Raw genomic sequence first — 118,656 nt, forward strand, 5'->3', positions numbered from 1 at the left:
TAAAGGGTCTTAAAATCAGGCTGTGCAAGAGACATAAGTGTGATAGGCAAAGCATGTGCTCGCCTAAGCATCCCCATCCTGGCTGGCACGGCTCATGCTCCCACTGGCTCTGCAAGGCCAAGGTTTCAAGTTCACTTTTGTTCTGGCAGGTTAGCTCTCTATTTACATGGAGAGGAGGAAAAAAAAAGGAATCAAGACATCCTAAAAAACCACAACGAAAACACATTAAATAGGGAGAGTGTAGCTTTCAAATGGGAAGGGCCAGGGCTGGAAAGTGTCTTGTAGTGCAGTTCAGAAGTCAGTCGGGGGCAGGTTGGGGGTAGTGGCAGAGTCGGATGCATGGCTTTAATGTAAGTCTTCGTTCTGGGACAGCTCTGTCAGGATCTGAATGAGGTTGTCCAGCCCCCAGAGGTAGCCATCCTCTCTGTTCCCTTCTACCCAGGGCACGTTGTGCTGCAGAACTTGTCCCTCCGGCAGCGGGGTGGTTTTCCCAAAGTCAATCATCCAGACTTTGGCCTGCTCCTTCTTGTCATGAATGAAGAGGAGGGAGCTCCCGATTACCTGCAGAGAGGAGAGACCAGTGAGCGATGCTCCTATTGCTCAATCTCAGCCAGCTTCAGGGCTTTCTTCTCTCAGGCTGCAAGAGACGATGCTGAGATTTTGCAGGAGCAAAAAAGCAAGCCCTGTGTGTAGCTGGCTGCGGCTGCAAAGCAGACAAGCTGATTTACTCATACAAATCTCAGCTCTTGGCAGAAAGAAAGGATCAGAGAAACATGGGCATGTAAGACAGAGGTGTCATTTTGGAAAATGAGTCAAGGGAAGGAATGGGATGAATTGTCTCAGACTGCTATAGGGATTTTTTCCAAGGCTGGTTCTTTGTGACTGGCTTGTGCTGTTCAAACTCACCAGCCCTGCAGCCATCAATCACCACAGGGACGGGGATGCTCCAGGTACAAGTTACTTGCAGTGTGCTCTCCCCTGCCTCAAACACCATCCAATTGCACCCACATTCTCCCTAGAACATGCTCCTGGCTTTCACAGTGCTCTGGGAATGCAAGTTACAGAGGTGCATGTAGGTGAATTTCCTTATCCATGAGTTCACTCAGCTGCATCTGCTTTGAAGAGCTCTTTGATATCCTGATCATCCTTTGGGAAAATCCTACAAGTATTCTCTGGGCAAGTGTGGGGAAGCCCAGAGATGCATTTGGGGAGGTGAAGCACAACACCTTTTACAACATAAGCCTCAAGGCCTATCACAGAGTGATGAGACCCCACAAGCCCAGTGCTCACCACCCACAAAGCAGAGATGCTCAGCCTGTGGGTACCTCCAGCTCAGCCCAGCCTCCAGACTGCCACCCATCAGCAACTCTGCAGTGGCTACCCAAGGCTTGGGAACACACATCAGTGTCAGGCCATGCACCATTGTGCTCTTCTGCTGAATCTGCTCCTCAGGTCAGGTTTTAGCAGGCAATACTACAGAAAAAGCACCAATGGGTGCACTTCAGAGCTGGCCCACATGAAGATTGCTTCCCAAATTATGTCTGACGTGCACGAACTGGTGGATGATGAACTCACTTGCCCTTGTATCGGCAGCAGTTAGACAGGACACAGCATGCCCAGAGCCAGGATTGCCCCACACAGTGTGCAGATACATGGAGGAGCACAGCTCTAGGGGCATCCAGCTGGTGTCAGCCCTCTGAAACAGCAGCACTAAATGTTACTGGGGACTCCCACGGCTGTGCTGTCAGTGGGATTTAGTTTGAGGTCTGCCTTTTAGACGAGGGGCTCAGATGGGAAGCGTGGACTGTTTGCAAAAGCTATTATGAATTTACATTTTTGAGGAGACTTCCTCCTCCAGCGCATTGGGAAAACATCCAAGGGCCAGAGATACATGTTATTTCTCAGAAATGCTTATCTTCTTCTAAGCTCTTATAGCCCACTCTTGGCCCGGACAGAGCATTCTAACAGCAAGAAAATGCCTGTCCTGGGTCTCCAAATTCTCCTGCAGCTCCTTGGAGGAGCCCTGCCCAGCGAGGGCCCTGTGGAGGGACACACAGAGCTTGGCAGACTTTCTGCTGTGCTTCATCTCAAGAAAGTGGGACAGAAAGTCAGAGCTGCTGCTTTTTAATTTTGAAGGAGTGGAAACTCTTTTCAAAGCCTCCCTGAAAGGCTGTTTTGTTTCTGTGTTTCCAAATGAAACCCTGGCGCTTAGCTTCAGGGAGCATTTTGTTTCCTGCGTTGAACTGACCTGAAACCCTGGGGTTTGACAACTCCCTTCCATGTGTGGCTGCGGCCAAGGTGGCTCCTGGTGAGGGGCAGTGGGCTCTTGGAGCTGTGGCTCCTGCTCTCTGAGTCGAGGGCTCCTATGATGCTCTTTTGCCCTTAGACAACACATGCCAAGGACATGCTCTCTCATGTTTTGTTAAGCAGATGCAACAGCAAATACTCGTTGCCAATGCTGAAGCAATAACACGGTATAATTAGATTATGGAGTAGTCCAATTTCATTGAAACTGCCAAGAAATGTAGTGCTTCCTTTTTGTATTCCCACCAGAGATCAATTTTCACTGTAGAAAATGTTGATTTCATGCACATTCATTTCTGGAGGAAGTTCTTTTCAGGGGAATCATGTAGTGACAGGACAAGGGGGAATGGCTTTAAACTGACAGAGGGGAGATTTACACTAAACACTAGGAAGAAGTTCTTCCCTGTGAGGGTGCTGAGGTGCTGGCACAGGGTGCCCAGATGAAGCTTTGGCTGCCCCATCCCTGGCAGTGTTCAAGGCCAGGTTGGATGGGGCTTGGAGCAACCTGGTCTAGAGGAAGGTGTCCCTGCCTGTGGCAGGGGGTTGGAGCTTTAACGTCCCTTCCAACTCAAACCATTCTGTGACTATAATTCTATGACTAGTCCTTACTCCAGCTCAGCAAAGGCCTGCAATACTGAAGCCTTGCTTGATCACATGGAGCAGCCACACAACACCTGATGCACATTTAGACAGGCCTTCGTCTCTAGAAAACCCGTATACTTTCACACTAAGGAGTTTTACCCATCATAAGCAGCCAGAATTCTTCCTAAACCACTTTTAATTTGTATGAACACCGGCTTTCAGTAGATGTGAGCCCATGTCAAAGACATGAATATCTCTCAATCATCAGCTGATGAAGAATTAGATAAACAGGGGTATGAAAATAGGGGTATAAGGATAAATTCAAAACTGTAGACATTTACAGCCTTTGACTTCTCTCCTTGGACAATCTGAGATCAAACCATTTGCATCTTGAAGCAGATCTATCTGAACACGAGTCTTTACCTCATGACACTTGAAGAATGGGGATGTCTCCAGCGTAGCACGGATGCCCTTCAACCGGTTAAGGTAACTGTTCTGGAATTGAACAGACACAAACAAAACCCCCAAGCTGTCAGTGCTTCAGGAAGCCTACATAAAACTGCTGCACGGGGCAGGCAGGAACATCACCCCTCCCAGCACCCTCTCCAGGACACCAAGTTTGCATGGAGAGATGCTGGTGGTGTCCCTCAGCCGCAGTGTGCTCAGCATCCTCACACAGACCTGTCCTGCGGGAGTGTGTCCCCTCCTTTTTGGGATCCACTCATCCCTTTGGCCTCTACATCATCCTGTGAGCTCCTGCTGCTTCCAAAACTTAACGAGAGCATTTGCTTGTGCTGAACCAGTCCCTTCTGCAGGCTTTTCCTGCTGCATCCATTGTGCTCCCAAGGAGGGAACAGCTAATTCAGCAGCATGCACAGCCAGGCTGCTTTTTAATCCCACCTGCACTCTTTTTAACAGGTCAACTCTTCACCTCTGTTGCCATTTTACTACTCAGTCAGCCAAGCATCATAAGATGCTTCTGTAACTCCTTATCAGCACTTCTGCAAAGCTGCTACCACAGGTGGAAGTGCTTTCATACTGGTCAGCACACAGGTCAAGACCCAAGTGCCTGTTCAAGCATCCCTGCAAATTGCTTCAAAGGTGGCCTCTTTGATATCATGTTGAGGTTTAGATAGAAGGACTAAGTGCAGGAGCACACAGAACAGATATCTGGGCACTATAATACACCTCCATTTTCACACTTTGCATGGGGAGATGCACAGGGAGATGTATGGCAATGGTTTTGCCAAGGAGCCCAGTCTAGAGCCAGGGTATGATGGTGTGAGCGTGCTCCAAACTTTTGGGGGATAAAATGCAGCCAAGCAACTTCATTTGCAAATCCAGGAACAATCCCTGGGTATCTGTTGGCAAAGTGAATGTGCTTGGCTTGAAGGAGGCAGCCCCAAGGGCCGCTCCAGCTGCAGCCTTGTGTTTGTAGGCTTTATATAGTACAGCTTAAAATGGAAGTGCTTTGTCAAACAGGATATTTGACACAGTCAGTGTAAATTGTTTACTGCTCCATCTCTTACTCTCCTGGCAACACAGAGAAACTTGGGAAATGCTGACTGCGGCTCGGCCACGGGGAGGGCACGTGGCACGGGTAGGGACATGCTTTGGCCACCCTTCCTGTGAGACCAAGGGCAGGGCAGCCTGCTTGGCCAGGGTGGGAGCCCCTGCCATCACATGCTGGTGTACAAAACAAGCTCAGAGGCTGCCGACAGCCCCATGGAGGAGGGGGCAGAGCATGGCTGTGCCTCCCAGCGGGTTCTGGAACCAACCCTTGAGCATCCTCAGCACGGTCAGACACGGCTGAAGCAGTGCTGCTGCAGCTAACGTGTCCCCTCCCAGCCCTCCGCTGCTCCCCCCTCATCCCCGTGCCAGGATGGGGTTTCTCTGTGCCAGTTTTCATGCAGCCGCCTATGGCAAGGAGCTGATGAGCTGAGGGCAGCCTCTGCAGGAGGAGCTGTCTCCAGGCAGCCCCCCAGCATCACCCACTCACCAAAACGTTGCGGTTTCCTCTGGTGAACTCCCTGAAGGCCTCTGTGACTTGCTCCTTTGTCCGTGTCTTCTTGAAGTCCCGGTTCACAGTGCCGTCCTCTTTCTTGAAAAGAAGGGAGAGCAGTGAGCAGGGTGGGGAGGGAAGGAGCTGGGACGGGACTGGTGTTTCAGCAGCCATGCATGTCTCTGAGTAGGATGCAACCAGCCTTTTTGGCACCTGAAGGACCTGTCTACGCTGTGACTATGAGCAGAAGCAGCAGCTCTCTGTCTTGCACATCCCAAATCATCCTACAGCTCTGCTGCATTGCCCCTTAATGCAAATGGCAAGTCTCCACTATCATACATTTGCTGAGGTCACCGGCAGTGTGGACAAACTACCTCTCACAGATCTGGTGCTTGCTGCCAGCAGGCTGGAGATCACTCACTTCTGGCCACACTGTGTGCAAAAGGCTTCCCTTCACTGCTGTGGCTGAGCACAGGCACCAACACCAGCCTCAGGCTGCACCCCTGCTTGGGGAAGAAAGCAGAGCACAACCACAGGAGGACAAAACTCAGTGTGGACAGAGACAACATCTCAGGGCTGGCACAAAAACCCTTCCATGCTAAGTCCTCCACAGACCACTGCAGCAAGATGGAGACAAGGAGCAAGCCCCACAGCTGCCTTGCCTTTGATAGTCCGTGGATAGCAACCCTCAAAGGCAGGAGCATGGTACCAAGATGCAGTAAGCAGCCTTGTGCTCTCCTCCTTTTCCCCACAGGCACATCCGTGCTCCTGGCTGAACCTCTGGGCAACCTGTAGGTTGCTCCCCATTTCCCCAGGCCTGCTGATTTTTAGATCATCACGTTTCATTGTCTGGAGCAGCCATGGGTCAGGCAGGCAGAGCTCGCTTCCTGGATCCAGGGGCTATTTTAAACCACACGTGCTCAAGCTCACAGCTCCGCTTGCAGAGCTCCATCCCACTGCTCCAGACAGCTCATTTGCACACAATAGAGCAAAGGGACAGAGGCTAAAAAGACATCCTGTGGGCTGGGGAAGATGAAGTAAGGATGAAGAAGCACAGCAGAGGCTGGGGAAGGAAGAGAGCACAATGAAATCACCTGTCCCGAAGATCTTTGGGCCCTAGCTGGACTTTGAGACCCATCCAGGGAAGTACCTCTGGATGGGCCACGTGCATGGGGCTATGTGCATCCCTCTGGACAGAGGGCTGGCCATGGTAGCCAGTCCAGCTTGGGAGAAGCTCAAGTGCCCAGGCTGCGGAGACCTGGCAAAGCAAGCCTTGTACCAAACCCACACCTGATGTACAGTTTGGGATGAACCAAACACCACACTTCCAACTTCCAGCTTGCGTTTTGTGCAAAGGCAATAATGAAAGCAGCGTGTGAAAGGTCTCTGTTTACAGGAAAATCTTTGTTTGCACAGGGTGCAACCAATGTCAAACCACCCTGGACCCAGGCTGACCACCGCGTGCTGCCACAGGGCTTAAAAGCAAGGCTAGTGGCTGGCAGAGCACGGATCAGCAGGGGCCAGGGACAACCTTCTTGCAGGAGACCTCCCTGCCATAGCACCCATCCTGCTCATGGACCTCGCAGCTTTTGGCTGCGTCTTGTGAGGCAGCAAGCTGCAGCAGAGCAGGCAGAAGGCCTGGCCGAGGATGCTCTGGTGGCACATGCACGATGTACAGGGGAAGGGTGCTAAGCTGCTGTACGTCTGCTACGTGAGCCCTGACGTGGCAGTTCAGAACTCAACCCACCCTCTCCCGGGGGATGATAGATATCACTTTGGAGAAATGCCACAGCACTAATTTCACATGTAAAGAGCACAACTTTCCACAAAGCATCCAAGAAAGGAGATGGACTTCTAAACGCTCCTAAAAATAAATGAAACCCACAGATGGCCTTTCAGATAAGGCAAACTAGGCTTCAGGAAAGCCAAACAGCCTATCCGCAGTGCTGCTCCCATCATCACCCGCCTCCCGCAGTTTCCTTGCCCAGCCAGATGTTGCTGCTGTGGGGCTGACAACTGCCATGACATTTACAGGTGTCCGAGCCCCGAGGGGGCTGGCTTCCACACAGCACAAATGTGAGGGGGGCTGATAAGGGCTATGCAGCCTCCGCCCCACCGGCGATTCCAGTTTGCACTGGCGTCACTGGGGCAGGGTTTGGGTCAGCCAGCTCTGCCTCTGTGTCCTGCCTCAGATGGGGCTCATGAGCTGCCCACATTTGGAAAGCCAGGTGAGGGCTTTTTCAGGGGTTGTTCTGTGACCCTGCAACAGTCCCAGCCCCAGGAAATACCGTCCCACCATGGCTTCGCAGCAGGCAGTGGTGAATGGCTCTCGGACGAGAGAATCTGCTTAGAAGTGGCACTTATCATAGAATCTCAGACTAGTTTTGAGTTGGAAGGGACCTTAAAGCTCATCCAGTTCCAACCCCCTGCCACAGGCAGGGACACCTTCCACTAGAGCAGGTTGCTCCAAGCCCCTGTGTCCAACCTGGCCTTGAACACTGCCAGGGATGGGGCAGCCACAGCTTCTCTGGGCACCCTGTGCCAGGGCCTCAGCACATTCACAGGGAAGAATTTCTTCCTAATGTCTATCTAAATCTCCCTTCTGTGAGTTTAAAGCCATTCCCCCTTGTCCTGTGCCCTTGTAAAAAGTCCCTGTCCAGACTTCATGTCAGCCATAGGCACTGGGAGCTGCTCTAAGGTCTCTCGGAGCCTTCTCTTCTCCAGGCTGAACAAGCCCATCTCTCTCAGCCTGTCTCTATACAGCAGAGGTGCTCCAGCCATCAGAGCATCTTTGAGGCCTTCTCTGGACTCACTGGCGCAGGTCCAGGTACCCCAGAGCTGAACACAGTACTCCAGAACTAAACACAGTACTTCTTGCAATGAGCTGCATGAAGCTTCAACTGGGTCACCGGTTGTATTACTTTTAGTGTGGCAATTTCATTAACACCTACAGCTTCTGACAGTTTCAAGCTACTCCCCAAAGTTAGATGAGTGTCATTAACTCCTTTTGCACAGGAAAATTCCCATTTTAAACAGGAAGAACCGGATCCTCAAGGCCACATTGGAAAGCAAGAGGTCAGCCAGTAAAAGGTCCCAACCCTGAGCTGCCTGTTGACCTCACCTGCCCATGCTGTCCCAAAGGCTACCCCTGCTCCTTCCCCTGTGCCCTCTTCCAGCCCATGCATCCACGACCAAATCCTGCCCTTCTCTTGCACAACGAGGTGCTCTCCTGTATCAGGCTCCAGCCATGATATGACCTGATATTAGAATCAGGCAGATTCACCCCTGCTCTTCCCATGGAAGCATCTACAGCAGGAAAGAAAACATGGGGGGACTTGTCATTAAATAATAGTTTCCTGAAATTTCCTCCAAGTACTCAGTAGCAACTCAGGGAATTGAAGGAGTGTTCCTTAATGTGGAGACCTGACTCCAGAAACAGGGCAAATACAAGGATATGGCACAGCATGACCAGCCCTGCTGGCAAAAAAAAGCCAGCTGGGAACCAGCATGAACTGTTAATGCTTTAGCTTAGGGGGAAATAATCCAGAAGTGAGGGATTTAAGGAGAATTACAGTAATTAGAGCCTTGATCAAATTAGTCAGCCCCCAGCACAGCAGCAGCATTACTCCTGGAGGCCAGCACTTCCCAACATTGCTCAATTAAAGGGCTGCCCCACTGCTCACACCATGCGGCAGCTCACTTGTGGTCATCCAAAACAGAGGAGCAACTCTCACTGCTTCTTTATAGCTTTTATTTCCCTCCACGGGGCTTTTTGGCCTGTATGGGAATACGATTTTGGGTTTGGTTTTCTTTTACACTTTTCATTTCAAGTGGTTCACATATTACCTGCTTTGCTCTAAAGGCCTTTAAATGTCCTCAGATCACAAGCTGAGAAGCACCGCTGGAGGCTAAGGGTGTATCATGTTGAACTATAAATAGACAGATACTCCTTTATAACAAGGAGAAGAAACAGTACATGGGAGCTTTGGTCCCATTGGCCCAATTCTTATTTATATAGCCTCAGTTTTCTAATAAGCACCAGTAAAATGACAGCATTTGGAACAGCAGCAGTGGGAACCAGGCAATGGGTTGTCCTGAGCCAGGGCAGCTCCCATCATACTTGCAGGCATCCATAGCAGAAAAGGGTCTTTGGGAAAGCTGCGGAGATAGGGAAGAGCTGTATGAGCAGGCAAGTGCCCTGACCCAACGTAGGCACTGCAGAAAGCTGCTATGGGGCACCACGGCCAGCAGCATCCCAGACAGGGCTGTGGGACAGGCAGGGGTACCTCATGCTGCTGACAGAAGACTCTTGACGGGGCTCAGCCCAAGGTCTGCTCTTTGGGTTTCTGAGGGTGGCTGAGTGAGGGATAAATGCACTGTCCTCTGCTGGCCATGAAACACTGAATGAAGAAGGTGCCCTCCTTCCTATGTGCAACATGCTCTGCTGGGCTTTCCACAGCCCAGGGACTTTGTCCCACACAGCAGTGCAGATGAGTCCCTTCCTACCAGTGGTTTGGTATGTGGGTAATCAGAAGTAGTGGCTCTGAGCGACCCAGTCCTGCTCATCACCTTTTAAACCTATGGTTTAACATGTGTTTAACCAGTGAGGTGAAAGAAAATACCACCAGGAAAGTCTACAAATCTGCTGTATAGGCTTTTTCAGGCAATGGCTTCCTTTGGTTTAATTCTATCATTGTTACACCACTATCTCTAGTCAGGAGAGGTACAGGAGTTTAAGGCTGCAGCTGCAGAGACTCAGATAGATGTTCTGGGAGAATTCTGCCCAGCTCAGGAAAAAAACAACCTGTCATCAAGAGACAGAAACTTCTTCAACACAGATGCATGCAGAAACCAAGCCATCATTTCTGCCAAGAGCAAGTGGCTGCCTTGAGCTACCACTGGGCCCCCAGCAGTGCCCCAAGCCTGACTTGCTGCAGACACAGTTTGACTGAGCTCCCCTCAGCTGCCAAGCCAACACCATGCCCAGGCATGTGATGAAACCCTTAGCTCAAGCATGGTACTACCTCTAACTCATGCTGGCTGGCTATCAAAAGTCATTAAGCCATTGTTAATGTTCACGCCAGCCTTTCTGCCCTAACACAACAGCTTTGAGGTTAGAGACCTAATTCTGTTCAAGTGCCATCTCGGAGGTCTCTCTGGAATAAAGCCTGCTTGCCAGGAGAAAAACTCCTGGGCTGGCTCATCTAATGGGGACACAAAAGCATCCCAGCAGGTGTCTCCAGCAACACGAGCTCTGAGCAAGAGCAGTCAGCAGTTTACACGTGTGGCAGAAAGTGCTGCTACTTGTGTTCACCCTGTTTCATAGGGCTCAGTTGCTGAATTTTTCCAGGCAGGGATGTAAATACATCCTCCTCATCAATTGGGGATAAATTCACAGTTCTGGCCCCAGATCAGCACACATTCAAGCTGGGATTCAGACTGACGGCTCAGTCTAGCAGCGCAGCAGTATCAAAATCAAACAACTAATTTGAGCCTTCAAGTTGGAAGACGGCACTTTGCATTTCACAGTCAAGGAAATCAACCAAGCAGCTGATTTAATGAGATTATGGCTAAAACTGTCCTCTTGCATTGGTGCCCTGAGGTCAACTGCACTCTCAGAAGAGCAGCTCTGCCGCAGGCCAGGTGCCTGACGAGGGTGGTTTGGCTTGCAGGCACCAGGGATGCCCTGAAGTGAGATGGTCTTGCCACCAACCTGCTGTGTGTGTGCCTCCGTGAGTGAGTTTAGTTACCAAATGCTCCCAGCAGCTGTTCCCCCTGCTCTGCACACCCAGAGCAGCCTCACCTTTATCCCCTCAATCCTGAAGCCCAGCGTGGCAGTCGAGCTGATGGTCTCCCTCCACTGCATGTAGCGGGGCTTGGTTACTGCCCGCAGCACATTCTCCTCCTCAGTCGGGGCATCAGGGTCCACCTCAATCATCTTCTGGTACATGTCCTTCCTCAGGCTCGGCTTCTTCCGGGCCTTTATCAGCTCCTCCTCCAAGTATGTCCTGCAAGGAAGGAAGGGAAACATTAGAAGGCCCTAGGACCACCAGAGAAGGTGCTACAAGCCCATAGACAGCCCTTGCCCCAGAAATCAGGTCAAGCCAGAAGAGCCAATATCTGTGGAATAAGGCAACACAAGCAATAACAAAACAAACCCACTGCAGGTAAATGGATCCTGATTTAAATAGCACTCCATCAGCAACACCTGGTTATCTTCTCAGTTCATCAAGGAGCCACAACCAGTTTGGCAGTAACATGGGAGGTTACTCCTCACAGGTGCCCACAGTGTTACTGCCACCCCTTGTTCCTGAGGGGGCCTTGTCCTCTAATGCTCAGCAGACCTGAGCTCTCACACTTAATGGCTCTCATAAACTTAACATGGCTTTCAAGATGTGTCCACAAAAGTGCCCACATGCTCTAGGACCCATCTGAGTTGAAGGCAACAGGGAAGTTACCATCACTCCTGGGACTAGGGTGTGGGGAAAGGAGGATGGAGAGTGCAGAGGAGTGTGCCAAGACCTTGGCTTTATGCATCCTTCAGAGGAGCACCACTCTGAGCCAGAGAATGCTAATGGAGAAATTCTGCACTCAGGCGTGCAGAAAAGCATCATCTACAACATAATACTTCCTGCAGCAGTAATAAACCACTATGTAACTCCTCTTGTGGCTCCCAAACCCACCCCAGCTCAGCCTGGCAGGTGCCCAGGCTCTCTCCAAACAGCTCATCAAGCTGCAGAAGATGCCCCAGCAAAATGACACAGGAATGCCCCCCCCCATCTGTCACCTCCAAACTGCTCTATACCTCCCCCTCACCATGCCCAGCTCTGCAGAAGGGCTATGCCCTCTCTCCATGTCCCTTGTGCCAAAATCCCTGCACTGAGAGTGAGGTTCACCTTCAGAACCAAGCAAAATGCATGGGGAGGATGCTAGGCAGACTACGTGGGATGGGGTTCCTGTGTTTCCCCCAGGCTAAGCAAGGCAAACTGGTGTCTTTTCTCAGGGCAGGGATACGCCATCCGCAGGGCACCAGCCCATTTGAAAAACACTGCAGGTGGACATGATGAAAGGCTTCAGCAGAGATCACCAAAGCCAGGATTTCTGGGCAGGCAGAATAAAAGAGCAGAATAAAGCAGCGGTGTGCTCACAAGTGCTGCTCACGCTGCTCAGAAAGCTAGGTTGCCTTTTGATGAGAATGACAGATTGTCTGTGGTTTGGTCCCCCTGCATCGCTGCAGGCTTGAACCATCCCCAGGGCTTAAGACAGACAAAGTTTTGTTTAGGGGTGACTGAAGGAGGCTGCTGCATTCCAAAGCCAGGCTGGCAGGAAAAATCCAAACCTGTATCTACCCGGCAGATAGCTGCTGGCTCAGAGGAGAGGTTTAACAGCCTTGAGGTTTAGTTTATCTGCCCAGCTGTGGGGATGCCCCTCTCCCCAGCATTAGCCCAATTCACCCTCCCTCACCAGCTCCTTCCACAACACCATCTTACTGAATGACGATGATGATGGTGCTCAGCATATATGTCCCCTTGCCTACTCTGCCTGTCTTAGCTCCAAAAACCCAAGTGCCCAAATTACCCAACCTGTGATTTGTGTGCAGGAGGCTTTCCTCCTCCCAGAGATAGCCACAGGAGCACCTGGGCAGCATGTCCAGCAGGTCTTCTGGTGGCTGTCATCTCTGGGTCCAGAGTGGATCCCATCTCCTTCCCGCATCAGCATGGTATGTGCCAGCCAGGCACACGTGGCTGCGCTGGGGCCCCCTGCCCTTCTCTCCACCCCTCCGGTGGAAAGTATTCCTCGTCTCTTCCCTGCTGACAGCCCGACACGCCAGTTCGAGTTTCACATCAGGAATTCAGGAGGGGAAAAATAAAGATTCCTCTCTCCCACAGAAACCATCAGCTTTTCCAGCAGCACAAGCATCTCCACCGCGTCCAGGCTGCACCTTAGCCAGCGAGGGGGGTCTCAACCCACCCTGCCGCTAGCTGCAGCAGACCCAGGGCTGAGCGGTGGTCCAAGGCTGCTCCAAAGCTGGCAGCCACCGGGGGTCACCAGCCCTGCTCACATTTGCTCTGGGACACCCTAGTCAGCTCAAAACATGCTGCTGGCCAAATGGCTGCAGCTTGGGATCTGTGGATGGTTCTCAGGGAGGACACGGGTAATGTTGCTCATCTGTTAGGAAATGTTTCAAGAACTGTGTGTGAAAGGCTCTAAACTACTTAGCACACACATTTTATCCCTCAAGTGTGCATGGGAGCAAAGGGTGAGCAGAGGGAAAGTGCCTCGCTTACGGAAGCTGTGCCATTCAAGTGTCTTTATTTCACCCCTCTGGCACCAGGGGCAGGATTTCCCACACCTTTTGCTCCCTGCCCCTTGGCTGTGTCCTCATGGGGCAGACAGGCAGGTTGCAGGTTGTGTTTCAGCGAGTTTTACCCAGGAGATGCATTTGCTTTGAGTATCTCACCAAACAACATCCCCAAAGCCACTCACCTGACCCCCATTTTGCAGTCCATGACGCAGGGGGAGTCGAATTCAGCCAGCAGATCTTCCATCTGGTTGTATCGCTCCCCATCTTTCACCACGTCGCCATGGTAGGCGGGAACATAGGGCTTCAGGACATCATTCATCAGGCGGTCGAGGCAGCGCTGCTCGGATTCACAGTGCTTCTTCAGTATCCTGCCGTTGGCCGCTGCCTTGAAACTACCTGAGGGTGACAAGGGACAGTGTACACTTGCATTGGATGGTGGATGATGCTGTGCCTTCCCAAAACAAGAAAGGCAGCCCAACACCCTGGAAGCATGTCCATTGACACCTGCACAAGAAAGAGTTCCCACAGGCTGGGACTTTCAAGCTCAAGCTGCCAGTGTCAGAGGTTTATAATCAGCAACATCACACCTTAAACAGGGCAGAGACCTGCCCTGCAGCACCTGCAACACATCTGCCTCACATCCTGTGCGTGCTCTGTGGTAGGTTCACACCTTTGTCTCTAGGCTCATGCATGGGGCATCTTTGTGCTGGGCAGCATCACCTGCTTTGCTGTGGATCAGCAAGAGCTTGGGTCTCACTCAAAGGACCCAGCTTTCTGCTGCTTGAGAAAATAGCATCAGTAACACCTTCTGGCCATGGGAGCCTGAAAGCACAGAGCACTGCACTTTCATGTCACCCTCCTTAATATTAGGTAAGTCACTCTCCTGGGATAGAGACGTGGGAGCTGAAATCTGTGACCTTCACGCAGCAGTCAGAAGCAATTCTGGCCAACAAAGCCCATTAACCTGAGATAATGAAGAGCCTTTCCCCAGCTCTGCCCCTCCCCATGCTCTGTACCTGCGTGTCCCGCTAGCTGGATCCAAGGATACTTCTTCTTGAAAGACATCACAAATGGGGACCAGTGCACCATATTCTTGATCTTCCTCCATGACTTGCTCTAAGGGGAAAAAAAAATAATGAAGGTGAATGCAATGTTTTAAGCTTTTACTGTCTGTAAAGTCACTTCAGGCAGCACACAGCTGTTTTGGACATGGGAAGAGGCACCAGAGCCAGCGCAGGATTGAAGCAAAGAGAGAAGCTGCTCTTTTCCCATTGCCCTGTGCCAAGCCAGAGCCTCTATATTCAAAAATCACAAGTAACTTCACTGAAGTGGATGGCGTTACAGTCTTGTTCCAGTTGGCTGCTGCTGCAGAGGACCCAGCCATCCGCACTGCTTTGTCTCCGCTCCCCGCATCCCTCTGGAGAAGCAGCGGGGACATTAACCCATCCTTGGGTACCACAGTTAGATCACTGCAGACGGAGCAGGGAGGGGAGCCCAGGATTTCTCCCCGGCCACATAACTCACCTCCAGCTTGTGAAGGGAGCAGGAGATGCTCACACAAGCGGGCAGAGGCTCACTGCCTGGCTTTTGTTCCCCACTGAATGTCAGCTGCTTTGTCCATTAAGCTGGCAACCCACGTGCCGCCGACCTGCCTGCTCCAGCCCATCTGTAACTACGTTTTAGGGAACAATTCCCTTCTGACATGTTGTGTTTCTCGCCAGATAGATGGCACAAAACTATTTACATGAGTGTAACAAGGGCTGCATCAGACGTACGAAAGCCTCCTTCGAAGGCTCTTTCCTGCGAGAGTTTTTCCCTGGATTGTTCTAGGGAACATGCCACCAGTAAAGGCAGGGGGATGACCTCTTATCTCAGCCCCAGAAGGCGACAGCACAAACAAATCCGGCAAACAATATGCAACGGTGACAATGGAAAAATGCCTCCTTGCAGGAGCTGGGACAAACAGATGGTGTAAGTCCTGGCTGCTCTGAGCTACTGGGTTCAGCTGAAAGCCTGCAGATAAAATTATCCTCATTTGCTCCGCTCTGAAGGCATGGGAAGGAGCCTTCCAGAAAGCCCAAGTAATCTCTTCCTCGTGTTTGGAGAACCAGCCCCTGTTCCAGTAATGCCTCGCAGACAGGCGCGGAAGAGCCAGCGGCCCTGACTTGCAGTTTGGATGCTTGTTGGGGGTGAACTCACGGCACAGGAATCTGTACTGGGAACTGCTGACATGTTTAAACGGCGAGGAAGAAGCCAGACGAAGTGTTTGAAGTGTGGAAATCACATCGGGTTACCCCTGCACCATGCAGCAGCCCCAGTGGAGAGTGGGGACACATCGCATGGAGAGGCAGGGGCTGCCTGCACGGTGAGGACCAGGGGAGAGAGAGAGGGGAAGAAGAAAGGTCCTTCCCCACCTCCCAGCTCGGGAGGAGCAGGGTGGCCCTTCCCTGGATGGCTGCCCGTGGCCCGGCGCGTCCCAGCGTGCCCTGGCACTGGGACAGCACTGCAGGAATTTGGCACGCAGCTGCCCAAGCGCGGGGTGACACCAGGCATCCCCTGCGCCCAGGCTCCTCCATGCCACGGGTTTGCTCTGCCACCCAGCTTGCTTGCTTGCTTTGGCAGGGGGGCCGGGCAGTTCCCTACCTGACATGAGGATGAATGTTTTTATTTCCAAACAGAGTGCCAGAACTTGTGTGCTTTAGCTGTTCTTTGTTCTCCCTTTGGCAGAGAGTGGGAGGGAAGTGGGGGGGGTGTCCCCTCCTTTTGTTTTTAAAATAGTAACATCAAGTCCTGGCTGATGTCATGAAGAAAAGAAGGGGGAAGAAAAAGTCTCAGAGGGAGTTTGGACTCCAGATGAGTGTGACCCACCTCCTCTAAAACAAGGAGAAGGAATCCTCCCCCCACTTACTGCACAGCACCATAAGTCACTCCGTCCCAGGAAACACGCCAAGGCAACGTGTCTTCCCAGGCCAAGAGTTTGTTTTTCGATGGTTAGAGCTTTATAGCTTGAACTTTGAGCAAATCACAGACAGAATGAAGGCAACCAGCCCCTGAAGCAGGACAAGCCAAACTGCCTTCCCCTGCAGGGGTTTTCCTAGGAGTGATGCACTCCTGGAGCCCCCCAGAGACACAAACCACCGCAACAGCCTTTCTGCTGAGCTGCACAAGACAAAAGCAGTCACTGAGCACACCCACATGAGAAGCAGGTTGCATGTCCCTGTCGCTATACACTGAAGGAATCATTTTCATCCAGGCACTACCTAATTTCAGGCACACCTTTGGCCATGCATTTCCAACCCAAGTTTTAGGGACATGTTTAATGACTTAATTTATGGGGAAGCTTGAGGCAGCTTTGTCCACCTCAAGTCACTCCCAACTTGCTGGAAATAGACTGTGTAGCAAGTTGCGGCCACTGCAGCAAGCTGTGGCTTCATGCAGCCACTTCCCCACCGCCATCGTGGGGACAGCCACATGGGCACTTGCAGGAGAGAGGAAGGACCATCCCCGCTGCAATCCCCTCAAGAGTGACAGTGACCAATACCCCCAGTGATCCTGCCACCCTCTTTGCCTGAAGATTCTCCCCAGGTAAGAAGTTGCTCCACGAGGTCATCCTTCGTACTTTCCCTGCTGCTTCAAGAGAGATGTTAATGGGGCTGTGAACCACTGGCAGGGTCCTCCACAGCCACTGGGGATGGCTGAGAGCTTCCAGCTAGAGGTCTGTGTTTATTCAAACACTGGCCTCTGTTCAGAAATCTGTCTCAAAGCTGACAACTTGGGATCCAGGTCCTGCCAGCCCCTGTGTGGGGCTCCTGCAGCTGGCTATGGAAAATCAGAGCCGCGAGGTTCACACCACTCCAGTTGGACTCCATGGCCATGTGCAGGAAACAGCCCCTCTGTGCTGCGTGCCTCCTGCCCTATTAATATACAAAGCACTATTAATATACAAAGGGAGCATTAAAGCTATTTACAGTAAAGAAATCTTCTTTAACCCGGCCCGTCAGGAACCATAAGGGCATCGCCTCCAGGCTCTTCTGTAACTTTTGGTTTATATTTGAAGGAATTATTGCACACAGGTGCAGGAGCACACGGGCAGCTGTATGCTGTATGCACATGGTGGAGGGGTTACCTGCAACAACCCCCCCCCGACTCAGACTAAAGGATTTTAGTGTGAGGTGTCCCTGCCCATGGCAGGGGGGCTGGAACTTGATGATCTTAAGGTCCTTTCCAACCCTAACTATTCTGTGATTCTATGATTTTTCCCCACGCTGGCAAGAACAGCTTTGCGGGTGGTGTTACCAAGCGATGCTGCTGAAGGCCAGCTACGGGCTCTTCTAGTTTGCCTACGAGGAAGTGAGCAGGCAGGTTGTCGTGCTGAAAGCCAAGCATGCTTCACACTCTTTTGCATGATCAAACTCTGTGCCTGCCTGTGGCACCCTGCACCCAAATCCAGCTCCCTGGTTGTTTTCCCTCCTGCAAAGCTCCCTAAGCCATGTTGACTGCATGTGGCCTGTGTAAGCAGTGAACACGCACGAGGTGTCTGATGAAATTCCACACTTTTCATTTAAAACCTGTTCCAGCATCAGCAAATGACTGATTATCTGTTAGGTAGCAAGTTAGTGACTCTGAAATATATTTAGTGAGGAGCGGCACAGTTTTCCCTCATCATCTGCCACATGGAAATGAAGCTGAGCAACTGTCAGAACCAGCTCTAAAAATGAACTTCCAAGGGTTCTGCAGCACTCTGCTTCTGTCTCTGCCCTCTTACAGCTTTCACTTGCCCTGGAGCACGGTGCCCCAAGCTGGAGGTGGGATACGGGCCAGAGGAGTTCAGCCCTTCCAGTGAGCACCCACAATTGGTCAGTGGGAGAGGGGTGCTGGGAAAACAATTTTATCTGCTGCATGTTTAACTTTACTTATCTGAAGCTGAAAGCAAACTCTAGGCTTTCCCCATCTGTCAACAGAGCTTCATATGGAAAGAACAACACAGGAGAATTTAGTGCCAACCCAGAAGGTCAGAGGATATATTGTGTTTAATTAGATTAAACAGAAAGTGACTGATGAGCTCAGTGCTCACTGTACATTTTCCCTACAGCATATGGCATTCCTTTAATGTCTGCCTGCAGGGTTTGTGCCTTTCTGGGACTGCCTGTCGCCTCCCTTTCCCAGCACGGATGCTGGTGGAATTTGACTGGTGTGATTCCCTGTGCACGGAGCCAGCGGGGTGCTCTTTCCTTTCCATGCATTCGGCCAGAGAGATAGGCAGTAACTGATTTAATTTGCTGAAATTATGGTTTCCTACAGTTTTATGGGACCAAATGTTCCTGGAAATAGCAGGAGCTGGACCTGTATTTCAGTGCTTTTGATTAACTAGAGCATGCACCATCGGAGGCAAGATTACACAGCTGGGGCAGGGGATGGGAAAGAGTGGGAGCAGTGTTCAGTTAAGGATTTTCCCCATTCTGAAAAGAACCTCAGCTCTTTTCTCCCAGGAAGATCCTGAAATAGCACAGGATCAGAACAGACGGAGGAAAACTATGAGGAGACACCACTGCCCACTGCTTCTCCTGGCTTCAGTGCAACTGCTGCAGCACAGGGGCTTGCACGAGTGACACCCCGGCTTTCCCTTCACCCGCACCAGCACCCTTGCTCACTCCCCAGTCACCAAGGGGACTCTCCAACCACACTCCCATGGGGCTGGTGAGGGTGGAAGGTACAGTGGGCCTGCTTTGCTCTTCGCTTTCACTTCCAGCTCTTCCAGAAGGAGAGGTGCAGCCCTGCGGTGCCAGGAGCCCCTGTGGGAAGGGGCTTTTGGCACAGCTCAGAAGGGCTCCGGGATGTTTCACTCACTGAGCTGCTCCTTGTGTCTGAAGCCTTGCTGGTTTAAAAGACAATGTGGTGAGCAGCTCAGAAGGCAGGCTTTGTGCTGGGGAGCCCTCTTCTTCCACAACTGAAGAACTGGGGGGAAGCGTTTGCCCACGGAATTCACTCGGCGTCAGCCTGCTCTGTGGCCCCTCGGACACAGCCAAGGAAAAAGAGGCCATTTAGTTTTCCATGTTTAAAAGAATGAATGTGTTTTCTTCTGGTCTTTAAAAAGTAGTTAAGGTTTCCCTAGTGATGATTGTTTCCCTTGACTGGGAAAAAGCTTGTCACTCCTCCAGCGCGGTGAGGAGGCCAGCTTTGTTCATTGTGCTGGGTGCTGGGTGCGGAGGGCAGCGGGGCAGAGCTGGCAGGTACCATGGAATGCCTCCTCCTGGCGTGTCCTGGCATGTGGGCGATCAAAATGCAGGATCCTGGCTGAAAACCCTCCTGTGATGCGTTCCGGAGCGCAACTGCTAAAGTGGTGCAGAGCTGAGGTTATGCCCTGCTTGGCTTTGCCATCTCTCAGCCCCCTGAACACCTCCCTCTGTCCAGGCAGCAACAGAAAGAGCCCAGTGACTGCTTCAGAGGCTGTGATCACTGCCCCTGATGCTGGCAGCAAGTGGCAGCCCCTGTTTTACATCATCTTCTTCCTATGCAAACTCCCCTTATCCATGCCAATGCATTTGCTTCTGTACTGCACAACCACTAAACAGCCTTGTTTTGGCTAGAGGAGCAGCTTGCAATGGGAAGGTTGTGGATTGGGAAGCATTTTTTGGTTTAGTCACACAAGGCATTCAATAAAACTCTGAGCAGCTCCCCAAAACCTGGCAGAGGCAATGCCAGTCAGGCTCTCATGGCCACTGTTGAGCAAACATAAAGTGCGGCCCAACGACTGACTTCACTCAAGTGAATATAAGGAAATGCAGTTTGATGACTGAAAGGCATTTCTGGGTGCCCAGCCATCCAAGTCCCAACCCCTGAGCCCCATTAGACGAACTGTCTTGATGGCTGGGGTGTCGGAGCTCCTGCTGGGGCATCACAGCTTCTGCTGCTTCCCGAGGACTCTGTCTCATTTAGAGAGAGAGAAAATCCCAACAGGTGCATTATTTCTTTTACTTCAGATGCTTTGTTTTCCAGAACAGTCTCATTTTAGCCAGCGAGGACTTTGGCAGGAGAGAAGCCACTCCCCTCTTGGCTTTGTGAGGAATGCCCTTTTCTCCATTGGGAGCAGGCCCACCAAGACCAAAGATCTCGGGTAGAGGGTCATAGATAAAGCTACCGCCTTTCCTGCCGTCCACAAGAGACCAGCATGCGTGATAGAGGAGCCTCGGTAAAAACCCCATGAAAGCCAGGAACATCTGCTCGTATCATTGAAACAATATTCCAGAGTATTGGAAAAAAAACAGGAGCTTGTTGCAGGCTCCCTCTTCCTGCCTGTGGTGGAAGCGAGGAGCATTAGAAGCAGCAAAGGCAGATGAGTGAGCAGCAGTCCTTCGGCTTGACCTCCCCTGTCACAATGGAAGGAAACGGAGCGGCTGTGGGAGCCAGCTGCACAGAAGTCACCCATCAGCTAGAAGGACGTTTGCAACCTCCTCACCCACAGAGCGCAAGCAGAGCACAGCAGCGGTGTGGGCCCCATGCCAGTGCCACTCTTGGGGTTCACCGTTGCATTAGAGCTCTCTGTCCAATTTGGCAAAGAAGGAAAGAAGCCAGAAAAGCCTAAGAGAGAGCACTGGAGCTCAGAGGCACAGCCTCAGAGTCATGGCTGTCTCCATGAGGCATTCCTTCCTTTACTTCAGCAAAGCCGAAAACCTCCTAGTGCAGATCAGCCGCAAGTGACTTTCCCATAAAGCCGGTTGAATTATTAATTGCCAGCATTAGACATATTCAGCCTACTTTCCTGAGTCGGAACTGATCCAGATCTCTGGAAATGTATTTGTTACTCATTAAGCACACACAAATAAGGTTTGTTAAGCAATTTTCAGCTTAGAGAAGGTAAGTGAATAATTCAGAAACAGCTAATCGCTTTTGCTGCACTGCTACGTAGGATGTACAGTGCTTCTTCCTCAGCAAGCAGCTAGCTTTTAAAAGCCAGCAGATGATTACAATACTTGCTGGTAGCCAAAAATGGGCCTTGGTGACCTGGTTTGTGAGGAGTCCCGGAGCGCTGCAGCCCATCTATGCAACACGCTGGTGCTCAGAGCTGTAGGCAGCCAGATCAAGCGTCCAGCTGAGAAACACAATGTGCTGTCCAAAGATCTGACCCCGTATCAGGGAGCTTGTCATCGGCGTTGATGGAAACTGCTCTGTTTCCATCTGGAGACTTGCGTTTGATCCCTTTCCCAGTTCCAGAGTATTCACCGCTGTCTTTTTCTGGTTCGTAATGTCACTTCTGCTCACTGGCTCCTCTAGCAGTGCAGCCCAAGCTGCGGATGTGGGCTCCTGAGCTCTTCAATCTCATCCTGCTGGTGGAGAAGAACCCCCCCATCCTTCCCAATCCTGACACTGTAAATCCCAGGAGCCCAATCCTGCCACTATAGATCACTGTAAAATGTGAGAGCTAGCACTCCCTCTGGGACCAGAATACATGCCCTTCTTGACACCAAACAACTGCCTCAGTCTCTGGTCACTTGATTTGAAATCCAGCTAAAGGCCAGAGCTGCAGTTTAGGATACAGAAGAGATTCAGCTCCTAAAAGTCACAACAGAGTGTTCCAGTGGGCAGTGGTTTGGCAGAGCACGCAGCCTTCCTGCAAGAAACGGCCTTCACACAAGAACTCTGCTCTTACAAGCCAAGCAGGTGGGACAGAAGCTGTAGACTTTGCTGGGTCCTCCCAAGGGATGGCCAGGACCCCTGGGTCCTCTGGGAAGGGGGCTCCCTGGCACAGGGTATGTTGGGAAGCAACACAGGTGCTCAGACCAGCAGGAGATGGTAAAGTACCAGTTATTGCCAATCTAGTTTGTTAAGAATGGGAGATAGAGTTACCCATAGGATTCAGGCTGCCAAATACCCTCTTCTACATTTGAAGGCAAGTTTTTAAGGATTTAAACCAAGATGCTCCATTTAGAGTCTTCTTAAAGGAATTTTGGGTCAGAGACATCAAACACAGAAGTGATATCAATGAGTAGAACAAAGCAGCTTCTAATGCTTGGTTTTCTGAGTCTGATTTCTCTTTGTCTGTTTCAGGAGGTGACCCAGAAATCTTGGGATTGGACTAGTCTGCTCTCTGACAAGGGCTATGACATGAACTGAAATGCCCAGAGCTCATGCCCCAAAGAAGTGGGGCATAGATGGACTTCCTGCCCCTCAAGGCCCATAGCAGGCACACACTACAGTGTGATGCTACGCCACTCATCCGTTCAGCCTGACTTATTAGCAGGCAGGGTGGACATGGGCCAGACCATGCAGCCACTGACATCCAGTACTATTGTAGCCATATGAAGTATTTCCTCTGGCATTAGCACAGAAGGCATTGATATGGATGCTGTAAATACAACACCCTAAAAGCATAATGCCCATAAGCCGTGATGATGCACAAGCAAGGTTATGCAAAAGCAATGCCAAGTCATGCAATGTCAGTGAAGCAACCTGCAGGAGAAGCTGGATGAGAAAGGCCTGGCTTTTAGGCTTGAGCTTTCCTGTTGCTGAAACCCCCAGCAGCTCGCACTGGTCTTGGACACATTTCCATTGTTGTTGGCCATAAGAGAACTTCACTTTGTGGAATATGCGAGTGAGAAATGCGTCTCTCTTCCACGAGCAAGTGAAACGTTCGGATGTGCTTTAAGTGCCTTGGGCTGGAGTGGGAAGGCAGCGATGGAAGGAAGAAAAAAAGAGCCAGGCTATGGTTGTGGTAATTTGTTTAGAATAGAAGAATTTTTAAATTAGTCATAAGCCCTGAATGTACCCACATTTACTGGGTATATGAAGTGTAAAAAGCTGATTTAGAAGAGCAGTTATAAGTTTCATAAACATGACTAAACTCTAAAGCTGAATGTTCAGCAGGCGTGACCTTTTAATTCCCCCTTAAATCAGTTTAGCACTCTCATTTGTGTTTGGAGTCCCTTGTGTTTGGATAGCACTTTGATGATTTAAAGTACTATTTAGAGTTTTATTGTCTCTGCTGCTTCAGAGCTAGGACCGCAAATACTCTGCTAAGTGGCTGGAGGAGTTTCTGCTTATGCAGGCGCTGCTGGCAGCACCACCAGCTTCCCTCAGCTAGGCTCCCCAGCATCCCAACACGCTAGCATGGGATAGACCCCTTTTCCTACACAGCTCCTAAATAAAACTAGCAACCAGAAGAACCTCCTCCAGGAGTGAAAATACAGCTCTGGTGTTAAAACAGCACTGACCTACTAGAAACAATGATCTGGACCTGGAGGCAAAGAGAGGCTTGTTACAATCATCGTGCACCCACAGGCCAGTCCCTCCTTGTGCTGCAAGGTGATGCTCAGGCAAGGGCAGTGCAGATCAGCTTTTACAGATCACAGCATTCACTACTCCTGGCACCAGAGTCTGTGGGCACACATGGGTCTTCCCTTTACCAGAATGAGACAGACTTAAGTTCATCTACCATGGACTGCTTCCAAGCCCACCTCATGGGCATCCCGGATCTCTCTCCTCCACCAGCTTCCCAGCTGCACTGCCCTGAGTGGGTATGAGAAGCACTTCAGAAGCTGCTCGCAGTCACTCCTTCCTCACTGAATGCATCTACCAGAGGCTGCACTAAAGCCAGGGGCTCCTTCAAACACAGAGCACCTCATCCACTCAGCTGCTCATTCCCAAGTCCCCCCCCCCCAGCAGTGTCAGGCTGCGAACAGGGAGCACATCCCCCTCCACTTCAGCCAGATGACCCTGTTCCCTGTCCTGTGTGGATCCAGGCCCTGCTATGCCCCTGCTTCTTCAGGCAGGGTGCTCGGCATCACCCGGCCTGGTGAGGACAAGGGGTGGCACAAGCTCCGTGGAGCCAGAGCCCCATCTGTGTGCCACGGATACAAGCAACCTTAGCGAACAGGACAGAGGGACGCTGCCCCCCTAACCCATCACAGCAGAAGGTCTGACAACAAGCAGCCCTCAGCACAGCCCCAGCAATGACTTTATCCTCAGCTTCATTTTCAGAGTTAAAGCCTTACGCACGCCCCTGCAACCATTTTAGTTATGAGTCACTGAAAAACGCCAGCTTTAGCAAGGCGGCTTGCCTTCTGCAGGGCTGGGTACATACCTGGGCCACCAAAGCCAACGTCCTGCCACACCTGCCTGGTGGGAGACCATCCGGCACGCTGCGCAGCCCTGCACCAGGGAAAAGCCAGTGGGGTGGTGGGGAAGAAGCTGTCACAGCATCAGGCAAGGAAGTTTCTTGGTAGTGATGAGCGATGGGGTTTTCCTACGCTGCTGCTTCTACGCTGCCTTTGAAGCTTGTGCATGGAGCCGGCAAGCCCCGCTGCACCCCGGCACACCCCTGAGCCCTTAGGGAAGGGGATGGCATCCTCAGAGAGGGTTACCCAACCACATATCCCAGCGTGGCACACGGGGTTGGATTTTCCAACCCAACCGTGAGCTGACATGTAGGGGTGGGGCAGGGCAAGAAAAAGAGATTTCAGCTGTTAAGTCCTAAGAAAATGAGGAAAAAAACCCACGTTGCTCCTATATAAATGGCCCTGATCTTCTGTGAGCTGGTGTATGCGATGCCATAGGGCTGGGGTTTTGGGTGGAAAAAAGGAATACAACGGCTGGCAAAGAAATCTGCCCCTCCGATGCTTGTTTACAGCCCTCCACAGGGTGCTGGGGAGGAAGAGGTTTCTCTAACCAAAAAGGGAAATGCTCATCTGAAACAGGAAAATGGAACTTTCTTTTGAGCATTACTAATGGAAAATTGCCTCTGCAGTGGCTGTGTGTTGAATCCCTGGCTCAGGAGGAACACCCTGTCCTGCTGACAGCTTGCTCAGGACCCCGGGTCACCATGGGGGGCTGATGCTGGCACAGACACATGGGGGAAGATGCTGGGGTTTTGGGGGGGATACAGTCAGCTGGGGCAATAGTTGCTGAGTGCCCTAAGGGCATCCCCTAAATCCTAGCATCCCCCTCCCTGGACGTGGGAAGAGGGGTCTGAGTACCACAGCAATGCAGGCTACACACCAGATGCATACAGCATCACCCAGGGGTGACCCAGGCAATTGAAGTTCATCATTTATAAAGAGAGATTCAATTGCTTCTATTTTTGTTGTAAGTGAAATTGTTTCTAAACTACATATTTCTCTTGAGAGAGTCTATTTTTAAAGCAAGCGGCACGACACAGTGTTTATGGACATAACTCCAGCGCCAGCCCCCAGGTACTGATTTAGCAAGCGGCGGCTTCTCCCTGATGAGCTGAAAAAGACTTTAAAGAAGTAAAGCTCATGGGTTCCATATTTAAATCCAGATAGCCTTTCTCAGAACAGCACTGTTATGGTTGAAGAAGATGTTCAAGCCATTTTCTGATCCAAAAAAGGACAAGATGATGAAGGGTAGTTATATCTAGCCATATAATCGCAAGGGCACTGGCAGAAGCGATACAATGAACCTATTACAAACATGGATATAGCAAAGCCAGAGTTTAGCTCATTATATCTTAGCATTTCCATTTCAGCTTGGGGATAAGCAAGGGAGAGGAGAAATGAGCGCAGGGGAGACACCCGGTTCTCTGAACCATCGAGGTTTTCAGCAAGGCACGAGCCCACGATCTCCAAGACTGTGTCTGTGGGCAGCAGCCGGCTGCTGAAGTTCTCCTGCCGCAGGCGACTATGTTTAGCTCCTCTTAGAGGGTGAAGGAAGCAGAAGAGGAGGCAGAAAAACTTAGTCATCTTCTCCCCTCAGACACTTTGCTGTTCATTTACTTCAGCAGCACATGAAGCACTTAGTCACTTGTTCTCCAACAGGCTTTTTCGAATTTTATTTTCCCAAACCAAAATAAAAAGAGAAAAAGGAGGTTCCTTCCCAAATGAGCAGCTGGTGGAGGAGGCTGTGGGGAGTGAGCAGTGAGTGACCAGGACTTCACCCCATGGCTGCTGTGGACACCCAGGACAGCGTCTGCAGAGTGCAGGAGCAGAGAGGGCAGGCGCTGATGCTTCCTCTCGCTCAGTGACAGCTCTATGAGGCACTTCAGCACGCCAAGGTGCAAAGCATCCTCCTCTGCCTCCGGAGCTGAGATCTGCTTCATGCCCCACCACAGGCAGTTGGTACCTGCCCTCGCACTGAAATCATCTGCAGCATTATAACACACCGCTCACGCTCCAAGCGTTTTCCTGCAGCAAAGCAAGAGGCACCTTGCCACCTAAACCACACGTCCAGCTTGGACGTCCTCCATTCTCCAACCCAGAAATACCAACCTCAGAGCAGCAGCTCCTTTTGGGCTGATTTCACTAAGCTAGCAACCATAGCTCTCACATTAAAGGAGTCCTTAAGGTTAGAAACTCTTGCCAAAACTGGCTTGCTCCAACAGAGCCATAAGGAAAACTCAGGAAGGGCTGGTGCCCTTCCAGACTCCTCTTGACCTCAGAAACACAGAGGGCCCTTGGCACTGCCCGTTTCTCCAGCAAAATGCAGGCACCAGCACAGGCACTTGCACTGAGATGCATGCTGGTGCCGAAATGCTGCCTGAAAAGGAAAAGCATGAATGACAGCAAGAAACAAAAAGCCTCTGAATGTGAGTGCAATTGGGAGCTGGGTGTTCGGTTTCTCTCCTCTGCACAGCATCTCAAGGCAGGAAGGCAATCCCCAAAACCCATCTTCTTCCCCCATCAGAGATTAAACCTGCTGGTGTGGCGGGAGCCCAGTGCATTTTACAACTGACATGGGATGGGGGTTTTGTAGGGCTCAGAAGGCACCCAGTTGGCTCACTGCTTCCTGTTGCTTCAGCTTTACTACAAAGCAACATAAATAGGTCTTCGTTCTTTGTTGACATTTGGTGCTGTACAGCAAAACATGCATTGTTAACTGAAAAATAGGAAATGCTGTGGCAGCTTTGAAGAAACTCAGCATTTTTCCTGTACAGATACAAACACAAGCGGCTGAGTGCCAGATGCCTCTGCCCTGCTTTGAAGACCGATGAAATTCTTTACAACAATCATGAACTACTGCTTTGTTAGCACCCAGCAAGCTCCAGCGACACCAGCAAAACCTGGTATTTCCTCCTTCGTCCTCATAAGGGAGGAGAGGGGGATGCTGAATGCTACATTTCACCCCCCGAGCAGAGACAGACAGCCCTGTGCGCCTATCGCCGAGCCCAGGGCAGGCGGAGGTTGCCAAGACACCCGCTGACGCACAGCCGGGCCCCACTTCTCTATTTTTCCATTATACGGTGTTGAAGCTTGCAGAGCAGGAGGTGGCTTTGTTGAGCGAGCTATCGGGAGATCAGCGAGACGGCAGGATCCTGCAGGGCGTGCTGTGTGCTACTTACACCACCTTTAAGTGAAGGAGTGCGTGACGGAGCCAGGAGTTAGCCTGGCTCGGAATCGACTTGAGCACGTTTTCAGATCTGGCTGTGAAAAAGGGCACACCTACTACAGTGCTTCTTGGAGTGTGGGTATAGAAAAGCTGAGGTCCTGAGCAGAGTGAGGTGTGGGTGGGAAACCAGAAATTCCTGGTGGTTTTCCCTGGGGAGCACAGCAGTGACTCCTGGAGGAGGATGTGCTGGCACAGTCCTCACTCCAAAGTGCTACATGCGGTACCTGGACCTGCCGGGACCACGGCAATGTGGCTGGCCCAGCATGGCCACTGCTGCCAGTGCCTTCCTTGGGGTGCACCCCACTGCTGTGCCATCGCCTCCAGTGCAGTTTAACAGGGCTTAGTCAGCCCTGCACGTGCTTGGGACAGACCTCTGTCTTGAAGCATGGATGGAGAGCATCATGTGCGTAAGCAGCCACAGCCTGAGGAAAAAACGACCCCATCCAAGAGCAGCTGCTCACCATAAGGTCTCTCCCATGCTTCGGCTGGTGTCATGTCTCCAGCAGAAGTTCATCTTAGATCATGGTTGGATTTTAACCCACCCTTAGCACTGAAGCTCTCCTCCCACTGCCAAGTGCTGGCAACCATGGGGATGGTCCCTCAAGCACCAGCTCAGAGCAGCAGCCTCCCCAGCTTCTACGAAAGCCAGTGCTGTGTGACACCTCTGGTCACGGCTTACCCATCTTCCACAGCAGCTCAAAGCTGCAGGCCAGACCTGTGAGATATTAAAAGCCACAAGATACAGCTATTTATGAAGTTCTTAACATGCCCACAGCAACTAGGGATCATCAAGCCAGTTTCTGGGCATAATCATTCCAAGTACAACTCAAATATTTTTAGAGGATGCTCCCTAGAAGTCCAGCTAACTGCTGGACCGTTTTACACATCTCCTCCAGGTGTAATTCCATCAGGACCATTCAGGATTAACATTTTGGGTTTCCTCTTTGGTTCAGTTATTGTGTTCACAATCCTATCTGTGCCTTCCTGGTGTGGGCAGTAAAAACCTCAGCATTTTGTTCCCATGCAGGGATCTCTTGCCCTGCAGGGTTAATTCCTCACCACTCTGGAGTACTGCGCAAGTACCGAGAGGCTGCAGCTGCTATTGCAAAGCCACCCCACTCAGCAGTGTGCTGGCTCGCAGCGTGGCAACCCTGTCCTCAGCGACAGGGGCTAGCAGACAGGCACAGGACTGAAGTATTAGTGCAGTGGTACTGAATCATGGCTTAGGAAATACCCCCTTCCTGAAGCAAAAAATGAAAAGTTACAAAGCCCCAGGCATTTCCGAGCTCTTGAGTTGCTTAGGAATGGAAGGATGCTGCAGAAAGGCTGTTCCATGTATGGGATGGTCTCTAGAAGTTCCCTGTATCTCCTTTTGAGATCTCCTATCGGAAAAACAAGTCTAGCTCTCTACAGAAAAGCGCCAAGACCTTCACAGTCTACAACCAAGTAGTGCCAAGACCAACCAGAAATCACAAGTTACCTTTCAGTTGCCTTTTGGTGGCTTTGCTGAGCAACACGGCCTGTCTGGCTAGTACTATTCGGAGCCTCAGTTTGGGCTGTGGAGGAGAAGACCTAATTTTGTACTGCAAAGTCACAGCTATGTGCAATAGCCTATTGGCCTTACAAGGAATGACAAGGAGAGATCTGCAGAAAATGACCTGCACTGGTTTGCAAACATACTGTCCCTGCTGAATGGCAAGCCGCTAATAAAAGGATATTTGCACTTTTTTTGCCTAAGACCATTTTGGATTTGCTGTTCCTTCACCTGCAGGAACACCAAGACTCTCTGCATGAAAAACAAGTCAGGAAGCTACTGATGAGAAGGTGGTATTCCAATGCTTACAGGTACAGGAATTTCTGAAAAGGCTTCATGTGCTCCCTCTTACAGCAGGCAAAGCACTTCAGACTGTGGCCATCGCAATCTGAGTCCCAGTGACAGCACCATCAGGGGAGGAGGCTCACACCTCCTCACCAGTGCTTCACTGGCAGTACATGGATCAGATACACCAAGTAGCAACACATCCACAGGCCACCACCAGGAAGAAGGATTCATTTCTCCTAGGCTGGCATCTCCGAGATGGCCAAGCAAAACCACTGCTGGTGCTCTTCCTGCACATGGGCCCTGGACCAAGAGCATCATTGCTAATCCCAGGGTTAGCTACTGACTGTACACCAGCACTTGCAGAGCTCTGCATAGGAGCTATGCAAATATGATGGGTACATCCTCTGTGTTCCTAATCACAAGTGGAATTGTCTGTGCAAAGACAGTGCACCTCACTCACGACTCAGCACCCAGCAATGCCACCAGCATCAGCTGAAGCTCCAGCTCATGAGACCAGATGTGAACATCTCACAAGACCTAAATCTGCAAGTGATGCTGCCCAGGTGGTGCCACTATGGGCACAGCAAAAGAACCAAAAATCCATCAATAAAAACATTTCATCTTGGCCAACAGCAGCAGCACAGGTCTATCCCTCTCGTGGTGTCATGGGGCATGAGTAGATGGAAGGTATCCTATTTTATTTAGCTTATGAACAGCTGTAAGCTTTTTAGGGCGTTACAGTCAGTCATTCTGGAATGGAAAAGTTTATATGCTGGAAACAGTGTCTTGCTAATGAACTAAGGTATTTTTAATAGCCGGGTGTTAGAGGTACTAACAAAAAACGTGTTGGTGAGGTGTTTATTTGTGACACCCGCTGATGTGCCAGAAACAACGAAGTTGTTCAGCACAAGTCAGTGAACAGCACACCCCAGAGGGTGGCTAGATTAGGGGAGGGTGGAAAGGGAGGTTCTGGTGTTCTGTAGAGAGATGTAGTTAAAAGAAGAGTTATTGAAAGCATCTGGAAAATTATAGCTATGGCAAGCAGCTAAGAGAGGCTTATTTGGAAGACGCAGGTCCCATTAAAGGGTTGTTAATTTAAGTTCAAACAGCTTCAAAGGAAAGGAGCAGAAGTACTTGCAGAAGCGAGGATCTGGACAGAATCAGGAGGGAAGCTGCTGCCGTGTTTCAGCTGCACAGCAGTCAGTGCTGGGATTTGGGATTGGCAAAGGAGCTCACCACGTGGGCTCTCTGTTTCGAGCCGAAAGCTTCAGATCCAGGGAGATGAGCAATGCACACATGGGGCTCTGTGTGTGCATCACCTCTACCTTCACTCCACAGCACTGTCTCTTCCTTAGATCAAGAAGACAACATGAAAGTTATCTACTCAAAGAGACTGGTCTCAAGAGCTGGATTGTGTGAGTCAGGTCTTGTCAAGTCTCCCAGTCCCATTGGAAAACATGAACAAGCCACCCCTTTCTTCAGACAAGCCTGCCCTTTGTACACTAGGGATCCTGTTCAGGTTGCACGAGGCCCTTTGCCACCCCTGTGCTGTGCACGGGCCACGGCAGGAAGGCTGTGATTTGGGGGAACCATGCTATCACAGCCAGGCACAGGAGAGAAGCCTGTGCATCGAAAACACAAGACAAATTCATCCCTGCATGAGCTTCCCTTTGCAGAGCCCTGTCTGAACCACTATTCTGGAGCCACATAACATGTCCAACTGTTAAAGCACTGACTTGCATTGCCTGGCTGTAATTTAACCTTGTAATAGTGTCAGCCCATGTAAATGAAAGCCACAGGGGCAACTTGTGCCATTCAGCCCTGCGAGAGAGCAGCCATGCCAGCAAGCATCCCACACTCGGGAGCCATTAGCACCTGAATAAAGGCAAGGAGAACAGAAAGAAAGGGGATAAAAAACCTGAACTGGAAATATGTCCTAAAGCTTGGGCTTTGAGCTTTGCCCTTTGGGTGGCTGCAGACAACGGTCGCCGCATGCATTTGCTGTGTGCTTTCTCAGCTGCACACAGTGACTGAGAGGGTTCATAGAATAATAGAATGGTTTGGGTTGGAAGGGACCTTAAAGCTCATCCAGTTCCAACCCCCTGCCACGGGCAGGGACACCTCACACTAGACCCCAGGTTGCTCCAAGCCCCCTCCAACCTGGCCTTGAACACTGACAGGGATGGGGCAGCCACAGCTTCTCTGGGCACTCTGTCCCAGAGCCTCAGCACCCTCACAGGGAAAAATTTCTTCCTAATGTCTAATCTAAACCTACCTTCTGTCAGCTTAAAGCCATTTTAATGATGATCTGGTTGATACCAGAGCTGTGACTACTCTAATTAAAATGGCATTTCAAAAAGAAGAGGGCCCCACCACGCACTGTGCTATATCCTCCGTTTATACGTGGCCAAAGATGTTTCCCTTCCTGATCAATTCCTATCCCACACAAGCAGCACTGGCTTCTCCCCCTCCTCATATTTTACTGGACAGACACCAAGGACTCGCTCAGCATCTCACTGTGGCCATCTCTTACAATGGAGAGAGCCAAGAAAGAGCCAGATGCTCACTGCATCCTGGAGCCCCATGACCCTCCATAGCCAGGGTGTGATGCCGATGGTGTGCCCAACAGCCAGCTCCATCCCTGCTCCGCCAGCAGCCAGAATCCGCTGTACTATCACTCTGGCACACTCCTTCCTTCTTTGGCAAGACAGGCAGAACTAAACTTTTCCATTGAGCCGGGTAAACAAAGACTTTGCTTTTCCCCTGTAACAGAATTTAGCCCAGGAAGTCACATGAGCACAGCTGTATCCAACATGGATATACAAAATGGCTCGAGCTGCTGGCAGAGTATGGATGTACAAAACCTGATACAGGACAACGCTCTGCCCTGGAAACTACTTCCACTAAGTGTGTGGAATCGCACCAGAAACATCCCGTCCTTCCTCATGACCTGAGCCCTGGCTGAAGCAGATTCCCCAGCACACAGCATTTATCAGGGAGGACATGCTGTCACGATGGCCCTTGCAGCCAGCTGTGTGTCCTGGCTCTTCCCAGTGCTTCCCACACACAACCTCCAAACGTCTCCCCCTTGAAATGCTGTCATGCATTCACCCAGTGCACAAAAGTCACCCTCAGCAGGACCCCAAAACGCAGGTACAGGTAATCTGCTACTGGAAAAACCCATCCCCACAGCCAGCCTGTGAATAAAAGCTGGAAAATCACCCCGTGAAATATCTGTGCCCCAGCGCACGGAGAAACAACGAGCACTTTGCCTTAGAGGCAGCAAAAACAGAGGGATTTTCTGATGGTCATTTTCTGCTATTAGAGCAATAAATCCATTCAACAGTCAGCCAAAATCCCAGAGACAAAGAATGTGAGCTTAGGGATAACAGGAAAAACAGAAAGGTGTTATTAGACCAAAGTATTTTCCAGCAATATTTAGAGGCAGTTTTCAGCCCAGCACCGACCAGTCACAAAACCTGTTACCTCTGAACCTATTCCAGGCTACCCCTGCAACTACTGCGCTTAGCCTGGGGCGTTCTCCCTCTGCACAGAGCTTTGCAAGCTCCAAAACACTGGGAAATTCATCTGAAGCACTTGCAGAAGATAGCAAATGCAGACTGTGCCCTTTCCAGGAGGAAGGCAGGGTAGGAGGTTCAAGGGCAGCAAGAGAGGAGCACGAGGTGCTGACTCAGCAGTCTGCAGGCCTGGCACTGTCCCGAGTCTGCACTTTGCTCGCTGAAAAACACTTTTCATTGATGCCATTATTACTGCTTCCTCACTGGAATTCCTTCTCTTACCTCTCTCCCCTCTTTGGTGGGCTTAGTGGATGTTTTCCAATGGAGAACATTGTCCCAGTAACCTTGGACCTACATGTGTAGAAAAGGCAAGGTAAACTGGCTAGGTAAGCAGATCTTCAATGACTCTGCTGCTCTTAAAGCAGAACCCCTGCTGCTGGCTGCAAAAGTGCCTCCAGCGCACGCTGCTGACAGCAGACAGGATCCAACACTTGTGATCTTCTTGCTCACCAATGGGACGTTTCCAGCCCGTGTACAGGAAAAAACCTCTGCCCCTATTTTATTCCCAGTAAAAGCACAGACATGGAGGTGTTTGGCTAGAAAAGTGTTAATAATCCCATTTCCCGTGGATCTGGGGGCCTCATCTGGATCCTCTGCTCCGGAGTCCTTTAACGTGCCCTCATGTTGCAACACGCAGCAGCTGCCTGGCGGGACCCAGCAAAAGCCAATTCCAGTGCTCCCACTCGACGCCTCGCTCCCTACGGAAACGAGCTGTCAGGGTTGCGTGGCTGGGATGACAGCTTCCAGTTGTGCTGCACTCCCAGCGTGCAGCCCATTCTCAGTGGATGGGCAGGATGCTCACAGCGGGTACTTTCCCCAGGTCCCGCAGGCAAGCTGTGTTGTTCTGATCCCACCAGCTGATTTTGGCACCTAGATCTGTAGGTCAGCATGTGCTCTCAGGAACTGGGGAAGACAAGCTGGCATAGCTCAGGGCTATCAAGCTGCTCCTTCACTCCCAGCTCATGCTCAGAGACACAGAGGTGCCAGGCTGAAACCCTGCCAGACCAGCATAACACTCACATCACACAAAGAGCAATGGTCCCTCTCCCCATGGAAGAGGCCGGTTTTCCAGGACCAACAGTTGGTACAGAGCTTTCCAAAACTGGGTGCATCCTGTCCCCAGCAGCCAAATGCCTGTGCCACATACGCCAGCTGCCACCCCAGCCCTGCACTGTGCATACAGCAGTCCTGGTTTCTAATACCACTGCCTGCCTTGAATAACCATGAAGTACCATGCACAGGAGTTTACAGGCAGCCAGGCTACCTGAAAAACACACCTCTAAAACCAACAGACTAAACCTAGTTCAAGGAGCCCACAACAGACACATGCTCCATGGAAGATCTTCCTGCTCTGAGCAGAAACTCAATTGCAGAAGTGAGACTGAAGGGCAGGAGGAGGGCACGAGCCCCGCTGCCCCGGCACTGGCACCGAGAGCATGACAGGGACAGGCAGCCTCACAGGAGCACGTGGCTCATCTTGAAAAGGATGATGTAGAGCAAAAGCTGTCACAGGACCCATCCCTGAAGAGATTCTTGACCCAGGACTAGGCTGGACCACCACAAGCCATCACTGCTTTCTGAATTCAAGGCCAGGCAGTGATGTGTACTCACATTTGTACTGCAGCAGGCTGGAAATGGAAAGCCATAGTGATGACCCAGCTGAGGGGAAAGGAGGAATCAGCCCGACGTGTTGCGATTTCCGCTCAGCCCTCTTGACTCCTGCAGTCAGTCAAGTGGCACTGTTTGTTGATGTAACAGGGACTGACTCAGTGGGAACAAACCCCAAGGGAAAGGTCCTGCTGAAATATTTGTTCCTATTATTTACTCTGTGGTTTAATCAGACATCTCTGCAGAAAAAGCCAGCAAATACAAGCACCTCCCCTCGCAGATTACTGCAAATGAGGTCATGGGTCCCTGATTCATTTACAGAGAGCTCCCTAGGAACCAAAACACTGCAGCAGAAGAAAGTGTACCCACGTCTTCTGCATCCCAGGACTGCCACCACCTAAAGCACGCATTTTAAGTGCCTGAGCCTGAAAAAGCCAGTTTGCTTCCTTTCCCCGGGACACGCTTGCTCCAGCTGAGGATGGCAAACGGGGAGACATGAGAACATGAGGTTTTGCTGCAGCTGCATTAAAAGTCAGGTGGTGATGAAGCGCATACCCACGCCACATGCATCATCAAGATTTACAATCAAACACAAAGCTCTGACAAGGAAATGTTAAGATTTGGCTTCATCCTTCCAGTCTGATGCAAAGCTTCCTTTGAACTTTAAGCTGTTCTTTTCACTGCTGAGCGTTAACATCTGCCATTTCTATGGGATCCAGAGGAAACTTCGCAAGAGCAATCCAGCAGACAGCCATTTAGCACAACCACATTTCCAAACTACAGGGCAACCATATTAAATTAAGCTCCTTTCAACACACACGCACACAGAGAAGAAGAACAGGAAAGGCAGACGCCCCATCAACCTCTTCAGATTGAGATGAGTGTTTCATGTGAGTGACGTCTCAAAAAGCTGCAGGTAAAGCGCCTTAGCCCCTGGACTGCTTCAACTCTACCACGACTTAGAAAAAGCAATGCAAAACCACCCACCCTCAAATCGGTCCTGAGCAAGAAAAAAGTCCTTGGCTCGCTTGAAAAGCCCTCATCTCCCTGTTCCCAATGCCTCACTGCTCCCCAGCCAGTTTGCTGGGGCCAGGGTATGGCAACAAAAGATGTTTGCAAGGAGAGTGGTTCGGTTGACAGCGAGCTATCAGCAGGTAGATGCACAGAAAAGAAAGTTACAGCTCCCCAGAGAAGTAGCTCTCGAGTGCTATTCCCACCTGACAGGTTCCCTGTACTGCACAGCTTCCCTGAGGTTTGTCTTAGATTTGTTTATCAGATACTGGGAGTTTACATACCATGGAATTGTCTGCGAGAAGGGTAACTACATGAGCATTAAAGCCTTGGCACAAGGTTTTTCAGAGGCACACAAGTGTGTCTCTCCCCAGTTAACTGCACAGTTAGTAACTCCAGAAGGTTACGTACCTATGCAGTACCTTCAGACTGCTACGTTTGGCCATCGAGTGTCCACTGATCCTCTGTGGGATGTGGGACGTGAACAAGCAGGTACCTAAGGGAGCCCAAACCACCATCCCAGCCCCTGGGTGCAGGGGAGGGCACATGATGGTGTCTGTGAGCCAGCCTCAAGTGCTGCAGCCCACATGGAAGGATGGAAGGAGGCTGATCTGCAAGGCGGCTGCTGATCCCTGCTCCCTGCTCTGCCCCCATTTTGCTCTGGGAGAGCAGCCCACATGCAGGAATCCCGTACAGCTGGCACAGAGACCCTGGACCTAAGGAATGGAGATGTGCAGCAGGGCCACACATACAACGTGACCCAGGGGCAGAGTTCTGATCTGTGTTTCTGGGTGGTGCCCCACAAGAAGCTGAGAGGATGTTGTAAAGTCCTTGTCACCTGGCAAGCCTCTTCCCAACCTGATCTCATTAATCAATCCCTCTCAGAGACAAGCAGTAATTTCCATGGTATGCTGCCAAACTCCCTCCTCCACTCTGTGCAGTGCTTTACATACCTCAGCACCTGCGCCTGGATCAACAGGCAGAGCATCTGCCTTTTGCTCTCCACTCTCCTCCACCAGTAAATCCTGTATTTCACACCCCACACACTCAGACTTGTAAGTGCAAGCAACAAACTTCTCATTTTCTAGAACAAGCTGCTCAAGGAAGCTGTGGCTGCCCCATCCCTGGCAGTGTTCAAGGCCAGCTTGGAGGGGGCTTGGAGCAACCTGCTCTAGTGGAAGGTGTCCCTGCCCATGGCAAGGGGTTGGAACTGGATGAGCTTTAAGGTCCTTTCCAACACAAACCATTCTGTGATTCTATCATTTTTAGCTTTGTTCATCCTTTCTGTAGCATTTTTCTCCATACACACTCATCAAAGCTGAGGTCCCTAACACATCTCCAGAGACCCTCCACTTCATAGGCTAGGGCAGGTGGGAAACATGCCATCCCTCCCAGGAGGTCACTCCTGTTTTCCTAGAAGATGTGGCAAGCATTTGATCCCTTTGTTTTCCTGTTACCTCTGAAGAAATGACTGCACTTGGTGTCTGTCAATCCCAGATTCCCCTGGTGATGTGGGATGTCTGTTTCTCCATCCCTGTTGGGACAGTCACACACCACCACTGAGGGCCACAGGTCAGTGGGCTCTGTCACCACTGAGTGGAAGGGCAGGCAGGGTCCTTCTCAGTGAGTGGTGGCACCAGCTTGTGAAATGTGGCAGGGTGTTTCTGATGGGCTGCCCTGCAGGTATGGACACCAAGCACTCAGGGGCTAAGAATGGAGCTAAGACACTGCCAGAACTCTCTGGGTGGCTGTGACAGGCTAAACAGGCAGTGCAAGGCACCAGAAAAGCAGGACAACAGTGGGCTCGTGCTCCAGCATGGGGTGGTGAGGGATGAAGGAAAAGGGATGTGAGGAAGAGGAGGAGGAGGGAAGGAAGAGCAGCCCTTGATGGCTGGGCCCATCTCCCCTCCCACCTCCCAGTGAATGCCCTCAAACAGCCACTTCTTTTGTACTTCCCCACACCTGCTTCATTCCAAAAAGCCCTTCCCTGGCAAAACAGCTCTTACTACAGTGGCTCAGTGAATCTGAGCTGCCATTAGGAACGAAAATCTCTCAGCAGCTCAACCCAGTAAAACCTAAACTGCAGGGTGGTGGGGCTGTGGGATGCCCTTCTGAGGATGCCAGCGGGTTAGGCAAAAAGAAAACCAAATCTAAAGTCTAACAGCAGCCCACAGACACACCACAGCTCATGTTCAGAGACTGCATAAATATTGCTGTTCATGATGGATGGCCTTTTTATCATGAGAGTAAGTCAAATCAAGCAAATTACTTTGCTTCTTTATTCATGAAAGCATTCTCTGCACCTGCTAACAGCCAGTGGCCCACGATTTGCCTGACACAAGGAATGAGCATCCTCAAGTCCCACTCATTTCCCGGGAGTGCAGGCACTCGGTACCCCTGAAAGGAGACCTCAGCCCTTCCCCTGCTCTGCAGCACTCAAGCAGTTATTCTACCTGAACCTTCCCTTTCCCCAGTCTCTGTCACAGAGAATCAGCCACGCCACAACTTTTCCAAGCACCTTTTACACCTCCCAGTCCACCCCAACAAACCCTACCTGCAACAGGAATTCCCACAACAGCCCATCGCTGCTGGCTTGCCTCGGGCCCTTCTGCATTGCAGTCCCACTGGGAAGACGCTCTTCTCTCTGCTGCCAACAGTCCAAGACGTGGCACGCTCTGGGAGCAACGGTGCCTGAAAAACTAGGTGCTCTCCTGCCTCATGTTTCGCTCCTTAGGCTCTGACAACAGGTCTCGGCTGTGCCCGGGAGCCTTTATAATTCGCAGGTGGCAATTCCTTAAGTTATAGGCAGTTTTCCCAGAGGTTTCCCGGATCTTCTGTGCAAGGCTATTGCCATAAATCAACTGGATTGCTTAGTCACCTCTGTTTGTCCAGTCAGTGCCAAAGCAGACCTGCTATTTCACAGCATGTACTGTACAAAGGAGCCAGTTCCTGTAAATTAGATGCACCACCACAAACTGAATCACATACTGTTTTCTACATCGACTTGTTTTCTGCTGGACTGGAAGAAACAAACTTTACAGTCATAAATAAGACAAAGAACACACATGAGTTACGGAGCCATGCTAGAAGCTGCCTGATGGAGGGCCATGGGTGCCTGGGAAACTGCGGGGCGAGTCAAAAGGTTGAGGAGTGAGTCTAGAGGAGCTCTGAACAGGGATCCAGGCACTGGATACTCACTGAAGACAGTGTTTTCCCCTCAGGGTCACTACACTGGACTGTGGAAGGCTGAGACCCTTCAGGACATGTTTATGAGCATAAAGCAGCGTCCTAATCAGTAGCTGCTCTTCAGCCCTGCCTATTTCCAAACAGGCTACAAAACAGAGGTATCCAAAGTAAATGGGTGCTGAGCTCTCTACCAAGCCTTCCTCATTTCTGAAGTGGAGCACACTTCAATTGCCCAACAGATATTCTGTCAAGGATGCCTGGGATGTGATTATTCCCACAGAGCTGACAGTCAATGTTTGCTATCCCCAGCTGGGGGGCTGCACCCCATAACTCCCAGCGGAGTTCTCCTGTGCCTGCCCCGAACACTCACCAAGTGCTCGCAAGTGCTGAGAGCCTGGCTGGTCCCATTTAAACAACGGGACAGAGAGGCCCAAATCAGCCAGGAGATGCTGGGAAGCTTTACTTTCATACCCCCACACATCCCCCCACCTCTATTCTCTGCTCCTCCCCAGGAGCTCCCAAAAAGTAGGGCAGCATGTCCAGTACTTGCAGTCATGGTGGGGCCATATCCACCTCCTCTGGACAAATTACGTCAATCTCTTTTCTATTGGAAAGGTTTGTGTTTCAGTTCTCCTTACCATATTGATTATAAAAATCTTTGACTTGTGTGACGTACAAATACGAAACATTTGAAAACCTGGAAGGCCTGTGGCAGGGGAGGAGAAATAATCAGGAAAGTCTGTGTAGTAATGCTGCGATAGTGTTTAAAGTAAACAGGAATCGAGGCCTGTTTGTGGTACATCCTGTACAACAAAAACAGATTAAAAGATCATCTATTACCACCAAGGTCTGACGCTATAAAGGCTATAATCTAATAGAACCTTCTGCATTTCAGGGGCAAGGAAACTGCCCAGGTCCTGATAGACACAAGTCACCTCTGATGGCTGCAGGCAGAAATCGCTGCACCACCAAACTGCTTCCACCAAAGGACAGGAGTTTCATAAGCAGGTTGCAGAGCCTTCAGGAGCCTGCCCAGGAAATTAGCACTTCCAGTGGCCCTCTGGATTTGGTGCTTAGAGTTAATGGCACTGATGTGCTAGGGAGAAAGGACAATTAAGGAAAATTAGAGAAGGGAAAAGAACAATAAGGATTAGCACAATGCTCAGGAAAACATCCAAATCCAGGGAAGCAGTGCAAAGCCCCTGGTAGCAGCAACCACACTCAACAGCCAAGACCCAACACATCTACCCCTGGGGCAGTTGTCCTCTCTTTGGCATCACGGGTGGGGTAGGGAGACACCTATCGCTTCTGGTGATGGTGCAGCAGGTAAAGCTGGGCCAGACCAGCTCCATAGAACCACGGAATGATTTGGACTGAAGGGGACCTTAAAGCTCATCCAGTTCCAAACCCTGCCACCACAGGCAGGGACACCTTCCACTAGACCAGGCTGCTCCAAGCCCTGTCCAGCCTGGCCTTGAACACTGCCAGGGATGGGGCAGCCACAGCTTCTCTGGGCACCCTGTGCCAGCGCCTCAGCACCCTCACAGGGAAGAATTTCTTCCTAATGTCTAATGTAAATCTCCCCTCTGCAATTTAAAGCCATTCCCCTTTGTTCTGTCTACGTGCCTCCTACACAGAAACCCGAGGGCAGTTGCTCACTGTTCAGGATGCCCCCTGCTAATGGAGGTACTGCAGGTCCCAGCCTAACAGCCTGATCTTCGCCAGAAGGGTCCCTGCAATGGAGCATCCCTATGCAGCCAGCACTCCGGCCTCCCCCAGGCTGCACTGAACCTGTCTGCAGAGCTGGGGACCAGTCTGAAGTGAACGGATGATGCAGGACACAGTGCTTAGCTCTACTCCAGGGTGTCTAATGAATGGCACCCGCTGGCCCATGACCAGCCATCTTAATGAGTGGGCTTTTGTGTCAGGTTTTGTTAGCAAGAGCCACAGAGGTGCAGGTTTAAAGACTTACCAGCTCTTTCTCACTCCCCCACCCCATAAACAGCTTGTTCTTATTCTGACCTCAACTATTAGAGCAACTAGGGGTGCTGGTCATTTCTGTGAAACCAAGAGCAAAAGTAACCTTCATACTGGGCCAAATCCTGAAGGATATTTTTTTGTTTGCTTGGGTTTTTTTAACAGTCCTTTTCTGCAAAAAACTTCACTTAAATTTCAGTGAGTTTTGCTTTCCAGTAAGGATGGAGGAAAAGCTGAAAGATTTGGAACTGGGTCCATGTGGTGTAAACACAATGCAGGCACTGTTGATACATGGGTGGGAAGCACTCACACCACAGAGCAGGAGCTGATAGGGGGGACAGTGCTTCTGGTCACTCAGATACAAGAGCCTCTGTCCCAGTGCACCCTCTGCAGCACAGCACACAGGACATGTAAAATCCTTCTCAGCTCATGCATGCCATACATGTTGGTGTGCTACTCCTGCCACCACCTATGGCTGCAGCACACTGGAGTAGCTGTGTGGTGACAGCAACACCATGCTGAGAAACACACAGCTCATCTCCTGTAACAGAAGGCGAGGTTTATGGGTTTTGCATGTGTGTGCCTGGCTGCATGCTACTGCTCCTGCTCCTCCTCAAGTCACTTACAACTAACCTCGCAAGGGCTCTTCCACCTGCACGTTACTGAACCTCAGGCCAGCTGAAAGGGGCTGCAAGAGAAATGCAAATTCAAAGAGGAAACCTGCATGCCCCAGTTTGAGGGCTGCAGAGAGATGTTTTTATCGGCGCTAACCTGCTCACCTTGGCAAGCTGCCACCAGAAGAAGGAAGCACACTGCTTCTCTCTTCTTGCATGAGAGGTTAAGGACTCCCCTCAGCATGAGGCAGTGCATCCCTGAGGTCACACACCCCTGTAACATCTGCTTTTATGTCCGACTTCACCTAATCTGCTGCTTCAGAGGTTACTTTTGGAGGTGATCCTTGAAAGAGAAGACCCAGCACTAGCCAAATTATTGATTATTGTCATTTGTAGAGCTAATCATTGCAAGGAGCTGTAATAGACCCTCAATTGAAAGATGAAACTCCTGCAGGATTAGAAACCCTCGTTGTTCCCAGAGCAGAGCCCAGGGCTGCCTGTCCCAGCAGCAAGCAGCCAGGCGGAGACAACCCCTATTGTCCTGCACTGGCTGTGCACAGGCAGTGGAGCCTGCCTGGGAGCTGGCAGGGCTCCCAGCCTGATGGGATGCTGACCGGAGCCAGTCCCTCCAGTTGGAGGAGAAAATCCCTGTGCAGGAGGAGTGGGGAATTTCTGTGGAAATCCTGGCATAGACAGAGCCCACCTGGGAGGAACAGCTTTAGCTGGACCAAGGAAGCAAAAGACAACCCTTGCCACAGAGAAGATGCTGAGGATAGGGAGCACATCCCTTCCCATGGGGCCACGCAGCCCAGTGGCACACAGCATGGAGCAGCATCCAACAGGGCTGCCTGGACTACCCACATCCAGAGAAAAATGGTAAGGAAAAACAGTGAGCACAGTGTTGGAAAGCAGGCAGTGCAGTCCCAGTAAAACCCTTCCCTGGTAAATAATGATGCATGTTGGTCCCCAAGACTCCTGGGGGTGCAAGTTGGCTGTGCCACTTGCTACCTCCATCAGCTCCCTGTTCTGGTGCCAGTGCATCAGCTTCACCCTTAGGAATGTCTCTTGCATCAACACATACCCACCACCCAGCTCTACCTGCAAATCCTGCCTTTTCCAGGCCAACAACATGAAACATGCAGGCCTGTGGATGGGAAGCTGGGGCACAGCTCCAGCACCTCAACTGCACAGCTCCCATATGAGGGCATACGATGGACTAACTACTGCCTGAAAGCCCTCCTGATGTGCCTCAGGCTCATCCCATACAACATTCTGAGACTTTCCAGGCAGCTAGGTTCAACTGAGTTTCTTTGAAGATGTCATGGCAATCTCTAGGTCAGCTAGTGAAGCTCCAGCACAGTTTCCCTCCTCACACAGAGCAGGATTAAAGTCCTAGCGCTCAGAGGGCAACACACAGCCATACACAAGCCACTTGAAGACCCTGGACCAGTGCTGCTCAGTCTGAGTGATGCCCACACAGTATGCAGAAATCCAGGGAACCCTACAGCTCTAATACACCCTTAAAGGCTTTGCCATAGCAGTGTCTGATGTAACTGGAGCAGGTACAGATGCTTGAGAGCATAAATAGATGGATTAAAAATTTCAAACACATGTAAGAGAAGTGGACAGCCAGCATGAGCTTCCAAAAGGAATGGTCCCCTGAGCCATCACACTGAACCACTTCTGACAGGGGTCCTGAGATCTCTCAGCAGCACTGAGCGTGGCTGCTGTGTGGTTACCCATATGGGGTCCTACAGCTCTCGTCACTCACCTTTATGACCCACCACCAACTTCACTGTGTCAGCCCAACTGTGCTGCGCTCACTCTTTGGAAGCTGAACTACTCAGTGGCAGCCTTTGGATGCTGAAGAACACACCTGAGCCAGGAGGGTGTGCAAGTATCAGCCATGCCAGAACAACAGGCCCCAGTTACCCAGCTGCCATATACTTGGAAAACTTTTTTCATTTGGATATGCCATCCAGGAGAAGCAATTTAGGACAGCACACACATGATCTCTCCCATTTAAACTCTTCCTTGGAGATACAACCACAGTTAAGGTTATATATAATAATCACTGGGTCTACTTCACTCCTCCTTGCTTAAGTAAATACAATCTAAAAACACCTACTGAAGAAAGTGTACCTTCTCCCCCTCCCTAGACAAGAAGCCCAGATCCATACCTTAAACCAAATAGCCTTGTTTTTCTGTGTTTCTCTTCATTCTCTGTCACAATAAAGCATCACGAGCAGCACTGCCCCTCTAACTAAAACTGCAGGAAAAGGGTGGGGTATCCTAACATAGCTGTGTGTTATTTATGTCACCGGTTGAGATTGCAGCCTGATCTTCATCTGCTGTAAACCTGAGAGCTGAGCTGAAGCTAAGGCAGCTCAGGGACTTCACACCAGGGGAAGCATTTGCCCCCCAAGCCCAGCTGTGTAGGATGCTCAGAGATGCTCTGCTGATAGCACCCATGGCTGCAAGCCTTGCACAGCTCGTGCTGGAGCTCATACCAACTATGGGGGGAAAATCCACCTTCTGGGGTCCTGCTCCTGCGGTGCCTGACGCTGCCATGGGGCTGATGCTGATCTGTGTGATGCACCTCATCGTTTCTGATGTTAGGTCTAATGAGTTACAAACCCAAGGCTTTCACCTTCTCAGGTGCTGTATTTAATAGAAAACTGGGCAAATGCTCTTACTGGGAGTTTTGGCTGTGAGAGCAGTACAGCTTACGTGGCCCAGATCGGAGTGAATGCCATTCGGTGTGTTTGCTCTGAGCCACGCTCCTGTTTTCCAGGAAGATGAAGCAGCACAGGAGTTGCCTTCTCATTTTGACTACAGCTTTCCATCCCTGCAGAAAGCTGCTGGCCCTTGCCATGGGCCACACAGTGCCTCTGCAGCCCCCTCCCCATCGGCAGAGCACAGAGAGGAGCCTCAGTGCAAAGACAGCCCAAGCCATCGACCGTGGAGGCTCTTGTGCAACACTACCCATGCCATGCAGAAATCCCATCCCGTTCCTTCCACATCATCAGCTCATGGCTGCTGCTGAAACCCCACATGTGGCTGCATTCTCTCAGCCTGCAGAGCTGACAGCAGGCGGCTTGGATGGACCCACATCCCCTTCTCCCCTTGGTGTGAGTGGGCTCAGAGGAGCCTGCAGCAGAGCTCCTTTCCCAGCGTGGCTCTGCACAGAGCCAACAAGCAATTTCTTCTCCAAGACTGTGTGCACATCCTGACAATTTCATCATGCAAACTGTATGTCTTATTACCGGACAGGGTAAGTAGAAAGGAAGGAATGGAAGAGTTTTCGCAATGCTCTTAGATATTTCACTTGAAGCCCATTAGATTGCTGGTCTAACAATCCCACATATAAACTCTGTGTATCTCCTGACCTCAGTGTTCTTTACCAGGACCTTTTCACTAATCCCGTCCGAACAGGATAAGGAATTTAGTGGGAATTTACCCTATAGCTCTTGTGAGACAACATGTTTCAACAGCTAACGTGAATACAGGGACAGCCACCTCTGTGCTGCTCCTGCGAGGGCTGCCAGCAAGTGCTCTCAAGATGGCCCATAGAAACCCTTGTCTTTTGAGACTCCAGGACACGGAAGCAAATGAAATCATAGAGAAGGTGGAAGGGAGATCTTACAAAATTAACTGCACAAAAATAAGGTTTTCTAATCCACCTGCTGCCTGAGAATGAATTCTACACCCTGTTAAGATTAGTTTTGACAAATATACATCTTTCCTTGACTTCTAAGAGAAAGAGCTTCCCTGGGAAACCATCCAGGGGGCATAAATATTGAGAATATGTGACCTGGGGATCCAAGCTTCTCTAAGTGCTTTTGCAGGCAGAGGAAACGCGCAGCATGAGAATGAGCAGCCTGCAGTAAAGGGCTAAGTGAAAGAGGCGTTCAATTGCGACTAATCAAACCCGAGCACTAAAAGCCCAACGTCACCGTCACTAGATGAAAAATCTGTTCACTCCCACAGTGTTGAATAAGCTCAGGTAGCCCCAGAGGCTCACGATCTCCATAAGCAAACTGACACTTCTTGGTGCAGAGATACACATTCACAGCGTTTCCTACAAGTAACCATCATGCCCTAGCTACAGTTAAACTGTGCACATCCTCTCGCTGCCCATCCTTTGGGGACATCTTCTGCCAAGGACACCCCTGTGCAAGTTAATTGCACAGAGAGTTTTGAAGATGAGGTGAGGGACCTGCAGACCTAATTTTGGAGATGAGGACAAGGTCGGGGACTAGGACGGGAAAGGAGGGCAGGGCTGCAGGGAGCCGGCTGGGGCAGCCGGAGGACACCTCCAATGATGCAGGTGGGCTCCAGATCCATGCCCTGCTCAGACCATCCACACCAGCCTAGTCCACATATGAGGGATCCCATGAAGTAACAGCGTGTACCTGGGTTTCTCTTGGCACATCTCATGGGTGTCCCTGCAGAGATGCAGTGTTACTCATTCCTAACCAGTTCTCTCACCAGGGCAGACAAATTGCCTCTCCTTCAGGACAAGGTGCCATGGGGCAAATGGCACCAGCAGGGGCTGGGTACCTTTCTTCCCTGTCACACTGGTACCTCTCAGTGCGACACAAAGCAAAGTGACCCCCACACCTCTGGTGGAGGCTGAAGGCAGCCTACAGAGCTCAGCTAAAACCAGGTGAGGGTCTGGATTAACCCTGCAGAGTCTTCATAGTGAAGCAGGGAGTGATGGGGTCAGCAGCAGCACCCCCTGCAACAGCACTACATCTCCCTGCTCTTCCTTGAGACTCCTAGGAACGATTTATGATTCAAACAACAAAGACCTGAGGAACTACAGCCTGCTCCAGCATCATGGCCCAGTTTTTACAGGTCTGAGGTGCACAGAAGCTAAGAGACAGGAACATCCCAGACAGGTACTTGCTGGTGTTTAGATGCGCACTTAACATGCACAAACCCTGCACCTGGCACACATCTCCAGCATGCGCACGCATGGAGGAGGCATGAATGAGCCGGGCTAAATAACATGAGATGGTTTGTATTCATTTACTGTAACATTTTGTCCTCGGGATTGCAATTCATCTTGCCTATTTTTAGCCATGTTCAGTGTAGACGACTGCATCTATGCTAGTTAAATTCTTTTACAGTCACAGTGCTGCTCAGCCTCGGCAACTCTCATGCTGTGCAGGCAGGTCACATACACTGTGCTCTGCAGGGGCCTGTTTCTCCCCACAAAGGGAGGCTGGCTGAGATTTAGCTATTTGCCACAAACCCTGCCCCAGGCATCATAAAGTGCTTTTAAAATCTTATCCGACCTCTCCTCACTTTACCCTGCTTTGCCATGTCAGCCTTCCACGATGCTTTTTTTCACTACCTGCAACTTTTCACATAACTTTTCCCTTCAGTTTCCTCCTTTTCCATCCCCTGATCCGCTTTTGCACTCGGCTTCTCCCCGACTTCCCACTCTGCCTCCACCACACAGCATCCACATCTCCTCCCGCTTTGCCCGTGCCATCACCCACGAGCGCCGGCTCCACCAGCCTCTGGCCCAGCTCTGCCCGCCCCGGTGCCCCACCTCGGGGCACCCACTCACTGGGTCCCTCCGTGTCCCCACACCCGCGTCCCCTCGCAGGCTCACCGCACGCAGCCGCACGCCGCCATCCCGGCTCTGCCCGGCCTCCTCCGGGCGCTGCTGCTCCGCTCTGCGCAGAGCGGGAAGCCGCAAGGACGCCTGCGATTTACACGTGGCTAAAGCAGATTCCCAGATGGCTTCGCAGCTTCCCTTGTATTCTCTTTAGCCTTCCTGGCCCCCGCGGTCATTTCCCTTTTCCACCTGCCTTTCCCCTTCGCTCCCTTCCTGTCCGTCTTACCCCTGCTCTCCCACGCCGCGCCGCGCCGCTCCCCTCCCCACGGCCGCCCCAGCGCGCACCCCTGCAGCCCCTTGCGCTCCCCGCACTCACGGCATCGCCTCCGCTTTGCAGTTTGCAGCGGCCTTTGCCCGGCTGCAGCGCGAAGTGTCGCAAGCGGAGGGCAGCTGAAAAGACAATCAGCGAAAAGCTGGGGAGCGCCTGCAGCTAAACCTGACAAAACCCCGGAGAAAAGTGCTCTACTTCCAGCTGGAGCATGTGACGGGATCGAAAACCCTTTGTATGCCTCTGTGGGAACAACGAGAGGGGAAAAAAAGTAAGTGGTGACATGATGAGGCAGCAAAGAGACAAAACGTGGGACTAAGGGGAGGGAAGAGAAAGAGGAAAAGAAGAAAACAGGAAACCCCAGGTAGATTCTTAGAGGCATTTCACATGCTTTTTTTAAAAGCTGCACTTCCTTTGAGTTATCTGTGCTGGAGATATTTTCAACCCAGCTCCGCTTCCCTTGAAAGATTAATCTGGCATTCATTCAAGTCTCAGATGAGCTTGCAAAACATGAAAAGAAGCTGCGAGTGTCACTAACGTGTAGGACCAGCCTCAATTCTGAGATGGAGAACTGCTCTTACCCTCACCTGCCCTGACCTCCCCATGCCTCCCAGTAAGAGCAAATTTATTTTCCTTCCAAATGGCATGGTAGGCACCCTACGTAGGATCCTGATGATGTTGAGAGATTAATCTGAATCCAAGGACACCGAAGGGAAAGATGTCTGCTTCACCCCTGTGTGCACATTGTGTACATCATCCAAAAGAAGCGCTCTGCTTTCAGACACAGCAGTGGCAGACCTGTGCCCCCTTGGCATGAACAACAGCCCTGATCTAGGAACAGAAACTGCAGTAATTTCACAATTGATGACTGCACTTTCACAAAATGCACTCAAACCACTTTTTCCATTGATCTGACGACTCTGGTTACTCAAACAGCTCCTCAGCTATTTCCTGTTCTGCTGGAGAGCTCAGCCACTCTGCTAAGCAGCACAGAAAGCAACCCCATTCTAACTTTATTTTGAGGTCATCACAAATAGCTGTGGTGGATGGCTTCTGTTTTTGTTCCAAAACTCTATTTATAAGCTCACTCCCACTGGAGGGCATGGCAATCTGACCTCTGCTGCTCCCTGAGATGCTGGTTCAGCATAGTTGCTGAGCTGAGCCCATGCACCACTGCTGACATGGTCCTCAACTCTCAGCGCCAGTGAGCACAAGACAGGGGAGATTCTTTGTTTGTGCCACATTTTGTTGCTAGTCTGTCCATGCTGTGCTTCCCAAAGGATTCCTGATGGAGCCAGCTGGGAGGGGGATTTTGCAATGCAGGCAGCTCTCCATGGTCTGGCCCTATATAAACAATGCACTAACCCAGCCCATATGTGTATTTCGTGTTATTCTTACCCTGGATCAGATTTATCTCTCATGCAAGCCCACCAGACTCTATGGAGCTTCAACAGAGTTGATTTAGCCCAGTCTCATTCCAGTCTTGCAACTGAGATGAAGCAACGTGCTAGAGCATCCATTCTTCTCCTTAAAAATGAGAGGGAAGTGCTGTTTGCTGGCCCTGGTTCCTGCAGTAGCAAAAGAAGACAGCAAGGGACCAGCAGACAGCAGCAAATAAAACACTTTCCAGTGAGATCAGCTGGAACCTCTGCTGCAAAATCAGCCACTGAATCTACACCTGGAGTCTCCCTTGCTTGTCCAAAAAACCCACAGGATCTTTCTGAGATTAGTGGTGAAATCTGTGGCTGATCATTACTCAGGATGAAAAATAAGTTGTCTTTTAGGGATTTAAAGGGATTAGCAGGTATTTTCCAAAGTATTTTATCTTTGGAGAATTTATTCCCCAACATTCTAAGCTGTGTTGCTTTAGAGATGTTAAGTGCCATCACTTTGTTAGTGTTTCCTGAGCCAAAGCTTGTTTCTCAAATCCCCATTCTGTTCAATAAACACTGACACCAAGTAATAACATTCACTATGTGTGTTGTAACCATGTGTTATGTTACAGCTGGCCACGCTGTCTAAACTGACTTACAATTTAAGTCCCAAGCAAGTAACTTAATTGCATAGTGTATGGAAAATGTTGCTGTTGTTATGCAAGCCTCTGTTTTCTGACAATAGCCAGTAAAGCTGTTTTCCTCCCTTATTTTTATATCCTGGAAATATTCGGTTTGTTACGCCAACAGTAGTTTTAGCTGGTTTTCCAAAGGCAGCTGCTCTCCAGAAGACCTTCTGCATGTTGTATACAATCTTTGCCCTCCTGATGTGATTTCCATGGAGTTAGCCCTGCAGATGGAGCACCTGAGAAAAGTGCACAGCCCACCAATGGGAAGAGGGATACACCCAACGTCCATGCCTTTGCTCTACGGATGAATTCCCTTTAAACATGTCATAGCTCTAAGGACAGGCTAAAAAGAAGAATCATAGAATCACAGAACAGTTAGGGTTGGACCTTAAGATCATCTTGCCTCCTTCCCCCTGGAGAAGCAAAGACACATGCCTAGCAGCTGGAAAGGAGAGAAGTGAACGCTGTAGCATCTCAATTCAAGAGGCAAACTGGAGAACGTGTTGGCATATCCAATGAAATCAAACTGAAATCCAAATACCCTTATTGCTGCTAGAGAGCATCTGGCGTCACGTCACACAGCACCTCTGCACCATTCAATGAGAAGGGGGCTTAGGACAGTTCAACAATCCTGCCTGGTATTTTCTTGAGCACTGTCAGAGCCTAAGAATCATGGAATCCCAGACTGGTTTGAGTTGGAAAGGACCTTAAAGCTCATCCAGTTCCAACCCCTGCCATGGGCAGGGACAACTTCCACTAGATCAGGTTGCTCCAAGCCCCCTCCAACCTGGCCTTGAACACTGCCAGGGATGGGGCAGCCACAGCTTCTCTGGGCACCCTGTGCCAGCGCCTCAGCACCCTCACAGGGAAGAATTTCTTCCTAGTGTCTAATGTAAATCTCCCCTCTGTCAGTTTAAAGCCATTCCCCCTTGTCCTGTCACTACATGCCCATAGATCACTGTCCAAATGCTATTGTTTGGTTGGAAAGTTGAGAGTTTTGCTAAGATTGTACAATCTGCACTGAAGCACTGGCTCTGCGCTGCCTCCCCACTATAAGTTTAACATCCTTAGAGCTGTTTTCCCATCTCCTGGCAGCTGCCTGAGTTGCAAATCTCTGAATCACCTTCCTCTGTAGAAAAGTGATTATTTTTCAGACTAAACAAATGGACAGGGAAATGGTGTGAGCCTCTATGTACTGTTTGTATGGTCCCTATTCACTGATGACCACTTATATCCCTATCTGTGCCTCTACCTCCAGATTTTCCCGGGGAGCTGAGCTTGGCTTTTGGCAGAGATGTGAGAGTCGGATGCCACCTGCCATCGCAGGCCTCATGTACAAACAGGAAGGCTGATTTCACTTTGGTTCTGTATGGGTTTTTTGTTTTGGCTGGGGCAGGGAAGGAGAGCTGGTGTTCTCCGTGTGTTACATGCTCTGCCCTTCTGGCCTTTCTTTCCATTCAGTTCATTTCTCAGCTGGGAGAAGCAGCTACTTCAAGGGTCCATTTGCCCACTCCTGCAGTTTTAGTGTGAGCTCTGCCTTGTTCTCACAGCCCCCAGCCCTTGCCATCAGGTGGCTGAGACTCCAAGCTTTCATCTTTAAAAAGAAAGTACATTTACAGCCTTCTGGCTTGCAGAGAAAAGACCGAAAAAGTTGCCCTGAGTGCGAGTTAAAGGCATAAAACTAGGAAAACAATCAAATAAACACAGCACTTCCAAATAAACACTGAGACATTTGGTGGTTTCTAAAGGCAGTCTCCATTGTTTGGGGGAGAGCTTGAGTTGGCAGTGTTTTAACAGTAAGTGCGTGGTCGAGGGAGCTGCAGAGCTGGTACACGCACCATGGCCTCTGTTCCTTGTCCTGCTGCAGGCAGTAATCAGCCCCCTTGCAGGGGGACCCAGAGCTTACCCAGAGTAAGTGGCAGAGCCCTCACAGCTCCCATTGGTGCCATGGCCAGCACTGCGCATAGCCAGCTCCTCACCTCTACATCCCTCCATGTTAAAAGCATCTGTATTCTGTGCACCCCATAAGATCTTCAGTAACACTGAAATTACAGCAGGCCTGAAAAATACTTACAAACCTTCCTGTTGGAGTACCTCCCATATGAAGACAGGCTAAGAAAGTTGGGGCTGTTCAGCCTGGAGAAGAGAAGACTGCATGGAGACCTCATAGCAGCCTTCCAGTATCTGAAGGGGCCTACAAGGATGCCGGAGAGGGACTCTTCATTAGGAGCTGTAGTGATAGGACAAGGGGTAACGGGTTAAAACTTAAACAGGGGAAGTTCAGGTTGGATATAAGGAGGAAGTTCTTTGCTGTAAAGGTGGTGAGGCCCTGGAATGGGTTGCTCAAGGAAGCTGTGAATGCTCCATCCCTGGCAGTGTTCAAGACCAGGCTGGACGAAGCCTTGGGTGATATGGTTTAGCGTGAGGTGTCCCTGCCCATGGCAGGGGGGTGGAACTTGATGATCTTAAGGTCCTTTCCAACCCTAACTATTCTGTGATTCTATGATTCTGTTGCAGGTAAACGTTAGAGTCTTCCCATAAATGGAAGAGGTCTTTCCTATGACCCCTGCCCAGGAGGGACTGATGCTACAAAGTCTGCCATCCCACACCGTGGTATTTTTTTCTCCTCCTTTTGTGCCCGCGCCCTCCCAAGGCACACAGGAAAGGGGCTCAGAAGACATTCAAGGTAAATCTCAGCAAAGAAGGCTCCTCTCCAGACACCAAGGGATGCACTTCCCCCGAGGGAACGGCACAACAGGCAGAAAACTGGGGGAGAGTAAGCTTAACAACGTCATCATACAGCAAACGTGTGTGTTCCCTTCCCCTCTGCCGGGGGAAACTCTGCGGCACGTTTTGGCTACAGCAAAGTAATTACTGGCTGTTTGCTCGTTTCCCTTTAATGAATCAGTTGACTGAGAGCGGTGTGAGTGTGGAGGGAGTGAAAGTCTGCACACTCCGGCTTCGCTGAAGGTTTCTAGATCAGATTGCAGGGCCCCAGGAGTTCGGGTTATTTTTCTAACTGATGCTCGACACTGCATCTTCCGGAGAAGCGGCCAGTTATCTACAAAACCTACAGCTCTTATTCATTTGATACCACAGGTTTCAGTCTGAATCACAGCAACATGTGGTTGACCTCAGATTAAAGTGCTTGCTCCATGGCATCAGACTTAAAGGTTGGGAGCTGGACGGAGTATGGATTTGTCTGTATCCGGGCGCAACCGAAAAACACTAGGGGAGAGGAGATGTTCACGTTGGGCTGAACACAGCTAAAATTGTAGGGCTGTGGAAGGAAAGCTCTGAAATGGCTCATTTGGAGGCAAAGCAAAAGGAGGTGTTTTATTTCGGGTTACGTAAGCTCTAAAAATCCTTTTCTCCTTTCAACGTGTTTTAACAGGGAGGTCAACTCTGAAGTGAAAAAATGCCATTTTGAATCAAATCTACATTTGAAATGCCTGCGAAACATAAACAAACCATTCCCAAAATGAAACAGTTCATTCTGAAAGTGTCAGAATGACACGCATTGCTATTTTTAACTTCCCTCCCTCTTCCCCCACCTCTGTATTTTTTTTCTAGGCCAGAACTATTCAGAAAATGTGTTTGAATTTGTGAATCATTTTGACTCCCCCTCCCCCTTGACATTTGCTGGAAAAGCTCCTCTCTGCCAAAAAACTGTTCCTCCAGCTCCAGCCAGCTCCTGCAGTCTTCTGTCCTGTCAGGGTTTGATGGATGGGGCTGGGGGTCCGACTGCCTTGGGGATACAACACAGATGGTCCAAAGGAAGAGTGGGTTGGGAGGGCAAACCCCAGCATCTTTCCAGGCAGTGATGGGCTCTGTGGCACAGACCAGCCCGATACTCCCTGAAAAAGCCTCCCCTGAGGCTGAACAGGGAAGCAGGCTCTAGCAGAAGGCACCACACAGAACGAGTTCCTCATTGGGCTGTGGCTTCCAGATATTAGGGGAGTGCTTGGAGTTTTGGTTCTCTTGGAAAAACCTTGCACTCAACACCAGGCCCTGAAGGTTAAGGGGATGTACCATGGCGGGGGGGGCTTGGAGCTGCCTCCTATCAAGTTTGTGGGAATTCTGGCTTTGGTTTCAATGGAAATATGACAGCTCTGAGGCTTGCAATGCAATATAGAGGCTTGGTTCTTTGCAGCCTGGCAGTTCGTAGAACAATTTATGCCTTTGCAATGTGAGTGTAATGTTACTGCTCTCATTTGGGAGTATTTTGCTTCTACCCTGAAACTTTTAGCAAGTGGAAAACTTGGATCCTTTTCAGTCCTCACATCCAACCTATCTGTAAGCCTTGCAGATTTTTTCAGGATAACGGAGTCTTTCCAACCTACCCACCTGACTAAAATTCACCTCCAGGGCTCATCAACTTACATCTCAATTTCACATCTCAATAGCCTTTCCTCTGCAGGCTTGCTCTGCAAAGGTCCACGAAATCCACTGCTGAAAGATGGCTTTGTGAACCTGTCATTCAGGCCCTCTGCAGCTCTCATCCTCCTCACCTTGACTCCTTCTCCTGAGGTGCAAGTTTAAGCTGCTTGGCTTTTCTTTCAAGGCTGTGATTTATTCTATCCCCATCACTTCTTATTTCAGTGCTGAAAGGTCAACTCCTGTGTATGCTCAAGCATGAGATCAGCCTATATTAAACAGGCTCCTCTGAGATTTCTCCCTTCTGGGAAGGGTTCCATCCACAGGAACAAGCCTGGGATTTGGAATTGCCTTTAAGCTGCCCGGAAGCTCAAAGACCAAATATCAGAGCTGGTTGGGCTGTACGGTACAGTGACAGACAGGAAGAGACAAAGTGGCATCATGCTACCTCTGCATTTCCCTCTCATTACCAGCCCAGCAAATGGTCAACATTATGGTCACCTGTGACCACCTGGTCTCCCATGCTGCCTTCCTTGGCTTGAAAAAGCCATTTCAGCAACCATGGGTAATATAAGAGAAAAGGGGCTTTGAGGAGAGAGGCCAAGTCCTTTCTCTTCAGGATGAGATGTAGATGAGGGGCTGCTAATAGTGGAGGAGCTGAGCTACAGTCCTGGCCTCAGATCATTTGTTTTAACCTGCTCTGTAAAGGGGTTTCCGTGCGAGCTGGACAACATTAGTCGCTCCGTCCCCTGAGCAAGGGTCTGGTTCAGTTCAGAGCTGCTTTTCCAGAAGTTCATCTTGAATGTATGAGCTTCCCACAGATTATTTTCAGTGGTGGTACATCTTGTTTGTGTGTGAGGGTGGGAATGTGACATCCGAACAGGCAATCCTGTTCGCGGAGCAAAAAGATCAAGGTTAGTTCCCACTCTGCTGAAAGTACGGAAAGGAAACACAGGATTTGTCGAGCAGGGAGAGATAAACTGGATGGGGAACATTTTATATACAAATTCCTAGGAGAACATTAAAACAATGGAGCTGGGAGAGGACGCTCGTCAGGGTTTTTTCAAACAATGGGTTTCATATATTCTGTTAAAATACAACAGTAATTCAGGTGGACAGAGATAAGACACAGCTCTAAAACCTCTTTCCTTTGTTTCCTTTCTGGACGCCCTGGTCTCCACCCCGGTAAGACATTCCTACCAGGAAACCCCAGGGTGAAGGGCTGTCTAACTAAATACAGCTCCAAGGAGATAATAATTAACAGGCTCTTTCTGCAGCTGCTCAGCAATTGCATTTCTGAGGGCCTCCTACTTCTGTGACCACATGCCTTACTTTCGAGGTGTATTCATTAACAGCAGCCTGACACTGCCCTAAGCAGCAGGAACGGGGGCTGCTGCATGGGGGTGCAGTGTGTGCCAGGCCCTGGAAAGAGCAGGATGAGGTGGTGGCACTCGGAGGCCAGCGTGGTGCCCAGCAATCCTTCTCCTGGTGCTGCGTGACAGGCACCTGCCTGGCAGCATAGGATCCCATGCTTCCATCTGCAACAGCACCCAAACGTGGAAATACCACCCAGGAGTCTTTCATGGCCACTTTGTGTGGGGACTGAGGACAGCACAAGGTACGAGGTGATGCTGAACTGGCCTCAATGGAGCTAAAATGACGCTATGCAGGCATGGATTAAAAAATAAAATGGAATTGGGCTCCATTTCAGAGTTCAAAGAAATGTTTGAACCTATGGGCACTGATTCAGTCTCATCTCTAATTATATCCCAAGCTCAGCCTTTTAACTAGTTCTGTAGTCCTCAGTAAGGGCCACTTTGGAGTTGTCACTTGAGTTCCTTGCCAATCCGTTGCTGGATTTTCCACTTGACATTATTAGGGGATTAAGTTGTTTGTCTCAGCATCTTTTATCTGTCCCATTGAGTTTCCAACAAACAGACTTTAACCAGACCAGAGAAAATAGGAGAAAAAAAAACCCGAACACTTCCAAGATATAATCCTAGTATGGGATTTGTAAATTATTGTGTAAATTTATTACTTTGGATATGTAAACTTTGTTGACTCCTATAATCTGGAATGTATTAAAGAAAACTGTAGGCATTACAACATGTCATTGGATTATACTGTCCTGATTCAGCTACAGCTGTGGAAGAAATATATAACAGGAGATCCTGTGGAGTTATACATTTTAGACTTAGATCATCAATTGCCATAGAGAAGATAAAAACAAATGTAGCTGAGCCTGGAAAGAATGTTGCTAAAATTGGAGGAGCATTTAATGTGAGTAGCCTAGGGGTGCAATAACTTTGCCTGTGGCTTAACAAAACCCACCCACATAAAACATACCAAGAGTGACTGCAGATTGGACTCTCTGATCTGCAGGCTGCCAAAAAAGCAAACCTGACTTTTTTCGCCTTCCTACAGATGCAAGTTTGAATGGTCCCTGCAGAGCATTAAATATATATTACCTGTAATAGCAACCTTATTACAATTGGACGTGTTGCTAATTCTCCCCCAGTTGCTCTGTACCTTGCTTGCAGTGGGAGGATGCCCCTGGACATCTAACGGGGCTTGTGGCTGCCAGCAGAGCAATTCCTATGGCCCACATGGTGAGAAGGAGCCTGCTCACCTCCCCCTCAGCCCTGCCCTTCCTTGGCACCCCATCTTCTCTCTTTTGAGGGCTCCCTCCGCCACTGCATTTAAACACCCATTCAATGAAAATGTTAGCTCAATGGGACAAAAGCAATTCCTACACCTCCCCAAAATGCCTTCTCAAAGTGCAGCTGCAGCAAACAGGGCTCAGCGGTGAGCTGGAGGCCAGGCTCTGCTCTGCCCTTTTCCCGAGCAGCAGGGACCGGAGATTGTTTAGTGAGGAACAAGAAAACAAACATCCAACCCTAAAATGCACTTTCCAAGAAGTCACCCTGCAGATCCTTCCACTTACAGAACTCCTGTCCCCGAAGCTCTGTGGCACTGCACCTACCAACAGGCAAAACCCCCATGGGGACCATGTCTCTGGTCCATTAATTCAGTATAATGTTGGATTTACCTTGAGATGTAACTGGATACATGCAGGGGGGGAGCAAGGTGCAAAACGATCAAGGACCGAATCTGCAGCACGCTCCTGCTGGCTTCAGCAGAGCTACAATAGCTTTTATCAGCATTTTATCTGACCCTAACAAAAGGAGCAAATTGTTTAGCAAAGGAAGAGGGTTCTTTGATTCTATCTTGCTGCAGATGAATTGCCCAAGCAAGGGCAAAGGGACAGGAAGTGAAGGGGGAGGAGAGAGAGGTGATGCCGAAGGTAGGTGCTACCATTGTTTAGCCCTCTGGTAACTTCCACTCGGAGCTGTGTTTGTGCTGTCCTCTTCTGCACACACTAATGGGGGCAGAGGGCTGGGCCTGCTCCCTGGCACAGCCATCCTACACCAAGACGTCGTGCTGGTTATTCCTGGTATTGACACATTGGTCTTCATTCAGGCAAAGCCCAAAGCATTCCAGCTGCATGGAGTTCTGTGGCAGTGAAGACTTCAAGACTGAGACCTGTTTCACACAGTCCAAGACCACTATTTTCCAAAACCTCAAATACAAGACTTAAAAGTCCAGGATGAAAGCCCAGAATCCAAAGATGAACCCTAGGCAAAACTCACATCAATTCAACAAGGTCCACACCACAGCAACTGCGGGTGCTGATCTCCCTGCAAAAGCAAATGTGTGACTCAAGCAATTGAGACAATCTGATTCTGCCCTTTGAATGAAACCCATTAAAATGTCCATCAGTACATTACTCCAGAGCCCATATATGTCTTTCAGGGAGGTGAGGGATGTTTTACTATTACTTAAAACCACAACAGTGCTGAATACTAGTGCAGTTCCTGTTGTGTACCACTGATCAGATAATACACTGTACTGCTTAAAAGAAGAAGCTGTAAGCGCTGAGCACTTGTTGGTTTACCCCTAGATCTCCTTTCAAAAGCAATCCTTGTGTTTTGGCTAGCAATAAATCTTAGATCTGAAAGGAAGAATTGAATTCCTTCTTCTGGGCTCTTTTTCTACGTCATTAATGAAAAGAATGTTCTTTACTATAAAAATCACACTTCTTTCTTCTCATAGCTGAATTGTATGATCACATTGAAAACAATATTGTGAGAGGGAAGAGGCTAGTACAGGTCTTAGCAGCTTACAGCAGCTTCAGACTCCAGTACTGCCTACCTCTTAGAAAGTAAGGTCAGAAAACACCAGCGCTCAGTCAATGCAACTGCTTCTGACTGTGGCAGTGAGGATCTCCACAGGCATGCAGGCTGTGGTGATGAACTCCCACCGTGGCTGGGAAAGATGAAGCTGCAGTCTACATCTTCCAAAAGCTTCCACCGATTCAGGGTGTGTTCATGGCACACACGCTCAGGCTGAAGCTTGCCGCTGGAGACCCTGAGCTTCTGAACAGATACCAGCTCATGCTAAAAGGCACTGCTGGGTGATCATCCCTGTTACAGAGCAGATCACACGTTTTGCTGCCTGAGCACTGATTTAAAATTAGCCAAATCAGAGGCTTTTGAAGCTGGCAGAACTCAGACTGCAGCAGCTTCCTAAACCACTTGCAGCTGTTGTGCAGGTTATGCATGACCTGGTTTTTTATAGTCATGGATAAGAATGAAATGCTGATAAAGTTTATAGAAGACATCCATGAAGACTTCAGAAACAGATTCCTCTGTCTTAAGCACACTTCTGGAGTAGTCCTCAAGATCGCATCAAAGGTGAGACTTATTCCAAGGAGACATGTCAGCCCTTGGCTGACATCTAAGCAAGACGAATTCCATAAAAGGGCCATTTCAAATGACCTACTGCCCAAAAAGTCACGTTTGAGAGTAAGAGATTAGGCTGCAAAGTTACTCAGAGATTTGAAAATGTTAACATTTAGTTTTCACTGTCTGTTAAATATTAACATATCTTTCTTAGAAAGCTTGGCTGGGCTTCACTGGAAGAAAGCAGAACAAATTTACTGCACAAATTTACCTACTGGTATAAACAAAATAATCTCTAACCATTACAGAAGGCTAATCTTAGCTGAAGTGACATTTAACATCACACATAGCTGCCATTATTTCTCTAGTGAGTTAGATTTACATATAAAGAAAACATGAGCTCAGCACTGGCTCTCAGTCATTGCATGGCATGCGAGAGCTCAGTGCTGTGCTAATATTTTCTTCACATGCAAATCTGTCCTAATACATTATAGAAATAATATGGAAAACATGAGGCAGGTGCTGACTCTGCTTTGATTGGGTTTTGTCATTGCAAGGTAAAGACAAACTGTAAGGTTTCCACTGATCCAGCATCTTCATTCTGCAGACGTTCAGCTTAACACCTGAAAGGTCCAACTAGACAAGCCCCTGACATCCTGCAATTCCCATCAGAAAGGGAGGAAACCTGGATGTTTGGGTGATGGGCTTAATGTTTGTTCTTCCTGCACCTCAGAAATGCTTTGGGCTCTTCTTCCCACTTTTTATGAATGCTTTCAGTGTGAAATTGCTTGAGAAACAAAATACTCAAGAGACAGCAGCTGTGCTAGCAAGTAGGTCCCTCTGTGAGAAAGATCTGCTACGTGCCATGTAATTCCTGTGCTGTCAATCATGAAGAATGTGAGCACAGAAGAAACCCTTCCCAATGAGCTTCAAAGTGCTGCTGAAAATGGACTTGAAATAGCACCGTATGTCTCTCTTTGGGTAATGGCAGCATCTTCCCTTAGCCTCTGTGGGTGGGAGCTCATAAAAAAGCTGCTTATTTCCCAAGAAGGCCACATGAGTAGGTAGGAGATATGCTACCAAATAGAGAGTGGTGCTTTGTGAACTCCCTGGAGTGCTCAGCCTCCATCTGCAAGAAGCCTGAAGCTCTGCCCAGCCCTTTGGGCACCAGGGGCTCTTGATCTCATCCCAGCAGACAAAAGACACTGTTCTGTCAGTCTGCTGAGTGTGGTGCTCTGACAGTGGAAACACAGGGGTATTCACCTCATTCTCCTCTTCCCCATAGTCTTCCCACGGTAGGGCTGAAGGAGGCTCCATCCTCTGGCAGCTTACCCCGTGTGCTAAGCACCTTTCCTGATCAATGATATGCATTAGTAGAGTAATAGTTGCTCTTCAGAGGGAGCAAGCAGGGCCCTAATGCGCTAGACATTATACTGATACTAATTTGGTGGTACCACTCACAAGCTCATAAGCTTAGTAGCTTTTAAGACAAATACGGTGGGAGGAAGGAGTAAACTACATAAACACAGTCAGCATAAAGATATACATTCACGGGGCTTGCATGCATCACCATAGCCATGTGGTCAGGGTTTCTATTACAGAGACTTCCTGATCACGGTGACAGCTAGGAAAGGGAATGAAAGTGTATTTCATTTGACTGATTTTTATAGGAACAAATCAGGAGCACTGTTGTCAGCTTATGCCTTGGATCATGTCAAAGAGAAACAAGCAAGGGTCCCACAGGCCCTTGGCTGACACTAACCCCTTTTGAACTCGGCTCCTTTCAGAAATGCGTTACAGCCATTGTGAGTCAAACAAATAAATCAATTAAAAAAAACGCCTGTCAGCAGCAACGCCATTAGCTTTTTCCAAAGGCTCTTGCCATTTTGCACAGGTTAATGGAAGCCTCTTACTCTGAGCAAGCTGCTCTGCCTGTTGAAAGCAGCAGAGGTTTCACAATGTACCCAGAGTCGCCTGATTACTATTCTGTCGTATGTCCTTGTGTTTCCACAGCGGCTGTGGGAAAGCCAGGAAGAGGAACACTGCACTGTCTTGCACTGTTTTTCCAGAAGTGTGGCTTTTTTTCCTCTTGACATGTCATTTTTCTATAGTACACACTTGCACAATTTCTGCCTTTCCCCCACGTGCCTGTTGCTTTGTCTGTAGCTGCTGAGGAGTTGACAAACCACGGGATTTAGGATGAGAACAACTCATTGTAATGACCAGCATTGGAATATCTTTTGCTTAAGGGGCACAGCCAGCTTCCAAGCCAAGCCTCCCGCTGCTAAGTACACCTTGCTCTATCAGCTCTCCCTTGGAAGGAGCAAACAGGGTTCCCCAGGCACAGCAAAACTCATAGACTTGTATTTTCCCACTGAAGTCAATGGGAGTCACAGCTAGAACGGGGCTTATTTAGGTTGTAAATCCCCCTTTAGTAGCAGGGCTGCTGCCTCGGGCTACCTGCACCACTTGGAGCCTAAGACAAGGTAGCACCTTCTCACTCCCCTATATACCCAACCTGTGTGACCAGCAGGAGGGGAGAAGTCTTCCCTCGGCATGAGATGTGCCAAGATGGAGAGAGGCATCTCCCAACAGCCACTTGTTCATGGCTTGGGAGGTGGGTGAGTGGAGACACTCGCTTCTTCCCCAAACTGCCCGTGTCTCTGTCACAGGGGGCATGCAGTGAGCGCTGCTTGGCAGCACTGTCAAACCACAATGTCCCATCCCAATGTTCTGCCTGGACAGGCCACCCCTCCCACACAGCCTGAGAAGTGTCATGGGCTCAAGTGTCTTTGAAACCTTGCAAGCGTCAATAAACAAGTGTGGGGTTTCTCCAGCAGCAGCCCACAGCCGGGGGAAAGCCACACCTGCAAAAGGCCTTACATGGAGGTTTACTCAGACCTTAAGTGGATTTGCAATTAGACAACAGCAAAATGTCAGATTGCTCTTACTGTCACTGCACTTCACAAGCCTGCTGTAATCATGGCAGGGTCACCGTTTCCCAGTGCTGCACAGTCCACTGGGCACTAATGCACTCCAGGGACAGGCAATGCACTGAGTAAACCATTTCAATAAACAAAGGCAGAGCCCGTATCAGCCACAGAGCTGGTCCAGGTCACGGTGTCCAAAAAAACTGGCCACAAAACCTCCCTCCCTTTTGCTAGGCAACATCATTTTCTAACTGGCCAATTTGCAAGCCCAACCACAAGTGAAGTTTACTACCTGCAGAACAAATGGAGGATGAGTCCATGCCAGCCGGAGGGATCTGCCCGCTTCCCGGGGATGCCAGAAGGAACTACAATAGACAGCCGGACATCCCTAACAGATTTGCTTAGCCAGACGGCCTCCAGAAAGGAAGGGCAGAAGCCAGCCTGCTGTTTATCAAACCTGTAAGCATGCTATATGAGATATGCAGCACAGACCATATCTGCAGCAAGAACTGCCTTCCTGCCGCTTGTCATTACGTCTCCTCCAGGTACGACAGCCATCCCCTGTGCCAGCACCACCCAGTGCAGAGAGGCAGGGCTCTCTACCCGCCAAGCGTTTATCTACTCAACCCAGCCATGATGTTGGTTTCTGTCAGTTGAGGTCTCCCAGGATCTATTTTGATGGAAAAATATGAGTTGCAGAGAGAGCTTCTCACACATTCTCCCTCATTACACAACTCATTTCCAGACCCTGTGCGTTGTTAAAAGGAAACAAAGAGCTCATGAAAACAAATGAGTGTGCAACCTGAGACTGCTTCAGTAGCTGCCTTCTGCTGTCTTTATGGATTTAGAAGATGCTGCCAACCGGTACACAAAGTTGGGTGTTATGTATATGAATCAGCTTTGAATTACTGGGCACTGGCACACAATCCTGCTGAGAAGTTCACTATAACCTGCCAAAGGCAGTGATCAGCCCTGCATGGGACCTGTGGAGCCCAGCAGAAAGTATCACTGTAAATGAGCCCAGCTGCTCCTGCTGAGAGGACTCCAGCACTGAAACACAAAACCAAGTGCACCTCCTTAGGCTGCCTAACATATTTTGACCACATCTTCATCTCGTCTAGCTTGGAGTAATCCCACTGAGCCCAGGAGATCTTAGACCTGATCTGAGCTAGCTCTGATCCAGGCCTCTGGACAATAAAAACAAGCCTTGCCTGTTCACTGCCGAGCCAACAGCCTGGCTGAGCTCACTGGGGGCCATGGGAGGCTGTGCAGAGTCAGCTTGAGGCTTCAGGAAGCTTTCCACAAGAGTGTCAGGCATGATTTTGCCCATCAGCGAACTGTTTTCAGCAGCAAATCAGTGAGTGGGATCTGGCAGTAGGAACAGTCATTAGTATGGAGAATAGAGCAGAGATTACTACAGCTCATGCACACAAAACCAGCAGAATTTAATCAGCAGAGTGATTGTAGCAGCTCCCAAAGGGAGCAAGCTGATTCATCAGTCAAGAGCCCCAAGATACAAAACTGTCTGCAGAGACGATGAGCCACAGGCTTGTAACTTCATTAAGTGTGCTTTTACTCGACTGCTTCTCCATCCTGAGCAGGGCTGAGATCTTGGAACACGACAAAACAAGTAGGAAAGCAAAAATATGTAATTCAGCCTGCTGTGTGTTTTACAAACCACAGTCAGTCCTTCACAAGTTGGATACCTTCACTTAGATGTTTCCCTGCTCTGGTCTTCCTCATGTCACTGACCTTAGCAAGAGTTTCACTGTCATGTGTCTGTGGGAAGTTAAACATATTGAAGCACACCACTGAAAGTTGCTGGGCCTTTATCAGACTCCAAAATTAAGGAACCAGTGGGTTGTCCTGCATTTTTCAGGGGCTGTCAGTGTGAGGCTCCACAGCTGAGCTCAAATTAACGTAACATCTCACAGCCAGGGGATGGGAGAGCCCATGTGCTGGGGGGAGAGCCTGGTGATGCGCAGCCTGCAGTGGGGCACAGTGGTTCAAAGCCCTCTGGATAAATGGGGCAGAGCATGCTCTGTGCAGAGCATTCAGAAGTGGAATAAACTGCCCAGGTGACACAAGAAATCCTAGGAGTGTCTGCCTTTGGGAAGCACATCAAAGCCCTGGGTGATACAGCACTGCTGCTTTCTCTCACCTGACGCCTCCCAGCCAGCCCCACCACAAAGATCCAGAAACAAAGGAACTTAATGTAAATACCAAATAAAAATATGCTTACCTAAAATATAACATACCCCACAAGCAAAAGGTGTTCTTCAAAAGGGGAATTACCAGAAATTCTAGTGATTTTTGCTTCCATGTGAAAGGCACACAGACACTATGGTGATGGGCATCAGAATAAACTTCAACAGACAGTTGGCCCACACGATTTTGACTCCGAGGAGGAAATATATTCTCCCTTAGGCTCATGTAAATCATGGGAAACCTCCAGCACCCAGGGAAGCTGTGCTGAGGAAAAGCTGAGGCTCCTAACCACATGTCAGCAGAAGGCTGCATTACTGGGTGTATATTAAGCACACCAGCAGGCAGCGTGCAGCACCAGGGAAGCCTTGCAAGGACCGTGAACAGTGGGATGGGTCCTGATCCTCTCTCCTGCATGCAGGGGATTTTCAGACTGGGAACAGGGATCAGTTTTTCATGTAAGGGAAAGCAAATGCTGCTAAGCAAACGGAAAGTTTCTCTGCAGACCTCTGCTTTGACAGACCTCTGCCCTCCCTCTGCAGCAATGCCTTACGAGCAATAATGCTGTCAGCCCTCGCCCCACCTCCCCAGTGCTGGTGCAAGACTCACCACTCGGGGCTTCTGCTGGTCCAGGGTCTGCAGGAAGGCTGGTGTCTGGTCCAGGGTGCGCTCAGGGTCGCTGGAGATGTCCTCCTCGGACTCCTCCCAGGATGAGGAGAAGCCTGTGGAAGAGGCTGAGGACGACGACAGCTTCCGGACGGGCAGGCTGCTGGGGGGCACGGCGCCCGCCTCCTCCTCCGGGCCCCCCAGGTCCGTGACAATGACAGCGGGGATGCTCCCGCTGATGGCTGGGCACTGGCCCTCATGTCCTGTAGGGGCCACCACCACCTCATCTTGCTGTGGTGCAGACCCTGATGGCCCCAGGGGGCTGTTGCCCACCGCCAGCCCTACAGTCGGAACCACCATCACCACTGAACTCCCCGAGGGCTCTGCAGCGCTTGGCCAGACTTGCACCCCACCAACATCAGGGGCCTCACTTTTCTCATAAGCTTGTGCCTGGGATCCACTTCCAAGTCCCACCATTGGCACCGTGGGGCTGGCAGGTCGGGATCGAGCTGGCTGTGGGCTTCGTGGCGGCTGGGCAGCAGAGCTGTGCGCTTGGATTTGTGCCTCAAAGAGCCCCACTTTCTGGTTCACTTGAACATTGTGCAGCTCCCGCTGAAGTTGCCGTGCCATGGGGGGTCCTGGCTGCCCCTCCTCGCCCCGGCTGCCACGCCGTCCCCTGGGGCTGCCCGGCGGCTGCACAGGCTCTTCAAGGGGTGGGAAGAGGAAAGCGGGGCCACGGCGTGGGGAGCGGGGTAGCACAGGGGCCGGGCTGAAGACAGGGAGTGGACAGCAGCTGCCGGGTGTCTCCAGGCCCCTGGGCAGCACTTGTCCTGGAGGAGGCGGCGTCTTGCTCCTGCTGCTCGTCACCTGGCTGTTGCTATTCATCATCACCAAGCTATTGAGTGCATAGCAGTACACAGCCATAGTAGTCAGCCGGGGCGCACAGGGGGGCCGCTGCCGCTGCCTCCTCGGCACTCAGGCTCCGCGGGGCTGCCCAGGGTCTCTCCACACTGGGACCAGCAGCATCACTGGGAAGAAGCAAGGGAGCTGGGCTGGCCCTGGCCTGCAGCTCCATAAAATGCGATGGCTGGAGAAGGAGAAAGAGGCAAGTGGTGAGAATAGCTCTGCACTCCCCCTTAAGCTCACCCTCCAGCTGTGCAACACAGCTGGCCAGACTCTTCCCTTCCTGAGTGCCTCCTCCTATCCCTGCACACACCTTCCTGCATCCCCAGTGTGCCACCCCTGGGAACATGGCCCAGCCTGGTCATCACAAGGGTCTGAGCCAAGGGGAAATCAAGTCTGGGGCTGTTTCCCCCTTTTCCTGCCTTCCCTGCCAGCGGAGGCAGCTGCAGCACCAGTGTCTGAGAGGACATACAGTCAGCAGCTGTTCCCGCAACAGAATTTGGGAGTTATGGTCAACTGGTGTGAGCTGAAAGAAGGGAAATACTCCAAACAGCTCCAATTTGCCACCTTCTGGTTTGTCCCCTATGACCGAGATCAAGTCTCCAGCATGGATTTCTGTTCAGTGACACACTGCTTGCAGTTTTCTGTGGTGTGGGACCACGTCTCCACCACTGCCATAACCTACCATGTGCAACAACACACACGGCTTTGCATATCTTCACGCATTCCCTGTCTATACATGCCTCCCCTGTGCTCATCTGCCTTTACTGCACACGCCTCTAAGTCACAGCCAGACCCCACAAAGAGATGTGTGGTGGTGTCTGCTCTGTTTTGTGTGCGTAAGCGTGTGAGAGACTTGACTTCTGTAGGTGGCTCGCTGTGCCCTCTGCACTTCAGTATACCTTCCTTCATGCCCGTCTGCTCCATGTGCCACTGGAGCTGCAATCCCCATCCCATGCTGGGGCATGGGAACTCACAAGATGTACACAAACACGCTGGCTACATGAGTGTGCAGGCATGTTTACACACGTGTGCTAACTCTGGCTATGGGTGTACACGTCTCTGGCAGCACATGTGTGTGATGCTGTCAGGGGTACCCCTGTGCCTCCCATTGTGCCTCCTTGCAGGTAAATGCCCACAGGTCCAAGCACAGTCCGCAGTGACTAAAGGCTCCCCATCCCTCCAGGCACTGCTGGGAGGCAGCGTGCGGCTCAGCAGAGCCCGGGCAGCGCGGACACCCACTCTCTGCAGGGATCCCCGGCACTGCAACGCTCTCAGCTAAGCGAGCACCAGCACAAGCTCCTCAGCCATATACCGGGTGCGGGACAGCCCGCTCGGCCCCGGGGCACCCCCCTGCCCCTCCGCCAGGGCCCCACCTCGTCCCTTCCTCCCCGGGGCGGCAGCTCGAGGGTGCCCCGGCCGAGGGGTCGGCCACGTCCCCGTCCCGTGTGTGTGTCCCCCGTCGCTTACCTGGGGGCAGGATCCGCGCCTCCCTCAGTGCCGCCGCCGGCCGCGGGGCGCAGCGGGACCCATCTCCGCGGGCGCGGGACTCGTTCCGCGGGTCCAGCCGGGCTTCCTCCCCCTTGCGCGGCAGCGAACGGGCCGGGGGACGCCGGGTTCCCCCCGCTTCGCGCTTCGGCTGCGGAGACTGCGCGGGTGGCTCCGCGCTCCGGCCAGGTCCGCGCCGCGGCCCCGGTGCCCGCTCCCTGTGCGGCTGGAAAGGCGGAGAGAGGAGGTGGAGGAGGAGGAGGAGGAGGAGAAGGAGGAGAAGGAGAGGAGAGGCGAGGAGGAGGAGAGCGGAGGGAGGGGGTAGGAGAGCAGGAAGGAAGTTGTGAGCCTGTCTGGGGTTGAACTCAGCGGAACAAGTTTCTTTTTTTTTTCTCTCTCTCTGCTCGCTCGGCTGCAGGGAAATACTGAGAAAAAAAAAAAGTTTCCATTGTTAACTACGAGAGGAAAAAAAAAAACACACCGCCGCCGCGTGCTGGCCGCTGTGGGTTAAAGACACACGAAGCTGTTTTCCAGCGCCGGCCGGTCCCGGGGTGGGGGTATCCCCCCAGCTTCCCCCTTCTCGCATCCAGCCGTGGCATCCCGCTCCACGCGCATCCCCGGAACGCGGAGCTAGCGGCCGCCGCGGCCGCAGGAGCGCAGCCCGAAGGCACGGAGCAGCACAGCCCTTCGGCGCGGATCCCCCTCCCCAGGCACAGCCACCGTCCCCCTCGACCTGCTGCTCTTCAGCACTTGGGAATCCGCACCCGAGCCAGGCTGGTGCAAAGCACCCCCTGCCCGGCGGCACGGCTTCGGGTGACCGCGTACCGTGGCAGTGAGATGACCCCCACAGCTCCAGACGCCAAACACCAGCGCTGTAGGCACATCCTCTCGGTTGTAGGCACATCCTCTCGCCGTTGCGTTGCTCCAGGTTTAGGCAGGGCCGTAGCTAACCTGTGCTGGCCACTGCCCTTGGTAGGCCACAGACAGCTCTTCCTGAGCTCCCGAGGCCCCCAGGCACGGGTACCGCTTGGCAGAGGGAGCAGGGCCTTGGCTGTGGTACAACATGATTTCTGTATGAAGATAGCTCATTGGAAACAGTTGTCTGTACGTCAGCACTTCGGGAGAGCAGGCACTGCCATTCGCTCTCAAAGGAGCCTTCAAGGTCAAGCCCAGATGCAGTTTTGGGGTTGGTCTGCAATGGCCAAGGGGGAGGGAGAGGGGAAGAAAAGAACAGCAGAAATTTGTATCTGCTAGGATTTCCCAGTTAGGAATTTCCCCTAGAGAGGGGAACTGATGTCACAGCAGATTGGCTCCTTGTAATTAAGATAGATGTAATTAAGACATAACCTCTAGAACATAAACAGGGGCAGATCTCCGGATCTGCAGAAGGTGTGGATTGCCAATCCCACAGGCAGACAGACAGAGACACCCAAAATGAGCTTATGTTTGTTTTTCCAGTAAAAGAAATGCTATTTTGAATTCAGTGCAGGAACAGGGATTTTTAGACTCTTTCCACTCCAACCCGTTTCCTCAGTGTCTGTGCTCAGTCAGGAACTAACTAGTCTTTCATTAAATAAAGTATGTGATCAATCTTTCTCAGCAAAGTGCTGAGTATAATGGCACTATTCATGGGCACAAGCTTCCCCCTGTGTGCAAATATCTGCAGTTTCTGGTCATCTGTTGCTCCCATTCCCTCGTGTCTGCAGACACACACCAAAAAGTGGGAACGTTTGGAAGAACTAATAAATCCAGAGTACAAAAAGGCAGGTATCTCCTTTTTGTAAAACAGCTGCACTGTGCTACGCTAACAGCCTCTGCACAGGCTTGCAAGCACTGCACGTATCTGTGTGTGGATGTTTTGACCAGCCTTTGGGGTTAAGAGTATTTACACCAGTGTAACCACAATGAGTGCTTAAAGCCCTTTCTTAAAGTCCCACATAGTCAAGCACCATCAGACATCCATCCTACCCTATCACCAGTGGTGAATTCCCTGTGGCACAGTGACTGATACAAAACTCCCTAAGGGAAACCTGGCCTTAAAACACAGCAGCATTTTAGTCATGCAGCTGAAACATGTGACATCTAGATCTAGAGCTGTTCTGTGGGCATTATATGCAATTACAAGCTTTTCTTTATGAAAGAAGCACCTAATAAATGTGGAAAGGGGAAAAAGTCCAGGGATAAGCCTTTGACTTTTCATAATGGGTAGGTACAAGAGGGAAATAATTGTTTCCAGACTGGAGCCAGGCAGCAGTCCACCTCATAGAGTGAAGAAAAAGCAGACAGCTTCCAGCACACTTGTTTTCAATCAAGTGGAAACCACATGTCTGAGGTTAGCCTAAATGGAAAGCATGGAAACAGGTTGCTTGTCCAATCCAGGGACAAGGATGGAGGCAAGAAAGAAGAAAAGTTTCTTTCACAGACACAGACGGAGGTCGCCAGGCACCAGTTCTGCTGTAGTTGCTTGGTGCTGCCAAGAAGCCTTCTCCATGGCTTTGGCACTGTTGCATTAGGTGCTGTTCAAAGAGAACAAAAAGATGGTTCCACCCTGACTCACTTGCAATCTCAGTGCACATTCTTCAAGTGGAAGTCCAATGTTGGGTCTTAAAAGATCTTGCTTCTCCTTAAGCCATGTTCTTCATTTGAATTTATATGTCCTTCTTCCAAAGAAAATCATCGCAGTGCTTGAGGATGCTGAAGACAGGCTTGGTTAAGGCAAACAGCTGATCTGGCCAGCTTCTGTGTGGGAACTTGTTCTTATGCTAGACAGTGGGGCCATTAAAATGAAAAAGATCTTTCATGTAGGAAGGGCATATACCCATTCACTGCAGCATGTATTTAATCCTGAAATCAAGCAAGGACACACTTACAGAAGGGCACGGACCTGTCCTTACTGTGTAACATCTCCAACTGACCCACAGGCTGTAAGCATTTGGGGAAAGAGCTATCACAGCTGTGGGGTGGTGGCTGTTTGCAGGGGCAGCAGCACAGGCCCTGCTGTGTGTGGGTATGTGTTGGAAAGGAGGTTTGGCTGCTGGTGGGAGGGGTGGCTCTTGCAGCAGGAGCTGGATGAGAGGGCTATTGGGCAGGAGTGGGGACCAGCTGCGCAGGAAGCAAATGCTGGATAGGAAAAGCAGGCAGTACAGCCAAGGCTATTTTACTCCTTTCAGCCTCTGCTGTGACCCTACCTAACGTTTTGCTTTCAGTATTGCTAAAACCTTCTCCTGGACAGAGCCCTCCACAGCTAGGGCGGCCCTGGCAGACCTGTATGGTGCTGGTGACCCTCTCAAACACAGGCAGAACTGTCCTTTGCTACTTTATACACCCTCTTCCTCTGGAGTCAAGGTCTGTGTCCACATCTTGAGGCTTGCCATGCTGAGCCTTTGGATAGCATCCTAAAAGTCACCAGAGTGTGAAGATGAAGATGATGCTCACATCGTGAGGGCCTGGGGCTTGGCAATAGAGATGTGTTCTAAGTGCTTGGTATATTCCTTCCCCTGACCTGTTTTCTTTAGGGAAAACTGAGAGAGACATGTATTAATTTAAAGAATCATAGAATGGTTTGAGTTGGAAGGGACTTTAAAGCTCATCCAGTTACAACCCCCTGCCATGGGCAGGGACACCTTCCACTAGACCAGGTTCCTCCACGTGCTGTCCAACCTGGCCTTAAACACCTCCAGGGATGGAGCATTCACAGCTTCCTTTGGCAGCCTGTGCTAGTGTCTCACCACTCTAACAGTAGGGAATTTCTTCATTATATCTAACTTAAATTTCCCCCTTTTAAGGTTTAACCTATTTCCCCTTGTCCGATCATTAAAGCCCCTAATGAAGAGTACCTCCCCAACACCCCTGTAGGCCCCCTTCAGATACTGGAAGGCTGCCACGAGGTCTCCATGCAGCTTCTCTTCTCCAGGCAAAAAAACCACCTTCCCCAATCCAAACCTCAATAACAATGGAAAAAAAAACCAAACCAAAATACCTTACCAAAGTGAGGTCCTGTCCTGCAGAAATACCTCCTTCCATGGAGAGGGGAGTACAGCTGCATGATAGATACTGGTCATCCTATTCACTTAAATCCTTGGAGGCACTCAATTGATACGGTGTGGGCTCTGAACAGGACAAAGAATGAACAGGACAGAATGAACCACAATCAATCCAATTGTAAAAAGAAAGAAACAGACAAATTCATAACAATCTAATAACAAAACAACTACTACTCTAAAGTACCCTCCTCCTTCCATTCTTCTTTTATTATAAGCTTCATTTTTTAAATTATTACTCTCTGTCATGTTTTGAACTGGGTGGACAAGACAGCCTTCAGTGTGTTTCAAAGATGAGTTGTCCAAACTGTCACTGCTCATCCAGTTCAGTATCAGAAAGACCATCAGCATCCTTGCAGTGGAAGCCAGTATTTTACAGCATTTCCTCACCAGTGAGCTGAATCTTTCAATCATGTAAAATATAGAAAGAATTGGATGAACACAGAGTAATTCTACAGTCAGCAGATTTACTTTATGTTCATGCTTATGCCAGTGTGATGGAGAATAAAACAGGCTAGTATTTTACCACAGAAGACTCAAAAGGAAGCACAGCACTGAATTACATGCTGGGAACTGTCTGCGTTGTGACTGTCACAGACACGGCATGATTCTGGGATGGCTGGAGGCCTGAGAAAAGGGCTCTGGATGTTTTATCTTGCACCAGCCCCTTTGCATTGCTTCAGAGGTAAAACAGGCTAGAAAGATGCTGGTTTTCCCAGCTGTCAGCAGCCTCTGAGCTGGGTTATCTAGTCATTTTCCCCCTCCTGCTCTCCTACAGGAACACCTATAATGACAGAATGAAGCAGTGACTGGTTAGTATATTCTGTGCCAGCTCTTGTTCAGAGAGCAGGAACACCATGCAGAGACACCTGTGGCAAGTCAATGTAATTTAGGGCAGTCTGTGTACTGTACTCAATTCTGCCTGAGCTTGTACATCCACACAGAGCATAAAGGAATCAATTCTGTTGTCTGGGAGCTTCCCCCACACATTCTTGCCTTCACCTCACCCTGTACTGTACCAAGTGATATGGCTCAGTGCAGCCAAGAAAGCTAAAGATCTCAGAGGTCTGTTCCTGGCTCTGCCCCAGCCATGTTGTAGGGTGTTAGCAGTGGGGCTTAGTGCCTCTCTGCCTTGTTTCACTCACCTGTGAAACAGGGAGACATCCTCTATCTTCTACAGTATTTGTGGCTGTGACCTGCCTGAAGTTCATGTGGGTTCCTTGGAGGAAGGGGTGCATACATCTGATATATCCATGCAGAGCACACATGTGCAGAGTGTTAGTGCTGGGTGAAGAACATCAGTTTGGCTCCAGGTTTTACAGCAGGACTTTGAAGAACTATTACAGAACTGAAGAGATTAAAAATGTATGCACAGAAAATATTAATGTATGTATGGAATATATTAGGCACAGCAAAGGACTCTGATAAGGAATTATATACACACATGATAGGCAAGAAAGTTTAGGAACCCTAGAACAAGCACAGGATGTTATATTTCCTCCTGATGCAATGCATATATGCCAGCAGTACCTTTGGTTTTCCCTCAGCAAGTAAACTCCCAAGGATGAAGATGTGAAGGTCTGATGTGAATGCCCACTGGGTTTAAGTCTGGATATGACCAGCAGTTTCAGTGCCACCCTTCCTTGGTTTTCCTGGTGCCAGAGAAGAGCCCAGCCCCGCAGTTGGTGTGTACCACAAGCTGTGTGCCCTGTGCTGCAGCAGGCCTTTACAATGGCACGTTGGATGATAACAAGAATATAAACGTGCATATCTGGGGAGTAAGCCCTGATTCAGCATTAATGTTCCCTTTTTCATTGCACATACTGAATTAGAGGCACTAGGATCACACAAAGTATGCACTGAGTTTTACTGAGGTTAAGTAAAAATAAGATTGTAAAGGGTAATCCTTCCCCATTGGACCCTGAGGCTCCTAAAAGTTGTACCTGGGTCTGTGGTTGAGGGGATAAAACAGAATTCAAATACTGCTTCATTGTCTGAAGAGGTTTTTCCTTCTTCTGGGTCACAGTTATTCCACTACAGTGTGAATATAACCATAATTGGGCAGCTTTGCATGTGTTTGAGATAGCTACGATCCCAGCAGGAAAAACACAAGCTGGTTTTTAAGTGTGCAGTGTGTCACATAGACTGGGTTGGGTTTGGTGGGATACGATGGGGATATTCAGCTTCCAGCCCTGTGAGATTCCACTGCACCTTTTAGGGACAAGATGAACATGGAATCACAAGAAATGCTGTCCAAGTTTCCACTCTGCAACTAGTGATCTCTGTGTTCTGAAAAGCTGGAAGAGGGCACAGAAGAGGACATGGTTAAGAGTTTTAAAGCCCATACTGGGCTGTGGGCATTTAATTTAAAATAAAGCCTTTTGGCTCTCTCCAAGGGTCTATTTTTGCCTATAATACAATAATAGATTTTAAGGATTTACCATAATATTTCTATGATGGACAGATGTTTACCTTTGTGTGTTCCTATGTCTGTGAAAGGGGAAAAGCTGAGCTTTGAATAAGTGCAGCACAGTTTAATAATCTGGCAGATCTAAACTGATTCTTGATAATTTTGAATGGCTAAAGGAATGGAGCTATGGAAATATTCCTAAATGATGTTGCCAGACAACAGTGCTCTATCTGTGCTATTTTCTGTACGTAGCTCTGTTTATTGCCACACAACAAACTGCAAAGGTCAGCAGAGCCTGACCCTGAAAAGCAGCTCTATTATAGCAGGCACTGGAAAACACCAGCCCTAGCATATAAAATTGTTTCAAGCAAGAACATCTTTCCCAGACAGTCTGAGATCTGTACACTGGATCGTGCTGTCCCTCTAAGCTAGAGGTAAGCAAAGCCCTTATGGAAAGAACAGCACACACGTCCACCTAGGGAGATTTTCAGCCCTATAACAAGTCTCCATACATACATACCCACGTGCGCAGGCACAGTAGAGTTCGTTTTAACAGTACCAAGAGCAGCTTCTCCATCCCCACCTAGTTCTAGCCACAGCTGTGTCTCCCTGCTGCCCCCTGCCTCTGCTCTGGAGACATCCACTCCTGGAGCTGTCTGCTCCCTGAGCTGCCTTCCTGGTTCTGGATTCGAGCAGTAAATTCAGCAGCGCAGCATAGTTCTCCTTGCTATGCTCCCACCTCCTTCATCTAGTATGTCCAGGACCAGGCTCCCTCTTGTGCTGCCCTTCCAGCTCCCCCAAGTAGTTCCAGGTTGCTCCTGGATGAGTGGAGTTACTTATCCCTGAAAGGGCACACATCTAGGATTTTTAAGCCATCGCTGCAGACTACAGAGTTTCAGATCACTGACATTTCCCACTCTACTACTACAGTTGCTACACCTGGAATTTTCACCCCTGTGTAAGCAAATTGAAGCATTTAAGCCCACATTTAGGTGCCTGTAAGAAAGCAGATTTCAAGAGTTGGGATGGACCCTCACCTCACCATGAAGTTTGCCATTATTCACAACTCCCTGGGCTCCAAGCAAGGGCCTTCCCATTCTTCTTTTCTTTTGGAAAAGGTGAAAGATACTTCATGGTCTGGCTGGTACTAACAGCTGATTGAAATTATGTATTTAAAAAGCCATTAGATCTGGGGACGGTGAAGATCTGGTTCAGAAAGGAGACATTGCCATCCAATCTGCTGAATGAGAGCTGATGGGCTAGACTGCAGCTCTAATGGGTTCCTGGATATTATGTATTTGCTCCCCACTTCCTGCTGGATAGATATTACAGAGTTCCAGCTGGCTGCTCTCTTCTTCCAGGGGAATTCACCTAATTGCTTAGAGTAAGTTAATGAGATGGAAAAGCAAGGACAGGAGAGGTGTGCAGCCTGCAAGTCTTCAGCAGAACCCCTGAATTAACTTTCTACTATTCTTCAATCCTTTGCTCTCCTCCTTTCCAGAGGTGCTTATAGAGCCCTGTAGCCCTTGTTGTCTGAACCAGATTCTAAATGTTAGAGGTTCACCAGTTCCCTTACGTTCTCTCCTGCTGGCTGATGACAGCATTGACCTGCACAGGAGAATAGGAACAGTGCAAGAGCTCAGCTGCCTGACATCTTCCTCTCTTCTGGCTCAGAGAGAAGGAGATTAATAAAAGCTGCCAGGGAAATGTCTTGAAATGACCCCTTCTGATATGAGAGACAGTATCCTGGAAACACCCACTGTTTGTTGGCAGATACTCACTTCATTCCTCAGCTACACAAGCAAATTTCTTTAACTCTTCTCAGGGCCATTTCTGGACTGGACTGCAAGTGTGTTTTACATAAAAAAACCCTAAACCAACACCCAACCACTTTGTTTCCTTCTGTTTCACATGCCTGACATTTCCTAAGAGAAACAAAATGTTGAAACAATGAAATACTGTTCTTTTTCACAGCCCTATCTATCATTAAGAGACAGTTTGCTTAATTCCTCTTCTTCCCTGTGAAGGCAATGGTTGGGGCTGAACAAGGCTTACAGGATCCAGTGAGAGCTGCCATTTGTGTCACTAGCAACAGTAGTCGTAAGGGAAACATCTACCATTTTTATTGTGTCAAAAAGACACGTGGAGGAAAAATGGGGCAGGCTGAGATTTATTACACTTGATGGAACAGACTTTAGACAAGTGGAAATTTGGATCCTTTGCAGGAACAGACCCTATGAGGCTGCCGACTTAGGCAGGGAGGGAACACCACATGATTTGGAGGGAACATCACATGGGCATACTCAGACCTGAAACCTCTGAGAGAGACTGCCGATGAACCAAAGAATGGAGCTCAACAGAGCTGTCCTGCTCAGCAGGCTGGACCCTGCTCTCCTCTGGATGTCATTCCATCATAGTTGCTGGAGAGACAATGGGAGGGATTTCAGAATAACAAGTAAAACTCTAGTCTTCTAAAAATCAACTTCCATTTTTTTGCAGCAGGGTTTCCTTTGCACACTTGAGACCGCTGGACACTAGAAGGTGAATTCTAACAACTAACAAAATTCCAGCCATCAGATTTACTGTCTAAATAGTGATCTCACCTGCAGAGATTTTTACGTAGCATAGAATCATAGAATCTTAGAATCACAGAATGGTTTGTGTTGGAAAGGACCTCAAGATCATCCTGTTCCTATCCCCTGCGATGGGCAGGGACACCTCACACTAGACCATGTCACCCAGGGCTCTGTCCAACCTGGCCTTACACTTTCCAACCCTTTACTCAAAAGCCCTGAAGTACCTGCACTGTCACAATCCCATCTTCTTTCCTTTCCCAGGGAAATCGATCTGGATGGGAAGTGATGAGTATACAGAGATTTGGTAAACTCTCAGGAATATTTCTGGAAGTTGAGATAAGGAGAATGAGAGCACCAAAACACCCATGATACTGGAAGTGGTAAGTGCCCTTGGAAGGCCCCCCAGAGTTCTTGAGACACATGCCAGGTACTTTGACTCCTAAATTGTTAGTAGTTGTATTTTCCCTCCATGCCATTTTCCCACCTCCCCTCAATCAAGATGATGGCCAGTTCTGCTCATGGGGAAACCAAAAGACTGAATCATATATGAGTGCAATGAGGCTGTGAGGATTTAGTAATGAATCTGACAGGGACAGAGGGAATTGGGAGTTGGAGCAGTTGTAAAGTAATTTAATGTAACCAAACAGTGGATAAATTCTTCCCTCCGACTTCCTTTCTGAATGCAGTTACTTTTCCTGGTAGTTAGGTTCACACTCTTCCATGTCCAAATTCATTTCTTTCACATGACGCATCAGCAGCTGGAAGCAGGTGATGTCATGGACTCTGACACTAGGTTGTCATCAAATACTACATTCCTCTTTTATTCTTTTAAACCACACAACTGCAGTGATGGCTTTGGTGGCTGCTGGCCAGCTGTGTCTCTGCACAGCAATGGAAGGCTACTTGCCTCTGTTTTCCCATATTCCTCAGCTTGTTTGCTCTTTAGTGGAAAAAATAACTTCCATGGCAAGGCCTTGAGTAGCATCTACAGTTGCAGTGCATCCATGAAAAACATACTACAAGAACCACGGGAGTCCTTACAGCCTTGCAAAGCAGGGGTTCATCCCTTTTACCTCAAAGGAAAAGTGATGCTGGGCAGCTTCAGTGTCCAAAGGTGATCAGAGAAAGATCATTGTTTCAGATGAAACATGGAAGGTTAGAGTCCCTCAAATGGCAGCTGTCAATATGAACACGTGTTACAGTTGCCTTTACATGGAAACAAAATGTGTCTCAGGTTTTTTGGCCACTTTGGGAAAAAAAGGCTGAGGATCTTTGCAGGGAGGGTGCAGGACACTTCATGGTTGATGACATTTGCCTGGCAGTTGTTAACAGATGTCACCTCCCAGGTTTACAGAAGTGGGTAGAGCCCGAAGTCAATATTGCACTTCATATTCTGTTAAAAACGGATCAACAGCTCTCATCTTTTTCTCTGTCAAAACTATGCCCTCTCATTATTAATGCTTAAATGATTCTCAGAGGGGTTTTTCTCCAGTTTGGGGTTAATCAGAGGTGTTTGCCTGGTACAGTAACTCGTGAAACAGGAAGGTGCAGTCTTGAATTCTCTAAAACCTGAGGTTTTGTCAAGTTCTGTCTCCAGCAACAGATCAGTTTTAAAAGCATACATCTGGTCTAACCCATTCTCAATGATAAATGCTGCCTTTGAGAGGGCAGTCTTGATGGGTTGGTCTGGGAGTAACTCTGATGGTTGATTTCCACTTTAATTATCATACATTTCAGAGTGTATATAACATGCCATGAGCATAAACGTTGATGAGTTTGGGTTGATTTTGTTGAACTGAGACATTAACTGTATTGTAGGCAAACTGATTTACAATAGCTATGACAGCACTCAATTTTTCAAATCATTACAGAATGATGAGATTATAGTAAAATATTTTCTATTACTATGTTTAAGCAGTTACAATTATGGAAGCTTTTTCATAAGTAAATGCAAAATTATTGCAGTGATTCTGAGTGTCAGTGGGATTTGAAAGCCTTTAATTAATTTTGGTTGCATTGGAAATAATCATCATAGTTTGAGAATAATAAAGCAAATCAGCCCCTGGGAAGCATCCCATAAAGTGGGTTATAACACATCTGAATTAAGTTTTGTCTCTTTCTGTGGCATTTAGGTAACCCATGAAAAATCTCCAAAAGGCTAACAATTGTAGCAGGAAACACAGATTATAGGCTGCATGTGTTACCCAGTTACATCCATAGAAAAATACCTACTGATTACATGGGCTATGGACTAGGCTTTACACTGTACACCTAGGTTAGAAATTCAGCTGCCTCTAGGGTAGAAACTGATCAAGTTCTCTCTTTCAGAATTCAGTTCAAAATACCTTCAAGCCCTGTCTCCAAGGAACGTATCTCCTATTTTCACTTGTACTATTCAAAAATTGAAAGCAAGGATTTACATACAAGGTACAAAATAATCTACTGAATTCAAATCTGTTTCCACTGGGTAGATATCAGAGAGTCATAGAATGAATGGTTTGGGCTGGAAAAGACCTTAAAGATCATGTAGTTCCACCCCCTGCCTCTTTCAGCTTAAAGCCATTTGCTGTTGTCCTGTCACCCTATAAAAAGGGCCTATCTTTTCCTCACCAATATTTAAGGTAAGCATACTGGACAGCCTTTCTTTTTAACAAGCCAATGTGATGTAAACAGGATGACTGAACAGATAAGTCTGAAGCTGCAAATAGCAGAGCTCTGAGCATTTGGAGCAGTGAGGGCAGTCCTTCTGACAGCACAAGGCACTCAGCATTCATCAACACAAGCACCACAGTGAGCTCAGTATCTGGCAGGACACACCCTGAGTTAGGATGACAAGGGAGAAAGAAGCACAGAAAAACATTAGGAAAAGGTGAAGAAAGATGCATTACTCTTTGGGACAAGATGGACAGTGCAACCATGCAGGTATCAGTTTAGAGCTCCATCTTGCCATATGATCCCTATTCAGAAGCCTGATGTGTTTTCTCAGGACCGCTGTCCCAAACTGGATTGCAGTCTGGTTTTGAAGGAGGCAGAGTTAAAGGATTTTGGATTATCCATTCTTTGTCCCATCTTTTAGCTCTTCTCCACTTTTTAGCTCTTCCTCCTCCCTTGGTGGAGAGTGGTCAGTTCATGTGGTGTTGAGTCAGTTTTACAATTCACAGGTGCTTGGGTTCATTGGTGTGTATGTTCAAGTAGCTATTCTTTATGATTCAATCTTTCTTCCATGAGTCAACTTACACTTGTTTCAGACTTCACACTAAATATTTTGCAGCAAAAAGCCTCCCAAGACTGGAAGCTAAAGTTTAGGACAAAGTATTTGGTACACTCCTTGAGCATAAGTTTTATTTCATAATAAAGAAAGGTGAAGTCCTTCTTAGAAAAGTCCCCAGGAGGATGGTATTATTTGTGTGCTTTTTCCACACTCTCTCAGATTTCAATAGAAGATTATATCTTATTTATAGGAATCCATTGGATAATTCAAATAAACCAACAAAGAACAGGAAGAGATGGTGACCACTGGCTTCTTTCAGCACATTCTTAGGATGATTAACCATCCATCAGCTTTGCAGTGTAGTTTGACTGAACCAAAAACTACATTAATGTTGTTAACACTGAAAGGAGCTATTTCAGCATGTCAGAAATGTATTGGCGTTGCAACAAGATCAAAGCACAAGACAAAACAAATCCCAACATTAGGCAAGGAGCTTCACTTTGACTGAATCTGGTGGACGTAGAACAGCTTCGAGAAGAGAAACAGGAGCTGTGGAGAAGATATTCAGATGTGAGTTTTACACTGCCTACACAAGTCCTTGTGTTTGCGAAAAAGGTGGCCACTACCATCAGCACTTTTAGAATGCTATTTAACTTGTTTTCACTCTTAAGTATTTTAAGAAGGACAGATTTAATTTGGGGACTATTCAAGTATGTTCCACACCTCAGAGCAACATTTTACAGTTTTTCTCGTGAATGCAAATAAACCCCAGATATCTCTGCAGTGGATCAGTTCAGACTGATTTCAGCTCAACTCTGATTTATCTGGCTCAGCCACGAAGCTGCAAATGTATTCAAATAACCTTAAGAGTCAGAACTTCACTGACGTAAGTGAAAAACACATGTATATCATAAGCAGGAGTCTCTCTGTCCAAGAGTTTACTCTCTAAGGAACAAGTTGAGCCTCGGAAAGGTTCCTGTCTCTGTGTTGTAGGAACCTTTAGGGAGTTTGTGAAGGAACTAGGAAGGAGCCTAGACTATTAGTATCCTAGATCAGCGCCCAAGCCACAAGCTCTTCTCTCCCTGCTGCTCAAATCTCCCACTTCTGCAGCAAAAGTGCTCTGGTTCTAGTGGTTAAAGGCTCTTCTCCCTATAAGAAGAGCACAAGAGACCATTGGAGACATTAGCTCAGTACTGAGATAGAATCAAACAGAGGTTCTGTGTTCAGATATAATTTCTGCAGTGGGAACAAGTTCACCTTTTCAAGGTCTAGGAAAACTCATCTGCCATCACCTGCTGAGTGCATCTGCTGTGTCATTGAGTGCTTCAACTACAGATTGGGATCTGGAGGCTAGACTTGATTCAGCATTCACGAGGAATCTTCCCTGAATAAGCAGAGTAGGCTTTGCGCCTGTAAAAAGTGTCACACTGGCTTTCTGAGACAGGAAATTACTTTAAGAGGTGAAATGATTTAACTGCTTTTAAGATAGCTGCACCAGGTGGAAAAATTAAATGAATCTGATGTTGTTATGGAACCTCCTGTATAAATGTTGGAATAAACAGGAGTGTGAAAAGCTCTGAGAAAGACACAGGAGACAGAAATGCTGTTCAGGGAGGAAAGCAGAGGTGGGTGAGAAATGATCTCAGTGTTGGCATTGTATACAGCACAGTGGGTATCTACACTCACGACATAGCACTTTGCTCTTCACTCCCTGGAGTGGGTGCCTCATGGCACTTCTTGCTCAGGATGAGTATCATCATTCCCAATGAGAAACAAAGGCAGGGAGAGGTAAAGACCAACACGTTTAAAATTGGCTGGTGATTTTTGGTGTCTCTATTTCTGCAGGTCTAAAAGGAAACCAGTCTGGTTTCCTTAATGAAAGACATGACTTTGATGAACGCCATGACTACCACAAAGTGTGGAATAGTCTGCTCAGTGTGTACAAAAACAAGACCCAAAGTGTCTCAGATGAGTACATGGGAAAGGTTGGTCTCATGTGCTACTCTTGCTCATACAGAAAGTCACCACCATTGCTGTTTCCTTTTCTAAATTCCACTGAAGGCATCTTTCTTCTTTTTAAATAATAGATCTGACTTTGACATCACTTACCACAGCTTTGTAGTCACATTTGAATACAACCTGTAAGTCATCCACAACTAACATGCAGGTATCTGTGGTGCTGCATTTGTTTCTTACTGACATTTGGATGAGTAAACTCATTTGCTTTGATAGGGAAGATGAAGAAACTGCATCTTCCCTTCATGTCATGAAGAACTGTGATTTTGTCTTTTGGAGATGGGTTCTGCAGCTCTTCTGACAGCACTACACCCACCCTCTGTCTTCCTGAGTTTTGTGCTGCCTTCAGCAACAGCACAGATGCTGGAATTGAACTGCTTGGTGACTGTCAGGCAATGTGGCCACAGAGCACTGGGATTCCCTTACCACAGATTTAAAGCTCCTGACTGAACCAGGCAGAACACAAGCAGGCTGCCTGCCCCAGGTCTGGATTTTCACAGGGCTGCTTTGGAGATGGCCCATGTGAGGGAATTCAGAGTGCATCCCTGAACACTGATACAAATTCTGGTGCAGCACCTCCCTTTGCTCAAGTGCTTACATTGACTCCATCGCAGCATATTGGTGTTTCTGCTATTTTTCCCTCCTCTTTATATTGGGACCACAATTTGGTTTCTATTTGGGCAAATATCCAGTCCCTCATATGGATTTAGGAAAATGCAAACATAGCTCCAGAGACACCACAGACATTTTGGAAAACCTGTAGCTTGTATTCAAATGAATGTTTGTGATTTTTATTTATTTGCAATATCCTCTCTTCTATAATCCTCTATTGAGTAATGCCTTTCTGCTAAGCTAACTTCACCTTGACAATGACAGATCTATGTGCTGTTCTCTTTCGTTTCTCCCTCCTTGACTATCAGATATCATTATGTGAGCTGTTAAATAGCAGCTGTACTTAGCCCAGCCCTGGCTGAAATGATCTCCAGGCTGTATGTAGCCTTTTGGAGACAAATACAGACAGGCTTAAATGGACAGAGCTTATCCATCACCAACAGTCAACTCTGGCTGTCTGTGAGAGTTGTGGTATGACTGTGTTTCATGAAGACAATTTTTGACCAAGAACTTTGCCTGCAAAGTTCTGCTGCTCTGGGAACACATATTACTGTTAGTGAAAACATCCATGGTATGTATGGGAACACCAAGGTGATTTGGGTATAATATAGCAATGGAATGGAAAAAGGAGTATGATTCATTATCAAAGTGAAAGAACTTGCAGACTTTAAAGAATATTTAACTCCTGAAGTTCTTCTTGAAGCAACTGATGCTTGTCAGATATGGAAGGGGGGGGGGGGGGGGGGATGTTACAAAGAAGAAGAGAAGATGAGGTGGTACTAGTTACTGTTATTTCCTTAATCTGAGGTCTGTGCTTGAACCTCCCTGATACATAAAAGGACTCCTTTGCTTTTTTCCTCAATTTACTTACAGTTCCACTGTACAAGAGGAAAAATAAAGCCCCACGGTTTTGAAAAGCCACAGTGGTTTAACGGCAGATTTGCCTTAAACTTGCCTAGTTTGATCAGTAGAAAATCCCTGTATGAATTCTCTCATTTCATTTATCTTAAAGTGTAATAAACTCTTCAGCTACTGCAGAATTGAAAATCAAACTGGTTGGAACCAGTTTAATTAAATCAGTTCAAACCCTAATTTAAGGCCTGATTAAATGGTGTTAATGCAAAGTTAAATAAACTAAATGCCAGCAGACGCTATTTTAGGGATGGCCACTCCTGCTGAAGGGGAAGGAATTTAAAACAAACTAATGTACTCTAAAAGTCAGTAAAATAAACTACTGTAAGTGCTTCTGTGCAGAGAAGCTTGCAGAAGTATGACAATGGATTCTTTGGAAGACTGCTGTTTAACATGAGCACATGAGTGACATTTAGAAACATAGTGATAAAGCCTTGCTATATTTAAAAACAAAAATCAATATAAGACACTTTTCACCTCACTCTCAAGGGAGTGAAAAACACATCTTTGCCTACATTCTCTCACATTTTTTGCCATTGCTGCTACAGCTGTAGCTCCAGCAGCGGGAACACTGTTCATGATACAACTGTGCCAGCAGAGACAAGATGGGCTGAATCTGAGTGCCTGAACAGTGTGGTGAAATCCAGCAAAAAACGTGGCTTCCAAACAACTGCTCTGGTAGTGTCCGGAGTTTTGCAACACAAGACATTTCACAGCTGAGTTCTCCACAGGAGGCTATATGAGCACCTAATGTATGTCATAGCAATCAGATTACAATAAAGATCTCCTCAAAGGATTATCGCACAGTGGAAGAGGGTTGAGGACGAGACGTACCTGACAGGCAGCAAACCCAGCTGTCGAGACGTCCGTGCGTAGGAGGCCTCTGCCCCCTAGTGTATACAGGAGGATTCTCTTTACAGGCGGTGAGGGGGGACCTCTTCGGAATACTATCGGGCAAGGATTTATTTGAATATTAATTTATAACGAACATTCCTCACCCACGTCCTCCCCATGATGACTACCAGCAGAGTACCTAAGTAAATTATGCAGGTTCGTCCTTGGACCTGTTGGAGAGAGTGCCCGAGGAGGCCACGAAGATGCTCTGATGGCTGGAGAACCTCTGCTGTATAGAGACAGGCTGAGAGAGCTGGGCTTGCTCAGCCTGGAGAACAGAAGGCTCCTGGGAGACCTTAGACGAGCTCCCAGTGCTTAAAGGGCTAACAAGAAACCTGTAGTGGGGCTTTTGACAGGGGCCTGTAGGGACAGGACAAGGGGGGACTTTAAACTGACAGAGGGGGGACTGAGATAAGACATTAGGAAGAAATTCTTCCCTGTGAGGGTGCTGAGGCGCTGGCACAGGTTGCAGAAAGAAGCTGTGGCTGCCCCATCCCTGGCAGTGTTCAAAGCCAGGCTGGACAGAGCTTGAAGCAATCTGGCCTAGTGGAAGATGTCCCTGCCCATGGCAGCGGTTGGAACTGGATGAGCTTTACTGTCCCTTCCAGCCCAAACCATTCTGTGATTCTGTGATCTGCACAGTTATGGGGAATGCCTTGTTTTGTCTGTCATATGCATTTTTAACAGATGCTAGACATGTATTTTCCCTTTTTCTCAGGACTGACCTCATTTCAGTTAAAGTCACTATTGATTTATCATTGACTCGACACAGAGCAGAGCAGTGTTAACTCACAGTTTTCCAAGTCACATGAACAGGTCTGCTGACTTCTCGGAGCCTGGGATTGTCTGAAGGATTTGTCCCAAGATCTGGAATGCCAAAGAGATATCAACAACCTTAAAGGTACAGTGCATTTGTCTCCTAAGGAGGCATTTGATTCTTTAACAAAACTTCATAAAACATATATATAAGGAGGCAGGAGAACTGTCTGATTGAGACAGTGATCCAGAGGGCACCAGAACAGCTCTGCTCCTGCCCCCAGACAGGCTGGAGGCACATCCACTGGAGCAGTCCAGCTCCTGCTTCATGGGCCTGCAAAGGGCCTGTGCTTAAAAGCAAGCCTTTGTTTGCATTGCATTGATTTGGATGTGTCACTGATTGCTTTGTGACTGTACACTTAACCAGATTTAACTCCCATTCCCTTCTCACCACCTTGGCTTTGTCTGTTTGAGCCTGGTCTCATGTTTAGCTCATTTCTACATACATTAGCGAGCAGTCATCTACCCATCTAATAAATCAACACACATCTTCTATGATTCTGTGGACCCCAGAATGAATGGACCAGGAGATGATCTCACGTATATGCAACATCATGGGAGACATGTACTGAATGAATGTTCACAACACAACTGGTTAGCATCCCCTTGTGATGGAGGTGTGCACCCAAGAGTCAGATCAATAGTCTGCAGTCTAGGGGACTTTGGATCCATATTTTCTTCCTGGTTTAGACAGAAGGATATGCCATGCTCTTCAGTACTGGAGAGTAACTCTGAACTGTCCAGTTGGAGCTGAAGCTTCATAGATACACCAGTGTGGGATCACTCTTTACTGATGTGACACCAATATGTGATACCCACCCACAGGGGGCACATCATCATGAGCCCTGGCTGCTTGCTAAGTGATCTCATGAGTGAGATCTCCTTCAGTTATGAGAAGGACGTTTACTTTGATGTTCAGTAACAACCTTTCCTTGAGAGACTGCAGATTTAGAGTGCAATCAGCTGAGCAAGACTCTTGGAAAGTACTGTCTATTCTAGCATAAAACCTCAGATACGCTGGCCCTGACCCTGTCCGTATTTTCTGTGTAAGCATGAGAGGTTTTAATGTTATTTTGACAGACAGTGTTGTGCCTGTTTCCCTTTGAAAGCCAAGGGAGCATCTCAGTGTTTGAATTTGTGTCAGCAGCCCGATTTCCGGGTATTATTTATACCTCCTGAAATAAACCAGCCACAATTCCTTGGATATATTTGGAGGATTGTAACAGTTTATCACCAAAAACTCCCTGAGATCTCCTACTGCAAATGTCCAAGCACTAAAATGGAGCACATCAGGTCAATCCCACAGAATGTCCTGTGTAGTTCAGAACAACCATCAGCCTGGAGACAACTGCTTCTGGTGAGAGACACTGATCTCCCAAGTCAAAAAGCTGGGATGTAGCTTGTCACATGCTTTTCCTAGGAATGGGCATACTTGACATTTTCTGTGAGAGATCCTTCAGGGAAATGACTTTACAGATCTGTCTAAAAAAGAGAAAAAGAAGAAGAAATATTTTTAATGGCATATGAATGGGGGCTTTGCTCAAAGACTCTTTTAAAACTCAGCCTCAGATCAGATGCTTCTTGTGATGCAGCTAGGAAAAAACACATGAAGGGACATCCTGACTGAATGAGTCCAGTAGTAACTCTCAGGAGACTGAAACAACTATTGGTCTTCCTATAACCTACCTCTGGGTACAGAGAAGGATCACTGAGTTGAGCTAGATTTTTGCCTCTGAAAACTACAAAGGAGGCAGGCAGAATGTGTGTTTCCTAGGTTTCACAGCTCCTTGGCTCTAGAGAGAGCCATCAGTTCTTGTGCTTTCAGGAAGGTTGCAATACATGCAGTTTTCCTGACTTGTACATGATCTATGGCTCTTTGCACTTGTCCAACAAGGTGAAAGAGAAAGGGAGGACCCAGTGAGAACATGGAAAGAAGCAAGGAATTTATTTGTCTCAACTTCAGGCCTGTGTAGTTCATGTTAATGTAATCTTCACTCAGAGCCCTTCATACTCAAGAGCAGCACTATTAAGAGACGAAAAAAATCTGCAAGTTTAGCTTCCAAAGCTGCTGAGAAAGGACAACTGGGCTTGTAAAACCAGTTCTCATCCCTTCAGCTGCTAAAAGAAAAGTTTACCTTTGCCTGCACAGATTTATGGCAAGGCAGGGCTTTCACTGCAACGTGCTTGTTGCTGGCTCTGTGCTTACTCTGAGCAGGCTCAGATGGACTGGCTGGCCACCAGCAAGGTGAAGAGCAGCACAGTTCACATTGTCAATGCCTTGGCTTTGAAAATGTGAGGTGTTTTAAAACAGCTGATAGATATTTCTACTATTATCCCAGATTTGTGGCAGATATGTAAGGTCCACATAAAAGGGGTGTAAAACTACTGTTAGCTGAAAAATCTGAGAGCAATCAAAACTGCTCCTTCTCCTAATATTAAACAAACTTGACAAACAGCTGAGCACACAATGTGCAAAGGATTCAATTCATCACAGAAATTCCCATTTAAAAAGAACTCCAGATGGATCTAGCGTCCAGTGGAAGGAACTCAGCACAAAGACCAGAGATAGACACAGCCTTTGAGAGAAATTTCTAAAGAGCTCTGATGCTGTGCTAGTGAAGAGTGCATCCAAGCACACAGTTTATCAGTTTCTTTGACTGACTTTACCTTGGCAGGGGACAGCTGCCGTGGTTTGATATGCAGCTCTCTGGGGTGCTGAGGAATTCTGCATGTAACTTGTTTCTGTGCAGTGGCTCAAAATAAGGGTTACAACTGTAAGAGTGGCTCAACATATGGGTTAGGGGTATAAGGAAAGTGTATCACTTGTCACCAATATTGTGCAGGAAATTCAGGGTAAAGAATGTAACAGCCAGCTTAGATTTGGAATCTGCAAACCCCTCCATTTTCACCAGTGACATACTGGGGGGCAGGTCACTTATTGTACCTCACATCTCCTCCACTGCCACCTTACCCTTCCTTCCTTTGGCACGCAGGATCATCACGGATGGCACGAAGCAAAGAGGGGCGTGAAGCTCTGCTGCAAATCCTCGCCGTGCCTGCGCCTGAGGTTCTCCCTAAGTGACGGTGGCAGCAGAGGGAATTTTACCATGACTCCAGTTCGTGCCTCTGCCTCCACAGATGATGAGCAAGAGCTGCCAGAACCTAAATTTCACTTACCTGACGCTTGATAAAGCGATGGGAGCAGCAGAGGCACAGGAGTGGTCTGTGTGCTGGCAGAGGAACAGTTTCATCTGTCCACAGGATTGTTTTGTTTACTATCATGCTAGGTTTCTTTTCAACTTCCAACCGAAAGGCTTGCGCTCTGAAAACACAAACTTCTCACACCCGTAGCAAATAATGTGACAACAATTGTACTTTTCCTTTGTTCATCCCTCATCTATAAACCGAGCCGAGGTCAGACGCAGCTCCAAAGAACCATGCCGTGGCCATTTCCTCTGATTTCTCGATTTACTCCTCTATGCTCCCCTATTACCTTTCATCCCAATCGGGACGTGCACTCTCTCATAACCTTCCCATTTACTGAAGGCTGTGGATAAGCATTTAAATGCCTTCAAAACGCCGGTGCCTCAATCCCAGTGCGTGTAAAAACGTAAATTACGGGTGTAAAGGCAGGCACTTTCAAGCGAGCAGTTTAAATCCGCCGTTCACCGGCACTATAACCCTCCCGCGCCCAGCTGTGAGGATGGTCACTACCCGTGAGGGGAGGCTGTAGCAGGCAGCTCGCTCCTAGGGGTACACTCTGTCTTATGGCAGCGCCTGGACACCCGAGGGCTGCTGCTGAAGGGACGAGCCCTGACTGCAGCGCTCAGAGCCTCGGCTCCTTTCCGGCCGCTGCCGCCCCGGCAGCCCCGGGTTAGGCACAGCCACACGAGCCCACAACCGCCCCAGTATGGCGGCTCCGCCACGCCCGCCGCCTCGCCCTCAGAGAGAGAGAGAGAGGACGGGGAAGGCCGCCTTCCTATTGGCCATCCTTCGTCCCACCCTTGTCTCCCATTGGGGGACGGTAGGTAGGAGGCGGGGCCTCTCGCCGAGCGGCAGCAGCTGGGCCGAATCGGCGGCCGAATTCGTCCCCCCCGGGCAGCGCTGGGGCCAGGGTGTGCCGAAGCCAATGGGAGCGGAGCGGAGCGGAGCCGAGCCGAGCCCATGCCGCGCCGGGAGCAGGTAAACAGCGGCGGCCGCCGGGGAGCCCCCCGGGAGGGGGGATTGGCTTTGGCCCTGTCCCGCCGGGCTGCGGCGGGCTCGGGTTGCCCTCCCGCCGGGAGGGGCCGGGCCCTGGCCGTGGCCGAGGGGATTTCGGAGCCGCATCGCTGCTGGAGCCGTGCGAGGCCGCTGCGCTCCGCTCCGCTCCGCTCCACGCCGGGCCCTGGCACAGTGGCTGTGGTGGGGAGGGAGCTCCGGCAGCCTCGCTGGCTCCTTGTGGAGAAAGTGACATCTCTGTGTGTACGTATGTGTATTTCTGTATGTGCGCCTGTTACATATGTGCGTATATAAATATTGTTACGTGTGTTTGTGTGCATGGCCATAAACACATGTGTATGTCGATATATTTCTCCTGGGCGGTGGCGTTCCTGCCTGCGACCCAGGATTTGGCTCGGAAGTGCTGCCGGCACACCTTAGGCTTCTGATCACTCGAAAGGGCAGCAGGGGAAAGGCCTCCATGGTGCAGGGTCTGCTCGGGGCCTCCTGTAGCATCCCTGCCTGGCCGGGGGTATTTCTTGTCTCTTCTGTTTCAAAGTGCTGCTTGTTGCCCTCCCCTCCAGCCGCTGTGGGGGACGGACGGGGCAGCTGAGCCGGTGTGGTGTGCCCGTAGCGAGCGCTGGGGAGGACGGGACACCCTGGGCTCCGTGTCCCCATGGCAGACCACCCCTGGTACCCAGGTAGGGCGCAGGAACCGAGCCCCGGCGCTGGTGTCCTTGGGTGTCCCCGGTGGCAGCGGTAGCACAGATGCGAGCAGCTGCTCCTGCGTGTGAATTCCGACCCAGGCTTTGAGGCTTTGCTGGTGTCGGTAGCTCTGCAGGGCTGTGGTGCCTCGGGGCTGAGGTGGGAAGTTGACTGCTAGTGTGTTAGGGCTTAACGCTGGCAGAATAATCCTTCTGATCCTCCTTGGGAGGGTCTGATCTCCGCTCTGCCAGCAAAATAGCCCTCTGGGGCCATGTGCTGTGTGCCTTTCTTGGGGGAGTAAAGAAAGCAGTGCTAGCTCAGCTGTGTTGGTGTGCCCTAAAATGCAGAAAGAGGGCTACAGATCTCTACACCTTCCTATAATGTCTCGAGTTTCTTTTGTGTCCTGCGGCTGCAAGTGAATGGCATTTGCAAGTTCTGTTTTGAGCACTGAGATGGTGTGTTCCAAGTCCCCCATTATTTTAGCAGCATGCACGTCCTGCCATTATTTATTGGCAAGAACCTGGAAATCTTTCCTCCTGATTTTGGCCCCACCACTTAGGATACCTTAGAAGTTTTTCCTTCCTGTTTATACTTCCCAACAGCAGTGCTTGCTACAGCTGAAACTTCAGAGAACATCAGGCTGTCACTGTCAGCCCACAGCTTCCTCTTGATCTAAATACAGCAAAGAAAAACTAATTCTCTTAATCTATTTGACATCAATTATAGCATATATATACATATACCTAAAAAAAGCAGGAATTTTAATTCTCAAGTACATTATTAAGTATTCTGCCAGCCTGTAGCAGCTGTTCTGTGGTGTATATTGTACTTGTATTACCTGTGATGGATGAAATGCAAAGCAAAGGATTTAGGTTTGCTTGAAGCACAGTGATGCTGCAGAATGAAATGAAAAGGGAGTCTGAGGCTAGATCCTACTGTTAGTGTGAACTGGCCCCAATTAATCAAAATCCATAAAGCTGATTTATTGCAGCTGAGGAAGGAGGTCCCTTGCACGAAGGACATCTGGAAGAGAGAAATTGTGACTCCTGCAGGCTTCACAAGAGTGCTGTAAAGCAAGAGTTGCTGTATTCTCACCTCAGCTGCTCTGTTACAAGGAGCACTTACTACTGACCTAGTTTTTGTCCCCTTTCATTTTTGCCATCTGTTTTTTGAGAGTTTGGTCTTTTGGCTCTTAAGCATCATCTGATGTTTTGGAAAGGGACCTAATGGTTTGACTCCATCCACAGAGGGCGGAAAAAGGGAAAACCTTGTCTGATACCCTGCAGCCAAGTGGGTCAGTTTTGATGATGGTTTGGTGCATGCTGTTCAACTACTTTATTTACTGTATCTGGTAGACCGTGCTCTGTAGCTTTCTGTGAATATAGATGCAGCTTCCATTACCCTCCAACCTGAAAGCTCCTCCTGTTGCTACAGCCAGAAAGGAGCACACTTGTCTCAGCTCTCAGTGCTTTCCCTTCTTGACCTTTTCTTTCCCCTTTTCAGCTCAGCCTAGGAAGACACAGTCAGTATGCACGGGTGTATTTGGTGTCATGTGCAAGAGCAGGAAAGAAGGTTCCTGTGCCTTCCATTATGGGGGTATCCTGCATCCTTGGAAGGCAGAAATTATCTCCAAAAGGCACCTTCCCTCAGGTTAACTGGTGAAATGATACCAGGAAACTGTGGCTTTGTAACACCCCTTTCTTGGTTGCCTGATGCTCTGTGGCTCCTTTTCTATCTGGAAAGAAAGCCCCCAGGACAAGGCTCTGCTCAGCTCAAAGGATGCTGTTGTGCTGGGCACGTGGACGTGAGAGTGACCAGGCTGTCCCTTCCTCCCCTGAAAGACACGCTACTTAAACCAAAGCTCTCTCTGGCAGCCAGCACAGCCTTGGTGCCAGCTGAAGATGCAGCTCTGATGAACAAATAGAACATCAGGCAAACTCCCTACTGTGTCTGTGGGGGGAGGAGGGGGAGGGCCAGTGTGCCTACCTCTGTAAACAGTATGTCAAGGACTCCTGCTTGGCTAAAAGCCACACTGCCATAGGTGCTGCAGGCCTGAAGCTAGGGTGGGCTGCTGCTCCCTTTGGGAGTGAGCAGAGCAGAGGGCTTGCTGCTGTAAGGCTTGGCCCTACTGGAAGGGGGGTGGCCCAGCCAATGCTTGCTTTTCCTCAGTGTGGGCACTGGGGCTGTTCACAGCCTGGGATCTGGTCCTGCTGCAACCTGGCTCTTTAAAAGCAAAGGAAAACAGTGCCTGTTGTCTTCTCAAAAGAGCTAGACAGAGCACCTGGTGCTGGCACCAGGGAGACCAAGGATGATGGGACAACCCTTTGGGGAGGACCACGTATTTAGGTCAGTTTAAGGTGGCTGTGAGTACAGCATCTGAGAATTTGTTGAGGGCTTGTTGCTATAGGAGCTCCTGAATCTATAGGAGCTATAGAATCCCAGATACGCTGGAGTCTGTGTCAGCCCTCAATGAAACCAAAGCTATGTAAACAAGGGGCACTAAAGCTGTGTTCAGGACTGAGTGTGCTTGCTGACCAGAAATGTTGTTGCATCTTTGCATTTGTCCATATACTTGTTGAGGGAGAACATGCCCAGCTTAAAAATGGCTGTTTTAAAACATGAGATTCTTTTCCCATGTAATTGTGTAGGTTAATAATTAGCACTGTTTTTGCTATTGGTTTAAGTCCTCCAGTGGGCATAACTAGGGTGTTGAAAGTAGGCTAATTAATTGGCTGACCCTTCTAAATCCTCTGCAGAATTTACACAGCAAAAATTGTGTGTCAGTTTCTTAGATACTGGGAGAAAAAAGTTCTTTAATATTTTCACTGAGTTGTTAAAACCTAAATATTGGTCCCAAACTATCAGAGAGTAAATCTTTACTTATTTCTTCCCTGGTCTCTGACATGGGCAGGAGGTTTTGAGAGTTACTTAAATTCCATGGGTAACAGATCCTCTGGCATGCATAACTGCCTGTTCACAGACCCAGAAGTATGTCACGACTGAATGACTTCATATACCTGCCTTTAAAGGCCTGAGTCCTGTAGCTGAACCAAAATCTAGGCTCTCAACTGTAAACTATGAGCCCTTGTGCTCAATTAAAGCGCTTGGAGTGGAGATTTTAGGCTCTAAGAAAAAGCAGACAAATGCAGGTGTTATGCAGCTCACTCAGTAATACTGCAGACAGGTTTGGCTTGAGGGCTACCCTTGCATTTGTTTGGTTCCTGTAGCTGCACCACTTTTATCACTAAAAGAGGAACAAAATGATGTGAAAAAGCTTGAAGAGAAGGCAGGGGAGGAGCAGATCTCTGAAAAACGTTTCACTTGGGCAGATGGAGCTGACATTCTAAGATTTCTCAAAGGTGCCAGATGTGTTGAGGAGGTTGTGAAAGAAAGGGGAACGTTCCACTCCTCCCTCTTTCCTTCCTCCAAAGTGAATTTCAATCTCTTCAGCCAGAAGCAAGAATATCTGAGAGATGTCCAAAGCATCCACTCTGACCTTTCAAGCTGCCTGGCACACAGCAGGCTGTACTGGTCAGACTTGAGTGCATGATTCAGATTTAAGTGACTGCATCCAAATCACGTGGCTTCTTCAGCTTCCTCTTCTGAGTTGGATGTATTTCCCGAGATACATGGGCTTGGGTGAAATACTGAGGAGGAGAAGTGTTCTTGTAGATATTACAGCTTTACAATGTTTTAGAATCATAGAATCACCTAGGTTGGAAAAGACCTTTAAGCCCAACTGTTAACTCCAGGACTGTCAAGCCCACCACTAAACCATGTCACCTAGGGCAAGCTGATATCCCCTCATGGCTGCCTCTTGTGATCTCCAGTCCACAGCCATACCTCATCTGCCCCATGCTATGTAGCTGCTGCCCCTACCCCTCGTGGCCACCTCTCATGGCCCATGGCTGCCCCTGCTATCACCTCATGATATCCCCTCACAACCACCCCATCACTCCCCTCATGATCTTTCCACATGGCTGCCCCTGCTCTCCCCTCATTATCTCCCTTCACCTAAGGAGACAGGTCTTTCCATTTCTACAAACCTCTCCTTCTCCATAGGCAAAAAGAAGAACTGCTTATAAAATTAATCTGGTAAGAACCAGTCAAACCAGCACATAACTCCTGGTTAGGGGCTTATGCAAATCTGAGGCTCTGGGTTACTAAGAAACTTCTGCTATCTGCGATGCTTGCAGGAGTGCTGTGTAAGAGCTGAGCTCCGTTAGCCTAGCAGGCAACCAGCATCTGAGGTGATGCTTTGTTTGGCCGATGCAAACCAAACACTAAGCACTGAGAAACCTCCTTTGTGGAAATCAAGGTGTACTAATGGGAGAGGGAAAACAGAGGCAGCAGCTGTGAAAGCTGGGGCAAAGAAAAGGAAGTATTAAATTGCTTCAGTGCTGCTTTGTGCTGTTCTCCCCAACTGTAAAAGTCACAGTGACTTTAATGGAATGGATTGTCATGCCTGGGGTGACAGCAGGCTAAATCAGGTGTTAGAAGGAGATGGAGTTACTCAGCGAGCTGTAGCCTCCCTGTGTCCCCTCCTCAGACTTCCAGTGGTTTGCAGTGCAGTGTTCACTGTTTCTCTTCCCTTCTGCTCTGCTTGTCTCCTCTCCTCAGCTTTGAGCCGTGCTTGGCTGCGCCCCTTCTGAGTGCTCCCTGGGAAAGCAACGATGATCACATTCATGAACAACTCGGACAGCGAGGAGGAGCCCTGCAATGAGAGAACATCCCTGATGTCTGCAGAGAGCCCTCCAGTGCCCTCCTACCAGGATGGCCTGCAAGCCTCAGGAGCCGGGGAGGCGCAGGCACATAGGGTAGGTGTGCGTCCTTCCTGGTGAGTGAAGAAATGGGATGTGGTGATAGATACAGTTCTACTACCCCTCAGACCTTCCCAGCAGGCTGGCTTCTAGGATTGCTTTGGCCACTGTTGTTTCTCACTCTCAGCCAGCAGCAGCAGTGCGGGTTGCCATTTCCTCCACTGTGACTTCTTCCCTCTTTTAATCTCCACATATACTCCTCCCTTTTCCTTCCTTTTGGTAATGATACAATTTTACAGATAGGAGCTTTTAATCAGGACCTGATGCACATATGACTCTTGCAGGATATCCTTTTCAGCCTCCTTGTTTTGCCAGAAACCCTTTGTCTGCTCTGATCAAATGCAGAAATATTAGGACAGAGTCTAGTCCTGCTCCCAGTGAAGCAGCAGGGTAAAGCAAGCACAGCATTGCTGTGGGGGGACAAACTGGTCAAGCTTATGCACCCCAGTGACATTTCCTCTAAGTTCTGGGCATCTTGCCCTTCGTGTGCATGTGCCCATCTCTATGGCACTTGAAGAGGCCCCAAGATATTCATAGTTTTGGTTTAAGAACTCCATTGCAGCTTGTTTGCAATGGAGTTTCTAATTGTATTGTTCATTTGGTACCTCTGTGTTAAGAGCCAAGTTGGTATGCCGTGGTGGCCTACAGCAGTCTCATGAAATATGATGGAATAAAACTTTGAACACAAAGAAGTGTCTCACATGCTTGTTAATATTTCTTTTCAGAAGAGGCGAACAGGTAGCAGCCGTAGCCCTAACAATGCTGCTGATGGGGAAATGTCTGACTCGGGTGTTCCAGTGAGAGGAAGCGCCTTGGAAAATGAAGAGGAGGAACTAACTCTGAAATATGGAGCAAAGCATGTAATCATGCTCTTTGTGCCTGTCACCCTTTGTATGATTGTTGTCGTCGCCACCATAAAGTCAGTGCGCTTCTATACGGAGAAAAACGGGCAGCTGTAAGTGGGGTCTTCAAAACAGCCTCTGAGTACATGGGATCTCTAGCTTTACACACAGGTTCCACGTGCACTCTGTGTACGCAGAGTGCTTCCTTGGCAGGTTGGGAGAACCTTTACACAGCTAAAGGTGGCTGTGCAAGTGTACAAAGATATTACTAAAGTATGCTGCGTTCCTTTGTGTAAGTCCTTCCATATCTGCATTATACTGATGAATTAGGACTGTCATTAGGGCACCCTAAGTGAAGCCTGTGAGCGGTGTAATAGTCATAGAATCACAGAATGGTTTGGGTTGGAAAGGACCTTAAGATCATGAAGTTCCAACCCGCTGCCATGGGCAGGGACACCTCCCACTGAACCATGTCACCCAGGGCTGTCCAGTCTGGGCTTGAACACTGCCAGGGATGGAGCGTTTACCGCTTCTTTGGGCAACCTGTTCCACTGTCTCACGACCCTCACAGTAAAGATCTTCTTCCTTGTATATAACCTGACCTTCCCCTGTTCATGTTTAAACCCATTACCCTTTATTCTATTGCTACAGTCCCTAATGAAGAGTCCCTCTCCAGCATCTTTGTAGGCTCCCTTCAGATATTGGAAGGCTGCTAGAAAGTTGCTTCGTATTGCAGCATAAAAGGCCCAGTCTGAACTCCTCATCTGCTCACTCACTAGCTGGCAGCGATCAGGGAATAGCATGTTCATTTGGATGAGTGTCTCATTTCCTGATGACATTTCTGGTTCTCACAGACTCACGGTGTGGATACATAATTCATACAGTTATGATTGATACTGTTCATGCTGACTGTGCTCGAGAGCACTCCTGGGGCTCTAACTGTGCTTCACATGTTGGGTGGAGAAACAGGGACTGCGGTCCCTTGAACTGAACCAATGGAAACAAAATGGGGGGTGAAGGGTGGGATGCAGGGTGATGAGAAGGGATAAAAGACTCCAAAACTCTCCCAGCAAGTGTGGAAAGAAAGGGATGTAGCCTTGTAATCATCATGGAGAGGATCCAAAGCATGCAATAAAAATGTGTGGCCTGGAGAGAAGCTACTAAAATGAAGTCATTTAAACTCTAGATCTCTTTGTTTAGAGCTTTGCCAGCCACAGCTTCTTGCAGGAATGTGCTTTTGATAGAGACCACTAATCTTTAGTTGATAATTAACTGGAGCCCAGCCACTTCAGAGGCTACCTCTTGTGTTTGCTGTCCTTGGCAGTCCTGCCTCCCTTTCCCACACACAGAGAGGACTGGCTTTATCTTGTTGCAGTTGGTTGGAAGAGAATATATATACTTTATATGGCTTTTGCTTTATACTGCAGGATCTACACCCCTTTCAGCGAGGATACCCCGTCTGTGGGCCAGCGTCTCTTGAACTCGGTGTTGAACACCATCATCATGATCAGCGTCATTGTCGTAATGACTGTTTTTCTAGTTGTGCTCTATAAATATCGCTGCTACAAGGTAAAGTGTTCATGCCAGAGCCTTTTCCACCCATATGCTGTGAGCCTGAGTTCAAGTGGAGCCTGTGTGTCCGTGAGAAATATAGGCACTGCACTGGCTAGTCCACATCTTAGTCACAGCAAGAAGCATCTTGTACAGCAGCCTTTGTCAGAGGTGGCAGAGCTGTGCCCCTGAATATGCCTTGCTGGGTTTTTGTCATTAATGGTAGGCTCTTAAAAACCAGGCCTGCTACTTTGCATTAGTCAGGTCTGAGTCTTCACCATCTGATCAAGAAGGTTTGCGGTTCATACATGTGGAGTAAGTAAGGCATACCGTGAATGCCTTCTCTTGGGAAGTTTCAGACAAGCTTTGTGGGAACTGCTATTCTTCCTGCCTGTGGAGGCTCTGGTGGATGGGACAAGGCTTTGGGGGGAAAGGCACATTCAGGTTTTGTGGTGCCCAGGGAGTTGTTCTGTGTTGTGACGGCCCAGCATTTGAGCACTGGCCATTGCTGTGTTTTAAAGTTGGCCCTGAGATGGACTTATTGTACAGTCTCGGGCAAATCCCTCCTTCTCCTCTTCTCCACCAAGCAGAGAGAATGTGCTCACCTATCTGATCTAGGAGCCAGGATATGGGTACCCATGGAAATTGATAGGAAAGAGGCTAAAAAAACCCCCTAGAACCCAACCAACAAAAATACCAAGGAATAGAATATAAAATGAGAGAGTTTGGGAGAACTGGGAGCAATTGGCTGTGGGCAAGGCAGTCTTTGGAAGCTGGAGGAGGAGTGCAGAAGGAGACTGCTGGACAATAAAAGTTCTGTCAGTAGTGCATGCACTAGGCACTGCAAGCTGCGTGAGGGGTAACAGTCCCTTCACTCACTGTCTCTTTTTGTCCTTGATAGTTCATCCATGGCTGGCTGATCTTGTCCTCTTTGATGCTGCTCTTCCTCTTTACCTACATATATCTCGGGTAAGTGGGAATGGTGCAGGTAACCTGGCAGTTCAAACAACACGAGCAGTGTCTCCCCTTCTCCAAATGGAGGTTTAAGAATTGTTAGAATCCTTAATTAAATTAAAAAATGGCAAATGAAGTCTTTAATAGGCAGTGCCTACTGTAGAAAAATCACTGGGAAGTGGTACTGTGAGTGTGAAACAAACAGGCTCACCCTTGTGGTACGGAGGCACTGAATTGTACGTTGAGGAACAAAGGGAAGGGAACTTGACGTGCTGAGTTCTTTGTTTTGCCTTCTTCTCAGACTGTATTGTTTCAAGCTCATTCCCATAGCTCCCAGCTTAGGCACAACCGAGCTTTTAACCTGCAGGTGACACGTTGTTAAAACTTTTCAATTTTAACTGAAACTTTTCAGTTTTAACATCATGCATCTGGTGGGATGACTCTTACATGGCTTCTTTGCTGCAGATGGTCACGTAGCTGCAGGCCTATGTTTGGTTCACACTTGAAATCCTGCCTGCTCAAACCATTGTAATCGCTGTTGACCTCAGGACTAAGGCATTGTGGTGACTGCACACATGGCATGTCCACCTCCTACAGGAGGAACAGAGAGCTAAGGGCAGCCACTGGCCACAGGGCAGGTTCCCCTTTCATCTTGAGAGCTGCTTCTATCCTGCTTCCTCTTCGTGTAATAGGAGGCTTGTTTAACTTTGGCTAGTAGGATGCTTTGTGTGTTAGCTGCTTTTATTGCTTAGCTAAATTTTCTTGTATTCCAGTGAAGTATTGAAGACTTACAATGTGGCCATGGATTACCCCACTCTGTTCTTAGTCATCTGGAATTTCGGAGCTGTTGGGATGATTTGCATACACTGGAAAGGCCCCTTACAGCTTCAGCAAGCATATCTTATTATGATCAGTGCTCTAATGGCACTGGTTTTCATTAAGTATCTACCGGAGTGGTCAGCATGGGTGATTCTAGGTGCAATCTCCATCTATGGTAAGTCTGGGTTGGGACTCTCAAGGTGTGGCTCAGGGAGAGGTTACTCTGAGGCAATCTCAGGACTGTGGATGTCATTCAGACAACAACTTTATGGTGCTAACAGGTTTAGAAAGGGGCAGATGGGCAATTAAGTTGACTCCCTCGCTTGTCTCTTGCTAACTTGTTCCTATAGGTACTGCACTCCTACCATGTTTTTCAAAGTGGAATGACAAGTTGGGGAAGTACTGAACCACATCTAACTGCATGGTGGGGGTGGTTGGATTTTTGTCAGTAGCAGCCTGATAGTCTTGCAGGTTCCATTTGTGGTTATCAAGAGATCATGGATTTTGGTATGAGTAATAAATTTCAAGAGAGCTTGCAGAACAAGGGGTAGTTGGGAGGTAACATTCAGATTGGTGAGGAGCTATGATGGAGGAGAGAGGGCAGGCAAAGAGGAACTTCATTCATGTGAAACACAGAGTCAGTGTGTGTGGCAGTGGGTTGCAGGATGTGAACAAAGTACTCCCAGTCTTCATCTAATTAAATTTAACACCTTGATATAATGCTGTTATCTACTTTCAAAGAAATAATGTGTTAGGAGGCTTTTTATAGGATTAGCACAATGAAAACTCTTAACTACTACACTGAGGCTTGGGGATGGTATTTTAAGTGAACAGCATCTTCAGGGACTTGAACAACAGAAACTGCCATTCAGGAAATCATCCAGTTAATATCGATAGATGTAATTTTGAGGAGAGAATAGCTTTTTAAAGATAAAGAATGTAAAATATGCATGATAGTTTGAGATGAGATTGTCTGGCCTTTTTCTCTTTGCAGATCTGATGGCTGTTCTCTGTCCCAAGGGGCCACTGAGAATGCTGGTAGAAACTGCACAGGAGAGAAATGAGCCCATTTTTCCTGCATTAATATATTCCTGTAAGTCTGATCAGAATGTTAATGTTTTTAGCCAGATTAAACAGCCTATTTCTGTGTCAAACTGAAGAGCACTATTTTAGTTACTTCCTTGCCCTAAGATTGGTGTGCATTTATGTTCTGGAACAGACCATTTATAGAAGGCCTTGTTTATCAGTTACAGTGGTGCCAACTCTGATTAGCCACAGGAAGCCTCCATTTGCCTCACAGAATCATAGAATAGTTAGGTTTAGAAAGGACCTTAAGATCATAGAAGAGTTAGGGTTGGAAAGGACCTTAAGATCCTCTAGTTCCAACCCCCCTGCCATGGGCAGGGACACCTCCCACTAAACCATGTCACCCAAGGCTCGATCCAGCCTGAAGCTGAAATGCTCAAAACCAGATTTATCCTTTCATGAATGCAGTGCAGAACGTGCCCCTTTGTTCTGCATACAAAAACCTGTGTTAGATGGACAGTAGTCTTTGCAAAGTCCTCTGATGAGATGATGCCACCCAATATACTTCTACCTTGTGCATACACTTTATACACTTTTAACATGTGATGAGGTTCTGTTCTTCTCATAGCCCCCTCTTGCTTTGTACACTGTATGGACAGCAGTGCTGTTCACTTTGTGGCTGCTTGCTTTGTAAAAGACTCTGTTCAAGTATTGCTCTACAAACAGAATCAGTTGTCTCTTGCCTGGCTTTCTTGGGCTGTTTAACTGTGATGGTGTCTTGTGTCCTTATCCAAAGGTATATATGTACTTAAGATAGGTGAAAGGCAGACGAATCAGCACTCATGGGGTCTGGACTCAAGTGATTTGTGGACATCAGTGACTTTTGCATTACATCATTGTAAGGAGAATGGCTATTGCCAGATGTTCAGTGGGAAGCTGAGTATGGCTGCAACCTTATTGCTCTTTTTTTCTTCCCCCCAGCATTTAATGTTACATAAATGCTTTTTTATGTTCCAAGCAGAGCTTCTGTTGGCTTCAGCTCACCTTTGTTTTACTGGAGATTATGTTATACTGACCTGAGACAATCTAGATGAATCATAGAATGGTTTGTGTTGGAGGGGACCTTAAAGCTCATCCAGTTTCAACCCCCTGCCACGGGCAGGGACACCTTCCACTAGACCAGGTTGCTCCAAGCCCCCTCCAACCTGGCCTTGAACACTGCTGGGGATGGGGCAGCCACAGCTTCTCTGGGCACTCTGTCCCAGAGCCTCAGGACCCTCACAGGGAAGAATTTCTTCCTAATGTTTAATCTAAATCTCCCCTCTGTCAGTTTAAAGCCATTCTCCCTTGTTTGTCACAACATGCCCTTGTAAAAAGTTCCTCTCCACATGTTTTAGCTAACAAGGGTTTCTTTAAAGGAGAATGCAATTCAACAAATAGTAAGTACCGAACAAAAAGATCTTGTGCAGAACATCAGTTTCTCCACTGCGAGACCACATTCTGTGGCTCCCTCTAGATGTAAAAACATCTCTTGGCTGAGCTTGTAGTGGAAAAGCAGGCACTGTGTTTGCTTTGGCTTATTTTGTTTAGTTTAGCTTCTATGAAAACAGGAAGACTGATGCACACTTAAATAAACAACTGATTTGAGTTCCCTTCCACTGATTCCAAAATGGTTTGTCTTCCTTTTTAGTTTAGGGGTCCATGTCAAGACTAAACTCCCAAACATCCTTCAGTTGTTCTTGGAACCAAAACAGAAATAGCTGCTATTCTGACAGGAAAGAACCAAACCAAATAGGGAGAGAGAAAACTAGTGCTCCTAAAACTAGACAGCTCCTACATATCCCTCCTTTGTGTGCTTTACCTTTAGTAGAACATGAGGATCAGGCTGTGTAAGTTAACCTCTGGTTACCTTTTGTACTACCATTGTTTCCTGGGCGTTTGTTTTTTGAAGAAAACAGAAGAGATGAGGATCCTAGTTCTGGATTTTTGTGTTCTTTAGCCTACAGAGAGGACTGTACTGACTCTTACCTATCTGTACTCTGGGACTTTCTTAAAAACTGAATGCACTGCCTTAATTTTCTCCCACCTTACCGTCAAAGTGTGAGAGAAACCACCTAAAAATGAGTGTTTTAAAAGCGTTTACAGGAGCAAAAGTTTGTTTTTAGGGATAGCTAAATACCTATTTCCTCTGAGCTACAGTGATTGACTTATGCAGCTGTTTACTTTCTCTCTTGCTTCTAGCTGCTATGATGTGGACAGTTGGAATGGCAAAGCCAGACACAGCAGCAAGAGGATCAAGTCAGCAGATGTGGGATGCAGGTTTGCTTGCATGTTACTCTTCTATACAGAGCACTGTTCCATGGAAATAATGTGTATGTTTTAGACTGCAAGTAAATGTAAGCCCCTAAATCCTGATGGATGCATTTTTTTCAGTGGTTGCAGAACTTGATGTTCTGAAACCTGCTGTTAGGGCTGGCAGGAAAGATGACCAGATGATGTAGAAAGTTCCAGTATTCAAGCTGCTTTTATTTAAACCAAACACAAACAGGAAACCAAACAAATGTTGTTCAACGCATCTTCAGATGTGCTGAAGACAGAGCTGAAAGTGGACTAGAGGGGGTTCATATTTTTACTAGCTGGGGATAGTAAATTACAACAAAGGCTCATAAATACAATGCCAATGAGCTCCTGAACTTAAGTGCATTGCGGTGTGTTGTGTTCAGGCCACTGGCATGGAGCAGACGCGCTCTTACCCAGCAGTAAGTGCAGCATGGCTTACCCTGCCAAAGAAAATGAACATCCTTACATTTACCCCTGAGTAAAAGCTTATGTTTGGGCAGTTACCCAACAGTAGCTGAGGTGTACCAAGTTTACATTCTAACTGGACCTGTGGCAATTTATGTGCCTTTGCTTTTATCTTCTTGACATGCAAATTAAACACAGTTTTAACGTGATTTTATAAAATGCCATTTATGATGTTGGGAGGATCTCCCATCTGGGCTTGTTGAACCTCAGAAAAGGCAGTACCTTTTTATGTTAAAGCAGTAAATGTATGCTATGGTTTGGTAACTGAACATGCTGCTTATCTCAGGATAAAGCAGCTGACACACTAACAAACAGCAGGGACACAATCCTGCTGTGAAAGAGCATGCTGAGCTGTACAGAATGCCTCTGTGCAAGCTCTCTGTGTCCCAGATCACAGTCTACTTGCATCTGCAGCAGCAGCATCCTGTCAGATTGACATGGTCTGGGAAGTTTGTATGAGTGCTTCTGGAAAATGGGGACTGAGGAATGTATCTCGGACAGGCTGCTTCCAAAAACACGACCGAGGGCTCCGTTAGATGTGTTTAACGGAGGGGGGGGAAATAAATCAGTGAACAACGAAATGTGTCCACTTTCTACATGTGAACACCTAGCTCCAGTGGCAATGTGATTTCTCATAAATGGCAGTCCTCTTAGTCATCCATTTTTGTCATATGATCAGTTAGGGAACATCTGAGCATCTCCACCCCAAAGATACAACAATGTGGGAATGCATATTGACTTTACTGGACTTTACTTGTCATTCTAGCCTGTGCAGAGCTTAGTTCTGCATATGTACTTTCCTGTTAAAGCCATTGAGCTCCTGGGTAGCTGCCAAAGAAGCTGTGAACACGTACGCTTCCAACTGGTTCAAATAATAACACGTGTTTTCCTCAAGGCCACTAAGTGTCTCTGCTTGAACTGGTCCTGATGATCACACCTCCAAGAATCAAAGAGCTTACCTATTCCAGGGAAGTTTCACAGCAGTGTGGATTTCATGTGTTAAGTTATAAATGTAGCTACCTTTTCTTTTCTTTGTCTGCTTGTCTTGGCCTATTTTTATGGAACCAAGCTGAGGATGGGAGAGACAACCATGGGAGCTCTTCACATGCAGACGCTCAGATGTCGGAGACAAGGAGTCCTGTTCCAACCCGCCCCATCACTTCTCTAGAGGAGCTGGAGGAGGAGGAAAGTAAGAGAAGCTTTGTACCTTGGTTTCAGTCAGAACCTGACTTTTCTCTCATTGTGGTTAACACTGTTACCCACTTTGGTCTAATTGCGATTGATTTGAAGAGTTGTGTCTTGCTGAGCAACACAGATCTTGAGTCTCACTGCATATTGCTGCTGCAGAATCTGTTCTGGGATTGTAGTTCCAGTGACATCTCTTGGCTACACAATTGAAACAGTTCCTTCTTCCCCTTGCCTCCCATCCCTTTCTGTTCTCATGCTTCTTTAGCGGGTACATCTGTAAAGCAGCCCAGGGAAGCACCTCAGAGAATGAGGCTGAGCAAAAACAGCTGTGGGAAAGGAGGCTGGAAGACTCAGCCTCCTCAGTAGTGTGTGGGGTGCTAAGGGTCCAGGTTGGAGCCGGGATGAGGAGCCCTCACCTGCTCCCCAGAGGCAAGAATTTGTGCAGGAGGAAGCAGAGCAGGAGGAGCAGAATTAACACTTGTTTTCTTTTCCCACTTCTGTCAGGGGGTGTGAAGCTGGGCCTTGGAGACTTCATATTTTACAGTGTGCTTGTTGGGAAAGCAGCGGCCACAGCAAGTGGAGACTGGAATACCACGCTGGCCTGCTTTGTAGCCATTCTCATAGTAAGTGAGCAAGCTTTTAGTAACTCTCTTACACCCTATTTAGTACAGCAGTGTTGCCAGAAGTACCAGCAGCTGAGCACTGCTTAGTCACTGCAGGTAACATGATGGGTATCTACGAGAAACCACCTAATCTAGAGAGTCAGGCTTTAAGCAGCCACTGAAGCTGAATGATATTGACTTGTCAGAACAGAGCCAAGTGTGGAGATGGTGAAACAGCCACAGTTACCAGCTTATAGTTACAGCTGAACTGTCAGTGTGCTTGCTTCAGTGTTAAAAGACTGGGGACTTCTGTCAGCCAGAAGAGTCAGTATCATGAAGTGCACATTTATCAGCAAGTGAAGCTGAAAAGATTAATTCCCTTACGCTAAGGAGAACTGCTACATAAGAGGATGAAGAACTGTCTTGTTCTGGTGTTTGAGCTTGGTAGAAAGCAGACTTAAAAATCCATGGAAATTATCAGTAAAAGCAGATGATGATCATACTGTAACTGCTAAAGTACCCGGTCCTGCCAGGTCTAATGACCACACACTGTTAAGCTTTCACCTAGGCAGAAAATAATTACTAGGAACCTGCCATTTACATCAGCATCCTTATGGAAACTAACCAGCAGGATTTTTAAAAGGTAAAAGAAAATGAATTATTGTGTCCTTCTTTTGTCATCGTGGAGGAATTAGAAGGGCTCAGATGAGAGAAGGAATCCATACCTAAATGCTTTTAGCCATACTGTCCTCCCAAAATGCACCAAAGCTTTCACACATGCTCCAAAACCCAAACCTTGGCCTGCTATCCAGATAAAACCAGAATTCACCTGTCGTAGAATGCAATGCAGTCAAAAGAGCAGCAGTGAATATTTTCCTATCTGCTCTGTGTGTGTGTGTGTATATATATATATATATATTATTTATTTTACCCCAAGAGAACTTGCAAACTGGGAAGGCATTAGAAGTACATGCTGCTGTATATTCAGAGTCCTCCAGTGGAGGTTCTTATCTATGCAGCTCACTAGGATTTAAGCGCTCTCGTGTGCTGGATCAGTACTTCATACGTAACGGCACAGAAGAAAATGTAATCTGTAAATAAATGAGCCTCTCGGGGTCAGCTGTATGTCAGCATGAGCTGTTTATAGCATTTTCTCAGCAGAAAGCTGTGCTCAAGAGTGCAGAAGGAAGTGCCTGGGCAACTTGAAAGGTGAAGCTGTGGGCTGCTGCTAGCTCAGGCAGGATTCAGATGCTGTACAGTGTAGCTTATTATTTGTATATTAGGTTGTTGATGACATACATTTCTGGGCTTCTTACTATATGTCTTTGTTTTTTATTCTCTCTTTCAGGGTTTATGCTTAACTCTTTTATTGCTGGCTGTTTTTAAGAAAGCACTGCCTGCTCTTCCCATCTCCATCACCTTTGGCTTGGTCTTTTACTTCTCGACAGACAACCTTGTGCGACCATTCATGGACACCCTGGCCTCCCACCAGCTGTATATTTAGAAGAGGTGGGAGTTAGAGGATTCTTTTGAAAGCTTTACTGTGAAATATGGTTACACTGTTTGGAGTAAGTGCTGAAGTTTTACACTTAGTGCCATATATTTGTAAGGAAAACACTAACTCTGTGACATGATGTGTATTAAAAATCTAATATATACAGGACTCTGGGACTCCAGGGAAAATCCTGGCTCATTGCTGATGTCAGAGTGTTACTTTTATGTGATTTGATGTGTACACTGGCTGTTGCGAGCACAGAAACCTGTATGTAGCATGGGACACTGAAGAAGGGTCTGATTTGTGCTTCCAGAAGCTAAAGTGTTTTATCCCTGGAATTTCAATCTAGCTTAACTGTACTCCAGGAGTTTTAACACTTTTGAAGTGTTGTGCAAACATGCTGTGCAAGTAAATTGTAATTAGAGAAACAGCAGCCAACATGCACAGAACAGAGCAGTCATTACACCTGGTTGTGAGCAGTACGGAAGTGAGGCTGAGCTGCATAACCTGTCTTCTGTGCACACAACTTCTGCAATTGTCCCAAATGCCTATTTATTCTGACCTTAGTTAGATATAGTGAGCCATGATGGATTTAGGCAGGAATGTTGGTGGTTGGGATGTTTAAACATAAGGCTTCTGATGTTCTGAGCCCATCCACCACCGCACCCAACAGCTGATGAAGGCAGGGCTGCCTGTTCCAGCACATCAGATCCTTAGTGTGGGAGTTCAGATACTTTTTTCCTGTCTCCTCCCAGCATTTTACCTTTTTGGAAATCTTTTTCTGGCTCCATACTACAATCCTCAGATTACCATCAGGTGGAAATTACTACACAACTCCATTAAATCAGACCTGTAACTTCTTGTGTGTATTTCTAGTTTCATTTCTGTGTGTTGCTGTAACTACTCCAAAGGAGGCTTTACCTTCCCTTTATGAAGAGGTCCTCTTACAGGGATTGACACTTGGGCTTACCTAGTTTTTGGTACTGTTTAAAGATTTATTTTTTTTTTTTACTACAAAATTTAAACCAGTAATTTACCCTTCATAACTTGTATCAAAAGACAGAGGTGCAAACTTCAGTCTGTTTCTTACATAAAGCATCATTAATGCTAGGCATATTTACACACCCTTGAGTTCCTTAAAAGAAATCAATACCAGAATCACAGTGCTTGCTGCCAGTATAAAATACGGGTCTGACCAAACCTGTCTATTTTCTCCACCTTTTAAAATCATTTGATTTCTATTCAGAGAATCAGTTTTTAAGAACAGCCAAGTTCTGTGGGTTTTTTACCTTTTCTTTTTAGTCTAGTGTCGATGATGCAAAAGAAGTGCTGTTTTCTTTGACAGCTCATCAGTGTCAGTGTTTCAGAATGCAACATGATGCAAGGTTTTGTGAATAATGCAGTGACAGAGAGATTGCAGAGTTTCATCTCTCATAATGCTTTTTAGATAAGGCTTTGAACTACACATTTTTAAGGTAGTGTTTTTTCCAGTAGACTTGTTCAAGCTCATCTACTTTGGTATTTAACAAGGACATCATGTGGGTGATGCAAACACATGTAAGGGTTTTCACAAGCTGTGTGTCTCTCAGTTTGCTCTTTGTTTAGTTTTCTGTCCTCATTTCTCACATTAGCAATGTTTGGACTTAACACCTGCAGAGTTAATTATTACTGAAAGGTATTTCCTTTGGAAACGTAAATCAGTGGAGCTCCGTCTGCTGATTTTTAAGGTTTATGTGAGAGTTGGGTTTTCTTCCTTTTATTTTTGGGGCATTTTTTAAAGCAGTTATGGGGCCAAATGAGAATACTGCAAAGATGATTCTACTTTTTGCATTGCATGGTGTAGAGAGGGTGTGAATTATTTATAAGTACTGGAGGAAAAATCCTGCTTGGCTTAACAGGGTTGTAGCATATTGTTAGAAACAACTTATTTCTGTGAAAGCAGAGTTGATATTCGAAGCAAGCTGGAGGAATACCTTCAAATATTGAAGGATCACTACTGGAGCTGGTGGGTTGCTGCAGATTTGTGCTTGTCAAAGATTGGCCTTCCACTGAGCAATTCTGCATAGTTTTTTTATTGTCATTTAAAAGGAAACTGGGCAACAGATTCTGTCAGTGCAACAAAATGTATTGTCCTGGTGAGTGGTAGGAATATATCATGTACATACTGGAGTGGTTTTAATTGTGTAAAAGTTCGTATGTGCTTATTACAAATATATACATATTCTCTCTGTGTGTTTATGTGTGCATATACACACATACGCACAAGTTTTAAAATGCTATTGACTGATATTTTCACCTGTGCATAAAGCAAAGTTTTATTTGTGATGTTAATACTGTATGGCCTAACATGTGGAACTGGAGAAGGCAGGATTTACTTTATTCCCTAGCTGGCTGCTACATGAGATGCTGAGTCAGTGATCTGGCAACCTGAATGAACAAAGCATTTGTCTGTCTCCTGTGCTCATTCACTGACTTCAGCTTGGCGCATGCTCTGCTCAACTGCAGTCTCTTTCGCCTGAAGAGATCCCAACATTCCCACTGATGTACATCCCCCTAAAAGCACTGCTGTCAAGTAGACAGGGGTGACACCCCTCTTGATACAGGTGTGACTTCACAGCCTCAAGTCCTGAAGGAGGTGCCACATGTTGGCGTTTTCCTACATGATCCCTGTCACACCCACTCCAGTATGAGAGACTGGAGATGCGTTCTGCCCGCAGAGGGTGCACAAGAAGCAGCACAGTCATGAAGTACAAGAAATGGGCCATTCCTGGTGGATACTCAAGGTCTTATTCATAGAACCTAACTTCAGGCTTTTAAGGCAAGTCCCTCAGAGAGAAGTCAGGCTGTGCTAGAAATGTCATCTCATCCTGGCTCACAGAGAGGAAGGGACATGTTTGCAACATGAGGTGTCTCAGCAAGAGCCCCGTCAACACTGCAGAAGTCATGCCAACTTCTGTTAGTAGATACAGGAAGGTCATAGCACACGTCTGTCACAGTCAGGGAAATGCAGCAGCGCTCTCCTCTCCCACACCTTCTTTGCTCCAGTTGCTAGTGAAGTCTCCCCCATGGGCTATCCAGATGAAGTTAGATGAACCATCTCTCTGAGTAATAACTCGAGACTATCTTTACAAAACAATTAGGAGGTCTCTCAGTAAATTTCTCTGCTTTGTTCTTGCCTTCTTATGTACTCCCAGTTAATCACACAGGGTATTTTCCTTTTCTTTCCTTGTTACCAAATTGTGTTTTGGTTTAAATTGAATATATAGTTACTTTTCTGTATTGTTTCCCTCAGTCCCTGGTCTCCCTGTTCCTGCATTAGAGATGCTCCTTGGCAGCCACAGGAGGGCAGTACGTCTGTATGAAGAAGTACCAGCCATTTTCAAGTACTCTGCTGTGTGCCCCTTTTAAGTGAGGCTGAATGCCCTGTAGTCTTCTTCATGGCAGGGAGAAAGCAGGCACCTCGCACCCCAGCACAGCTGCAGTTTTGGCACAGCACAGGCCGGGCTTTGAGTGAGAGTGAGCTCACACTGTGCCAGAATCTATTTAAAGATTTCAAATGTGATGCCATGTTCAGCGCTGCAGCTCTGGGTGAGGTCCTGCTGTTGCATTAGACACACTATTTTGTTTGGGTCGTGTTCCCCCCCTTATTTTTGGAAGCATTCAGCCTTAGTTTCAGGCCTCAAACCCCCAAGCGTAAGTCAGGGGCTCTTCCAGACATCACTAAATTAGAGTTTCCCCTGAGCAGCTTCAAGAAGGAAAGGAACAGTAATACTTACTGCATTGTCATTCCTCTTCTCACTTGCAGTCTCCTGTTCTGTCCCAGCAGGTCTTGCTAATCCTGGGGGTGGAAACAGCATGCTGCTGTCATTCCAGCTCTTGGCACCTAAGGTCAGGCTGCATCCTGTTGTCTGTGCCCTCAGGAGAGCCAGGTGCTATCTACTTTTCTTGAACTCATTTGTTTTACAGGAAAGCAGCCTGGACAAATGCTGTATCTTTGCCAGAGCTTCTCCTACCACACTGTTCGTACACCACCTAACGTACTGTTGCATCCCTCATTGAACTTATTCTTGCTTTCCCTGCCCCCAGTATGGTAAAGTGATACGAGCTATTGCCATTCTACAAGTGGGAAGCAGGGAAAGTGAGAGAGTAAATGCTGGTTTTAAGCTTGGTTAAAGAAAGATCTGCCCACATCAGACCAGGGCACCAAAAACAATCACACAAGACACTATTAACTTCTCTTACCTCTTCCCTTTGCTTCAGGTTTGCTATCACCATCTTTTCCCACTCTAAATTGAAGACATTGGCCCTGAGCACTGGAGGAGTTAAGTGAATATGAACTGTTAACTTCTCCTTTGTGTGATGGGTGCCCACAATTTGGGAGGTGTCAGTGCTCAGCGCTATTTATGGCTCAGTGTTACAAAGATATAAATAAATAGAAACACTGAAGTGGAACTAGCTAAACTCCTTAATATAGAAACCTGAGACAGGTACAGGGCCAAGCAGTTGGAATGGAAGTTTTCCAAAACTGGGAACTGTTGGAGTCCTATCAAATGCAGCCTGAACTAAGTGACAGCTCCCAAGGGCAACTCAGGATTAGGTCTGTGCAGAAATAAATGGTGTGAAGCCTGGCACTCCCAAACTGCCTTGCAAGGCTTGAAGAATGAGAAGGGGGTGGAGTAGGAAAAGCATTAAGCCTATTTTCTCCTATATAATTGTTTCTGTGATTTCAGGGAGACTTCCTCACCCTGGTATAAAATGTGAGTAACTCCACAGCTAACTTGCATTTAAGCAGACTAGGAGCAATGCAAAAAGTTTGAGAGCAACTCATCCAGCCTTTTAACTTATGCCATGCCCCCTTCAATCTTTGCAAAGTTAAACAGAAGGAATTACAATTCTCCCTGAATTGAGCTGCATCTATTGATAAAGCTGCATCTGTTTATAAAAGAACCCAAGCCTGCCTTCAGACCTGGCATAAGACAAGCAAGATCCTTGGAGTCCAAGGTAGGTATTCAGGATGATTTTTAAAGCCACCTATTCACAGCTTTGATGTACCAACGGAGAGTTAGCAGCAATAAAATGCCAGCAGCATTAACAGAATTATTCCAACAGCAACGTCTTACCCCTTCATCTTGCCAAAACAGACATGCCCTGTCTGTAAGCCCCTACCAAATACGGCCTTTGTGATATTCCAGGAAGATCAAATTTGAGTTATTTTTGTTCTCCAAATATTGTGCTAATAGTCTCTTCCTGAGTGCTGTGTGCAGGTTTCAATAGGCATGAAAACTGTTTGTCTTTCTTCTTTAACAAGGAAAAAGAAACAATCTGATTGCTGTCCCTGTGTGATTTGGGTGGGGAAGCTAAGAGCTGAAATGGCAAATGCACGGAATGATCCCAGACAACTCATGCTGCCTATTCAAACTCCAGATTGTGGGGAGAACTAACAGGGAATAGAAATCTAGCAAATGTGTATGGATATAGAGGCTCTGAGCTGTGGCTCTTCAGCCTAGGGAAGGGCACAAGGCTAAGAAAACCAAAACACACCACGCACATGGGTAAGCTTACACAAGAGGAGTGGGGTGCTGGCTTCCCTGACCAGGTTTGTTATGGCAGTGCAGCTTTAAAGACTGAAACAGGATGGGAAAATGAGGGCCAATGGGGGACAAAGCAATACCAAAGGCACTTAGCATGTAAAGGGTTAGGTCAGCTTCTTTGGTACCAGTGTGTGTGTACACACTTCTTAGTGCTGTCATGAAACAGTGCTGCTGCAGAGAACAGTGAGAACTGTGCTTTGAAAGCAGGCTGTTGGAGTGACAGTTGTTGAAGCCCATGGGTGGATGGCACAGAGTGCATTCACTGTCCAGGCTTTATTATTAGGTACTGTACCTAGTGGGACTGCTGAAGGAAAAGGGCATCTTTGTGCTCCCACCTTGGACTCCTCCAGGCTAAAAATCTTCTTGGAAGCTCTGGGAGTTGATGGGCAGTGAACCTGCACTGCTGGTTCTTGGCACCGCTGTGCCTGAAGGCAAGCTCTTTTCCCTCTGCACAGCTATGGAGCATGTCAAAATGACTCTGCTGTGCTTCCACTGAGGCTTTCCAAGCACTTACTTAGGCATCAGGCTTCAAGGGCATGGCATCTCCTTCTCAGCTGCACTCAGCTACGTGTCAGTCAGGGTGGTCTGCCACCAGTCCATGTCTCTCTCTCCAGGTATACAGACACAGATGTAGATATTAGAGGTTAGATAATGCAGTCCTTGGCTGACCTCAGGAATTGGATCAATGGACACAGTAAAGCAGAAAAAGGGTCAGTCAGCTTCCAAATGTAGCAATGATCCTTTTCCCCTAGACTGACTGCTAGAAGTAAATCACAGAATTGTTTAGGTTGGAAAAGATCTTTAAGTGCTGTTAACCCAGTACTGCCAAGGCCACCACTAAACCATGTCCCTAAGCATCTTTTAAATACCTCCAGGGAAGGTGACTTCCTGGGCAGCCTGTTCCAATGCTTTACAGCCCTTTTGGTGAAGAAATTCTTCCTAACATCCAATCTAAAACCCCCCTGGCACAACTTGAGGCCATTTCCTCTTGTCCTGTCACTTCTTACTTGAGAGAAGAAACTGATGCCTCACTACAACCTCTTTTCAGGTAGTTGTAGAGAGGGATTATCATCACCATCATTAAGCTCCAGACAATCAAAACAGGACTAACCCACCACCTCTCCTTCCTGCCCATCCCTTCTGAAGAGTTTACAGCCATCCACTGCAGCACTCCAGTTGTGTCATCCCACCATGTTTCCATGATGGCAACCAGTTAGTTTTCCTGCTGCGCAATGGCTTCCAGCTCCTCCTGTCTGTTGCCCGTGCTGTGTGCATTGTAGATGCCTTTCAGCTGGTTTGGGGGAAGAAGCCCCAATTCCTATGTGACCATTTTCAGGCACTTTTGTGGCTTCTAATGCATCATTAACTCTTGAGTCCTTGCTGCTGCATGATCCCCATCCCCTATCTCTACTGACACAAAGGGCCTCGCTAGCACACTATCCCTCCAACACTGATTTATCCCTTTCCCCTTTCAAGTCTAGTTTAAAGCTCTTTCAAAGAGCCCTGCTAACTGCTGTGCAAAGATCCTTTTCCCCTTGGAGACTGGTGGTGTCCTGGTGTTGTGTAAATCAACCCATGATCAAAACCCCAAGCTTCTGCTGGTGACACCAGGCTGAGTCTGCTGTCTCTTCTCATATCTTCCCTCATCATTCCCTGCAACTGAAAGGATAGAAGAGAACACTACTTGTTCTCCTGATCCCTTAACCAGTCATCCCAAGGCCCTGAAGTCTCTCCTCATTGACTTCTTGTTGCAACTTCATCACTGCCTACCTGAAAAAGCAATAATGGATAACAATCTGAGGGCTGCACCAGGGTAGGAAGCTTCCTCTTGACATCTTTAACCCCAGCCCCAGGGAGGCAGCAGACTTCCCTAAGAAGTGGGTCCGGTCTGCATATTAGACCTTTCGTTCCCTTCAGAAGGGAGTCTCCTATGACAATGATAATTGTTGGGACTCTCTATATGAATCACCTTCAGGCAAGTGGATGGAGTTTGTCCATTTGCCAGACCGGCACTCAGAAAACCCCCGCAGCTTCCCCTGTCTCCCTTCCCACATGTTGCTGTGTTTCGGAACAGCAAGGCAAGATCCACGAAGCCAGAACAAGGACTGGCTCTCAGGGCAGTGAAAGAAAACAGTTTCTTGGGGACCATAGTTTCCAGGCTGCAGCAAGGTAGCTCACTGCTCTCCAGCTGTGTGAGACATGGCAATGCCGTGCCAAGAGCTGGGGTAATGGCTGAGTTTGGCAGCACGCTTCATCATTAGCCACCAGAGCAACCTATGATGAACTTGCTTGTTCCAGTAAAGTGTTCAGAAATAGCCCAGTTTCTCCCATATTCCCTGGCTCCAGTTTGCCTTCCCAGTTAGAACAACTCTGCATAAACTGTTCCAGATAACCCTCCTGTCCTTCATAAAAAACTAAATGCAGGCAAAGGACTTGCTTCTGTTTGCCTAGCTTCAAAACTAATTTGCCATGTTTACCCAGGGGGTGAATGGCTTCATTGGTTATCATCTGTAAAGTGAATGCTGGCTGAAAGCTACAAAGAACTGAGCCTTTCCACTGTGCCTGTGCAAGATTGATTGAGGTACATGTAATCAATCAAGTGGCAAGAGGAGAGGGCAAAGCACTCATCAATCTGTGCAAGCAAATGCAGTTTACAGTGAACAGAAACAAGTCATGTGTCTAGCTCAGAGATAAAGAAGAATTACAGCCTGAGTAATGTTTAACCGAGTCTCACAGATTTGGGGAGAAACAGAAATACCATATTCTTGAGCTGCTAATCAGATTGCTGCACTCTTCATCTCATCCAACATGGCTTTGCTCCATAGCCATAAAAAGCACTGTTGTGCAACAGAATTTGAACAGGCAAGCATGATACTGTGAATGTTTTACTACATTAATTGCTGCAGTGGCAGGGGCAAGGTGCCTGTCCTTGCCCTACACTGTCCTGCATGCTATCCAAAGACAAGGACTGGTATCACTTTCTTCTATTTAGTGCTTCCATCTGCAGCCTCTCCAGCTGGCACTGTCCTTCTCTCAATGTACTCCATCCCTGTGGGCTTGTCTTCAATTTCCCAAAGCACTGGTACCCACTTAGCATGCATGTGGCAAAGTGTGGAGGTAGTGGTGGGTGACATGAGCCACAGCCGAGTGTAGTGTGGTGGCATATGTGTGGCATGCTGCGCAACTTTTTCTGGCAACCCTCGTGTAGGGGTTGTTACCACCTCATCTAGAGAGTAACACTAAGTTTGGTTTTCTTTAATAAAATAAAGAGGGGAAAAAATGCAGGTATCTACATGTAAATTTCTAGTTTGTGAGAACATATTTGCAATGCTGCTTTTCACCCAGTTGGAGAGAAACTTGTGTTATCCAGTGCCCTGAGCGTGTGTGTGTGGAGGCCAGGGACAAACCCCAGTGAAAGACAATAAGGCTGTGATCTGCCTTATCCCTGAGAAAACCAGGTGAGTACCATCTAAAATGCCCCAAGGGTAGACTTGCTCCCTGTTCTCCAAATAATTGTTAGAGATAACCCCAGCATTGGTGGCTTGCACCCACCTCCTGTTAGAGTTCAGTCCTCAATGCTCTAGAGCTATATGACATGAGCCATAAATACCCTGTCCAGAGCCACCACAGTCTGTTCTGGGTAGAGAATAGCAGTAACCAAGAAATGCTTGAACCTTAACCTTTGTTACCAGTGCTGGCCTCCCAGGCCTCTGGTGGTCTTTTCCCTGCAGACCCATGGAGACAATAGATCACCTCTGTGGTTCAACACTCTTCACCATTGCTTCCCCAAAGCAGCCCCTCTCTGGGTGACCCAGAGTGGTATGAACAAGGGCACAGAGAGGTGCCTGTGAAGGCAGGTTTCTCAGCAAGGCAAAACCTAGAGGCAAAGGGAAGGGGTTTGTGACTTCTTCCCCCTCATTTTTCAGTGACAGAACAAGACAGCCCTTCAGCAGTCCTCTCCATAGGACCTGAAGTCCATTTCTGCCCACCTCCTTCCAGCTAGGGACCCTGCAGCAGCCCAATGGGCATTCCCTGCTCTTTCCAGCTGTGTGGAGCAAGCCTGCTCACTGACAGCCCCGGAAACCCTTGTCCTGCTCTCTGCAATGTATCTTCTTGGACAGAAAACACTTGTCTGGAGAACTGCCACACTGTCTCCTTTTGGCAGCACTAAACCATCTTAAAAATAAAGTACTCACTGACAAACTTGTCTCCATCCCTTTGCAGTGAGGGGAGAGGGAAAGGAAGGACAAGTGCAAAGAATGCCCGAGTGCTTCAGGACAAAAATACACAGCTCAGGAATCAGAGCAATCCTAAGCATTACAGAACTAGCTCATCATTTGGATCCTATGATGATAGAGGATGTGCATCTAGACTGCCTGAGTCAGGGAGATCTCATTTCTTTACAAGGCTGTTGCTCTCATTCTTTGCCATAAACCCATATAAATAACATATGGTACCAACAGCGTCACTGAAACCTGCTGAAGTTTTGAAATGCCTACAACTTAACTACTAAAACCAAGCCACCTGTCCAGCGACTTCTACTTGAGCTGTTCCAGTTCACCATCCCTGTATTACTATGTTGTTGGAACACCGTGAATCTATGTAGTCAGATAAAACATTCCTCTTGCCTTGAAGAAATACCGTCTAAAGACAATGAGTGAACACAAGGCAAAACTCCTTAAGAGGTTGTTTATCTGACCCTCAGCAGTTCCTTGTTGAAGGACTGAGGGAAACATGTTCAGAGCAGCCTTTGCTTTGTGGTTAGCTGTGAGCACAGGGGAGGCATGGTGATGTAGATTTTATTGTGGTCGGAGAAACAGCTTGGGCCTGTCCTATGCAAGAGGATTTCTGAGTGTTCTTCAATAGCCTGGATGCTTCTCCACGTAATGACATGACCAATAGCTGCTTAATTGAGGCTCCATTAAATCTTTTTTTTCTGCAGGTTACTTGGCTGCCTACTAATTTCCTGTTGCAACGGAGCCCTTCTTAACTGCAGGGCCCAAAGATCCTTCCGAGCTCCAGTTCTCTTTTTGTCCATAGAAGTCTAGCCACTGCTCCTCTGCACGTTCCTCTCTGGGAACTTGACCCACTTTGTACAAGGCTTTAAAGAACCTTTCACGGGGTTCTTCAAAGCAGTCAGCATCAGAACTGGCAGAGCTTTTCTTGGGTATTCCCTGGCACTCACTAAGCAGTGAGCTGGTAGAAGGTGAGCAAACAGACTCCTCTCAGAAAACAGCAAACAGAAGGAGGAATGCAGCCCCTCCAAGAGGCTGACAGGACCATGCTGACAGCCCTGAATTCACTCTTCCCTGCACCTTTCTTGCTGCTTCTAGCCCAATGCCACACCAGATCTGTTTTGTGCACCTCATGAAACTGCGTATTTAAGCCCTTCCTTATATAGCTATAAACAGGCAATATGAGGCAAAGAGATGATGGCACAGCTAAAGCATCTGCTACGGAGTGAGGACTTCCAACTGCTACATCAAGTTATCCCACACTGATCTTGGGTAAGGACCCCTTTCTGACTTGCAAAATCAGGATGTTTAGAGAATTAAATCATCAACAAAGCATCTTAATATCAGTAGAGAGAAGGCTCTGGGGAGGTGTGACTCAGTCACAATTTAAATGTATAATAATTTATATTTATATATATAATGATAGATTTATCACGAGGCTATTTATATATGTATTGTAACTCATAATCAAATTTATCATACTTCCATTATAATTTAATAAAAGCTTGATTTATATAATCCTCATAGGTGTAAGATTCTTGCTAGAAATGTTCTTGTTTCTGGATGCAGCAGCAAGGATGTTGAAATCTGAGTGAATCTAACACTGACCAAGATGTGAGAAGTAAATGACAGTTGTAGTGCCAAAGATGTGTTGTGACCAATTTCTTAATAATGTTCACTCTTGTTCTTATGGGTCATTAAGAGGCTTCACAAAATCTGGGAACTTGCTTCTTCCCAGGACTGCTCTGGCTTGCTCTGTAAATTCAGATCTGCATTGCACAGATCTGTAAAAGAATGCAGGCACAGAGCACAAGATTTAAATGAGATTTAGATGCAAGTTAAAACTTTCAACCTGCAATAACCTCATTCTGCCGTCACATCACACTAAGGCATCAAAGGATGCCAGCGCTTAGGTTTTTGTGTAGAAGTTTCCTAGGTTTCTTCTCTCTACCCCGCTTGGAAGGGCTTTAATCTAGGAAGTGTTTGCATAGCATATGCAGCAGATCAGCTCCTACACAAACTCTGACAGCTTATGCAAAGCATAAATGAAGTAGGTGTCACTGCTATTTTACCTACAATCCTGTGGTGGAGGGTACAAAACCAGAATGGGGCAGCCTGGGCTGATCCCCACAGGATTCACATCTCCTCCCTCTGAACAAAGCACAGTTTGCACAAGGCCGAGCTGTAAATCTGTCTGGGATTTGGAAGGGATGGAGGAGTGCTCCATTCTCATTTCCTCTTGCTGGGCTTTCCCATTGTGTAAAGCATAATAATAAAACCTAATAATAATAACATGGATAAGGCTAGAAAGAGGAGAAGGCAATGGCATGCATAATGATTAGGGTCCTGATGTGAGGGTGGAATGCTGTAAGTCTTCACAAGCAGGAAAGGAACTTGAATTCTGACCTCCCAAAGCCCATGGGAACTGTTACCCATGTTACATGAACCACTGATACCCCTTCTGAAGAGTAGGAGGACTCCCTGGTCTATTTCTGAAGTACAGCACTGTGCCCCATCCTTCTTTCCTAGGGTTCATGGATGTAAACCTCCTAATTGGTAACACTAAAGCAGAATATTCACAGCATTTTCTTCTAACATTTTTCTCCAGTTTACAGGGAGATCTCGCATGGCTTTTGCCATGGAACAATTCTCCCAGTGCTTTACACACACCATGTCTGAATTTTATTTAGGATTGTGGGCACAGGTAGGCAGCCGTCCCCACAACAATTGGCCTCTGGATTGTGAATCCTGGGTGTCCTGCCCCTATTCCCCTCAGGAGCTAAAAGCAACAAAAAAGGACATCTGCTCCCAGCACCTTCAGTCCAGCTTTCCGAATTGGGTGGGAAAACAGACACTTCTCTCTTCTTTAGTCCAAATATAGAAAGAGCTAGCCTTGTGCTCCAGTTCAAGGGGTCTTTCAAGGCTGCAGAAAGCCTGGCAACAGAAGGTGTGAGGCAAATTGAAGAGCAGAGGCAGAAATACCCACTGGTTAACCATGTGGGAATAAAGGGAACCAGCCAGGCCTGTCTTTGAAAGATGGGGAGAGCTTTATCCTGTGCTTGCTCTGCCTACGTCTCGGACGATGACAGCATGCTCATGCAGGAACCCATGCAGTTCTCCCTGCTCAGCACAGTGAGTAAGACCTGTTTCACAATTAATGCTGAGCTGACGCAAGCAGAGTGATGTTACACAGAAACTTAGAACTGACATCCAAAATGCAGGACAGGAGTAGATAAAGAGCGTCCTTAGAAAGAACATATGAAACTTAGATGACAGTGAAGATGAGTTTCCCTTTGGAGAAACTAGTGTGGAATTAACCACAAACAGAACAGTGAATTGCATGCGCGTGTCAGTATTGAAATGAAGAAAGCTTGGCATTTTTTGACAATTCAAAGCTGGTATCTATTGCAGCCATGTTTCTGCATCATCTAACACTCAACCTCCATTCCCTTCTCAAACATTCAAGTGTCATGTTTGGCCTTTCCATTTCAGCTATATTGTGTCTACACACAGCCTGTGTGTGGAGCAATTACATCAGTAATGTGTCTTCCCCAAGGAACTGGTTTTTTAACCTTTCGAGTTCAAACCCAGCCTTTCTAGTACTGACTGAGCCTTGCTTCCAGTCGGATGTCTGGGTGATGAGGTGTGCTAAATGCATTTGTAGCTGTTTGTTCAGTGCCTTGCAGAGACCTCATGGCTTACCTGGGAAGCTGAGTGGGGTTTGGGTAAGAAACATATAATTTTATTTATTTATTAAAACATGAAGGAACATATCTGGTATTTGAACAATATTTTCTGTG

At 48.2% G+C, this 118,656-nt stretch overlaps 2 protein-coding genes and 1 long non-coding RNA gene across 4 annotated transcripts; 1 reads left to right on the forward strand and 2 right to left on the reverse strand.

The window, feature by feature from the left end:
• Positions 1–204: 204 nt before the first annotated feature.
• On the reverse strand, positions 205–66,950 carry ITPKB (inositol-trisphosphate 3-kinase B). Its single transcript, XM_062605712.1, has 8 exons — positions 66,522–66,950; positions 64,152–65,235; positions 14,210–14,309; positions 13,376–13,589; positions 10,692–10,896; positions 4,886–4,987; positions 3,310–3,381; positions 205–561 (listed from the first exon to the last, which is right to left on the reverse strand). Exons 2-8 carry the CDS (start codon positions 65,070–65,072, stop codon positions 346–348), a joined length of 1,830 nt encoding a protein of 609 aa, XP_062461696.1. The 5' UTR covers positions 65,073–65,235; positions 66,522–66,950; the 3' UTR covers positions 205–345.
• On the reverse strand, positions 41,224–47,268 carry LOC134157121 (uncharacterized). Its single transcript, XR_009962191.1, has 3 exons — positions 46,953–47,268; positions 41,492–41,669; positions 41,224–41,400 (listed from the first exon to the last, which is right to left on the reverse strand). It is a non-coding gene; the product is annotated as an uncharacterized LOC134157121 (long non-coding RNA).
• A 21,146-nt stretch (positions 66,951–88,096) lies between the features above and the next one.
• Positions 88,097–107,306, forward strand: PSEN2 (presenilin 2). Of its 2 annotated transcripts, none has more exons than XM_062605713.1 (11): positions 88,097–88,208; positions 93,549–93,745; positions 94,474–94,703; positions 96,018–96,159; positions 97,043–97,110; positions 97,869–98,089; positions 98,909–99,007; positions 101,182–101,259; positions 102,815–102,934; positions 103,438–103,556; positions 104,884–107,306. In XM_062605713.1, exons 2-11 carry the CDS (start codon positions 93,602–93,604, stop codon positions 105,037–105,039), a joined length of 1,377 nt encoding a protein of 458 aa, XP_062461697.1. In that variant the 5' UTR covers positions 88,097–88,208; positions 93,549–93,601; the 3' UTR covers positions 105,040–107,306. The 2 variants fall into 2 exon arrangements, with proteins under 2 accessions (XP_062461697.1, XP_062461698.1); XM_062605714.1 differs by lacking the exon at positions 88,097–88,208 and adding an exon at positions 88,368–88,491.
• Positions 107,307–118,656: the final 11,350 nt, after the last annotated feature.

Source organism: Pezoporus occidentalis, unplaced genomic scaffold, assembly GCF_034315485.1.
Source record: "Pezoporus occidentalis ecotype Australia unplaced genomic scaffold, CSIRO_AGI_Poc_V1 ctg93, whole genome shotgun sequence".
Taxonomy (NCBI): domain Eukaryota; kingdom Metazoa; phylum Chordata; class Aves; order Psittaciformes; family Psittacidae; genus Pezoporus; species Pezoporus occidentalis.

Coding starts and splice junctions, on each gene's coding strand:
- ITPKB (XM_062605712.1), bottom strand. CDS start 65,072: ATGGCTGTGTACTGCTATGCACTCAATAGCTTGGTGATGATGAATAGC. Junction 13,590..14,209: donor CCAGCTAGCGGGACACGCAG/GTACAGAGCATG, acceptor TGTCACCCTCAG/GTAGTTTCAAGGCAGCGGCC. Junction 3,382..4,885: donor GAGGAAACCGCAACGTTTTG/GTGAGTGGGTGA, acceptor GTTCAATTCCAG/AACAGTTACCTTAACCGGTT.
- PSEN2 (XM_062605713.1), top strand. CDS start 93,602: ATGATCACATTCATGAACAACTCGGACAGCGAGGAGGAGCCCTGCAAT. Junction 93,746..94,473: donor GGGAGGCGCAGGCACATAGG/GTAGGTGTGCGT, acceptor ATTTCTTTTCAG/AAGAGGCGAACAGGTAGCAG. Junction 103,557..104,883: donor GCTTTGTAGCCATTCTCATA/GTAAGTGAGCAA, acceptor TCTCTCTTTCAG/GGTTTATGCTTAACTCTTTT.